The following is a 144179-nucleotide window of genomic DNA, read 5'->3' as shown; positions in this document are numbered from 1 at the left end:
CCTCGCAGAGCAGCTGGGGCAGCAGCCTCAGGGCTACGCAGAGGCAGAACAGCCCCCTCGGCTGTCACTTTGCACAAGCTCCAGGGCAAGGACAGCTGTGCCCGGCAGACAGTTCCCGGACCTCTGTCCCCTGTCACCTGCCCCTGCTGCTGCCCTGGAAGGGGACGGTTCCTGCAAGGCCAGGAGGGAGCAAAAGGCCACTGTTGCCAGGTGATCCATGAGAACAGGCCGCTCCCACCCGAGGCCAGGCAGGTGCTGTCCAGCTGCACATCAAGGGCCCTGCTGGCACCGGCCTGTCCCATCCTACTCTCCACAGAGCGCCGGCCGCTTCGAAGAAGGCAGCTGGGCCAAGGAGAGCTTGCCCAAGAGCCTGTGGACCCTCTGGAACATGCTCTCTCTCCCCCCCTCCTCCCCATGGGCAAAAAAATAAAAGTTGGATTAATTTGCAAAGGGAAAAACTCCATAAAACAACAACAACAACAAAAAACCCGAGACCATGTTTTAAGAGATAACAGCCCAAGTTTTTCCAAATCATGGGACACCGTCTCCAAGTCTTTTATGTAACATCCCTTTAATCTCAGAGTCACAATCAGGCACCAGCACAACACCCCCCAGTGGACAAGAAAACAGGGCGCTCCTTTTCCAGGGAAGACCCTAGGAGTGCTGTGTAGACATTTAGGGCCTGCTGTTCCAGGCTGCCGCTCTTGCACACCACAAGACCATTCGGTAAGTTTGTTTTCTTCTCTACTCGGACCGGGCAGGAGATTACTGCTGCTGGAAAAACCATCTGTCGCGTGTTTGCGTGTTTGGGACTGGCTGCCTCCTTCCTTCAGTCCCCATCCCCCCCCCACCCCCCACCCCCCCACCACACAGGTACCTTGGCTTCTCCTGGTCCCCTGTCCTCCCCGGTTCAACTTCCTGGCAGCCAGCCGAGGGGCACTCTCCCACTGGGGCATGAGCTTGGGCTTTCTTCTGAGCTGGCCACAGTCAGCCAGGGGCTAGCCAGACAGCCCAGTGAACAGGGCAGTGGAAATTCAGCTGACGAGTGGAGGGTTTCCAATATAAATTTCCCTTTTCTCACCACAATTTTATAGGACTTTGCAAAGATACACATCAGCACTTTTGCAAGTCTGGCTGTATTCTGAAAAGGATCCCGCCTGTCGGCGTTCTAAACTTTTAGGTTGTTTTCTTTTAATGGTTTGATCAGGCACGTTATGTCCCTGTAACCCTATCCGACGCCATAAGAGGAGGGTTAGAAATACCAGGGTTTTAGGGAAATCTGTTTGCCACATCAGCCAGGGTTTTATGTAACCCTTAGCACATTTTCTCTTGTGTTCTCAGATACTGGCCATCTTGCTCGGTCTTGGCACCTCAGTGCTGTTTCTTAATGTATTGGAGCACACTTAAAAGCCAGCCATGGAAGCCCCTATTTCCAGCACGTTCCCTCTGTTCACAAGCGGCCTCAGCAGGGCAGGCTGGCTCGCTCAGTTCAGCTCACTGTATAGGACCAGAGTGGGAGAATGTTATTAGCAAGTGATAAACCTGGGGGAAAGTGCAAGAACCTTCAGTGAATTCCAGAACCATTTTATAGGCTCCTGATCTCACTAGGGCCTTTTTTGGAAGAGGAACTTACTGTGCGGTCTCTCACTTTCCTTCTCCTCCTCAGCCTGAAGTGCAGTTCTCTCACTGAGGCAAATTAGTCTCATGAGCACGAACTTCGTCTTCCAGAGCTCATCAAATGGTAGGGGACGTTTAGAATACATGTCAGAAGCAACCCTTGGGGTCTTCCTAATGCGTGTTTTCTCAGTTGTGCACTCAAACAAAAATTTGACAAGAGGGGTTGTTTTGATCAAGAGGTATGACTGGTCCTACAGAATTTGAGCTCTTTGTGGGTAAAACTGATGTGTGATTATCTTCTTATGTGGATACCTCAAAAAGCAGGTTTTATAACTGTGTGGAACCTAATAACGCTGAGGACTCCGTGGACTCCACAGGCGGCGAGAGCCACAGCATTCCATGTCCTGACCTTGGCTCTCGTGACTGCCCCTACAAGGAGACGTGACCCCTCCCCCCCAACACCGGACTTCTCATTCTTCAGAACCTGCCTGTTCAGTGCAGGCTTCCCTGAGCCAATCCCACTCCCCACCCCTCCCAGAGCCATCGCAGGGGACTCCGTCACCCGTCCTGTAGGAACCCTACTGCACCTTGCACATTCCGAAAGTGCCACCTGTAACCCTTTCTTGCACGTGTGGGTTGACCTGTGGTTCTACTTTCCTGAACAGAGCTTCTCAGTTTCTGGACTGTTGACCTTTGGGGTCAGATAATTCTTTGCTGTGGGAGTTGTCCTATGTGTGACAAGTTATTTAGGAGCATCCCTGGCCTCTGCCTGCTAGATGCCCCTGCACATCCTCCCCATGGGGACAGCCAAAACTGTTGTCAGACACTGCCACATGTCCCCTGAGTGGCAGTATCCTCCCTCCGAGATGCAGTGTGTGGACTCGGAGCTCTTGAGGGCAGAGGCGATGCTGTCTTTCTCTGTCATGGCACTGTCCCCGCCCCACAGGGGGCTTTCAGCAAGTGTTTCCTGGGTTTTGAGACTCTAGAGACTCAGTACATGCTGATACGGTGTTTATACACAATAAATGTGAACTATTCTATTACTATTATCTGAAACTCTGGCCCCATCTCATGAAAGGAAGTGACGATAATACCGACTTCGGAAGTCTGTAGGTGTCTGGCAGCTGTGGTGTGCAGCACACGTCGAATCTGAACTGGAGCTGACCCTGAGATACTTCATTGTCTTGGAACCTGGAGAAGCCCTGGACTTTTGCCCACAGGTTTGTTTCAGACCTGACCACTGAGCTGCTGGACTCAGGACCCAACTCTGATGACGAGAGCTTGCTTCTGACTCTGCCTGCAGGCCTGGCCAGGTCCCCAGCCTCCTGACTGCTGACCTGTCCTGGCTTCTACAAAGGTGGGCTCCTTCCTATCATAGCCCAACCCCTTCCTGTTCCTCCTAGTCTCAGTCACACTTGTTGGGCAAGTTGACATCCCAGAGTGACTAGTCGTGCCATTGCCTGGGCCCTGGAACTAGTTATTGCAAAGTGCACAGACCCTGCAAGACCTTGCACTTTCATCTCGGCCTTTTGTGTGTCCCACCAAAGAGGGAGTTGGAAGGAACCAGTTCTGCTCAACAATTCAGTGTGGGGCTCCATACCATGTACAATAGCCAGCCAGATGGATTTTTTCTATCAGACTGCTTTGTGTTGTGTGAAATGGCTCTCCACAGGGGGGTTGCTTGACCGTAGTCATGTTATGACAGTGTTGCCACCAGATCTCCTCAGTGACTATGGTTTCCTTGGAGACCCAGCGTAATGTAAGGAAAGCAGCATGACCTTCTGCTTGGGAAGTATCATTCCTCATGACACCAGTGTCCCCCACTGAGCTGGCAGAGTGACCAAGCAATCCCTGCTTAAGGTAGTAACCTTTGACAAGAGTCTATGCGATCAACATCCTTCTCCACATTGTGAACTCCACTCCAACATGCATCCCGTAGTAAGGTGCACATTGTTAGCCGGGATCTAAAACCCTAATCTGTAAATGGGACTTTTACCCCCAATATTATATCCCAAGCTTGGCACTCATTCATTTGTCCCTGGTCCACTTTGAGCCATCTGCCTATTTGTTTATTCAATTCATTCAACAAACACCACTCGACACTGCACTGGGCCAGGCCTTGTGATCAGGTCTCATGTTCAGTGGCTCCTGAAAATACCACTGTCCCAGCTCTTGCAGAGTTTTGGAAACATAGGGAAGACAGTAGCCAGACAACCACGCCACTGAATGCAGAATGAGCGCTGGAAGCCAGGAAGCCTGGCTGGGAGGCCCAACTCCAGAGTGCTGATGTCCAGAACCCTCTCAGACACTCTAATGCAGGTCTGAGGTGGCCCAGGCAGGCCTAAGAACTGCCTTCCATTGCAAAAGCTGTCAGGAGAGCAGGTCATGCCCATGAGTGGCTCAGGCCACTGAGGAGGAACAAGGTGCTGGACAGCTGTAACATGGCACTGTGGAGACCAGGTGCAGAAAGTGCAAGTTGGAATAAGTCTGACATATCCCCCAGCTTCAAAACTCTTCCTCCAAAGCTCAGAGCCTAACATATTCTGGTTCTCACTGTTAACTATTTTAAAGACAATTCCACTATAAATAAATAAATGTTAACACTTCTACTGCTTGTCACCCACAGCTCAGGGGAAAGTGGCAGTGCAGGTTTCCGTGCTATTGGATGTTGGCCAAGCCATTTATCTTTAAGGTCTTTTTGCTACTTACTAGTGCCCAGGTGAAGCCTGGATTCCCTACAGCTGATCCAGTTTCTGCAGAACTCTCAAGCTTGGAAAATGCACTGTGAAAGCTGATCCCAGAAGGGTGTAGCAGAGTTCCATTCAGTTACCCAGGAGCGAGTGAGCCATCAAAAGCAGGAATCTGCTAAATGAGTTAATTTGCCCTTTTGGCTTGTTGACAGATTGGGTCCCTCTTCAAATCCAGAGGGACCCAATCTGTCAACAGTCTAGGTGAGGAACCTCCAGTGCTCCCGAGGCCCACACAGCTCCAGACCCCACAGGCAGAGCAAAATCAGCAGACACCTGCCTGCTAGCACTGGAGCACAAGACTCATGGATAAAAGTTGTTTTATCTACATATGAACCAGATTTAAATAAGTGTTAGCCAAACAGTAAGTTCTGGAAGGCCCCACCCCTGATCTTGATGACTCACTGCAGGGCAGGACCAGTGAGTCCGCTTGACAGAATTATAATAAACTCAGGCCTTGAAAAGCTTTTAATGCATTATTGAACCGATGTCAAGAATAAAATGTCAGAATACTAAAAACAGACTGAAGTTAAAAATCTGGCCCCCGAATCCACTAGAAGTTTATTCATTCCTTTCATTTTATATATACAGAGGTGACTTCACACTGCCATGTGGTATGAGAGCAAAGTAATATGAAAATATCCAGCAGGCTGCAGTTTCCAGGAACAGGACCTCGAGAGCACACTAGGAAGTGAGCAATGAAGACAGCAAAGGTCCTTCTGTTTTATCTGCTCAAAATTTCCCCAACCAAGAGGGAGCACCAAGGACAGGATCGACCCTTTGGCTTGAAAAAAACTAGATCCAGGGTGTAATGGTGCATGCTTGTAATCCCAGCATCTTGGGAGGCTGAGGTAGGGGGATTGCAAGTTCAAAGACAGCCTCAGCAATTTAGCAAGGTCCTAAGCAACTTAGCGAGATGCTATCTCTAAATAAAAAATGAAAAGGCTTGGTGGTTAAGTGCCCCTGGGTTCAGTCCCTGGTTAAAAAAAAAATTCCCCAATATAAGTGACTTCCAGAGTCTATTATTATCTTTATTTATAGTGCCAGGAATGGAATCCAAAGTCTTGCACATGCAAGCAATCTACCACCGAGCTATGCCCCCAGCCCGGGGCGGGTTATTTTTGTCAATGCTCAGCGCAACTGCATTGCATCGGGTTTAGCTATTCGCATTTAGCAATATGGGCTCAGCTGGAAGCTCATCCAAAGAGTCTCTTGTCTGGGGTTTCCAAATCGGTTCCTCAAATTGCTAAAGGTCTTTGCAGTTATTCTCGGAGTCTCTATAAAAACTGAGAGAGGGGCTGGGGGCAAGATAATAAGGGTCAGGGTCCAGATGCCAAGCATCACCTTCAAGAAGAACCAGTGAATCTGTTATTTATATCATTGTGCTGAATCCAGATCATGTTGGAAAAAAGGTTTTAAAAATGTTACTCTCCCCAGGCCCATGATGAAGTTCAAATGTGCGGAAGGATTGAGAGTCACCCCAAATCACAAAATTAGTGGCAAAATATGATGGGATCTTATTCTTCTAAGTTTCAATACAATTTGAAGAGTCATCTAAGTTTCAAAACTCTCTGATTAATCTGTCAAATGCTTCTTTGCAACCATATATGAATTCACACCATATATGAGTCGACTGAAAAAATTCGCTGAAGATTCATGTTGTTCAAATTCATTCTTGACCAGAATATCCTTGCAATCACAGAGCTACTTTATTTTCTGAAGCACAAAGCCTACAGGCACAGATCCAGACAAAATGTTCCAATTTTGAATCCTTCTGAGCTGTTATGTAATTTATTCCAGAGATAGATACGATGATGAACTAGCATGCCAACACTGATCGATTGGTAGTGCCTAACAAGCAAGAGCCTAAGACCACCCCCTGCCTCAGAACTCCTGCAGCAGTGATTAGCAATGTCTGCCATGAGTGTGGGAGGGGAAATATGGTATGGTTGCTTTCTCTCAGTCATCCCTGGCTTCTCCCAAGTACTATACTTGATTTACAAATTATCCTGGAATTGCCCCATTTTCCTGATTAGACTGCTAATTTCCAACATTAGGGACCATGACCGAAATGCCTAACAAACTGCCGTGTATGAATGTAGCTGCTAACAATTACTAAAAAGCATGAAAGAATTGAAGTGAGTTGAACTGAATCAAATAAAATGGAATCAAATCAAATTAGTTTATCTCCAAAGGAACATACCAAAGTAAATACCCAGCAAAGAATGAACACCTACTCAGAGGCCAGATATTTTCAGCCATACTTTAAAATAAAAACATTCTAGGTTTCATTTGAGATGGTTTCCCAACAAGTTAATTGACATTGGCATGTGGTTTCCAAAACAAGTTTTTGTCTAGGGTATTAGAGCAGTGGGTCTCAAAACAAAATCAGATCTAACCAAATTAAATGTGTTTTGTTATTGTGCCGAGTTATCAGAAGTCATGAAAAATGGAAATTTGACTCTCCAACATTTCTAAAAGAAGGATTAAAAATAGGAAGAAGCCAGATTATAGAAAGGAAGCAAATCCTCCAAGATCTGTCAGCTCCAGGAGGAGCAGATGTCATCTTGCCTCGGTGTTATTGTCGAGCAAACTACCCTCCCTCAGCTCTCAGCACAAAGGGGAGAGTCCAGAGCAGAGAGAGAGCAGGGAGCTGGAGCTGGGGCTGGACCCGTCACTCAGCCATTGGCTCTTTCCCACTCTGGAAGAGGAGACATTAGCAGAGGGCACATGAGGAGAGGCCACCACGGTGGGAGGAAAGTCAAGGCACAAGCCATTCTCCTCCTCCCAGTAGCACCCACCTAGGGGCAGGTTCCTGCCTGACCATCCTCCGCTGGGCAGTGCTCAGGCCACACCGGAGGGTCTCTAGGAAGAAAGGTTTGCAGTGGTGGATGTGAATCTCAGTCCGCTACGTGAAGGAAGATGTAACTCACTGTGAATCTTACGACCTGCTCCATTGGATGGCACAGAGAATCCCAGTTCATCGCTTTCCTCCTTTTCTCTCTGGTTGTGGTCAAGTTCTATGGAGTATCCACCGTCCCAAGCCATGGTGCATGTGGAAGGGGTACAGGAGACCATGAGTCTCGACATGGCCTGTTGAGGCAGGAGTGTGCCACAGGCTCCATCTTCCCATCTGGGGGTTTGTGGGTATCAATCAGGGAGGCCCTTGCTCACGTGGCCCTCTTCGGCTCCGGGTGCAGAGCTGTTACTTCTCCACCTCACTCTGGGGGATTACTCTGATCCTAGAGCTTGGGAACCTTGATGGAACCCCCCCCCCCTGCTTGTCTGCACTTATTGGTCCCTCCCAGGTCACCAGAGATCCCTCCAGATTCTTCCAGTCCAGCCCAGGCACTGCCATCTTTGCCAGGTGCGGGGCCACTACATCCAGGGCAGGAGAAAGAAAAACACCAGCCACACTCTTAGCCAAGCTCCTGCCGTCCTATGGACGATAAGCCCTCTCCTTCCTTCCATCAGAGGCTCTGGAATCACATCACCAGGGAGAGCAAAGACTCCATCGCCCACAGCTTGACCATGGGAGCTGGTATCTGTGTCAGATCCATAAGCATTTGTGAGACTAATTAATGGCCACATAAGGGAATGGACACTTGCTTTTCACACCACCATGTCCCCAGGACAGTGTGGACTGGCACACTACAGTGGAGGGAGAAGGGGAAGAAAGAGATCTTGGAGGGGGATGGAGGTGGAGAACACATGTTCATATTATCTCCCCACATGTACCTTGACATGACTTTATAAGAAATTCAAAGAGAAGCCTCTGCAGTGTAAGACCTGCATTTCCAAAATACATTAGCCTTTGCCTAGATGGCAGCTCCCAACTGACTGGGATGTACAATTGGTTGGATCAGATGCTAATCCTCCATGGATTCGATATGGAGATTGGGTGAAAGGCCTGTTCTAACAGCTTGGCTCAGTGGACCTCATTTGTAAGTAGGAGAACTGTACTCTTCCATCTGCTCACCCAGCAAATGTTGGTTGAGCATTTAGAGCTCCAGGCACTGGGCTGGGAGCAGGGATGGTGAGGACATCAGACATGAGCAAATGAGTAGTTACAGAATATTCTGAGAGCACAGAAGTTCAGCCAATTATGGGGGAGCCAGGATCCCTCTGGCTCCCACATTCTGTGACTTTATGGTGGTTTCTGCTGTTTCCCGGGTCCCCGCATCCTGACAGCAGGCTCTTTTTAGGGAGTGGACACTGTTGAACCATGGAGAGACAGACTGTGGGGCCTGGAATCCTGCCTCTGAGGACTCCACCGAGGCCCATCTCACCAGCCCTCTTGTCCAGGCCCTTCCCTTGAGCCTCACAAGGAAAAGACAGGTTTGTTGTACTTACATATTTTCTTGGATGGGAACACAGATTTCTTAGAAGCACTTTTTTTTTCCTTTGCTGTTAAAATCCTCCTTGGCTCTAATCGTAATCTTTCGAGTTGCATCATGAGTCACCTGCTGCCACCGGTCCTTTCCTGGTGGTGGATACCTGCCACAGCCTCTGCCAGCACCTGCCCACCAGGTCCTTAAGCCCACCTCTGTCTCTGCTTGGCCTGCAACCCGCAGAGACTCTCTAGTTCTGTGAATCCAACTTCACACCTTCTCTCACCTCTTCCTTTAGACACGTTCCCCTGAATTCCTCCAAATCTCCTCCCAAGGAACAAGAACAAAGCCAGACCCCATCCTATGGAAATGACCTTCCGAGAATAAGGAATTCCAACTCTGCACGGTTTCTTCTGTCCTGCTGCTGTATTCCTGGATCTTACTAGAGCTCAAGGCACGTTGACCCTGGTGGATCTCATTCCCCTATTCACAGGTGGCCTGATAAACATGAGCACTCTGTGTTCAGGCTCCACAACAGCATAAGAAAGCAATAGCAGGCACTATACCCTGGACCCCAACAGCAATGGGGAGGCCTGCGGAAGTCTGTGGGCCGGTGTCTGTGGGTTTAATGCCTGAGTGAATCATCATTTGTCCAGAATTTGACCTCCAGAAATTTAGCCCAATCAGTGAAGGCAACAAACACAAGCGTCTTTGTGAAGTACTGATTTCATTGTGAAATGCAACTTTCATGCTCTCTAAAAGGAACTTCTGAATAAATCAGCATCTTTGTCTATTTTTCCAAAATAAAATTACACTCAACACTTGGACACTTTCATAGTCTCATATAAGTCATTTCCTAATACCACTTTGTCATTTTCTAAGAATATTAATATTGGACAAAAATAAACTTAGTAGACAGTTTTGAAGAGTTCTCCAAGTCAAAACAAACAGAAGAATTGAAATGGAGGAGAAAGAAAATGTTCCATTCTAAACAGTCATGAAAACCAGCTCTTCCAATAGATGTACCAAAAAATGCTGAGACCTGTTTGGAAATAAAGCAATACTGGGCTCAAGGAACTGAACTTCAAAGCCAATGTCATTGGGAAGGGCTTCCATCAGACTCCAGAATCACTTATTAAAACCTCCTGCCCGCCTCTCTCACCTCCCTCACTCCCCAGTGCCCCAACCTTCCCCCTGAGCTCACTGACCAATGGCTCCTAACCCCCGATCCCTCCAGATCATCAACGCTTCTCCTCTCTCTTACAGACATGTCTGAAGCAGAGTCTAAGGCGTAGGTAAGTCTGTGAATTCTCCCATTGTGTTTTCCCTGAGTGTTTAAAACAGGAGTTTTTCAGGTTCAAGTTTCAAACTGAACTCAAACCGACATACACAAAAGCTGCTATTGACTCATGTAACTGTGCTATTACACAGTGTACTGTTTCAGGCATAGCTGGATCCAGGATCTCAGACTGTGCTTCCAGAAGTCCATTTCTCTTCACATATGGGCTCTGTTTTCTTTCGTGCTAACTTGGTGTCTTTCAGTTGGTGATAACAGGACCACTAGGAACATTAGATTCACATCCAGACAGCCTGGCCCAGGAGGAGAGAAAGTTTCTTTTTACAAAACATGGCAGAAAGAGTCCTGGGCTGAATGCCTGGCTGGAATCATGGACATCCTGAATCCTAAAAGGATGGATTCTTTCGTGTGCCTGGCTCTTCTCACATAACCACTCCTGGAGCTGGAGAAAGACAGTCCACCAACCACATCAGCTGAGCGATGGGGTCCTGCGGGTTTTCCTGGGGAGGTGAAGGAGCATCATCTGAGTAGGTGGAAAGGGATGCTGCCAGAGCACCAGATGCCAGACAGCATGGGCTGGTGCCAAAGAACCTCTCAGTCCCAGAGGAGACACACAGAGACTGAGCCCCTGCTCCGGTGTCACACACACGGAGAGCTGACAGGCAGCCCGGAGCCCAGAATGGCCAAAGATCCATTACAACACTGACCACACAGTCCCCACAGCAGGAAGAGGGCACGCTGGGATGGCCACATGGAGATGGCACCCTTGACCTCTGCTGAAAGACAGGGAATTAACAACCCTGCCACGCACTTGAACCAGAAAACTGGAGGCAGCTGCAGTGAGAACCACTGTCCACTCATGATAAAGATAGTCATGTCCATCCCAGGGAAGAGCTCTGGACACTGTGGACACCTTTCTGAAGGTCACATGGGTAATCCACATCCTACTGACGCATACAACTTGATTTTTACACCTGTGGACACAACTCGGGGAAGGGAAGCAGCTCAGAGGCACAGACTCCCTACGGCTCTCTTTGTCTCTGAGAAGATTCTTCATCCTTCTGAATGTTGAACTCACTCCAAAAAGGGAAAGAAGCCTGGAGCTGATGAGGTGTAAGATTTTCCTCGCAACTTCTCCATTTTCAGGGCCCTGTGTGTGGCCTAGAGCTACAGCTGATGGCCTCTGGCCAGCAAGCAGACAAGGGCAGTCAGCGGGTTTGGGACATCCGCGTGACTAGGTACGCTCAGTGTGCCTACTTTGTATCTTCAGGTCAATGTAAAAATTAACAGTTCAATTTTATTTCAAATTCAGCCACAGATATATTGGATTATTTCAAAAGGGGGGAATTAATGTAAAGCAGAGACTGAGCTCTGAAAAACTTCCTTTTAAAAATAGGTCTTTCCACATTCTTCCTTGCTGTGCAGCCGGTACAGTGCTACATCCGAAATTACAATGGCTCAGCCCACATGTTCTTCAATAGCTTTATAAATACCCATAAGCAAGCATCATCAAATATAAGTGCCTAAAAATGATCCCAGGGCTCAGGCCTCACTTTCTCCAGTGCCAAAAAAAAAAAAAAAAAAAAAGGCAGCATGAGCTATATTCACTCAGGAAGGAGTCTCTTCCAAAGGACACTGGACAACCAAGTGGATATTTTCCATCGAAACAGACATAGATAACTTTTCTTAGTTCCCATCTTATGCATTTGTTTTATTTCCATAGGTGGGTCAGAAGTTTTGGAAATAATTTCACGATAGTCAAAAAATTCAAGTGAATTTCTCAAAGGAGATTCTACCAGTAACATTTGAGAAGACACTTTGGAGTCTTAGAGGGCCTGGATGGCTGGATGACGAACAGGGGGCTGCCTGTTTTGCGTCGGTTATCAACAGAAACAAGGAAGGATAAACTCTAACACATGAATCGTAAGCTGAGGGTGCTCCTATTGGCCAGATCCAAATTAGCTGAAAATTAGCAAGGGTAGAATTTCAGACTGAAGTAAGGTGCAAAACTGTGGCTTTGGCCTTTTTTTTTTTCCCAAGGAAAAGGCAGTGTTGGCTTGACTGAGTGGGATTCTGGTCAGTGAACTACGGATGGATCTTGACCATAAGGATTGAGTTTCCATTAACTTGCAGACGGTATTCAAACTTGAGGAAAAGGGATCCCACAAACCCGTGGGGTTTTCATCAAACCCAGTGCACGTGGGCAAAGGTTCTGTGGTGCAGGAGTCCATGACAATGTCATGGCTGCAGGCCCCAGAACCTGGCAAGACGACCCAGGACACAGCCTGCTTGTGCACATGCGTGGCTGGCCCTCAAGCCTGGAGGACTGGGGGCGGAGGATTCATCCAACAAAGGGTGCTGCGCCTCACTGAAGCCTTGCTACCTGCAAGGCCTCCTGCTACTCACTCTGCGGGGCTTTTCTCCCAGCCCTCCTGTGGTCTCATGGTCATCATCACCACTGGCTACGGCATAACTTCAGGAAAACCTCTTAGGCCTCAGTTTTTGCGGACTGGGGATTACAACAGAACTGATTTCAAGGGGTAGTGCATACAAATGGTCTGGGGCAGCACTAGGGAATACATATAAAATAACTTGCGAATGTCTTTGTTATTCATCAAGCATCTCCAGGCCATTCACAGAACGCTACAGAACACCAAGATGTCACAATATCATGAGATGAAGCCATCTTTGATATTTTTCAGACATTCAGTCATATAAAAACCACAGCTTTATATATATTTATTTTTGTTTATTGCACTCACTATTCCCTTCTTATATTTAATTATGAAGGTATTTCTGTCCAGCAAGAGGAAGGAAGAGGTCTTGTCTTAAGTGAGTCATTGGGATTCGTGACCCCACATTTGGACGTAGAGCTGGGCTTCCGACTCCTCTTTGACCTTGGGCTCCACAGTTGTTTGTGGAGGGCCTGGTCTGAGACACAGCCCAAAGGCCAATGCAGTCAGGCCCCACCTGGCGACTGCACAGGGTCTACCTGGCAGGTGTCATGGGACACAGCTGTCCTCTCTAGCCAGAGCAGTCCTGCTGCACAGCAAGTGCACCACCATCCCTGGAGGAAGCTCAGCAGGACTGGGTCCCCCTGACAGCCGTGTCCTTGCACACAGATGCATTCCTGGCCAGCGGCCTCCACCTGCAGCCTCTTTCATGCGGCCAGCCTTTAGTGGCGGCCTTCCCAGTAACTCGCTGCGTCCCCACCTGAGGGTGGGTCTGAGACGCTATGTCCACCCCAGTGCCCTGTCCTTTCCCATCCTGGCTCTTGTCTTCCCCCCAGGTGTCAGGAGCCTTTTGTTGCAGATTCCCTCTGCACTGCGGTGGTCCCCATGTCTGCTCTTGTCCCCTGGAGCCCCTGAGCCTTGTCCAGCTTAGCCTCTTGCTTCTACTGTGGCAGAAAGTGGCAAGGACAGGCTGCTGCTTTCCTTTCTGCCTGCTGTCTTCACGGACTGTGGGCTTGATCCTACTACAGTGACGTCATCAGCAAAGAAGGGACATCGACTTCTGTTAGAAAAAGGTTTTCCTGGGTGCCGGGCACTGCTCCTCTCCAAAGGCAGCGAGCAGGGCTGGCAGGGCCCTTGGTGACCTCTATGCTGGCTTCCACCTGAGTCCAGAGCTGCTCCAGTTCACCATCGTGCTCAAATCCCAGCTCAGGGGAAGGTGAACGGTTCAAGGAGGATAAACACTTTGCCTATTGAGGTCTTGACCTTAAGGTGGCTCTCACTGTTTCTCTTTCTATCCTACTGGCCATCGCTTAGTGACATGACCACAAGGGAAGCATGTGCCCTGCTAAAACTTAGAAGTGTTGTTTGAAAGGAAGAAAGAAGTACAAGCCAGGATCGGGAGGCTGAGACGGGAAGATTGTGAGTTCAAAGCCAGCCTCAGCAATGATGAGGCGCTAAGCAACTTAGTGAGACCCTGTTTATAAAATAAAAAATACAAAATGGGCTGGGGATGTGGCTCAGTGGTGAAGTTCAATCCCTAGTACCCCCCCCCAAAAGGAGGGAGGACAAACATGGGAGGGCTCTACACTCCCCCCACAGACCCCGTGTACTGTAAGGTGCTCACGCCTGCAGCCTCAGGCCCTTTAGCTCCCCGTTGCCCTCTAGCACCCTCAATTCTTTAACATCTAGCATTCCAACTTCTCTAAACTGAGAACAGGAGCATCTCTCTACAGGTTTGTCTTGAGGACTGAGATAGCACTTAGAACAGCGCTTGCTTCAGAGGACGTACCCCAGACACATTAGCCTATTATTAAAGGCAGTCCCTGCTTTAAAGACTTTTATTTTATTTCATTTTAACGTTTTAATCAATCATTTGCTATTGACTCTCTTTCAGTAATAAATATGATAGTGACAAACTGGAACCAACTTGAATATCCTATGACAGGAAGTCAAGTAAATTACATGTAATGTATGAAAAGCCATCTACAATATGCTATTAAGGAAAAAAGTTACAAAACAGAAAGGATGGTATAATCTTATTTTTTTATGAACTTAGATGCAACTATTACATTGAATAAGCCCGAATCATGGAATGGAAGCACAAAAAACTCCACTTTTTCCTTTTTACCCCTTTTCTCTTGACATTTATTAGTAGAGCTAGTTCCTTCTCTGTCTTTGGATAAAGCAGGGTCACACTTCTTCTCTGGTCAATGTTGGAAAACAGAAGCACCCATGGCTACTCCTAGGAAAAGAAACCTCTGTTATTAATAAAAATGTTCTCCCTCAAGCTCGATTCAGAGCTGCAGCCTTTCCTTACCACGTCAGATCTTCCGAAGTTTGCAGCCCAGGAATGGAGTCGTCTTTAATGTCTTCTCTGTTTCCTCTTTCTTTTACTCCTGATCCCTTCCCTTCTGCTAATTTTATTAAGGTCTGATTCCCTGCAGGGTTGGCCCGTGGGGAGAAGGGAAGGAGGGGACCCAGGAAAGCCCTGACTTGGCTGCGAATGGCATAGGGGCCTGGGATCTGACTCTCCAGGCCTGGCATTGTGTTTAGATGACTCTTCTTACAGTCATTTCTTCATATGACAAGTAGTTTTGGATTGGGTCCTGGATACTGTGAGGGTTATGTTGTATAGATTCTCGCTCTCTTATCCTTTTATAATATGCTGAAGAATGCCGATATTTTTAGAAAAAGCCAATTAGCCTAGTTGGGTTAAGACAGCAAGCTCCATCTCTCCTTCTGTAGGCAGGGCCTCTAGTCATCAGCCAGCATTCAAAGCCTTTGCTCTGTTACTCTGTGTCTTCTTCTGCATGCACCCCTCGGATGTTAGTCTGAGACTTGGCTGGTGGTTAAATCTGAGTTCCGTTCTCAAAGCCTTTGCTACACTGCTTTGGTTCTGCTGTGTGTATGTGCAACTTGGAGGTGAGCCTGGAATTTGCTTAAGTTCCTACAGAGTATTAAGAAATCTCCTTTTTAGTACTCATTTCTGAAGGATTTCTTCACATTGACTAGACAATGAGGCCCATGTGTAATTTTTAAGGAAGGATTTGGAATTTAAACCAATCATTTCTAAATAACTCGTGATTCAAAGTGCAAATTTAAAGAAAACTTTTATATTATTAAGTGAAAATGAAAACGCGATGTACCAAAATTTATGAGACGTGGCTAAAGTGGTGCCCAGAGGTAATTTCATAGCCCTAACATGTTCACAGTAAAAAGAAAAAATTTCTCAAATCAATGATTTAAGCTTTCATCTGATGATGGTAGAGCAAGAAGAATAAATTAAATCTGAAGCAAGATTTTTTAAAAAAAGAAATTAATAAAGATAAAAGAAGAAATTGATCAAGTTTAAAACCTAAAAACAATGCAAAAAATGAGAACAAAAGCTGATGCTTTGAAGATCAGCCAAATTGGTTAACATCTGGACAGACTAACCGAAAGAAACAGAAGACAAAAATTATCCATGTCAGAAACAAAGGAAGGAACATCACCACAGACCATATGGATATTAAAGCAATAATAAGGAAATAATATGGATAACTTTATGCTATAAATTCTTTCACTCAAATGATATGAACCAATTTTTGGAAAGACACAAATAACCAAAGCATATGAAAGAAGATATTGAAAAACCTGAATAGCCCTATATCTATTAAAGAAATTGAATACTGGCTTCAAATCTTCTGACAAAGAAAACCCCAGGTCCAAATAGCTTCACTGAGGAATTCTACCAAATATTGAAGATATAATAATGGATCTAAACAAATTTATAAAAAAAAAACAGAAGTGGAAGCACCACTTATCAACTCAATTTATGAGGTCCAAATTACTTTTATACAAAAAGAAAACTAGAGTGCATTATTTCTAATGAACATAGATATAATAAGGCTTAACAAAATATTAGCAAATTGAAACTAGAAGTATATTCATACAATAATAATAATACATCATGGACCAATGGGATTCATCCTAGTAATGCAAGGCTGGTTTAATACTCCAAAATCTAATGATGTAATTCATCATCACAGCATACTAAATGATAAAACTATCTATACTATGTGAGTAGAGGCAGTAAAAACTTTTGACAAAATTCAATATCCCTTCATGATAAAAGCTCAGAGGAAATAAGGGAGTAGAAAGGAGTAAGCTTACTTAACATGACAAAGTGAATCCACCACAAAGCTTGTAGCTAACATCATCCTTCACAATACAGAATGAGAGCTTTCCCCTATAACCAGGAGCAGGGTGAGGGTATCTTCTGTCACCTCCTGTTCAACATAATACTAGCCAGAGTGACAGGCAAGAAAAATAAGATGCATACACAAAAAGATATAGAGCTGTCACTGTGCACAGATGGCATGACTGTCTATGTGGAAATTTTAAGATGTCAACAAAAAAGAATCTCTATAACTAATCAGTGAATTTATCAAAATTCTGAATAATTCACACACCTTATTCCAAGACTTAATTCAGAGCTACAGAGTCAAGTAAACAAACGTGTGGTAGTGGCATAAAGATAGGCAAAAAGATCAATGGAACCAAGTCATAAATAAGTCTATATTTATAGGGCCCATTGATTTTCCACAGGTGTACAGAGGCATACAGAGCTAGGCGTATGCCTAGCTTTTTAACAAATGATTCTGGAATACCAAGCTCAGATGGAGAAAAAAATAGCAACTTAATTCCTCCTATTTTACAAAAAATAACTCAAAATAAATTATAGACCTACATGTAAAAGCCAAAATTATAAAAAAAAAACTCCAGAAGAAGACATAGGAGAAAAATCTTTGCAATTTCTTAAATATTTCACTAAAGTCACAATCTATAAAAGAAAAACATCGTTAATTTTGACTTTGGCAACATTAAGAATGTCGGCTATCCCAAAGACACTAAAAAAACTAAAAAGACAAATCATGGTAGCCACATGTCAGAGTAAGAACTCATTTCCAAATGGTATTAAACACTTTTACAACCCATAATAAGAAAGCAGGTAGCCCAATCAAAGTATAAATGGGAAGAATACTTTAAAAAGAAATTTCACCAAAGATGCTATCTGGGTGGCAAATACGGACATGGACAGAGAGCTCAACGTCATTTGTCCTTAGAGAAGGCAAATTAACACCACAGTGAGATACCATACCACACCTGCAGGAATGCCCAAAAATGTCCAAACAAACTGGCAAATCCAGATGCTGGCAAGCATGTGGAGAATCTGACTCTCCAAAACTTTCCTGGTAAGATTGCAAATTAGCACAGCCACCGTGGAAAACAATCCGGCCGTTTCTACAAAGCTAAATGTAAATCATTTACCATAGGGAATTCCACTCCCAGGTAGTTACCAAGAAAAATCAAAACTTATGTTCATACAAAATCTTGCATATGATGTCTATAGCAGCTTTATTCATGATCATTCAGAACGAGACACCACCCAACTATCCTTCACCTGCCAACGCACAAACCATGTACATTTATAATGGAATAATACTCGGGAATTAAAAGGAATAGACTCCTGTTATTTGGGACAGCATGTAGGAATCTCAAATACATGGTGCTTCAACAGACTGCAGACTCAAAAGTCTGTCTGATTCCTTTACGACAACATTCTAGAGAAGGTGAAAGTATAGAGACAGAAAACAGGTCAGTGGTGGAAGGCTGAAGGCGGAGGCAGGGGGATGGTTTGGGGCTGATGAAACTGTTCTCTGTATTAATTTTTGTGGTAAGAATATGACTATGCATTTGTCAGGACTCATAGAAGTGCACATTGAAAGAGTAAATTCTACTGTGCATAAATTTCCAAAAAGTAGATTAAAACAAACAAGGAATTAATGGTCTCGGTATTCAGTAAGTACATATTGAAATAGACTATGATTAATGTATGGATAGATACATTAATCCTGTAAACTTTGTATTTATTTGAACCGTGAACCAGGGTATGAACTATTTTTCAACTCAATAATTCCAAATTAACTCAGAAATATCTTGACTACAAAGTTCTAGAAAATCCCCCAGACGGGTCAGCAAGTTTTATACCTCTCAGACCACCATTTGTTTCTCATTAACTAGAGCATTCCCAATGGATAACAGAATTTTCCAATTCAGCATCAAAAACAGAAAGGAACCCTGGTCACCAAAAAAATATTTCCTATACAACAGGGCCACCCAAAAACGTTGCAAATGGAATTTAGAGTCTCGAAGCAGCTGCACTTCACATGGAAATCCAACCATCACACGATGACAGCACAGAGAAGCAAGTAAACAAAAAACTTCAACATTTACGTACACTTTTCCCAATCTTATAAAAAAAAAGAAGCTCCACTTTCCCGGCTGCTTTGGTGTGGACGTGGACTCTGAGATGGCCATGAGCTCGTCCTGCTCCCTCGCACACCCCGCTTCTTCAGCACAACTGTTGGTGGAAGAAGTAATGGACGTGTGCTGAACAGCGGGGAAGCCTGGCTTCCTTTCAAAAATCAGGGCATGCTGAGGGCTCAAGTGAGGCTGACTCCACTCTCCCAACACCACCCTGGCTGGGCCTGCCGAGCCATGGACGATCTGTGCCCCAGGGAGGAGTTCCTGCTGCTGTCAGGGTGCCCAGGGAGGTCAACACATACCCTCATTCCCAAGGAACCTCAAACTTATCCCAGCAGGTCAAACTCCCCTATAAACTTCCCACATCTATCTTTGAACCCCCCCCCCCCCTATACATTTACAAACCTTCCCAGGAGGTAATAAGAGGGAGGGGCCTTTTTATGGTGGGAAGGTGGAATGCAGGTCAGGCTTGCCTGGGGCCAGGTGGGTGGCTGGGGAGAACGTGCACTGGTGTCCACACCAAGCAGGCAGAGAGGGAGAGTCTCAGCCCTCTGAATCCAGGCGTGGAGGTGGCTGCAGAGTAAAGCTAAGTCAAAGTGACCCTGGTCAGCCCAGGCTGGGGAGAAAGGGGGTAGAGAAGTCTAAAGGTGCTCTTCCCTCTGAAGGTTTGACCATTTTAGTCTCTCAAATAAAGTGACAATAGACAGACCACAGACAAATTAAGTGCCCAAGCACAGATGCCACACACGTTCATCGTGAGACTCAGAGAGGGGTGTGCTAGTTAGTCAGCTTTGTGTGGGTGTGAAAAAATGTCCGAGGTAAACAACCGAAAAGGAGGAAAGATTTATTTTGGCTCACAGTTTCAGAGGTCCCATGGTCACCTGGCCCTGCTGCTGTAAGACCTTGGGGAGACAGAACATCATGACCAGGAGCTAGTGGAGCAAAACTCTCCCCTCATGGCAGCCAGGGAATGAAGAGAGACAGAAAGGGCCAGGGACAAAAGAGACCCTGCAAGGCCACACCCCAGTGACCTGCTTCCTCCAACTGCTAGGTAGCTAGCCAGCCACGGATGGAGAGCAGGGAAATGACATGGAAGGGCAGGTAAAAACCACAGGGAGCCATATCGGACAGGCAGCACCCGGATCATGGGGCCCAGCAGGTCAGAATCTCCCCCAGCCACCGTTAATCACACCCCCTTGAGAGAAATGGTTGTTTCAAGATCTTGCCACATCTACCAGGTGGCCAGGACCCTCCCCCATCACCAAAACCATGTCACAGCTACCCCAACCATTCCCTGTGACAAGGACATCAAAGACTCTCAAAGAAAGTGTGCTGAGGGCTATTCAAAGGAGATTAAGAGGGTATGGGAAATTGAGCAAGAACAATGGGACCCAGGAACCCTTGAAGACCCCTGACTTAGTGAAGGCCACCACCATTCGAAGACCCACTGATACTCTCCAGGGTTTCCCTGTCCTTCCCCCTTCTCCCTGCCCTTCTTAGGAACCTTCTTGTGAACCTGGAACTCTCTCAAGCAAGAATACAAGAATTCAGCATGGGACCCCTCTGCTGGCTGCCTGGCAGGGGGTCCATGGGCAGATCTCCTCTATAACTCAAAGAGGCCCCACCCCCTAAGTTTCTATCACCTCCTGATAGCCATCAAATTACAAACGCATAAGTGGATTAATCCACTGAGGTCTGACTTTATCATCCAATCACCACCCAAAGTTCTCACCTCTGAACACAGATGCAGTGGTGGCCAAGCCTCCAGGGGACATTTCAGGGGACTTTCGCCCAAATCATAACAAGGGGCAAGATGGCTGACCCTTAAATAGAGCTAACCAAAGGGGTCAGGGCTTTGGGATTCTTGGGGTCAGGGAGGAGGTGCACACCTTGGAACATGGGAGTGGGAGTATGTGCTCATTCAGCAGGATTGTCTTGTTCTACAGATGGAGTCTCCCAGGTGACGGCCACTTGTGGCCCTTTGACTGGGCTGGGTGCCAGATTCCCCATCTCTCCTTCCTGTGAAAAGATACTTCCTAGTCAGAAAGGGGAGTGTCAGATAGAAAAGTCCATGCCTGCCTTTGATGTTTATTAGTGTAGATAGATGTCAAGTTCTGTTATAAAAGAACATCTTTCAGAACCACTCTTGTGTCTGCAGGAATTTCCCTGCATGATCACCCTAAATATGCCAAGGAAATATATCTAGGGCAGGGCATTTTTACCTACCCACGCTAGCATAGATGTATTTTTCTCTAAATTTGATGAAGCTTTGAGGGCAACAAACACACAGCTCGACAGCACTGAGTATGTAACAAGCTGAACACTTGGTAAATTGAACAAAACAAGAAAAGGGCTGAAGGAAGCCAAACTATGTCAATGTAAACCCAAAACTGGATTCCTCGGGTGTAAACCACTGATTTAATTTAAACTATCCTTTCTCCTCTGTTCTGACCATAAAGCATGCATCTCTGAAGGTAGAAGGTTCATTCAGGAATTGAAACCGAGGGCCATTTGCAATGAATAAAGTGGTGGAGTGCAGGGTGGCAAATGGGCTTGAACTTGACTTCTGTCCTGACTCAGCTGAGAGTGCTGCCAGGGGTCAGTGTTGATGGGCAGGCAGGCCCCAGCCAAATACAGACTCTGTGGGAGAGACTGCGTTGACCTGTTGGATGTCACTCCCAGGTCAGGGAAAGGGGAGTGGTGGCCCACAGACAGGTGGAAGGAGCAGGGCCCAGAGTTCTCATCAGGCCTGTCAGTCAGTCCTGTGACTTTGCCAGGTCATCTCAGCTTTTTGGGTCTGTTTCCTTAACTATGTGTGATTGACTCAGTGAAATGCCCTTTCACTGTCTCTACCACTTCTAGGAAGAGAGGGAATCCGGTCCTTCACTCACGCCTGCTTATGGCCTGAAGTGCTAAAAGGAAACTATGATCCCCAGATGTAGAGAAGCATTTTGTCCCCCCAGGTCTCCTCTCCTGCTGTCTTCTCTGCTCTCTGCTGCCTCAGGGGCTGACCTGTGTCAACTTTGCCAACCAACTTCCTTGCCACCAGGCTTCCAGATGGGCCTGGCCAATGGGGAGCCCTGGAAGGAAATCAGGGAGGGGAGGAGGAGGAAGGAAGGCAGGAGAGTGGGCGCGAGGAAGGCCAGGCTTCCTCCCTGCCCCGCTGCCTCAGGCCAGCGTGGGTCTGGAGTGACCTCATCAGTCTCTGAAACTGGACCTCCTGCCTTTGAGACTCTGCCAGCCACGCCCTCCTCTGGCTCATTGGGCTCAGGGGTGGCAATGCCACAGGCTGAGGTGGTCACAGCGTCTCTGTCACCAGTTCTTACAGTCATGCCAGATGTAGCTCAGGGCATGTCTGAGTTTATTAGAAGGCACAGGAAAAGTTTGAAAAAGGAGACTCTCTCAAGGGAGAGGATGGGTCCTTTCAGGAAGGAGGAGGATGACGTGCCCCTCTGGTCCCCCAGTTTTGTTAGAGGTCCCAGTGAAGTTTCCAGAGACATGCCCAGGTATACCCCTTGAGTTTTGATTACAGCAGGTTCGCATCAAACTTCCAGACCCCCACTGGGCGTGGCAACGGTCTAGGGCAACTCTAGGTCACTTGGACCCATGCTGACCGGTTTTAACTGGAACCCATTTTTACAGATGGTATGGTTAGAGCAAATTATCCTTCTGTCCCTGAATTCTGGGATCTGGTCTGTGTGAGGGTCACAAAACTCCTCGCCTTCCCCAAGGGTAATGTCTCTTCTATTTATTGGCATTTGGGGCCTGAATTTTCCCTGCAGATAGCATTTTGCTGGCTGAGCCAGTGGCTTAGGATGGGGAGGGGTTGAGCCCCAGCCCATTGGCTCACCAGGGATCTCCCCATCCTGCGCCATCCTGGAGAGAGGGGAAGGAGTGGTCTGCAGACTCTGCTCCCCACAGAACCTCAACCTGGCTCCCACTGCCCAGTCTTGGAGGAAATGTCTCTCCTTCTCTCTCTCTGTCTCCCTCTCTCCCCGTCTCCCTCCCTCCATTGTTCTTTGTGTGTCTTCTCTCAACCTTCGACCTTCGATAACCCCTAAAGCGCTCACCCAGCCCCCGCCCCACTCTCATGTGACCTAATGAGTTTAAGCTTTCGCCAGAGAAGTCAGAGAAGAAAATTGCCTTCAGGTATCATCTGCTTTCACCCCCAAACAAGAAACTAGATGGCTGAGCTACCACTTTGAAGATGTGTGGGAAAATCTGCAAAGAATGGTTCAAGGCAGGGAAATTATTTCAGGAAAAGTGTGACAGGAGCAGCTTCGGGGTGGGCGTGGAGTGAGGGGGAGGCCACGGCCCATCTGACATGGGAGGGAAGCTGTAATGTCACAGGAGCCAGAGCAGCTGAGTCTCTCAGGGGACCTGAGCCTCTCTGGCCAGAAGGGCAAGCACAAGCGCGGGTACATCCATGGAGCTGTCCCCTCCGGTGACGGTGACGCCATTTGGCTTTGTGCAGTGAGGCTGTCTCCTGAAACTGAGCAGGAAAGCAGAGGGTGGTGAGGAGTGAGGCCTGAGGAGGACCAGGGGACAGTTTGAAAACCTGCCGGGCCTTGGGAATCAGAGAGGGACTGACACATCCTGCTTCACTGATATCCCCAGGTTGAAAAATTGGCCTCGCAGGTACCCAGTTGACAAGGGTTTCTTAAGGGTCTACTCTGCCCCGTAGCCCTGTGCCCAGTGAAGAGGGAGTAGTGCAGGTTGTCACCGTGAGCATGTTGGGGTGGGAGGGCAATCAGGTAGGGACTTGGAGGCTGTGGGAAGGATTTGGGACTTTATTCAGAGAAAGCCAGGAACCTCAGTGTTCCCAGCAAAGTGTTTCTCCACATTACTCCACGAACACCCAACCTTCCCCACTGTGAGCGCTCTGGGCCATACTGGCCTGTGCTCTCAAGAAGTTTTGTCTCTGGCTAATCCATTGTATCCTTTTCAGGGATTTTATTCCAATGTTGGTCATTTTTTTCATAATTGGCCTGAAAGCAAAAGGCTTCATAAAGACTGTGTATTTGATTATCTTATTTCTGTTCAAAGAGAATTATCTTCAAGAGTGTTTTAGACAATAAAAGGCAGGCCTGCATTTTCCTTTGAAAAGACGTATGGTGGAGGGAATCTAGCCCATGATTTCATTATGAATACAAAAATGTTTCTCAAACTTCTCTTAACTTAAGAAGGAAAGCTACTAAGTTAGAGAGACTGCAGCCTTTTACTGAAGAAGCATGAAACCTTCAATTTATCCCAAGTGAAGTCATTTTCAAATTATGTCACCTAATTCGATGACTCATCTTCTTAACGTTTCATTTTTCATTGGTCTGCATGGGTCCGAGAGATGCCAGTCATCACCTCCTGCTCACAGGACAGAGCCAATTCAGTCCAGGTGACAACCACCCCCCATGGCACAGCTGATTGGACCATGTGGAGATGTGTGACCCAAGTTACCCACTCAAAAGCCTCGTCCCAAATCTCTGGGGCTGAATCTTAGACAGTTGGTTGAGAGAATAGAGTCCCCAGGTCTTGCAGGCAGCAGCTGCACAGTTGAGGCTGCTGGACAGTGGATCACTATGCTCAGCAGCCCTGTTTGTCGATGAGTTTCAGGTAGCCATCTGACCCACGTGCCTGGAGAAAGACCAGCTCAGCAGGAGACAGCAGTAAGCACACAGAGAACGAGAAAAGGAACTCGGAGGGCAAAGGAGGCCAGAGCATCCCCAGAGGCCCAGCAGCACCCCTGCACAGCCCCTGTCCTGACCTGATGGCTGGACACTTACCCATAAGCCATTCACTTCCTTACCCTTCCTGACTGTGTCTGTATACAATTTTTTTTCTGAGCTCAGCCTAATCTAGGATTGGGAAGACATTTACTTTTTAAACTCACTTTTTAACTCCAATTGCAAAACAGTTACATCTTATGGAAATGATGTTAAGGCATCCATAACATTGAGAAGGTACAGAAACCTGGGCTGAACCTATCAGTAGAACTGTTCTGCAATTACCCACAATGACTATGAACTGTTTTCCATGCTGAGGAGGCAAATCCATCCTGACCTCATTCCGCCTCCCATTCTCAAATTCCCCATCCTCCTGCTCTGACCCAGAAATGTGTGTTGAGTAGGTTGAGGAGGAAAGTATAAGTCAAAACTCATCTAGTAAACTCTGGAAATTGTGTCTGTAACAAAGTGGTTATATTAAATATGCTAAAGGGCAAAGCACTTCCTGAGACCACAGCACAAGCCCAGGACTTGCCAAGTGGGAAACTTGGGAGCCCAGGATCCAACTGGGGAATGCATAGTTCAGGTTTTGGGCACAGGGAGATAATGGTCAGAAAATAAATATAATTTAAGTAAGAGAAAAGGAACATCTATTAAGTGGACAAATATATATTAAGCAGTATGTGCTAGTTTTCAAATTAGAGCTTTGTTTAAAATATCTTCGAATCTCTAGAAAACTCAAGTCCGAGGCTACGTACACTTTTCCTTCAAGGACCAGATAGTAAATATTTTAGGCCTTGAGTACTACATGTGGTCTCTGATCCATATTATGGCTTTCTTCTGTCTGATTTGTTTGTACACTTTCAATATGTAGAGACCATTCTGGGTTCACAAGCCATGTTCAAGCAGGATGGAGATCTTGAGCTGCAGGGTTAGACGTTCCCAGTGATAGCTGAAGTTTTACAGGAATGGATCTCTCACCATTTTCCAATGGTTGGACTCTTCTGAAGTTCTTGTCAAATTAAGCCATATTTTCTTTTCCTATAATTTCTAACCATATCTTTTCTAACCCATAGAGCTGACAATCTATAAAATTTTCAGGAAATGTGCAATCCTTTCTCACAGGCTGTGAAGAGGTGAATTTTTCTCTCTTCAGGTAAACCTTCTCATCAAGGTTATCCTAACTGGGGATAAAATTACTTTCAGACTCTTGAATACCTGCTTCTTGGCATCTTGATTCCAGTGGTCTCCCTAAAATGTGACTTCCAGAACTTGAGGTTCTAAAATCTGATTCAACCATCATGGATTCATTTGATCTATTATGTAGCTTAATTTGAACAGAGTATTGATCATAGTACTGTCCATGATGGTTAATTTTAGATGGTAAGATGACTTAAGGATTATCTAGAAAGCTGGTAAACAGTGCTTCTGGGCATGTATGCGGGGGCGTTTCCAGAGGACATTGACCTGTGAGTCTGGACAGAGTGGGGAAGATCTGCCCACAGGCAGGTACAATCCAGTCAGCAGGGGGTCCAGGCAGAACAAAACACAGGAGGACTCAGTATTAGAACACTTGACCAACACGCTTGAGCCCCTGGAGGTTCAGCCCCCAATACCACTCACATGTGCACACACAGAAAGACAAATTGGTTTTCATTCTCCTGGAGCTGGGTACAATCTTCTTCTGCCCAGACCCCAGAACTCCATTCCAATAATGGCTGGACTCCTCTAAAATTCTTTGTCAAATTGGGTCATATTTTCTTTCCCTGCAAATTCTACCTGTATCTGCTTCTGACCTCTAGAGTGGGCCAGCTCTCTGCTTCACGAGCTGCGAGGTGGTGGCGTATGGGCTCCAGGACTTCTACCAGCAGCACTCTGGGTTGCCAGGACTTCAGCCTCACACTGAGAGATACACCAGTGACTTTCTTGGCTCAGAGGCCTTTGCACTTGAACTGACTTGAACTGAGCCTGTGTCCCAGGGTCTCCAGCTTTTAGATAGATAGCCTGTCATGGGATTTCTCAGACTCTATGATTGTGTGTACCAATTCTCCTGGGAATCACCTCGTATGTATACACACACACACATACACTACATTACGTACGCACATGTATTATGCGTGTGTGTACACTTCCTGTACCCTTCCATTGGTTTCATCCCTCTGCTTAGATTTTTGTTTGGTTTTAGCAGCTCTGTCATCTGAGGGGTGTGGTAATTGCCAGCTAAAATTGCAAATGTTTATTTTTAGTAAAACTTTAGATTTCTATAATTAAATGCAACTCAGATGTCTCCAACAGGGCTCAAATCATTGTGAGAGTGAATGCCAGTGAAGTACTTATATTTCTTTAATATAAGCATAAAATCCTTTGAGGGGCAGGACCACTCCGGTGGTATATGAAAGTGTGAGTGGCCTGGTAGAAGTTGCCTGGGTCTCAGGCGGAGTCCTAATAACCACCTCTTTCAAAGCCTGTCCCCAAACCAACACAGGCCTGGGGACAGCCCAAGGTCTCCCTCTTGGGCCCTCTAATGGATTATCTATCCCCCAGGAAACGTGTGGTCTCTGGAGCTCTCCCCATGCAGGCCCATTCAGGCATCTCTCTCTGCTCTCAGGAGCGGGCTAGTGCATGCTGAGGACAAACTGAAATTTGGGGACAGTGGGGACAGGTAAAGGGAGCAAGTTGTTTGCTTATTAGAAAGGTTCGATTATATTTAGAGATCTATCTCTGGCTTGGCATCAGGAAGTGCATCTGTTGAACGGTGCCTCCTTCTTTCATAATCTCCCTTTCATGTGCAGAGACCCCAAAGCTGCTTAATTCCCACTTATTTTGCAAAATGAAATGGGGTCAACATGGTCTGTTTCTCTGAGCGATTCTAGGACCTTCCCCTGCCGAGAGATGCTTGTCTTTTCTTTGCTTGTCATTTACTGCAGAAAGGGGACAGTGAAATCTGAGAAAAATGGCAGCCATCACAGCCCCATCACAAAGACTCTGCAAAATGACTTGTTTCCTTGTAAGTTCTGCCTTCAGAATTACCAGGCTTCACCTCCCCACAGGGCTATCACTGACAATAATCAACCCCAGCCCCCAGGACTGCGCTCTGCCCGTCAAAGGGCTTCCACTGGGTGTGACCCACAGTCCCATGAGAGAGAGTCTGCTTATAGCTATCTCCACCACTGCTTCCCTGGTGGCTGATGCCTGGTGCAAGAAGACAATCTGTCCCTCCATCAGGCTGCCTGAGGGACAGGGGTGAGCCAAGTGAACGGCAAGGGCAGAATATTTCAAAGAGAATGAGAATAAAGTGTCTAAAGAAACCCTCTCATGCCACAGTCAAGAGAGGCAAGATGCTTCTATTTCAAGGAGTAGATACTGAGCTAGGAAGGAAAGAGAAATGTAATTTTTGAAAACAAGACTCTAAATCATCTTTGGGGATCTAAACTCTCAATTTGTCTGGAACATACTAGGTGCACCTCAACAGAGGCAACAAAGATGCTTTCCACCTGGGTGTGGAAAGAGCAGGCACTTGGTTGGCAAAGACAAGGGCACCGCTCATTCACAACAGCATCTCTGCCTCCTCCTCATCACCAGAGCCCAGCACCATCCACAGGAAGAACAGCTTCCTCTCCACTGGCATTACTCTATGCAGAGTACCCATCCCTGGTTACTTCTAGATGTTAATGAACCACGCCTTTTCCAAAAAGTCCCACATGCATTTATCAAGTGAACAAGTACAAATTCAGCCATTTGAATCAGTATTTTTTGCAGACAAATGTGGATATGTATATGCATATATACATATATATATATATCAAAATTGAGAATTTACAAATAAAATTGGATGCATTTAGTCTAGTGGTAGGTAGGTCCATAGAAAAAATCTTAAGTAGAATATATTTTCTTTAGCAATATTTTTAGTAATTCAGTTCTAGTGCATACAAAAAGACCTGAAGCTTAAATTCAGCTGATTTTGGAGGAGTTGAGAATGAGAAAAAACAGAAAGTGTTTTATGAAGCAAGCACAGCATGCTCACGCTGTTCCCTGGAGACATTGGAGGGTTTGAGTTTTGTGCCTAGAGCCTGGAACTCGCCCTGAATCAGCTGCTGGTTTCAGATGTCTCTGAGATCTGCTGTTACAAACAAAAAATTGTGCAGAAGTGAAGTTTCCACAAAACTGAGTCCAGGCCAAGAAGTGCAACTGGGTTTCAGACTGAAGATGACCAAAATGTCCAGTGTCCATCATATGGCCGCCATGACACCCAGTTGGCATCTGGGCTTGGGACACGGTCTTTCTCCATCCTTCTGCTCACAGCCCATGGTAAGAACTAGTCAACGGGGCTGAGCAGGTCAAATTGCAGTGTGACGATCCTGTGGTCACCACTTTCCTGGGATGGAGACCCCACACTCGTACCAGCCCACATAGTAGTAGGGGGTTCCAAAACCGATTTGGCCAAAGCTGACAGGCTCCTGGCGATACTGGCGATAGTAACCTGCAAAAGCGACAGGAAAGAGCAGGGAAGAAAATGTGTCAAAATCAACTGAACCAAAGGGGAAAAATCCTCATCCTTACAACGTCCTTTTAAAGAGAAGTCCTCTAGTGAATGGCTCATACGACAAGTGTCACCACTGAAGCCACTTTTGGGTGAGATGATGAGAGCCTGAGGTCCCAAGCATGATTTGTGAGATAACCCTGTCCCCACATGTGTATAACGCAGATAGCAGAGAGTAGAGGTTATTATCCTCTCCCTTTCTCTCCACAGAAGAAGGTGATTTTAGACAACAGTGAGCACCCATGGAAGGGCAGGCCCTGAGCTGGGTGAACAACACTGGGTGAGACTCCCTCCCACCCTCACTGAGCTGAGAGACTCCAACTTGCCAGAGCTTCAAAATGCCAAGGCTTAATTCTCAGAATCCAGGCAGACTTTTAGATCTTTCAGGAAATCTCTCAGAGAAAAGGATCCTGTAGCATTCTGAACACTTCTGTCTGCAAGCAGGCAGGGTGCTCCAGCCTCATCAAAATTTTGGAAAACTCAACAACTGCTCTCATTCTTGACCTTGCCAAATAAATGACCTCTTGCCGCTCTGCCACGGAGCACATTGATTAATCAGTACCTATGCCCAGGGCCAATGTCATGACCATGGTCACAGAAACAGTAGAATACTGTAACCCTGGGGCACGACAAGGACTTCAAACACTGTGCATTGTGATATACTTGTATGTTTACTGTGATGGTCAACCAGATGAGGCTACATATTTAATCCAATGTTACTCTAGAGAGTTCTATGAAAGTACTTTTTAGATAAGCCAAAATCTAACCCAGGGGACTGAAAACAGATCACCTCCATAACGTGGGTGGTCCTCATCCACTCAGTTGAAAGTCAATAAAAATGACTGATCACCCCCATTCTGGGAAGGGGAAGGAATTCTGCCCCCAGCCAGCCTTCAGACTTGATTGCAACACCGTCTCCTCCCGGAGCCTCCAGCTGCCTTACTCCGCATACATTGAACTTGCCAGTGTCCACAGCCATGTGGACCGATTCCTCAAAATAAATCTCCATGAATGAACACTAATTGTTCTGTTTCTCTAGGTGAGACGACCCTGGTACACTCATTTTACCGTTCCATTGATTTTAGTGTTTTGTTTTTTTTTACCGTTACTTTGAACATAGTAATTCATATACCCATTCATGAATTTTTTTTTTCAGAATAAGGAGCCTGTTAGATGAGTATCCATTATGCCCTGAAAACACCAGAACATGAAGAGTTGAATGCATAAGGGGAAAGGTGCTGGGTTTCACTTAGTTGTCCTGTTAATTTGTTTGCTTAGAGGGCTAAGCGAAAGAGTCACATGTTACCAGTTGCTAATCTTTGAGATGATACATGTTCTCACTCCATGATGTCAGGTGTACTGCCCCTGAAACCTGTCCTGGTGGGTTTGCAACTTGACCTTTGTCTTCTCTGTACGTTCCCCTGTGCGTGTCTCCTCTGAAAGGCTCTCCCCTCCACCCGTCCAGCCAGTCCTTAAGACTCTGCCTCACACTAAACCCTTCTTAACACCTCAAGTGGTGCCTCCTTTGAATTCAGTGACATGCACCTCGGCTGCCCACACAACGATTACGTGACACGACCTGTCCTTGTCTATTCAGCATGGTATTCACCAAGTCACCTTCTTGCTGCTTGCTCTTCACAGTTACAGGGCATGTCCCTAAGAGAGGCCTCACAGATCCCTTTGAACTCCCTGTTTCTTCAAGGCTCACTCCATGCCCAGCACATGGTAGGAGTATTTTGATTCCTTGGTTCCTTATTTTCATTTTTATGATCCCAAGTGCTCCCAACATCCACCTTCAGATGGCAAATCAAAGGTGGAGCTACAGTGAATTTCCTCCTCCTGTTAGTAACCTGTTTCTCTCTTCTGGGCAGAAGCATTTGTTCCCATTACCTTGAATGGTAGGGAGGGCTTCTACATAGGACTGAGGCCCTGTTCTTCCATCAAGGTGGGAATCCACAAACTGGCAATGGTCTTCGCCTCTTCCCCAGCTGTCTCCGATGCTGTAGAATGTATCTACATAAAGAACCGTAACAGGTCAGGGACTCCTCAAAGAATGTCACAGCAGGCCAAGGAGCTGGAACAAGCTTTAAGACCACTTGAGCTGAGCACATTATTGAAATTGTGTGTTCTGTATTTTAATGTCTGAAAAAATGGTGATAGTGGCACCAACCTCCGGAAGTTCATAAAGATTCAACAAGATCACACACTGAATACTTAACAATGTTCAGTAGGGGGAAACTATGAGCAATCTAGAGTTTAACATATAAATGAGAGAACTTTTATGCTTATTGTTTTAGAGGAATGAAGAAAACTGCGGTAGAAAATCACTTTTGGAATAATTAGTATATTTGAATAGGAGAAGCTGTCTTCCCACATAGCTGGGAGGAGGGGACCCCAGGGCAGCATGGGACGCTGTCCGTGGTGCTGAAGCACACAGCACGGGAAGGCCAAGTCATCTTCCTACCCTGGGACCACTAACCCCTCCTAGCAATTCTGAGGCAGGGGAAGACAAAGGTGGAAACCAAAGCAAAGAGCACACAGAGTGTGTATTTGCTTTGGGGAGACATGGATACCCAGAACTGCAAAGCAGGGAATGGAAGGGGAGACTTTGTTTTGATCCTGTCTTTACATAATCCTTGCTAATAAGAAAAAATTAAATTAAAAAACTGGCCAGTGGAAAATATATACCAGCTGAAGAAAATTCTGTAACATACATATGCTAAAATTATAAGTTTTCAATTTTAATTGAAAATTAAAAGTTGTGTGAGTTAAAAAAAAAATAACCAGCCTGGTGTAGGTGGTGAGTCAAAACTAGCTGGGGACTGCTGGCATTTTGAAGGGCTGCTAGTTCTGGGTCTTCACATCACTCTTTGTTTTGATCCCTACTATGATAAAACCATTTTTATTCTAACACAGAATAAATAGGACTGATGATATTTGTGCCACCATCTACATTTTTTCTTTGAAAAGTGGTGATTGTGGCAGAGCCTGGAAGGTGGACTTTCCTCAATTCTTCCAGTTTATCCTCATTTATCATTATCCAATTAGTAGCAAACAAAAATAGGCTTTATAAAATTTTTAACAGAATTTTGGACTTCATTCCTCAAGTGTAGTAGATTTTTTAAAATATGTTTTTGCATGCCAATGGAAAATCTAGCAACCCCAGAGTGGAACCTACAGCATTGGTTGTATTATAGCCTGGGGGGGTGTGGTCACAAGGGTCCAGCCCCCAACAAATGCCCATACACCTGTTGGGTCAAGTTAGTACCTGGGAGCCAGCCATGCTCAAAGACCTACCTTTCAGGTTGTCACTGAGATAGATCTTATACCGCAGCGAATTGCAGAGCACAACTCCCACAAACTTTCTATACCACGTCCGCTTCACGTACTGCCGGCCATGGCAGTCGGTGTAGCCAGGGTCATGTTTGAAAGCAAACGGGATCCAGATGGGCTCACCACCTTATAACACAGAGTACACCCTCTAAGCAATGGGAGCTTGCAGCATTTATTCTTGCAGAGTATCAGGAAAGTGGATTTATGCACTGGGCCCTCCCTTCCTCAAGGCTTCTCTGAGCAAGGTTTTCCCGCCTCCCAACAAGCACCCTTTTGGATTTTCCTCTTCTTTTTAAGTACTAAAGTACAACTGGGGGGTTCTTTTACCTGATCATATTTATTTAAGGTATTTTTGTTTCAATAAATTCTCAGAATTAAAGGTAGACTATGCCTCAAGGAAAATTGGCTGCAATGGCTGTTTTGATCCTGTGGGGCTCACCATCCTTCCCTAAGTCGCTCAGCATTGACTCCTACTCTTTCTGCTTGAACTTTAATAACAGGGCTTTCTTGGTTTGTTTGAAAAACAAAGAAAAACTTCATGGTATGTATCTTTTTGGCATTCTACAATATTCCCAGGGCTGGTGTAAACACAGTATCATTTTTATAGATATTGACTACTCCTCCATGATTTCTCATATATATTGTCTGTTTTGGCATATTTAAAACATTTCCAAGTCAATCTTTTCCATAGACCTGGATCAAGGATAGATGGAAGTTGTCAGAAAATTATTAAAATGCAAAAGTGGTTCAGCGTTTCTCTTTGTGAGGGATCACAGGAATCTCACGTTAGGGAATATGATGACCACAAGGTTAAGATCCTCGGAAAGAGAGACTTACCTGGTGGCCTCACAACAAGTAGAGGATTATCTGTAGAATGAAAAAGAAATAATTGACTTTGTATCATGTTTCACAATCGTGTAAATGTTTAAAGATTTATTGTAATTGAAAGAGGGTAACCAAACTGGAATACAGAAAAAAATAAATGTTACTTATTATATGCCAAAGTTTCCCTTAGTTTTTTATTTTCTAATTATTCCCTTTTGAGAAATACTCTTTTCTAGTTAACTATCCTTTTATTTACATAAAAGTTGTGGGTCTCTGAAAATAATGTTTTGATATTGGGATGCCTACAAAATAATTCGATACTTAGTTTCAAAAGTCTGGTAGCAAAGTCTCAAATACCCTGAGACAAGGTAGAGGGAACTATGTGGAACTCCAACAATGGACACCTGACCTCATGGAATTCTCTACCTTTGGAAACAGTTTGATATATGTATTTTTTAAAACAAAGTACACATATTCCTACTATGTAGTCTATCCATTCCACTCATAAGCATTTATCCAAAAGAAATTAAAAATACATATTCATATAAACATTTGTACATGAATGTTTATAGTATCTTTGCAAGAGTCAGAAAACAGAAATAACCCCAATGATCATCAACAGCTAATGGGATTGCATAAACGAGTCATGGCATAGCTGTACAATAAGATACTGATCAGTAATAGAAGAGAATGAACTACTTATACACACAGTGATATGGATGAATCTCAAAATGACTAATGGTGAAAAAAAGAAGCCAAAGAACCGCATACTGTGTGTGAGAGGGCAGGGTGGGAGGCTGCACCCCTCCCCCCAGCAGGGGCAATTGTTGGGAGTGATGGACATGCTCATCATCATCACAGTAGTGAGGACTTCATGCATATGAATATAACTCAGAACTTATTAAGGAGCACCGCCTAATTGTGTGCAGCTTACTGTAGGCCATTACACCCCAGTAATGCTCTTCATAAAACCCATCTATGCCTTAGTCCAATTAGTTCCATTTAAGAGAATATGAAATTTGCCTTTTAAGGAATTCTGCTTTGGAAAAAGTCTAGTCATGGGCTAGATAGATACAGACCATTCTTTTTATTATTAAAAAATTATCATGCAGTAAGTTGCTCTCTTAGCAGATGCAGCCTATGGATGACAACACATGTGTACACTCATGGAACCTGCCTCTACTGTCAGCACAAGAATATGGCATGCCCAAGTCTCCCTCGTGCTGTACGTTGTACAAACTATTCATTCTGCCATCATCTGTTGTATACCAAATAGACTGACACACCTAGCTTAAAGGGAAAGGGCTTGTTTTGCTCTCCTGCTCTTGAGCTCCTCAGTTTCAACAGTCTGCTAGCAAAAGTCTCACATATTCTGGGACAAGATAGGGAACTATATGGAACACCAGCAACAACACCTGACCTCGTGGATACTATGTTCAGCAAATACCATACGTCACCTACTTGGTATGTTCCTGTTGTAACCTGACCATTTTCAGTAGGGTAGCACAAAATGAAGGAGAGACCCTAATATAGAGACTGAATAAAATGAAGATGACCAGAGCAAATAATTCAAAACTCCAAGTGTGTTAGGGTCTCCCAGGAGCTCACTGAAATGGGGTTCCTAGGTCTATCCTCAGAGATTGGGGCTCAAGGTTGGGGTGGGGCCTTCATCTTCTTCACCTGCCCTCGGAGGCCACAAAGGATAGGCCGGACCTTTGCTGGGTAGAGAGGGCAGAAGAGAATGGACCTTCAGAAGTTTACTTTAGTTAGAGTCCTGGAAATAGCATTCCCAGCATGTCACTTTCTACTTTCAGATACATTTCAGACCTGAGCTTCTTGGATTTGAATTGTTTTCGTGATCCACCTGATTGCATTCATTCTGGTCCCAAAGGCCCACTTTGATTTTAGGAAATGCAGTGTGAACACGTATACATTCCCTACATTAGCAAACACATTTCCTGTGTGAAATAAGTGAAAACGCTTTTGGGGTCTTTTGCCTACATTTCCAACATAAAGCATATTCTCATAAAAGATCATTTTTTCCACATATTTTGATCCAGTAGATTTTAAATCATTACACTTAAAATATCTTTTAATGACAGATTTTCTGGAATCAAGTAACATATAGGAAATAATCTAACCAAATGGCAGCCAGAAGATGTGGGTCAGAGCTGGCTCAGCCTGGCTTGGTATGAACTTTAGCTTGGCTTCCCACATGGAAAAAGGAAGTCACTAACCCAAGAATGGTCACTGTGGGCCATCCCTGCACGCATGGCCTCAGACTGTAGGCCACAGGAACATTTATTGAAAGGCCTGAGAACTTTGCCCACTAGCATCCCAAAATGTGAGGACATGCTCCAAAGTGATATTGCTGATGAGACTGAATAATACCTTAATTATACCTTAATTAACTCTTAATATTAAGAACAGACATCTTAGACCTTAGAGGGGACCCTGGGTCTTAGGGTCTTGGCTAACTGGAGAAGCAACTCTCAGACCAACTGGCATAGATACTTATCAGCTACACACACACACACACACACACACACACACACCAACTCTGAAACTACATTTTGTACACATGGATTCAAACTTATCTTCCCCACCTGGTTGAAAACTAGGTTTTTTCCTTCCTTTCATTGGAAATTGACTTTTGTGTTCCCCAGAGAACCAGTGAACACTACTTCTAGTTTCATTCCAAATTTTAAAGTAGCAGGAAAAAAAAAATAGTGCTGACTTTATAAAGGGAAATCCAGTATGAATTCATCCAATGGAAAAGGGTTTTACTTCTTTACTTTTTACCCTGTGGTAATTATAGTTCTAGATCTTTAATTTCATTTCCAAGAGAAGTACAATGAGAATGTGAAGTTGCCCATACCTGATTCTGTAACAAAAGAGACTGAAGGGCTGATGGGTCCATAGCCGTGAGGATTTTTGGCTTGAACTTTAAAGTAGTACCTGAAATCAGAAGAAAACATCTTTTGAAAGAGAAATTGACTTTGGAATGATGAGGCAGATTCTAAACTACTGAGCTCCTACTCCCTGGCAGGCTTGAAGACCCATCTTTATGAATGCCCACATCACTTGTGACCTTTGTCTTTTTTTCTGAACTTTCTCATGTTTAATAGCTTTTTGAAATCATATGGTTAAGGTAAACACATGGTAAATTGGAACAGAATGGCCATGAGGCAAAAAGTCAGAACTAACAAGAAAACAATGTCTAGGGCGCAGGAGGAGTGTTGGGGGGTGGCTCTGGAGCCAGGAACGGATGGCGCTACAAGTGACCCAGCTGTGAGTTTCTGCACCCAAGGAAAGAGAAGCAAGTCCAGGAAGGGGGTGTGGGTGGGGAAAAGGAGGAGACAGAGGCTTTGCTGCAGGGTTGAGCTTCATTTTGGAATATACACTAACTGTGTCATCTAGTTCATCTTGGGGAGACTGAGTCTCCAGGCATCTGAAGTGTCACTCTCAGAGGATTAGCAGATAAGAAGCAGTGGTCGAGAAGTCCTGGAGACCAGCTCCAGGGTCATGACCCACTGTTCTTAGTGTCTGTGACATCCTCACTTCTGGGATTCCAGGTGTCACTCTGGCTCTCCCAACTCACTGTCATTTATAGGTGAAAAGAGGGATAAAACATCCCTTCGAGTGGCGGCTAGCTGCTCCCTGGAGAGTCTTTTTCTCTGACTTTTAGCCAGCAAGAAGGTCACTCTGAAGTGCTCCAAAATTCTTTATCTTTCCAGGCACACAGAGCACATGTACTAACTCAAATGCACTCAAGTTTTGAAAGATGTATTGTTTACATTCAAGGCCTGTCACACCTGCCAGCTGCCCGGGAGCAAGCCTGCCTGCTGTGTGGTGGGACGACAGAGGCTTAGGGTGGCCCCTCACCTCACAGTACAAGTGCATATTTTCCTGTGGTTTGACTAACCAGCAGAGAAAAGCCATTTGGTAAAATTAGTCTTCTTAAGTCATTCACAACTCATTTAGGTGTATTCATTTCTAAATGTCAATTCTTTAAAAACAGATAGGCACAATTAAGAACATATTTTTCTAAAATCTCAATCCGCCCTGCAGTGTGTCTCCCCAGCATGCACACCCCTATCCAGCAGTCACCGAATGATTTAAGGGCAGAACCCTGCAGCAGTTCAAGCTTGGCATACATCATCGATCCTGGGAAAATTTCACAGATTATTTTATCCTCAAAGAAAGGAATTAAACACAAGGAAAGAGACGTTCAGCAGCTACAAGGAGCATTTCTGATGAATAACTCTGTAAGCCCTTCCTGGATCCCTCCTAATACCCTGTTCCAAGCTCCTCATGCAACTGGAGGGACAACTAACATGCTAGGGGACTGTCGCTTGTTGACTAATTTTGTTTTACCACTGAAACCCAAGGGCTGTCCAAGTCTACCCTCCCACATGTGCCAAATCCAAAGACATTTCCATATGAACTTCACTACTGAGTCAAAGTAAATGGAAACACGTTGAGCTGGAAAACAACAAGAAATTGGGGGGAAAAGTAAAATTTCCATTTTTGAAAACCACATTAAACTTTTTCTACTAACTAAAATATTTATTTCATACTCCAAATAATAGTCTCTGCCTCATCCAAGCAACAAAAGCAGCCCAAGCCTCTCCTTCTTATGTAAGTTTTGGCACCTCTTTTGAATAGCCTCACTGGTGACAAATCTTTGTACTGTAAGAAGGGATTTAAAATATGCAGCCTCCAAAGAGTAACTGGGACTGAGTGTAGTCAACAGAGTAGATTGTGGTCACTTCAAATCAAAAACAAGATCCAGTTTATAAACAACCAAAGCTGATGATAAGGCTCTGGCTTCTATTATTACTATTGCATTTTAATTATAGAGAGTAACGGGTTTCACTGTGGCATATTTTACATGCAAATGATATGCTTTGATCATGTCCACACCATGGCCCTCTCTTTCCCCACCCTCCTTTCCCTTTGTTCCTCTCTCTCTCTCTCTCTCTTCTCTAACTGCCAGTCAGAACGGCTAACATCGAGAATACAAAGCACAATAAATGCTGGTGAAGATTCTGGGGGAAAGGAAACCTTATATATTTTTGGTGGGAATGTAAATCAGTGCAGCCACTATGGAAATCAGCATGAAGGTTCCTCAGGAAACTAAAAATAGAAGTTCAGTTTGTGATCCAGCTGTACCACTCCTGGGTAAATACCCAAGGGAATTAAAGTAAGCATGCTACAGAGACACCTGCACCCCACGTTTATCTTGGTATAATTCACAATAGCCAAGTTGTGGAGTCAGCCTCAGTGTCCATCAACAGATGAATGGATAAAGAAAATGCGGTATATGTATGCAATGGAGTATTAATGAGCCCATGAAGAGCGGAATCATCCCATTTGCAGGAAAATGGATGGAACCGGAGATCATGTTAAGCAAAGTAAGCCAGACTCAGAAAGACAAGGATCAAATGTTTCCCCTGGTTATGGTTTGGATTTGGCATGTCCCCAAAGACTCATGTGTTGAAGGCTTAGTGCCCAGTGCAGCAATGTTCAGAGTGGGGCTTCTAGTAGGTAACTGGATCATGAGGGCTCTGATGTCATCAATGGATTAATCCACATGGATGGATGCATGATTTGATGACATTATTGGGAGGTGGTGGAAACCACAGGCGGCCAGGCCCAGGGGAGGAGCAGGTCACAGGGTGCACCTGGCAGGGTGTGTCTTGTCCTCCCCCCTTTCTTCTTCTCCCTCTGCTTCCTGTCTTGAAGCTGTTTTTCTCAGGCATTTGGGTCACAGCAATGAAAAGCAGCCTGACCGACCCTCCTAGGTGGAATCTGGCTCCACTTGTGAGGGGCTAACTTCTTGTCTCTCCCATGGTGACTCCGAGGCAGGTTTCCCCAGGGACTGGGACGACGTCTCTCAGTGGGTTGCACACCAGGACCACACCTGATTCCTCGGAGCCACAGCTTGTGTGATGCGGGACAATAAGTGTGCTCATGCCACATCACCCTCTAGCTGCAGAAATCAGCCGCTGCTCAGGAGGCTCTGAGGGAAGTGGTGGAAGGTGAGCTGGGTATGGCCTTCCGCCAGCACCCTCCACCCCAGGAGCGAAGAACCTGCACCCTGGGGTGGAGGGGAAGAGGCAGGGCTGCAGTCTGTTCTCAGGCACCTGCATGGGGAGCCCTGCACTGTCTGTGCAGCCTCCTCTCCCCCTGCCCCGCCTCCTTTTGAGCCTCCCCTTCTCCCCAGAACAGTGCCTTGGGGCTTCCTGCTGCCTCAGCGACTGCCCTCACCCCACTCACTTTTTCCCCAGCTCAACTGCTTTCTATTTTGCACATCTACCTTCTGCGCGGAAGCTTACCTGACCGCCTCCCCAACTCACCTGGCGGCATCCTGAGACAAACGCTCGTTGTTTATAAACATCTGACTTCCCCACCAGACTCCACGCTTCATGAGGACAGGACTGGAAGCTCCATGAGGGTCTGAGCGTCCTAACCCCACCCCACGCTCCTGCCTTCCTAATTTGGTGGTCTCGCCCAAAGCAAACGCACAGGAAGAGCTTGATGCATGAACTCTGGGAAATGCTTGTTGAAATAATGAATAACCCATCATGCCCCGTAACCACCTCCTGACACCATTAAAGACTCCACTTCAGTGTGGCTGCAGGAGTTGTGAACAACACTGGACTTGAGTGGGACCCGGAGACAGGGTTCCAGTTCCATGGCAAGTGGCTCTGGGGCAAACCATCTGGACGGTGTCAGATTTGGTGACCGGGCTGTATAAGCACTGTCACTCTGCACACCATGAAAAAGATGTTCACCCCATTGTCTCTAACTCGGCTGGTTTTCTTTTCCCTAGTTAACCAATTTCTCATTACTACCAGGGAAAGTTCAAGAAAAGTGCTTTTTCAGTTTTCTGCTTTACTACTTGGTTTTCACTTGCCAAACCCTGAAATGCATAATGGTTTATGGAAGCTCGGTTCAAGTGAGCCCAAAAGGCACATTAAGATGTCCTGAGGAAAGTTCTCTGCTAGTTCAGAAGCCTCTCAGTGCCCATGGATATTGTCCAGCTTCTAAACTCTGCAGCGCAGCTCTGTTTAATGAGCGTTTTGCTCCAGCCTTCTCTGTTAGATGGGAGGGAGCCCAGATCTGCACTCATGCCATTTGAGTTTGTTAAGCCCACTGGCTCCACACCGCAGTGCTGTGCTGTGCCCTAGACATTTGTTCTGGCCTGTGGGAGCCCCACATTAACTGTTTAGGGCCCCTGACAGCTGGAAGTTGGCCAGGGTAGGAGCGTCTATACCACAGAAATCGGAGGATGCATAAACCAGGGGTATTTCCCCCCAGATAGCTACTTTACCAGCACATCACCCCTTGACAGCACATGCTAGCTCCTTCACGCATGTGCACCCACCAGAGAAGCGTTCTGTTGATCATGACCACAGAAACCAGGTAGTGTAAGAGGGAAATGAATGGTCTTCCCATCTCCTTGTACCCTGGCAACCCACTATGCCCATTTTCCTCTGTGCTATAAACTTGGGCTTCCAGAATGGTGCTCTGACACTCCAGCCATCCCCCAGTTTTATGAAGAGGTCTTTGTAACCTTCACTCATGGCAATGCTTCTTCCTAGAATGGTCTCAACTTCTACATCGAAGAGTCTGAGCACAAGTTAACCACAGTATTTAGCAATTGCTGCTCCACCTGATGTCAGCTGAGGGTTGTGCTCCTAAGGCCACCACACTGAGAGAAACTGAATTCCCCTTTGACACACAGATCACCCTTTCTTTCCCTAATGGCAGGTGGTGTTTAGGAAAATAGGGAATAAAATTCAAACCCAATAACCTAACAATTACAACATACACAGTAACTTCCGAAAAAAGATACGGCACCCTGGAAAGCACTGATCAGTGAGAACTAAACAGAGAATTCAATACGGTCATTAAAAAATATCATGATTAACCATTTCCTTTTTTGTTTTCAACCACAGGACACCTGTGACCCTGTGCACGGACCTCCTTTCTGCTTCTGTGTGGCTGACACATCATACCTTGTGTTTGGCTTCAGGTTCTCAATGGGCAAGTGAGTCACAGAGGAAGCCTGAGTGGACCACTTGTTCCTGATGAAGTCTTCATAGGATGCGCTGTAGACCAAGTACCCTGGGAATGGGGACAGGAAGAACCCGGTGAGCATGGAGGAACTAAGTCACACCAGAGGTGTGTCAGGGAGGAGGCGATCCATACAGCTTTGTGGGGAACTTTGAGGACAGCAAGCCACACCGGGGTCAGGACAAGACATAACTGTGACACCTTCTGGTGAATCCAGACGGGAACAGCAAAATGAAGGCCCTCCCTGTGCCTTGCTGGCTCCATACTTCTCTATTTTCTCCCAGTCCCTGGCCTTCCTCAGCTTCTTGAAATAATTACATCTAGTCTTCACTACACAGAGGAAAAAGAAGCAGGAGATGAAAGCAGGGAGCTCACCCAGGTGCAGTGGCACACACCTGTCATCCCAGCTGCCTGGGAGGCTGAGGCAGGAGGATTGCAAGTTTGTGGCTAGCCTGAGAAATGTAGCAAGATCTTGCCACAAAATAAAATTAAAGAAAAGTGGGGGACACCAGGGTTATAACTCAGTGATAGAGCCCTTGCCTACCCTGTGTGAGGCCCCAGGTTCAATCCCCAGAACCACAAAAGAAGTACCTCACAAAGCATTTAAAAATGTCCTGGTAGAGACATGCACAGCGTCCTTCACATAAAATGAAGTACATTGGCGTGAGTGCTGGATGCGGGTGTGTGGCCGAGAGACCCTAGACTGCAGGGTGCCTTCTGACTTTCTCTCTCTGGCTTCCTGGTCATGGGTGAGCAGTGTGTTCTGAGAGGCACTCTCTGCCACTGCCATCCAGCACCCCAGGAGAGGCCCAAAGCAGCGATCCGCCCAATCTTGGAGTGGAAACACCGAAACCATGAACCAAGACTTTTCTCTTTGTAAGGTAATTATCTCAGGTATTTTGTGATTGTCTGGAAAGCCGACTGACAACCTTTGCTGCTCTCTCCACAAAACACCCTCTTTCTCTGACGAGAGTGAAGTCAAGACACATGTGCTTGGAGGGGTCTTACATATAAGAGTGACCCTCCCAGGGGTGGATCCAGAGTCATGTGTGTGCCTTAGACACTTGGTTCTGACAGTAGTCAGCAGAGTTTGTTCGCCTTCATCTCTGGCTTGTATCGGAAACACGTGCTTCCCCTGTGGGGTGCTGGTCCCTGCAGATCCTCCTGTCTTGATTTTCAGTCTTCAGGGTTTTGCTAACATATTAGCTGAGCACAGTGTACCTCCTCATTTCTCTGTTGTTCTAGACTAAACCAGTTACAGAAGTTGATAGGCAGGTCCTGAAAAGCTGAGGTCATCATGTTGGGATCTCCATGGAATGGCTCCTAACAGAGCAATTCCTGTGAAAGGGACTTGGGGAAGTGACTGGTCGTGGGCATGCTGACTCTTGGGGATTTCCTGTTGTTTGGATGCCACCTTATTGCATAGTGACTCGGCGGCTGCTTATGAAACAAGGGTGGAAAGTGAAACTCAGCCCTGCACCCTAACCCCACGTCCCCACAAAAGTCCAGAAGCCCTGCAGCGGGTCCCAGTCATGGGATGCTCTGTGTATTTGGGGGCCTTCTGTAGGCATCTGCTTGGCTTCTTTGTTCTGCAGGTGGACGGGCCGGTGCCTGGCTCACTGCTGCAGGGCTCCTGCTCTCTGTGAGCCTTCTGGGACCTGCTGTTTTTCCTCCGTACTTCAGGGGTGCCAGGCACCAAACTGCGCTGTGCCCAGATCCCCACTCACACTTCAGCTCTGTCACTTATGCTAACATCATGAGCCATCAGAACTGGGGTACCCTGGCATCGTTTGGGGTTAGGAGTAGGTTATGGGAGGACCTGAGTGTCTCAGGAGCTTTGGGGAGTGTGGAATGTGTGACAGTGACTTCTTCTGCCAAAGGCAACAGGAGACACAGCCCCACGGGGCAATTCAGGAATCCAGTCTGGGTCAAGTCCCAGAGACATCTGCTGGGAATTCCCTGAGGCCTCTTCACCACAAGAGCCCTGGTGGCACCTTGGATGTGGCTGATGCTCTCATCCTGCAACCGATGATTCTTAGAAGCAAGTGGTTCAGAGCTCACTAGTGTTTACCTGAAGTAAGCAAGAGATCAAAGCTAAATTGCTTAAAATAAGATGTTTCAATGATCATTTCTGTATGTTTACTTTCTTGCTTAAAAAAAATTGCCATTCATAAAGCTATATTCAATTAATAAAATCACTGTCTGGCTGTTTAGATTCTAAGATCTCATCCTTCTGTTGATTTATTTGCTTTCTGCTAGGAAAATGCTTTACTTCACAGAAACGGTCTCAGCACACGCTGGAGTGAACAGCACTGTTAGTTACACCCAAACTTCTTAACCCTGCACCCTCCTTGCACCCTCAACCCTTCAGCTACACCTGGCAGAAATCTCCAGGGGCATTATCTCTTGTGTCCCTTACTGTGGCTTTTGGGCCCCTGTGCACATCCCATAAGAGAAATTGCTCTTTGGGTTTTCTTGAACATTTTTTTCTCATTTCAAAAGATAACACTGATGACCTAAAGAAAATGCATTAGAAATTTAGAATTACATGAAAGACAGCAGCCTAAGAATGACAGACGTCAAGCTTCAACTTCTGGCACCGCCCCCACCCGTCCAAGATGCACACACAGCTGCATGCCTATGCCCTCCTCCCCTGGGCTCACAGGCCCAGAGGCGTCATACGCAAAGGAGGAAAATAGTTAAGGAAAATATTATTTTTATATTTGTAAGAACTTAATTCAAAAGATTTATCTTCAAGTATATTCTTGGCAGGACTCACGGACATCTCAAAGGCCTTCAGAACTTGCCCAGTTCCCACATCAGAGCTGGGAATCACCCCAGATGATCTGGAAGAAGGCAGCAGGCATGGAACGAGGGCGAGAGGTAGAGTTGCATTTTAGGAGAAGCATCTCCATCATCCTTATTGGAGGGTCTGGTCTCACAAACAGCTTGCTGGCCATTTGCAGGATTATAGAATTTTGGAGACATAATGCTTTGCAGGTAAGGAAATCAAGGTCCAGGGAGATAAAGCAGCTAGCTCAAGGTCACGTAAACCAACCCAGCACTAGGATTCAGGACTCTGACTTCCACCCAGTGTTCTCTGTTCCACCCCACAAGGCTTCATCATGGCCTCTATCGCATTGAAACAAAACATCCATCTGTGCATCTGTCCACTCATCTATGCACCCCTTACTGTCTGTATTTCCCACCTATAAATCAGTGTAACTCCGAGCATGTGCCTAGGACACACCTGTTACCACATCTCCAGGGGTGGCTTTGTCCCAGTCCACGATGACAAAAGAGTGGCAGCCTTCCATGGCGACCACTGTGATGTTGCGGGGTACATGCTGAGGAGGCAGGTCGTTCTTCCTCAGGTCGTGTGGAATGATTTCATCCAGGCTCTCCACTTGGAAATGATCCAGAGCATCAGTCAGCGAGCACGGGGCTGATGGATCTTTACTCAGGTACGTCACATAAGGAGCTGGAAAAGAGCAGAGATACCTGGTTGGGTTGCTGAAGGCTTTTTCTGGAAGCAGAAACGCAGTGTCTGCTCCATGGAATCAGACCCAACTCCATCTCTCCTGCCAGACAGAGGCTTCCAAGCCCTCAGTCCTGAAGCCAAACTCAAAAGCACACCCCTCGCTCTCCTTAATGGACCCAGGGGCTTGTAGTTGTCGGTCTGGAGGTGGCAAAGGCTCTATTGCCCACCAGCATTGATGACGATGACCTCAAAATGATTTTGAAAGATCCCCAGGCCATAATTCAATGTCATACAAGCCTGTGGCATTCTGCCATTTCTATTCCCAAACACTTGGAAAAGTGTGAGTCGGGCCACCTACAGTTAACCAGCATTCACTCACCACAGTTCATTCCCTCCACTCTCCTGGGGCCTTCTGGGCCTGTCTGTGGATCTCACCAGGAAGTGTCGGGGAGTGGGCCACTCTGCTTTACAGAGGTACAGACACGAGAAAACAGCCAGACAATAGTCAGCCTTTCAACCTCCAGAAGAGCTCTGAGGCAGAGCTGATAACAGCCCTGAGTGCAGGTTTCTTTCTGCCATGGAACTGCAGGGCAAAGTCGGCATTGGCCTTGGCCTCAGGGATGCTACCTCACATGGGTGTCCTTGCTCTTCAAGTACACATGGCTTAGACACCCCGCCACCACATCTTGGCTGGCAAGGCATGTTCTCTGCTCATGGCAGAGCACTTGTTTTGGAAACAGGGAAGTGTGATATTAATTTAAGCTGTTGCTTGTCTCCACTTAGTAACATGTTAATCCAACTGTCTCATCAGGGAAGTTCATTAAGGGCATGGGAAAAGAAGACTTGGAGGAAAATGAGACACAGCTTAGCAACGTAGAATTGCCCGCTGAAATTGTTTTAATTACTGAGAAAGAAGAGAAAAAAGGAATTTCTAGATCCCAACTCCTCAAGGCTAATGAAAATTATAGAAAATAAGAAAAATAGCTTTGGTTCTGTGATATTATCGAGCCAGTGGCTGCATTCAGTGAGCTGCAATCTTTCAGGAAGAATTGAACAAACAAATAATGTGCAGACAAGGCCTAGTGGGAAATCTTGTCCCACTACCTTAAATATGTGATGCTCCCTGGTCCTGGTGATTTGTAAGTGTTGCTCCCTCTGGGTCTACACAGAGAAGCCTCCTAAACCCTCTCAGTTGGGCTCCCAACTGTTCCCCCCACTTCTTCTCTTCTGAATTTTGCAGAAAGCAAATTCACATTCCTGTAAACAGGAACGACTCCCTAAATTACCCCAGTGGAAACTTTGCTTCGGGAAAACTTCTCAAAATGCACTGACTTGGCCAAGCCCAGAGATTAGTTCCACTCCTCTTCAAAGGGCAAAAGTTAAAAACCATGCTTCTCAGATTAAGGAAGTTATATTTACCAACAAATCGTTTCTGTCCGGCCACATCAAATTCTTCCTTAGGAAAGGACCTGATAGGGCCTTCCTCTGGGATGACCTTTGGTATGGCAGCGGTGGTCGAGGGCTGGGTGGTGGTCGAGGGCTGGGTGGTTGCCGGTGGCCTTGTGGTCTCAATCTCATAATCTGAAAGGATTTGAAGGCTTTGTAATTGGGCACCTCCGGAAAGGGGCACTGTTTGCTGTCAACTGTAAATGCTGAGTGTGTGCACCTGTGCACGTGCACGCCATCTAAAATGGTTCCTCTGCTTAAACATAATTTGTTTCCACTAAAAAACCCTCTCTCCTCATTTCAATTTCCGCAGAAAAGCACCTTCAGATAAAAACAGAGGAAGAAAAAGAAAAAAATACATAGGCCACAAAATTGAGGTTTTAGTATCAGAGCTGGAGAGACCCCGTAACTCATTCAACCAGCTTGGCACGCTCCTGTTACCTGCCCACAGCTGTCACCCACCTGCATCTTTTCCCGCTAGAGCCAATAAAATACCACATCAGAAGATAAACGTGAATTTTTTTAAAATATGACTTCTGTATATGGACTTATTGCCCCCTAGGGAGCAGGGTGAGATTAATGCCATTCAGATAACTAATCTTTTGATATTTAAAAAAGAAAATAAAACTCTTCCCCCACACTTCACCTACTCAGTCAATAAGAAAGACACTTAGTACTTCCAAAGGTGTAAGGAGTCCTCGCTTTGCTTTCTTTTTGTTTGTTTGCTTATTTGTGGTGCTGGGGATTGAACCCAAGTCTTTGCATATGCAAGGTAAGCACTCTACCAGCTGAGCTATCTCCCCAGCCCCCTTCCTTTGCTTTATAACAGCCTTTTAAGTTTTTTGTTTGTTTGTTTGTTTGAAAATGGTAGTGGGATTTATTATTTATTTATTATGAATAATATAATAATATAATGAATAAATAAAGCATCAGAGGTGACACTATTCACACACAGCTGTGATTTAAAACCACTGGGGCTATGGGCCATGACATGCAAGGTGAGACCCATTATCAGAACCCTCGGAGCCCAGATGTCAAAGTTCAGCATGGGATGGGGACAAATTTCCTGAACTTCTCAGCTGCAGAGACAACTTCCTCAACCCAGGAGACAATCCCAGAAGCCTAAGAACAATTACTGCATTAGTTGTGATTTATCCAGAGATGTTCAGGTACTGTCCAAGGCATTTTGTATTTTTTATTTTACCTTTACTTGTAAAGATTCTTTGATAAGAAATCAACACATATACAGCATGATGTTCTTTATGTGATTAAGAAACGAAAGGAGAGGAAAGTGTGAGAAAGAAAGGCCAGAAGAGAAGGCTGGACACAGATCAAACCACAGGGTTTTAAGTGAGCGGGGAAGGCTGGGCACAGCAGCTCCAAAATTTCTTAAAGGGAAAGAGGATTTGAAGGGAGAGAAGAGGAGGCTCAGAGGACTTATTTGGCAGCTGCATTTGCATATCGAGCATGCTGTTCTTCTTTAGATCAAATACACATTTGGGGTCACTTGGAAAGGGTGGGGGCTGCAACCACCTTCCCAGGGCTGGCCCTGAGGGAAATTGCCAAGGAGATCACAGCAATTAAACCCAGATTATGGGATGGGGAAGGCAAGTGTCCATGTGTCTAGGGAATCAGCCTGTACCTTCATCGTATACGACGTAGGCCTCTTCCGTGGGCATTTCTGTGTCCAGGCCCGAGAATTCATCTAGTGAGGGAGAGAAGGACAGGTCATCAGGTGCTCATGGGTCTTCTCACTGCTCTCTCAGAATTGGGCCCCAGGGCGTAATAATTCATTCACCCCAGCAGGTGCTGGAAACAGGCCACCAACATCGGGTCAACATCAGGTCACCTCAGCTTTTCCAGGAGGAAGGGCATCAGAACACCAAAGAGGAACCCAGGCCTTCTTTCCCCTGGGCTCAGAAAGGACATTCCAAGCGCCCTCCTGATCAGGAGTGCACCCTCGCTCTGCCTCCCAGATGTGCAGAGCTCTCTCTGCTGTCCTCCCGCCCCCTCAGTGCACCTGCCTTGGCTTCCTGGATGCTGACGGGAGGCCACAAGCCTGTCACAGGAGCACTGAGAGCTGCAAGGAGTGGGAGGCTGTGGGGAAGGTGACCTGTGGACCCTGAACATCTATCTTCCTTTCCTCCACCCCTCAAATCTGGCCTCTGGAATATTCTAGAAGTAGGGCTATTTCCAGCTTCTAACTTGGCAAATGGCACCAATCAGGTTCTCTGTGCCCTCTGCCCTTCTAACTCCCAGCCTCTCACCAACTCAGGAGGTCAACTTGCACAACTTAGACTCCTTAACCGACATATGCACTTCACAAATGATACACCAATGCCTGCAAATTTCTGTTTAAGACAACTTGGGCATGACTGACCCCCGGATATGTTGTGACCACAGAATTAGACTTTCAATGCAATTTACAGAACTTTAGGTGAGATTTTTTAATGGCTTCCAGGAAACCTAATTATGAGAACTATTATTAAAATTCCTGTAATGGTTAAACTGATATTAAGAGAATGAGGAACTTGTAGTCAAGAAAAGAAGTGAGTGATTTAAGTTGAAGAAAAGAAATAATAGAAAAAGAACTTTTGTCTCCATTATCTGGCAAGGCCAAAAAGTCTTTTGGGTTTTTTTTTTTTTGGGGGGGGATGGGGGGTGGGGGGGATGAGAGCAGTTACATTTCTCTACTTAGGAGTTACAGACGGCAGCTATAAAAAGGAGAACATTTCTCTGTGCTTGATAAAAACTTGAGGAAAAGGGTTTTCTAATTTAAAAAAGCTCAGGGGAACTCTTGCCCTCCTTTTGACCCAAAGCCCACAGCTCTTATATACAAAGCATTCTGAAGAGGGTTTTGGGGGACTGCAGGAGGAGGGAGCTATGAGACTGGACACCTTCTGCCCTTACACACTTTTCTGGACCTACTTTGGGGCTACTCTTCACACACTTGCTTGGAGACTTCAGGCTCTTCATACCCTCTTCTCAGGCAAGAACGCCAAGGCTCTGAGAGGATCATAACAAGCCTGACTCATGCAGCTGGCGAATGAAAGGACTTGAACTTCGAGCCCTTTGGCTGCAAAGAATACTTTGTTCTTCATAAAAACTGTCTCAACTTTGGAAACGTTGATCTGACCAATCCAACTGTCTGTGAGTCTTAAGGTGCTCTAATAGCATCATCACTCTGAAGTGGGATAATGATGGGGGAAATGAAGGGGAAAGAACATCAACTTCCTTCACCCAGTAAGTCTTTGGTACCAATTTTGAAATACTTTATTGTTAGTAAATCATTCATCATTATCCAGAAATATTCCAGTGTAATGATTCTTTTCAGAGCCCTGCTTGAATAACATCCTGAACATTATGTTCTAAAACAAATGTCCAGCCGTGAGGACAGGGCAGTGCCACAGGTGTCTGTCCAGCTAGTCTTCATACTACAGCAAAGCCTCTGGCCACACTCAGAGGCCTGTGTCACAGTCCAGCACCTGTACACCCAGGAGGTGATGGCCCAGGCATGTTCTAATGGGGCAGGGACGGATAACAAGACTCAAGTTGTAGATCATCTGGCCTTACAGGAGCAGGAGGATCATTTCATGAAAAACTACAAACACAACTCTTGCTGAGATCACTCCATGTCGATCCTCCTCATCCAAGACAAACTACTTCTGGGCTGGTTCAAGTCTGTTTTCAGTTATACACTCCCTCAATTTTGGGGTTATCTTGCCTTTGGTTCCTGGCCTACCATTTTCTTTCCTTTGTCAATTTAACTTTTAGGAACATCGTTTTACTTCTCCTGATTGTTGTACAATTTTTGCATCCCAGAGTTAATAAGAAAAGGGAAATACATATCATTTCCTCCTTGGATTCCTGGTGTTAAGGGTAGTTCCTTGAGATGCTGAAGTACTCGGTGCAGGCAGTGGGTCACAGCAAGGCCACATCTACCTGAAAACTGAGATCTCTTCTTAGGATGAGTGACAGTTTAGGCCTCTGGCATAAATGAACATCTTACTGAATCAATGTTTGTTTTCAAGATAAAATAAACTCAGACAATTTTTTTCTACATTAGTATCATCTTGACTCTAAGGGAAAGTAACTTCCAGATGTAATGAAGTGTATATTCAGTTTAATTAGAGAAGCTGAGCACCTGGCTTTGCCCCACCTGAATGCCATTCTGAACCATGAACTTCTTCATATAAAAGTAGCTGCCAGTCATCACACAGCAGCACAATTTACTCTCTTTGGTAGTTTATCCATGGTCATGAAAAAAAAAGGAGAGCAAATATCACAAAGAATTAGGACTTAAGCTCCAGAGATATTTTTTAAAAATATGAAAAAAAACAAAAAAAATTAAAGTGTTCCCAGTAGAATTTTAGAAAAGGTAAATAAAAGACAGTCACTGGAACACAGGTATATTTCCACCTGGTGTGGTGGGTCCTGCTCAAGTGAATTTTGATTACTCTTTCTCTGTGTGTGTGTGTATTTTCTGTTGGGAGAGTGAGCCATGGCAGAATGGAACCGCTTTCCTTGGCCGATGCTTTTCTGCAAAATGCAGCGGGCTCGTGCTACATTCTGGAATGTTCAGCTGGTTCACAACATTTCCAAATACGTGAAATTTCATCAGCTTGATTGTAGATGGAGAAACAGAACCTGAAAAACAGAGATCACTGGCTTTTACTTCCCAGTTAGGCAGCGGAGAATGCCTGCGTCTGAAGCTCTTAAATAGACACCCTGAGATGCATAGCTGGGTCCCCCAAGGACTGGAGATGGAGCAGAGCCATATCTTGGCTATGAGGAGTTTATTATCCAATGGAGAGGTCAGATCAAGAAAAACACACACAACAAAAAGATCATAGTGTGTGTATGTGTTTGTGTGTGTGTGTGTGTGTGTGTGTGTGTGTGTGAGAGAGAGAGAGAGAGAGAGAGAGAGAAGAGAGGAGAAAATGCAATAATACACAGGAAACAGGCATATAATACGCATCTGTGCCTACAGGGAAGTGTGGCATCCATAACAAATGAGGAAGTACACAGAAATACTGCTTGAATTACTGGAATGACTGAACAGCCCAAGGGTGTTCCTAGAATATTATTTGAAAGCAGTGTTTTAAAGGAGGGTGGGAGCATGACTTAACCAAGGGAGCCAAGACTTTGATATTTGAAAAGATGCTTTTAAAACTGGAGAGTTACAAACAGAATGTTCCAACTTTGTACGCGGAATGGAATGTCAGATGGCCAGCTGAAGCGGGGTCAGGGGAGGGGGTTGGAATCACCGATACTCATCACTGACCACTAGCAATCATTCCAAGCGGTCACTACTACAGCAATAATCATTTCAGGTCTAGGCTGGACAGTACCACGCCCAAGAGACCACTTGTCAAATCCTGGTTGTGCACAGGCAGAGCCCCAGCATTTGTGAACAGAATTATGCTCAGTTCAACCAAAGAAAAGGTGACTGAGAGGTAGCACAGAGATAGCACTGGGGATTGGAACGGAGTCCAGGTGGTGCTGTGGGTTATGTGTAGGGACACCCTGGATGGTTCCATGTCTGACACCGCAGCCCTTCCTAGGAGCATCTCTCTGCCCTGAGTGTCATTTATAGAACGTGCTTGTGCACTCTGAGGCCACTCACTATAAGATTCTCAACCAGGAATCAACAAATGGATCTTACAGAGAGTGCCCAGGCTTTAAGAGAGCAATCTGACACTCTGTGGCTTCCAAATCTCAAGCCCTCTTTAAAATCCAATCCCTGCAAGAGATGTGCCGGCACTCCTCTTCCTCTGCCCACCTCCCTCATTAGTCCTGAAGCACCACACTGCGATGATGCTGAAGCAGGGACCAGGCTGTGCATTCCCAGGCAGCTGCAGTGTCTGTCTCCTGGGCACATTCAACACAGGTTTATGGGGGGGGGGCACCCTGGTGGGAAGAGAGGAGGCTGATGCTAGGAGGCCCAAGGGCATAGGAGCTGAGTGCTGGCCAGCAGGGCCATCTTAGAGATAGGGAGAAGAAGAGCACCTCCAAGAAACCACGGAGGGAAAAGGAGAAAAGGAAAAGAACGCTAAGGATGAAGGGGGCTGGAGGGGACCTCACCTGGAGGTGCACTTATGTGGGGACAGTTTAATGAGTGTGTTCTCATCCCCAGACTCACGGAGTTGAGTAGATTAAATATGTGCAGCTTTTTGTCAATCAGAATTAATGCAAGGAAGAAAGTGTTTAATGAAGTTGTGAATGAAATAGCAAGAAATAAAGAAAAAGACTAGAGCAGTAGTGCATTAAAATACTGTATGAGGATGATATGTTGCTATCCGCAAATATAATTCTTCCCTAAGACTTTGAACCGATTTCTACTTGTTTTCTACTTGTTTTCAAAATGCTGGTGAGAGGCAAATTATTCTTCAGATTGAACTAGAAAATCAGAAGAATGGATATAAGCAAAGTAGAATGATACATATATATATATATATATCAGATTTGCAAAGAGTAGATACTAATGCCAAGCAAAATATTGACTTTTATGCCAAATTTAGGTCCAAAAATAAAAAATAAATGAAAAGAACATGTTATAAGGACTAAAGAAAAGCAGACAAAATGCAACACAATACAGTAATTAAAGTCAAATCCAAAAAAATAATCACTCTTTTGTTTACAACCAATATTAATTATCTGTTTTAATTAATGTCTATTTTTAAAAACAAGCACATTAATGTATGCAGAAGAAAGAAGCCGTTCTAATACTAGCAAATCCAATTTCGTACTCACTGTGAACAGCCGTGCGTTTCCTCCTGGTGGTCCTGGTCCCTGTAAGCATTCCCCTGGTCTTTGGTGTGAATTTTTCAGATGTCATGTTTTCCTATTTGTTTCACAATTTTCCATGAGAGAATTCTCGTTTGGGGTCCAGCCTTCGTGCTTGCATTGGCTGGCCTTCTCCCTGTCAGTGATGAAGGTGTGGAAGCAATTCCTGGGACGAAGGGTCCCGCTCTGCAGGAGCCTAAAGCGGCGTTAGTGTCACGGCCGACCCTCGACTCATCTCAGCCTGAGGGAAAGAAGGCTATTCATCTCCGCTGCCTGATGCAAACCCAGGATGGCTTCTTACTAAGCAGCTGGAACAGGAGCTTGAGCAGGAAGGACAATGACCTAGCAGCTCCACCAGGACCTGGGCAAACATGTTCTAGCTCCCAGTCTGCAGGGAGAAAGAGCCGCTCCCGTAGGAAGACAGACAGACAGATATCAAGGACAGCCGGATACCCAGATCAAGCTGGGCAAGCAGGAAAGCAGCGTGTTCTTGCCAGTGGGGAGCCCATTGCCGCGCCACGCCTCGCCAGGGGAGGATTCACGTTTTCCATCGGGAGTGGCGGGTGAGATGCTCAGCCACCAGATGTGCTCCAGAAAGGGTACTCCTCTGAGAGCCACAGGGAGACTGTTCTAAACGTCCCACAGTGAGAAACTTATCGAACCTCGCTTAAATCTCATGTTAATCACAGACCTTTCTTTCTCCCATTCTTTAAAATGTAATAATACCGAACTAACATCCAGTGGGAGACACTTTGGGAAACACTAGTCCAACTGATAATGCCCCACGTTTCAGCTAAGCTTCGGACTTGGGTTGTGACAGGACTGATGGATACAACACCCGGTTAATCGTGAATGTTAAGTGACCAGCAAACAGCTTTGTCGTGTAGGGATGTCCTGCACAATGTTTCCTATTGGCTGACTGATTGTGCCATAGCACCTCAACCAAACCTGCTGGGGTTCAGACACCTCTACCGCTCGCTGCTGTGCTGGCAACCCCTGAGATGCAGCACAGGGTCACCACTAGAGCAGAGCTGGTTACCTTCCTCGGGGTGGCACTCTGGGATCCCGTTTGCGCCCATTATCAGGTTGCCATCCTCATCGTGCTGTTCCAGTGTCCCAGGGGGACAGGTGGGGATGGGGGTGGTGGGTTCCCGGGTGGTGGTGGTGGTGGGCCGCGTAGTGGTTCGGACTATGGTCCTTGGGCGGGTGGTGGTGATGGTGCGGCGGGTGGTGGTCATGCGACGGGTGGTAGCTGTCGTGGGCCGTGTTGTGGTGGTGGTGGGCACAGTGGTAGTTGTGGTAGTGGGTTGTGGGGTCGTGGTAGGAGGGCGGGTGGTTGTTTTGATGACCTCCAAGCCCACCAGCGGCTTCCCGCCAAGACTCAAAATGGGCTTGTCCTGGGCACTGGCCAGGGGTTTGCCGTGTCGCCCCTGCCCGAAGAGTGGGAGGCCGTCAGGACTCACCACGGGGGTCCCGCCTAGATCTGAAACAAAACCAGCCAAGAGTTACATGACCAAGGGGAACCACGCAGAGGAAATGAAAAGCCTGACAGTGTCTTCCCAGAGCTTATGGGTTGTTTCAGTCAGAAGAAGGCGAAGGAATGATTCGAAGGGCATCACCTGAGGGCAGCATCTGCTGCTTCCGGAGGCTCCTGGGCCTTTTGTACTGCCCGGGACTCTGTAGATCTGAGGGTCGTTCCTCAGTATGCCCCCTCGGCCTGAGGAGGCTCAGTAGGGGAAGAGCTTGTCCTTTTCCTCCTTCCCACTCCCAAGGAGGAAAAGTGTCACTCAGGGCCATGGTGGCAAACTTTCTCCATTAAGGGCTAGAGATAAACATCTTAAGTTTTGTAAGCTGCATGGTCTCTGTTGCAACTACTCAGCTGAACTCTCGGAGGGCAAAGACACTAGAACACAAACAGGGCAGAGCACGAGATCTGAGTGATGCAGAAAAGAGTGTCTTTATGCTCCAAGGCTCTGTGTAAGGACACACTGAAATGTGAATTTCATGTAATGGACGAACAAGTCACAACATATTCTTCTTTTTTTCTTTTTTCTTTTTCCTAATAATTTGAAAGCATGCAAGCTATTCTGAATTCACAGACTTTACAAAAAAAGGCAGTGGTCGAGAGTTGCCTGTGGGCGGCAGTTTTCAGACCCCTGCGCTAAATGGCCAGTGTTGGACGAAAGGTAGAGGACCCCGTTTCTGGAGGGTAGAGTCTGCAGGAAGAATAAGGAAAGCCTCATGGGAAATACTCAAGGGATCTTCTTCCTATGTGGCCAAAAGTAAGCGGACCAGAGCAGCCATTAAAGATGAAGTCATTCCAGGAGATGGAAATCTTGCTACCGCTAATCTCATCCTGTGGCCAGTTCACCCCCACTTACCAACGATGGTGCGACCATCTCCGCCCAGTTTCACCCGAAGAGGATTTCCCTGTGAATCTTGAAGGTATCTCCCTTCCGCATTCAACACTAACCCACGGTCAAGATCCACGACCTAAACCCACGACACAGATTAAAGAATGTATAGGACATTTCAAAATATATTCATCCAACTAGTTGCACATATGTATGAAGCTTTCACAGAAGGAAACCATAATGTGAGTTGGAAACATTTTTCTTTTCGTCAGTATAGTTTAAAAGGTTTGAGGGAAAAAAAAGTGCTGAACAGTCATATTTCGTCTTATAATTGCTTACCCATAAATATGTAAATTGTTTTAAGTTTCTCAAATACACAAAAATGTTCAAAATACTTTTACCATTTAGTATATTATGTCTAGGGTAACTAGGAAACAACTAGGATCCATCAATGAGGGAAATGATTAAATCAATCATGGCCCATATGCAGCCAATAAAAGGGACATGGGGATTTTCTATATAGTGACCTACACTGATATGCATTCAGATTTCAGAACTGGTTATTTTACAAAAAAACAAAAAATATATGTATATTTTGGCATATAAGCTCAAAATTCAGAGAAAAAAAAATCTGGAAGGACATACCCCAAACCATCAACAGCGTTGATCTTTGAGACCACAGTGTTAGGAGCGGGGGGATGCTTATTTTCTTTTTTATCCATTTCTGAATTTTTAAAACTTTTTGCAATGAACATGTATTACTAGCTTTTAAAAACATTACATTTCCATTTTACTGTTAATGTTAAAATTCAAATTTGATTATTAAATGAGACACCATTTTTTAAAAATTATTGCCTAATGCAGTATATCATATTCTAAGAAACTTTAAAATGAAGAAAAATATTATTATCTCTATTAAGAAACAAGCTCATGCTCTTTACTGGCTCTTCTCCATGGTGGTCCTGGAGTAGCAACCTCCCTGCATCCCCATCACCTGGCAACTTGTCAAATACACAAATCATGGTCCTCCCTTGGGCTTGTATTTGACAAGCCTCCAGGGACCCTGAGCTGGCTAACATTGAGAATCACTGCTCTGCACAATAATGCCACAGAGGAAGTCCTATAAATGGGCCACTTTTTGGGGTGCTGTTTTGGTAATAAAAATAAGAACGGTTTGTAAAAGTTCTACTTTTGAAATCCACCCCATACTGTTTCAATCCAAGATTGTTTGTAATGAAATTTTGCTTTAATTCTCATTCTTCCTATTTAAATGTTCGTTCCTTTAAGAAATGGTAAAATGCATCTTTAGCTCAACTATGATTGAACATTTTATGAAGTCCTTTAATACTGTTTGCTTTCCTAAACCCTTCCATCATAAATGGAAAGTTTGGACTGGGAATTCTACCAGGAATTTTTTTTACTCTTTTAAAGAATGTTTTCAATGTCTCAACATTGTAAAGGATCCTATCCATTACCCACAACACACAGAAATCCCCTAAACATTTATCTTAACCCCAGGCAGGGGTTTTAAAAAGTGACTTTGTTTAAACATATATAAAGTATTAATGCATATTTTAAATTGTAATCAAACAACAATAGTTGAATTATGATTCAAAAATTGATCTGATAAAAAATATCTATTTGATTTAGGGATTTTTGTTTGTTTTTACCCTGCTTTCTTTTACAAAGGAACTTTTACAAAGTTGTATTTGAGACAACTTACAGACAATATGTCTAATATTTAATCAAACAATAAACTTACAGCAATAAACAAAATGGGGGAATAGGGGGAAGTGAGCTCACTTGAGAGGCCATTCATCAGGCTGTGGCTGGGCCACATTTTTGTGTGTCTTTCCACCAGTCACGGCAAATGAAGGACTGGCTCAGGTCTCATCTATGAGCTGTAAGAGGAACTGGTGAGTTACTCAAGAAAACCAAAGATTTTTCTGAGCATTAAAAGAAACTGTATTCAAGCATCTTCACATATAAGTAGTTAAAACTAGAAAAGAAAAAGGCCACTTGATTTATTGGTACAGTATTCATTTTTCTCTTCCCAATGGCATGAAAATAACTGGAATTCGTAAAGTTTACCCTACCCACTTTGTTCCTTGAGGGCCATTGATAATTCTTTGTCCATTCGGTTTCCCATTATTACCAGGAAGTACTTTCTCTTCTACTTTTGGTCTGCCATTATAACCTACACAGTGCAAAGATTAAAATTTTTTTTAAATAACAGAACTGGGTAAATTCAACATTCCTGAACCATTGGTTTCATACCATATGCTGTAGCACATCATTTCAAACAAACACTGAACAGAGTTTTAAACCGATTGTTTCTGTATATTAGATAAAAGTAGTCTTATACTGTGACTTCTACATGATAAATAAGAAAGTCTACAAAAGTACAGAGAAGTCCCTCTGTTCTGACAATACTGAGGATGAAAACAAGAAAATGCCACTTAAGTAGCTTTGCCATATAAAGCTTAAGACCTTAGTAGCTGTTTCCTTATTTTAGCCAGTTGGAAGTTGGAGGGAAAAGGGTGGTTGGAAGGATGGGGAAAATTATCTCTGAAGTGTACTATGTGCTGTCCTGCTTTTCTCAGCATTTTAGACCAAGCAAAATTACTATTTCTGGCTGAATCAGGTGCCAATCAGCAGCAGCCAAGAATAAATGTGCAATGCTGACTCCAAGCTTGCTGAACCCTGTAGGCTGCTTGGGAAAGACTTGCTAAGAGAGCAAGCAAGAGGTGCAGCCCTGGGCATTATGTGGCTCCTCTACAGCAGTCCACCTGAGGCTCAGGGGGAGCGCTCTGAAGTCCTGCCTCACCTGCTGGAGAAAGTGTGTAGGCTTTCTGACAACTATTTGCAGGTCAGAGACATATTTCTTTCACTCTTCCATTTACCCATCAATTACTGAACAAGTTCCTACTATGTACAGGGAATGATGAGCTTACATCTATTATCAGGGTTCTAGCTTTAATTAAAATAATCAGTCTTCATGGGAAATTGCCCTCAATGTGGTACATTGTTCCATCTTTGCATTAGGCTAAAATGACACTGCATCATATGGATTAATAAATACTAATATATTTATTATGAAACTTCATGAAAGTTTGATGAAGTTCCAATTACATGCAAGGAGAGTTCAGGATTAACTGAAATTTGAATGCAAATTTATGGTAAGTAATGTAGATCCTGCTCTGGGGTCCACTTAGGCCCACTTAGGCTTCAAAGCTAGCTACATTTCAGCCTATGCTAGGGAAGTACAAGGCAAACATCTGTCTGACGCTTGTGTGTGACAATTATCTTTAACCCACATTTTAAGGATGTTTTAGACAACATTCACCAATGGCAACATCAGGGCACCTCATATGCTAGACATTTGAATTTATCCCAGAGTATGGTTGGGAATTTTGTATGCAGAAGAGAAGAACAAGAACAAGACAAGCCTACCTACATATCTAATTTGTTACTGCTGATTCCTTAAATACATGCTGGCAAGTGAGCTGAAAAGAACATCAGGGTTGTGACATGTTTTCACAGATTAAGAGCATCTGTTAAGGCTGGGCATGGTGACGCATGTCTGTAATCCCAGCAGCTTGGAAGGCTGAGACAGGAGGATCACCGGTTTGAAGCCAGCCTCAGCAAAAAGTGAAGCAGTAAGTAACTCAGTGAGACCCTGTCTCTAAATAAAATATAAAATAGGGCTGGGATGTGGCTCAGTGGTGGAGTGCCCCTAAGTTCAATCCCTGGTACCCCACGCTCTCCCCGCAAAAAGAGCATCTATTAAGGGATTCAATAAGTAGTATGGAATTGTAGAATAACAGAGAGCAGTGGAATTAGTGTCTGGGGCTATAACTGCATCTCAGACAGTATCGTGGCAGGTCTGCCTCTAATCCCTGAGCCCTGGCTTCCTCATGTAAAGAAAAAGGGGGTAACAATGCAAAACCTAACAGACTTAAAGGGATGACATTACATTTGTACATGCAAATCTCTAAACACAGTGCTTGCACATAGTAGAGGCTCAATACAATAAAGTAAATCATTCTCAGGAATAGCCAAGAAAACTACCGACTACCTTAAAAAGGAAAAAAAAAAAAAAAAGTTAAATGGCTGTTTTCAAAAACCAGTTACCTTGCACTTGAGGAGGTCTCGGAGGCTGGCGCGAGACAGGGGTGCGGAATCTGCGCTGCATACGCTGGCGCAAGGAGAGCATTGGGGTGGTGGAGGAGTAGCTGGGAGGAGCGTGAGTGGTGTACCGCGGCCAGGACTGGGTGCTCAGGAAGGGACTCGGGGTGGCAGAGCCGCGCGGCGGGTGTCTGGTGGGGAGGTGTGCCACTCTGGGGGGACTTCCCAGAGGTGGGAGAGAAGGTCGCTTCCCAGGAGTGGCGTGCTCTTCCTGCGCAGAGCTCCCCCCTCGGGGAGCAGGCACGATGGCAGTCCTGTCCTTGGCAAGGCCCCCGTCCGCATATTTGCTGCCCCTGGGGGTAGAGGGGTAAGGCCACTTTGGAACAGAGGGAGACAGGGGATCCTCCTTTCCTCCTTTTAAAAATCCCGCGTCCTCTTCCTCCTCCTCCTCCTCCTCGGCGGACACTGACTGCTGAGACTTGGGCTGCGAGGGCCACTTGGAAGGAGGCTCTTTCTTCCCGGGTGTGGCCTGGACCCCGGCCCTGCCAGGGGCCCGGGCGCGGGAGTGGGGGCCGCCTGGCCGGCTGGGTCGCAGAGTGAAGCCTGAGTGGCCACGCTGGGGTTTGTCGTCACCTTTCCCTGTGGAAGATGCCACCTGACGGTGCTTGGGCAGGGACGGGGTGGCATCCTTCGTGCGGGCAGTGTGGGGGGGGACCTGAACATCCGGGGCCTCGACTTCGGTGCTGTTGTCCTCGTAGCTGCTCTGGGAGTCCCCGTCCGGGCCCTGGGCAGCCGGGCGCAGCACCCCTCGGGAGCTCGCTGTGTCAGGGTCTGAGATCGAGTGGGCGCCGCCCTGCGATGTGGGGCGAGGACGCCCTGCATGGGCCAGGGCGAGCTTGGGCTGGGAAAGTGACCGGTCTGCGTCCTGGCTCTGGGGGCTGGGGGACGGGTGCCGGGGCGGGGAGACCGGTGGAGAGGGCTGCTTTTCGTAGGCCCTGTCAGGTGCCGTCCTTCGAGGAACACTGGACCCAGGGTAGGGCTGCGACCTTGCTGCGGGAGGACGAGCAGGGGACAGTTGGCGGCCCGTGAACACTGGCTGCGTTTTGGGAGAATGACCGTCGGCGTCCACGTCCGTGCTCTGTTGAACGTCCTGCGCCTTAGAGGACAGAGAGGAGGATTTGCCCTGAGGATGTGCATCTGTTGCAGATTTGGGGGTTTCGGGGGTGAGCTCCTTCCGGTACAGGCTGGTTCCTCTCTGGGGATCTCTTCTTAGAGAGTCCCAGCTGCGAGAGGTGGGCTGCCTGGAGGAGGGAGGCACGTGATATTGGCCCACCGTGGCTGGAAGTGGCTTCTCATCCTCCCCATTTCCATGGATATCTGAGCCAAGTCTGGAATGGGAAGCTGGCTGGGAACGACCCCTGGAGGGGACTCGGGAAGCCGTGGTGGACTGCGGGGAGGTAGAGGGCTGCTGCCGTGGCCCCCGGCCATTGGTCAGCCTGTTTGAAGACCTGCCATTGGAGGCAAAGGCCCTGTTCCGGAGCAAACTCAGGGGTCCAGAGGCAGGTCGGGCCCTCGAGCTTGGGGTGGTGGCCTCTGCCTGCTTCCCAGCGTTTCCTGTGGTCCGGTCACCATCTCCCCAGTCATCAGAAGTGTCCACTTCCTCAGAGACCTGTGTCCTGGAAGAGAGAGGAGAAGAGTCCCAGGAAGACAGGGTAGACTGTGAGGATGCATGGTAATTGGTGGCAGGGGACTCCTGACCATTAACATCCTTCCAGCCCCTGGAGAGAGGGGGACCCGGGTGAGGTTGGGTGGGCCTTAGGCGAGATGAGCCTCTGTGGGGTGGGGAAAGTCTCGAGGGTGGGGCTGGAGCTCTGGAATCTTCCTCCATGGCCCCAGACTGGGGCGTCCTTCGTGCAGGGAAGACTGGTTTTGCACCGTTGGGTACTGGGCTTCTGTCCCTCAGGATGCTGGAGGCCCCCTGGCTGCTGGGGAACAGGGCCGGCGGAGCCTGGGCTGGGTTCTTAGAAGGCGGCTGCTGGGGTGAGGCAGCCTTGGGGTAGAGAGAGCCTTCAGCTTGCTTGTCCTCATCTTGGTCCACCGAGTCATTGTCAATAGAGCTGTCAGAGGGTCCCCCAGCAGGGTGGGGAGAGGGCCCCTGGGGGGCCTGATGGTGGCCAGGAGAGGACTCCGCAGAGGGGGTAGCTGCTGGGCGAGGATGGGTGACCAATGAGGGGCCACGCTTATCTAAGCCTTCCTTCCGGGGCAGCAGTGGCACTCGGGCTCTGGCTGGAGTCCTGCCTGGAAGCCACTGGCCAGATCTACTTGGTGGCCTTAGGGCTCGCCTCTGGTCTTGGGTCTCTGAAGGCAACTTGGGTGGGTTTTCCAGGGAATCCAGCTCCTCCTCATCGGTGACCTCCGTGGACTGCCGATCTGACTCTTCAGTCTTCCAAGGACGAAGCTGGGGTTTTCTGGGCAGCCCGCCATTGGCCAGTATTTTGTTCTTCAAGTCAAGGAGAGGGTCCTTGATATTTCTGCCTGGATCTTTGGGAGAAGGTGAGGAAGGCTCCGGTTTCTTGGGTTTCCAGTTATCGTTGGTGTTCTGCTGAACATCAGACTCACTAGTGCTGGCTGTAACAGATTTTAAAGAATTGATGTTAATTTTTTTTTTTTTCAAAAACTGTATGAAACAAAGGGAGTAACTAAGATGGCAGTATGCAGGTGATCCACGTTGTGATCATAATTGGTTATCTCTAGTTCCTTAGAATACTGGAAACTTATTTTTCCAATTATAATATTCTTTTTTTAAATCATATTTTGCTCCAAGTAACAGATGTAGTCCTAGAAAATATATGAGAATTGCATCTATACATTAAATCATGTTATCTTACAACTTCTTATCTGCAGGAATTTTGAAATAAGTACTTTGAAATATAGTCAGTCCTCCATATTCATGAGTTCTGCATCTGCAGACTCAGTCAACTTTGATAAAAAATGTTTGGAGTAAGGTATATGGGTGGATGTGTCTATGTTATATGCAAATACTATGCTGTTTTATGTAAGGCACTTGAACATCTGCAGATTTTGGCATCCTTTGGCGGTGGGGGGGGGTGTCCTGTAACTAATACCCCCAAATTACTAAGGTATAGCTATAATTTATTGATCTTATAAATACAAATTTTTATGTAGGATTTTCTTAAAATAACATTGTCCATATAGTACAAAAATATTATAGGTGTTCTTCACAAGCAAAAATATATATATAACCCAGATACAAAAGTTGAGTGATTTATACTCAAAATTATATGGGAATGTATGTGAGTAACTTGCAAGTGACTGGGGTGAGGAACAAATTTGCCATTTTTGAGGCATTACAAAGAGTTCCCTGTGCTTCCTCCTCCTTGCTTAAAATTCCTTCCACAATGGATACATTTACAATTCCAAAATAAAATTTAAAATGAAAAGACTCCTGAGGTAGGCAACATTCCCTACAATTGTCTTTGCACTGGGAGAAGGATCCACAGAGGAAGGGATGCTATAATGGGCAGGAAATTTATATTGCAGTGTGGTGGGCACTGAGAGATTCATCTATTTCACAGTTTGTCCTAGGAAAACACTAATAATGGCTGCACACCATGAATCCTCATAGCACATAATGAAGGAGGGAGCTGTGGAATCTAGCCTGTATGTGGAGGAACAAAACAGAAAACATGTTACCAAAGCAGTCCAGTCTATTTGGGGATCTTTATGAATTTGTTGGTTTTGATTAGATAACTGGACAACTGATTAGATAAACCGGACAACTGAAATCCTCCTGGGTGAAGCTACACTCCAAACTAATGGAATACAATCTGAAATTGCTAAATGCTCTGCAGGAGAGGCTAGCAATGAAAAATGTCACATTACACTTGCAAAAATGTTCTTTCCCAGTCAACATAAGCCTCAAGTTAAACCACGATGTAAAATTAATGGTATAATTCATACGTTGATGATACTGTAATAATTATTAATATTAAAATCAATCAAAAGCATTTTAGTCTTTGGGAAAATTAATTTCCAAAAGAACCAGAAAGAAATTTTAGAAGTTGATATGCAAACCTGACCCCCTCCCCCTCAAAATAATCATCAACCATGCAGTTCTAAACCTAGAAGCATGATTCAAAGTAACACAAAACAAGTAGCAGAACAGAGAGAGATAGAGAGAGAGCCGCGACACACGGTGCTTACTTGTTGGCATAGTGACAATGAAGGCTTTGGAGTGTGGCCCCGGGCCTCTCCTGTTTGCCGCCCGGATTTTGAACAGATAGCGTTCCCCAGGCTGCAGACCGTCCACCAGGGCAGAAGTAGTGTGTCCAGGGTAGGTGAGGGACTTTGCTCCAAATGGTTTGAGAGCCGGGGCGTATGAAAGAATGTATTCTGAAATGATTTGGCAGACGGTTGGAAGGAGGAAACTGAAAACAGTCCTGTGTCCAGCAGACAGACTGTATGGGCAGGATGAATTAGAACGTGCATTACTAAAAATTAACATGCTAGCAATGCACGCCAAGTCAATGGCGGGAGCAGAGGATGCAGCAGAAGGTGAACTCACACCCACTCAGCACCAGACAGCGCTATTCAGTTCATGAGCTGGCCATGTGCTGTGTCAGCCAAACTAAGTGCATGGAACTCAGGAGGCCAGTCTTCATAATATACACCAGAAATATTGACAGTGTTTTTTAAAAATATTTATTTACTAACTAGCTATGATGGATTGGCTTATCTTGAATAGAGAAACAAAACCAAACCAGGTGTCATCTGCTAGGAATTGTTTCTGTGTAACTGTTGACATCTTTCAGAATTTCAGCTTACCAACTTGGGGTACCTTTACTAGTATGTTAAGCCAGACAATTTCCATATTTAGAATATAATTCACTTTTAGAGGAATGATAAAAATTCTTATTCAATATATGCTGTAGGATGTTTCACAGAATTTTAAACTGTGAAGAAAAGTTACTAAGTAATAGATTTATGTGGTGTCTAATGTTTCCATCATTAATTAGCTACACGTATCAGGCCTGAACCTTGAAAGCCAAACTAAAAGATCTTTTCCCATGGAATGACTGTAACATATGAAGTCATATTTGAAAAAGCAAAATTTTAACCTTTAACTGAAAAGTATTATGCTATTTTAATCTCAAGGAACTTGGGATTTACAAAACTTTTCAAATGCATGTGAGTATGACTTAACTAAAAAATTAATTTGAAGTACAGAAAACTCAAGCAATTATCAGGAGCATGGGAGAGCCTTTCTTTTTCCTAAGCTCTAATCTCCAGAAAGTACATGAATTTAAAAACTTTCAACTAAAATGCTTTCACAGCATTTGTCTGGAAAAAGAGCATTCTTTTCTCATTGAAAATAGCACACTAGTCATTTGCGGTGGTCAAAACTAAGAATTAAGAGGACTTACTGTCTATTAAATTTTGTAATTCAAATTTTTTAATGGATTCAATGTGTCTGGAAAAAAATATGTAACCATGTCAAAGCATATAGTCTCCTATTGTGATTTATGTTTCTTATGCAAATGTAATTATGAATTTTAATCCATCACAACACCCTCGTGAAAACTAGGTAGAATTAAGATACGTGGATTCTTTATCATAGAAAAACTCAGTAGCTATTAATCTTTCCCGCAATATTTAGTTGATGACCAGGAGCTTCTTTCACTGAAAAGCTGTAAATATAAACTAGGACATGGGAGAGGAAAAGAACAAATGAGCAGCATGGTAATAATTCACAAGAGGACAAATACTTGTCTTTTTTAGAACTAAAAAAGTAGTCAGCCAAAAGCTGTTTGTATTCCACTTCATAGGCCTTTTCAGCAGCTCCAAACTGAATACCCAGGGAACTAATATCTTGCTTGTCATAAAAACAAGGCCATAAAAACACATCTAAACATTTATTCTCTTTACTCTCTCTGATTTATTCCAGTGGGCAGAATGAGGAAGGATAGTACAATCTTAAAAAAAAAAAACAAAAAAAAAAACTGGAACTTGATAGTGCATTGAGTGTAGAAAACACCCTTCTGCACTGACCTCCCTTAACTTTACTGTCCCATAAAAAGACACCCTCCATGTCCTACAGGATTGTTATGATCAATCATTCTAAGAACTAGTTCCTATTTTCTACTAAATTCTCAAAAGAAATTGATGGTCGTTTTCTGGATTTTTAAAACTTACACAAACTTTTCATAGTTTCTGGACATATTAGAAAGTTGGCTTCCAAACCTTAGTAGCAACAAAAAAAAATATTCTTTTCTTGAATAAAAATTTCATTCTCTCCCTGTGTGTGGTGCATTTGTATAGGCAACGTCTGGAAAACCCCAACGTGGTTCTAAAGGTCTCCACACTTCTGCAAGTTTCTGGAATGCTTTTTACATTGAACCAAAATGTGTATTTCATTTCTCGACCTAAATAAATAACTAAAAAATGAAAAACAAGGAATTAATCCATTTTTCAGAAATTACTACTTAAATTTTTCAAATCCATTAAAAGCTTTCACAGTCCTTTTAAAGCGTCTCCCACTGACTCCTACATTCATAATCTTTCTGCACAATGAAAAGCTTGTAGCATGGGAAAAAAAAAAAGATGTTGTTAGGATGGGCAAAGGTCATGACGTCAGACACATGCAATGAAACGCATCCCTGCTGAGGGCAACACCGAAAAGTTGCTTCCAGGAAGAAGAGAAGAAGAATCCCCTTCGTAGCTACTTGGATGGCAGAAAACAAAAATCCCGCCTGAAACGTCTTTGCCCCTGGAGTTAGCACCTCTTGTACACCTTGCGTTCCTATTTCTTTTTCAGTCACCAAAGCTGTGATCTGAGGCAGTGTCCATCAGACAACACAACTTAGCGAGGGGGGGACGAGGTCCCTACCTTTCACTCTTCCCTCAGTCTCCGGCAGCGCATCCCAGGACACGGTGACAACTGTAGGTTTGCCATTCACAGGCCACACGTTCAGGTTTTCAGGAGCAGTGGTTGGAGCTACAAGGAATCAGACATTTTACAATGCCGAACGGATATCCTAAAAGTCAAGGGCACACAGTCCCTGGGTACACACTGCTTAACAAAGAGTTCTTGTGTGTGAGTCGGGGACACAAGAGAGAGATGTCGACACATGCTCTTTGTGGAGTAGAGCAACTTACGTCACTTCTACCCACAGTGAATTTAGACTTATCTAAGAAGTGCTTTCAGGAATTCAGAATTCTCTCATGGCTCAATATTGAAATATACAAAAAAAGATTAAAATCCAGTTCCAACTTCTTTTAATACAACTTTTAGGACAACATTGAAAAGAAATGTACCATAGCCTTGGATACACAGCAAAATCCACCCCTGGACTCAAATACAGGCTCAGCCCAGTAATAAAGAGTGTCTCCGCCTACATCAAGAGCCAGGCAGCACCTCGGGCATCCTCACACATGACGGTGACGATGGCTGCCAGACACTGGCACTTTATGTGCTCCAGGTGTCAGGACAACATGCCAGCAGAAAAGGACAGCGGAGGACAAAACACGGGTATAAGGAACAGCCCCTTAACTTCTGGGACTTTCTCTTTTTTAGATTCTTTTTTACCCAAACCCTAACACTAACCCGAACTTCTTTGCATTCATAAGTAGAAATACTACTAAGATTTAGGGTTAATGTGACTTTAAAAAAGAATGCCCATGCTGTCATTGTCACCACTGTCTAAATCTTATTTTAGGAGCTATTCCCAAATAGAAAATCGAAGGCTGTTTCAAATACAGACCAGATTCCGGTGTTCTTTGGAAGACAGATGTACTCCATTTGCCATCTCTTTCACCCTGGGAGACACGGACTGAAAATTCATACACGGTATCTGGGATCAGGCTCTCGATCAGCACACGCCTGTTGGCGATCTGCTTGTAATCCCACCTGGCGGATTCCCCCTTCTCTCGATAGCGCACGGTGTACTGTCTATGAGAAAACGCAATGCACCAGTGCAGCCAGCTGACCAGAGTCTCTGTAGCTCAACACTAGAGTCCTTGCTTTTTTTCCTTCCCCATAAGTAATAACTTTTGGAGGTAACTAGGGGAATCAAAGAAGAGAAAAATCTAAATTTTTGACTATGTTATTGGCTCAAAGAATCCACTTAAGTTCCAAGCAAAGGTGTCTAAAAAAGACCAGGAAAGATGGAGCATGGTGCTCAAAAGAGCAAGCAGAGATCAGAAAGGGAAGGGATGAAGGGGACAGATTTTATGAGGCAACCACCTTATCAGGTGTGTGTTAGTGTGTATATGTGTGTGTATGTGTGTGTGCGCACACACGCACACACACGCTGAACAGAGGGACAACACTGAGGACCAGAACCAGCCCAAGTATTCCAGCTCTCCAGAAAACAAAGACTAAAAAGACTCATTTCATGAGACAACAGGCATGTTTCCTATATATCCAGGAGGAGAGAGAACATGTGGCTTTGAGTAGACTTATTACCATGAAATGGGGCAAAAATGTGTAACAAATAGAGCAAGACAGAGGAGCTTGTACTCTGGTGTGTGTTCCAGGGAGAGAATCGTGGTGTGCGTGAACCTGGAAGTGCTCAAAACCCAAACAGCACACATCCTCAGCACTCTGAGAGTGGCCTGCGCTGCTTATGGGATTCCTTTCTATAGAGATTTTCTTCACGGCCTCTTTGCACTAGAAAGCATTATGAACGTGCTATTCATTATGTTTAATAAGTCAGGCAAAATCTTCAGTTGCCAGCATGGCACGCCAATCAACAAAGCAGTTCTGCTAAGAGAACTCACGCCTGCTGCTTTTCAGCAGAATGGTGAAACCAAAGCCCAATGGAAATCAGGACAGTTGGTGCTGGGGAGGGCCAGAGGGCTAGAGAGAACACTACGAACCTCCTGAGGTCTTTCAAAGGAAGCAGATGTCTTTTTAACCAGCAGATAGTCAAGGAAGCCATAAAATTAACAGGAATAACTATATGTACACATATATGAATGTTAGCTTTTATGTATCTATGTGTGTATGTGTATATAACGTGTATATACATATATTTATAGATACATATACATATATACATTATGTAATTTCAGCAGTATATTCCATTCATTTAAAAATATATTGCCCTTTCCTGGGTGCTGATAGTTTCAAAATTGAATACGTAATAACTAAGTCACCAAATTTTTTACTTTCTCTTGGTTATATATAATATGCATTTGGCCAATGAACACATAAAAATTTGATGGCTATATTCACTAGAGGCCTTTTAACATAAAAAAAAATTAATCTGACCTTACAATTGCTTTTTCTTTTATTGCTTTTGCAAATGAACACAATAATCAGAATAGCATTTCATCATGGTCTAATAGAAAGTAAGGTATGCTTTGCTATGCATGGATGGGAAGCAGTTGAGGAGCTGCTAAGGAATTATACAAAATCTTCCACTCTACATAAAAACCTACCTCACTGCCACGCATCAGTAAGCTCCTCCCAAGGCAGAGGTTGCCCATGAACAGAACAGCAATGAGATGAAACAAAATCCAACCAGAGGCCAAGGAAAAAATAGAATCCAGGAAAATTCCAGACCCAAGATAAAACTCGTGAGCAAGTGAGATGTGAGGTCTTGCCCTGTGGCTTCCAGGTCTTGCCCTGGTAGCTTCAGAGTCTTGATCGCCATGGAATATTCTACCATTCAGCCACATGTCTTTTCAGGGAAAAAACCCCACATTTCTCATACTTAAAGGAACGTGCAAAAATACCTTGATGCAACAACTTTCTTCTGCTTTTCCAAGAGAGGATCCACCCAGGCCACAAGCACCGACTGGGATGACATGACCCGCACACTGATGTCTTTGGGCACATCCAGCTCGTCCTCTTCTGAAAAGACACAGGGCACACCAAAGGCCATCTCTAACCAGAGGCTCGGCCTCAGGCTCCTCTGGCCAGAGCTGATGATTCACCCTGTATGGCTTTTAATTATCTGTGCTTGAAGTAGACGGAATGAAACAAGTAGATTTAAGAAGTCATTTCAATGGTTAGTGTAGAATAACAAGAATCTCTACCATTGCTGTTCTTGAACACAGCCTAAGAAATGGGCTTTTCACTTTCAAAGCAGCCCAACCCAATCAACATACAGAACCGGGCAAAAGGGATGCTTTGCCTTGGCGGAAGGCTTTCCAAGTAACTCATTGTCGCTCCTTATTCCCTGAAATAGTCAACAACTTTATGGAAAGCAAAAATTTAGGGGAAGAAAAGCTCAACTTGCATTTTCTTGGGGATAATGACATGAAGAGAAAATTGGTTCAGACAGCTCTAACAATCACATTGGGCTCAAGGTCCATACATGTTAGAATATGTGATTGCAAGACAGACTCAAATTTATATCCATATAAGAATTCAGTTTGCCAATTTCTTACAAATATTTATCTTTATTGTCAGTAGATTTCATAGTCACCAAGCAAATAGTTCAATCTCAAACAAATTAATATTCATAGATGTCTTCGATTTGGCATTATAATCTCTTGGGCTTTATGTTTACTTTTTGTTTTTTCTCTTCACTTTACAGGGACCATGCTTCATTTTACCTAAGTAAGGGAAGGTGGAAATATTTAACATTATAAAAGAGTTATACAGGGGCTTTTTGTATGGTAGCAATTAATAAATAATGAAAGTAAGACATTGTTATTTATGGAACTTCTTTATACAACATAAAAAAGTATAACAGATTTCATTTTACATTAAGAATTCTTAGAAAAGAAAGCTGTGTGTTGCAGATTGTCTCTTCATGTGAAGGCACCTGACCCAGAAAAGGTTTATACCCTCATATTACTTTCATATTACTCATGTCAATTCATGAGTAATATGAAAAATAATTGTGTGGTACATGGGAAGAAATATTCCTTAGTAAAGGGACATCAATCAGGCTATCAGCAAACCCTGATGACAACTTTTCCTCACTCCTCTCCATGCCATTTCTACGCACGGTTAAGCTGATGTTAAAGAGTGTTAACATCAGAGGATGTTATTTCTTGCACTTTATTCAGTGTCTCCCAGGGGCCATTTATGCATGGATCTGATTCTTCCTTTACCTGGTGTAAAGCTTGCCACCTGCTATCATGGCAGAGCTACGCACCAGGAAGCCATAGAGAATGCACAGTGAAACCGACTTCATCACATGATCTCTCCAGCCTCCGCATAGGAAAGACATATGCTTATACCCCAAATGTAACTAACTCTGCCCTCTTGTGTGCTTTATCCTCCATGAGATTTACGTAATTCATCACAGCCAGCATCATGTGAAAACAAGTCAGCCTTCACATTTTTAGACTGCGGTGTCACCAAAGGCATTCTGGGAAACATACCTGAGATCTTGCGCTTCGTGAGGGCAGCCCTATAGACTGGCTGACTCCGGCCTTGGGAGTTCATGGACTGCAGGGAGACCACGTACACGGACTCCGAGGCTGTGAACCAAACAGCAAGGCCTGAGGCCGGCCGGACGTCTCTGGAGCACCCGTGCATTCCCCCGCTTCCCTCTGTTCCATTCCACCTTCCAGGGGCTTTCCCTCCTCTTCAGGACAACTAACCAGGAGCCCACCAAGTGTAGGAAGTAATCTCAAAAGGAACACTATTATGTTAGAAAATGGGATTTTTACTTTTAACTCCTGAAAAGTGAATTTCTAGCTTATTATCAGGATGAAAGAGAGGTAAACTATGCTTAGAAAAATGAAAAGCACATTTACCCACATAATTCCCCCAATTGCTTTTAACTTCCAAAAGACAGAAGAGGGAGTCACTGTTTCTATCTGTCCAAAAAGAAGGGAGAAGAAAAGGAACAACTGACAAGCCGGGTTAACAGCCAGAACATCTCTCTGAACGGTGGGAGGCTGTGCCCTTCGAGGACAAAATCCTTAAAGATCTGTTAAGAACAATTGAAAGACTTTGAATGTATCCTTTATTGCTGGGCTTCCCCCAAGAAGACGAGACGTGAAGGGTCCCAGCAGCAGCAGCATCCACCCAAAGCTCCTTCCCATTCATCAGGTGGAAGTGGGCAGAGAGGCCGGGGAGGAGAAGGAGCAGGAGCAGCCCTGTCTCCACAGGCAAGGAAGCCGCAGTCCCCTCTTGGAGTGTGGCCGGCATCCGCTGTCCAGGCCTGTCATAAATACAGCCAGCAAAGCTCAGGACCCCCCCCCCCCCAGCTGGCTGTGCACGTAGGGTCTCCAGTCCCCGCAGATGCAGCCTGGGTGGCCACAGCTGGGCTTCCTCTACCCAGTTCAGGGCTTGGGAAGAGATAAGGCTGGCACAACATTCCAACATGATTGAAGACAAAATTTCAAAGACAACAGGGATGAACACAGTCAAGAGGAGGAAAGCAACAGCCCCTCCCCTCATGCAGAAAAGCAGCCTGACTGGAGGAAGCTGCCTGGATCATGCAGCAACTTAGAAGACAGCCTGGTGTCATCATTGAGGCCAAAATGATGGCGGCTGGCACAGCGGATGGAGCAAAGGGATAACTTCAAGCCACTGTCATACCTGGAAAATGAGCCTCACACCTGAAATAGTGTTCTGAGTATTGAAACAAACACCAAGACCTTCAGGGCGCTGAGCATCCATCCACGGTAAACTCACCGAGCTTCTTGATTTCGTGTGTCCGCTCGTCTCTGGTCAGTGGAACATAGTTCATCTTCCGGCCACTTTCCCCGTAGCCCAGAAGAAAACCCCGAGATCTGCGTGGACTCTTGGCTCCAGACAGGCGCGGTGCCTTCCACGCCACAGACAGCCTGTCGTCTGAGGACCGGACGCGCACATGTAAGGGCTTGTTGGGCGCTTCCTTCTCTTAAAGAGGACATGACATAGAGACCATTAAACAGTAGCCAGGTAGAGTCCACCGTGGCAGGTGGAGTCTCTGCAAACGTGGCACCTCAGTAGTTCGCAGCGGGGCCTAACAGACCTTTTGGGGGTAACAGATTCTGGAAAGACCACCTTTCCCCCAAGGGTATCAGCACTCCCTTCGTAAGTTCCTCCCTGCCTCTCACACCTAGAGAGCTTAAGAACAAAAACCAAAACTGTGCCACGTGGAGAGGCAGCCGGCCAGAAGCCTTGGACGCCTCACAGTGTCTCCTTTCTTCTATTTCCTTTTGTTCTCTTAGGCCAAAGCTATATATTCTCTGGCAAGCGCTAAAGGTCAATGTAAAAACATGGCAGAGGCCCATTATGTGCAATTTATAACTGTCTTCCATAAAGCTGTTACACTGTAATGTTGAAAAGTCAGGATTCCCTGCCTTAGCAACCAACGACCAACAGCCAAATGCTAACTGATTTATTTAGGGTCTTAATTTTTCTCCCACATGTGAGTCCTATCCCTCCAGGAAAGCCCTGGACAGGCCACATCATTGTTGCTGTCTTCAGCATCTGTCATTTTCTTGTGAAATTAATCAGTTTAGTGAAATCCTCTGGCTGATCGGCCTCATCTCAAGAAACACTCTCACTGTGTATTCTCAAAGGAACATGCCCAGTGGCTACCACTCAGTGCTTAAAGTCTTGCTTCCACATCAAGGCAGAGCTGATACATCTGGGAAAAAGCGTCATGGATCACGAGCGTACCACATTGCCCATTTCTAACAGTGGACCACATTTGAGCCCTGAGGAGGCTAGAAACCATCTTTTTAACTGTGTGAGCAGTTACTTCCCGAGTATTCTTCTTCTGCTAAGTGCATTAACCCCATCATCAATTCTGACTGATCTTATTAGTCTGGAAAATTCCCAGCTAAACTAAGACATAAAAACCAAAACTAATGTCACAAGTTATTGTGAGCTCAATAATACATAAACAAGTAGCCATTGCAAAGGGTTGTTCTGCCAGACACCTGGCTCCAACATTGTGAACCTAATCAAGGAGTGTCCTTGGGTAGATCAGCTGGAATTGCTTGACTGGTCTCTGGACTCCCCTACTAAGAGACTACCATATAATGGCCAACAAATATTTCACCACATACACAAAACAGTAACTATTTTAAGGCATTTGCTTTTAATCCAATAGTGTAGTCCAGCAAAAGGAAACACTACCTGGGTCTTCTGTGTCAACTAGAAAATAAGTTGCTGCACAGAGATGGCACCCCTGCAGTTCTGCGCCAGTCCTGTGTCCTCTCTAGCCAAGCATGTAGCAGTAGGCACAGTGTTCCTGGGACCACTAGGCTTTGGGGAGTCTCTGCTCAGGAAAATCAGATTCTGACTAAGTAACCCCTGACTCTCCACAGTAAAAAGCTGAGGGGGGCGGGAGCAATAAAAAGCTAAATGTCCCTTGGAACTTCCAACAGGGATAGAGCTCCTTTGGAGGAAGGTATCAAGTTCCAAGGACAAGGGGCTGATATGACCCAGATGGTGTAAGCTTGTTGCTGATGTGCCCAGTCTGGGGCTCTGTCCTGAAGCCCACCAGATCCACCAAACATGAGCCACACAGCCCAGTGCAGGGACAGCAGCTTGCCAATCACTCAGTGCGGGTCCCTGACCCCAGGAACCAGCCCGTGCCTAACAACTCCACTCTGGGGTCCAAGGATGGGGCCAGGACGCCGAACCATGCAGGGGAACAGGGTTGAGCTAGTTCCGACACCCAACACAGTCAATTTCACATGGACCTCAACAGTTTGTAGGAGGCTCTGTTTCCTTAGAACAGCACTAAGGAAAGTAGAAAAGGTATCCTCATCCCCAGGAGAAAACTGAGGTCCCCAGAGGAGAAGCAGCTGACCTGAGGTCACAAAGCTCTTTAGTGCCAAGCAGGGTCGCAAATGCCACCATTCTGATCCCAATGTGTCCCCTCTTAACGATACCCCTCCCATTTAAGCTCAGTCCTCACCCCGTGTGCCCTTCCCCTGGCCACCCAGCCCCTTCTGCTCACCGATGTGAACCCAGGCTCCCTGCAGAGTGTAACCCACCGCCTTGAATGGAAGGCATGGAACATGATATACCAGACGCTGTCCCAAGCAGGTAGCCAAGGACAGGAGAGGGGCTCTCACCAAGGACTCCCTGACCCCCACCCTGAACTGACCCATGACCCCAGGCAGCTCATGTAGTCTGGGTAAAAACACAAACGGGAGCAAACTGCAATCCCTCTAAACAAAATCCCCTCTTTCCCATCTTTGTGTTTATAAAACCAACCTCATTTTTTTCAAGTACTTTTGAAAATTCCCTTTATTATTCTGAGTAACATATACTGTCAAGCATCTTCTGTAGATCATCTGGTAACCCTCTTTTAAGTGCACACCCCATATGGTTCAAATCCATTTGCAATTAAATGATTGAAGTGTTTGGCTAAGCTTTGTGGGACAGTCCACCAAAGCCTTCTGAACTGTCCTAATAAATCTCTGTAGGTCTTTTATCTCAAACACAGGAAGTCACAACTGCCAAGAGCCTGCAAGCCCACATCCACCAGCACTGAGTGCATCTCAGCCCTGGCAGGACACACTTCCTGGGTCACTCTGGGTCCAACAGAACCAGGTAATCCATACTCAGAGCTGGTCGATAACAGAACTCCCACATCAATTATCATACCACCCCTTGTTGCAGTGGATGTCAGAAAGCCAGGCAGGACTGGGATCTTTCTCCTGACTTGGACCACCAGCTTTGAAAATGGGCAAATATTCTGAAGTTGTCCAAAATAAAATCTATTCTTTTCAGTAAAAAAAAAAAAAAATCAAAATTCCACATGATGCTTTGCCCACTTAAAATTCTATGCTGGTTAAACCTGGCTGCTTCTAAACTGGGCTGATGCCAGCTCAAAACTCAGTCTGCATCAAATCTATTACTTTTGGGTGACTTTAGAGTTCTTCCTCACCCTCAGTCTCTTCCTCCGTGAAACAGTGTATATCATGTTGGGTTTTGTAATATGATCCATGTAAAGTATTGAGGCTCCTACCTCGAAGACATTAAGCGTGCTAGGTTATGTAGCTATTATTTGGAGCCCAAAGGTCCATGTACTAAAGTCCTGATCCCCAGCCATTGGAAGGTGGTGGAACCTTTAAGAGATAAGGTCTTGAAGTCGCTGAGGGCTCGTCCCTGAAGGTGTCCCTGCCATGAGTGGGTGGTTGGGCTCTGCCACATGTAACATATACTGTCAAGTGATGTGCTGCCTCACACAGACCCAAGCAATGGCGTCAACCAATTTTAAATTCCAAAGCTCCAAACTGTGAGCCAAAATAACCCCTTTCCTCTTATAAATTGGTACCTTGAGAAATCGTTATAGTGACAGAAAACTGACTACCACAGTGGCAATGGCAAAAATGGAGTCCCTCTTTCATCAGACTGCTACCTACGTGGGCAGCCCCCTCTGAACAGGAACATGTCACAGAACTTAGCTCTAAGCTTTGCACACAGGGTCACTGAAAACCAGATAAGGGCAAAAGAAATTTGCCCCAAACCCTTTATGTTGACAACCTTCTCAAATAGGAAGCTGTCCACGTCCATGTGATTTTTTTTTTTTTTTTGGCCTCGTGAACCAGAAGCGCTAGCTAGTCCTCATCTCCATCCACATCTAACATGCTCGACTCCCCTACTCTTCACTGGTGTGACAGAAGGCCAGCACACTGCAGGTATCAGTCCATGACTTCGAGGAGTCCAGGGATCATCCCACCAACTTGTCTGATGGCCCACTGTGCTGACCACAAAACTTCACAATGATGGCCCTCTCCCTGTCCCCATGGCTGAAAGAGCAGGCCTGCATTATCATGGGCCTGTGATGCCCACCCTCTGCCCCATCATCCCCAGCATCAGCCTTCAATATAACTGTGGACACTTTGCCCACAGAGCAGGAGGGAGGCCGGGCACTTCCACCAGAGACCAGGTGCTCAAGGGTCGGTGTACTTCAGAATCACCTGCAGCTTGTGAAAATGCACCCTCATCTCCACGTCTGGAAGGACCAGGTGAGGTTCTGGGCCTTCTGTGCATCCCTGATGCATAGGCAAGATGAGGAAGGGAGAGCACAGAGGGGAGAAAGAAGGAAGGGGGCAGGAAAGGGAGGGGATCGTGTTAAAGAGCAGCGAAGGCCAACCATCCACAGCCAGATGGAGACAGGACACTGGCTTGGTAGTTTCAACACCCTGAAAACAGGCCCAGGCCCAGTCTGGCTGGCTTCTCTGAGATAAGGTTCATTACACCAACCTCTCACTAATGTCTACCAATGTCTAGAGCTCGTTCTTCCAGAGGAAATTCTGACACACGATCTTCCTGAGCCATCTTTGAGAGGATTCAGAAATCTCTTTTCAACACACCTAATACTTGCAATGCAATCGTGTCTCTCAACAACAGGGACGTGTCCTGAGAAACACACCATCAGGAGACACTGCTGGGGACTTACTCAAGCCAAGACAGCCGGGATGTCTCCAGGGGCATGCTGTGTAGGCAGCCCAGCATCATGCCATGCCTGGCCGGGCTTCCTCTCAAGTCCTTGAAGGGCCGCATTTTCCTCTCTAACAAATAACCTCCATCCTTTTTCACCATTTACTTAGTGAATTTCACATTGTGCTTAAATAAGCCCAGCTAGTTAACAAAAACAAGGGGAAAAGGAATCCATCCTCAGAGTGTCACCCACCAGTATCAGGCCCTTGGGCACATGTCCTCACAATAGCTCACAAGCCACCTGTTTGCTGACAAAGACAACGAGGTTCAGCAAGGTGGAGGGAACGGGTCCCAGCCCGGCAGATGCAGGCCCTGAGCTGGAGTGGGAACCCGGGCCGTGGGATCTGTAGCCCCAGACCTCTCCCCTTCAGCTCTCATTTGCAAGCTCTGATGGTGGCAGTGTTGGTGTCTCCACTGGCCACACTGTGGCACGGGTAGGGCCCAGCCCTGGGAGCAGGTTCTCTGAGGCTCTGAAAGCCCCAGGTGAAAGATCTGGTGGTCAGCACCCGAGACCCTCAGGTCCACGCATCCTGCCTACAGAGCTGTCAACCAGGCTCGCAGCGGCCTGCGGCCCCAAAAGGAAGTCGGTGCCATCGGGATCTTCCCATGCCTGATTCCTCTTAAACGGAGAAGCATCCCTAGTGCTCCCAGGGAAGACCAGAGGAGGAAAAGCCAGATGCCATACATCCCACCACCCTCAGAGACACCCGGACGGCACCCCTCGGCCAGCGCGAGGGGTCAGTAAAGCCTTGCTGCTTTTTCAGGGCTTGGAGAGGAGAGAAGGTCTTAGGAGCAAGATGGACAAGAGAAAAGGGGAAAATAAGGACTTGACCTCCCAAGCTGGCAAATCTTGATGAAATATTGATAGAAAAAAGAGAGAATGCATGCTTGGGGCACACAGACTTTCAGACAAACCGGCCAGCATGAAGGCCTTAGTTCCAGGTTTCTGAGGCTCCCTGGGACGGCCTAGTACACAGAGACCCTCTTCCCCCTTCTAAGATCCCGCAGGAACATCCAGGATGTCATGGGGTGAAGAAGCCAGGAAAGGCCTATACATAAAAGTCAGTGCATAGAAAAGAGGAGAGAAAGTGGCCAGGCCCCTCTCAGAAACAAAGCAGACACTTGGAGCCACCTAGGGCCACTGGGGTTCCACCAGGTTGCTTTGTCTATTTGTTTCACAGGAAAAGGGCTGCGTCGCTTGATCACTTAACCAAGCTTTCCTCAACCTTTTCACTAAAGTTTACCTAACAGCAAAGAAAATGAACTTGATCTGCAGAGTCCTGGAGCAAGGCAATTTGTTCACAGTCTTTGTTTTTATCTCAAATTTTCACTTGAGCCAGGTCTGGTGGCACAGAACTGTAATCCCAGCAACTCGGGAGACTGAGGATCGCAAGTTCAAGCCAGAGTCAGCAATTTAGCTAGACCTCATTTCAAAATAAAATAAAAGGGGCTGGGGGTGTGACTCAGTATAGCACCCCTGTGTTCAATTTTCAGTACGGGGTGTGGGGGGAAGATTGCATTTGAATTTTGTAGACTACTCCATAATATTGTGGTGCTCATTTTAAACTTTAAAATGACATTTTCAGTGCCGGGCCCTCAAGAGAACACTGTCCACAGGGGTGGACAGTTCCTTCATGCCTTTGTGGACTCCTGATATTACTCTGTTCTCTGAAGTTCTAAGAATTATAATATGTTGGTGGCTCCAGGATGTCATCCTGTCAATCAGTTGCTGACTTTGAAACTGACCCTGGTAGACTCAACATCAAGAGCCTAGGAATATCAGTGAAAATTACTTTGCGCCCATGAATTCACTCACCGTCTAGGACTGAGGCTGTGCTAGGTCTCAGGATGCCAAGTTGATGGCAGACACAGCCATCACTATTAATGACCGCAAGGGACTGGTTAGGCTGGCAGTGAAACCCTTGTTCCTAGCAAGAACCAGAAGGCTCTGTGACTGCCTACGTGAATGTCTCTCTCAGTTTTCACAGATTGCAAGTCTTTTGGGGGCATCTCCCTTGTCCTACCACTGTGTAGACAGGGCTAGGTTCTCTGACCCATCCAGGGCAGTGGCTTATCTATAAGATCAATGCCAGTTGCCAATGTCCTTGTAATTCTGATGTAGACATCACTGAGCCATTGGAAGAGGAGCTCTGGGGTAGCCCTTCCCTAGCCCAGGCCACTGGCTCCTATCCCGGGCCCAATCCACCCCCTAATACAGTGGTTGGAGTTGAGGATCAGGCAGCAATGAAAGGAGAGATCATTTGCAATGAAAGATGCCGTTACATAATGGCAACAGGTTGATAACCTTAAATAGACAGGGCTTCCTTTTAGGACTAATACATGAATTTGCAGAGATCTAGATAAGAAGCTCTGGCCTTCCTCAGGGGCAGGGCAGCTCCTGGCCTGTACTTTGTCTCTCTTAGACATGCAAAATGCGGAGATTATGGGCTCAAGATACTCAGTTCAGAGTTTTCAATTTCCACATCAGTCATATTTATCTAACCAAACTGGCAAGGATATGTCCCTGAAAATCTTGATGAAATATTGATAGAAAAAAGAGAGAATGCATGCTTGGGGCACACGTGTTGTAAATCCACAGGCATTTCTGATTAAAGGAATGCTAGGTTAGAGTTCCAAAGATGAACCTCACGCTGTCCTGCCCAGGGTCTAACTGTGCTCTGTGTATGAAGTCGGCCTTCCGGGGACTGTAGATCCAGAGCCTGACAAGGCCTGCAAGAAAGCTCATGCCAGCAAGAGACGGAAGAAGGGACATGGCTGTCTCAGACAGTGGCATTCAGAATTCCAGATGGCGGAGGGAACAACTCGGTCCCCAACTCTGGACTCTATGGCAGGAGGTGGTCATTAGACACCAGGAGGCGGGAAGATCAAATAGTCCATTACCATGGATACAAACATGGCCCAGACACCTGGTGGAAAAACACATCACAAGCCAAGTGCGCTGGAGTCAGGACATAGGCGGAGGCCAGGGGTGGTACAGTAAAGAGGGACCACAGGTACACAGCACCCAGGTGCTGGCAGGAAAGGGCCAGAGAAGAGCTGTGGACTCTCCACTCATCCTGAGTCCAAGTGCTACTTAATGCCCAGGAAGTCAGCAGCCTCCATGAACTAAAATAAAATGTCAAGAAACAAAAAGCAAAAAGCAGTCTTTTGTTTTAGTACTAGATGGGGTTACCTCCACAGTTCGAGAAAAGCACAGATCTAGATCTTTAGAAAATTATAAAAATCATTAAAAATAGATCTGAGTATATTAAGAGCTAAAATTAACCAGAGTCTAACATGGTTTCCAACATGAAAATTTTGGCAAAAGCAGAAGAGCTGGCCCAGCCAAATCTGTAGGCTGGTCAGTAGCAAAGTTGGGACATGTCCCCAGCCTGGCCCCGTTGCCCCAAATGCAGCCACAGAAAAAAGTTAAACAGCTCACAGAAAAAGAAGTCTACAGAGATGTTGGATACTAGTATTCCAGTAAGTGAGCAGTGGGTCATCTTGTCCCCATGTCAGCACAAGGATATGGGTCTACATCCCAACAAGAGGGAGAAACTTCCTGACGGGGACAGGGGATGTGTGCTCTGCAGGAAGCCCAAACGTCTGCCCTGAAGTGGCAGTTTTGCTTCATCTCATTTCTAAGTCCTGAGAGTTTTTCTATTTGGACAAGTGACCAATTTGAGAGTCAATCAATCACTGATATCCTGTGAACCTTCCAAAACTCTCTAGTATGTTCTTTCCTCCTCCTCACAAGATTCATCATGAAAATCCCTGCACGTGGGGAGCCCATCCAAATGCACACACTTTTAAGTCCTGATGCACCACGAGGATCTGAAAGATCACCGTAGTCTGGCGTGGTAGTGCCATGACTCAGGACTCGGGCTTTTCCCTTCAGATAACAAATCTAACAAGGCGTGGCCCTAGGAGTAGGCGGCACCCAGAGGGGTTGAGCTACACTCACCTGTTCCTTTGTAATCCTACCCCTTTGCTCTTTTGGGATAGAATGTTTCATGGAACCTCCCCTTGTGTGTTCCCTATATAGGAATAAAGAATTCCGATGTCTCTCTCTCTTTTCACAGACACTTAAGGTCAGAGGAGCTGTCACAGGACCCAAAGAAAAAGGTATTTCTTGGTCTCTGTGTGATTATTTCGTGCAGCCCATTTCACCTGGAGTGACCCCGAGTGTTTACTCATGGAACGCAACACCTGCGTGGTTTCACCTTGATGTCACCATCTTATCACTGGGCTCCCAAGCCCAGAGCTCTCCACTTGCTTGTTCTAGGTCACAGTGCAGATTATTTTTCAAATAATTTGTGATTGTATTCTAGGTTTAATGATCTCCTTCCCCCCATTCATATGTTGAAGTCTTAACCCCAGTACCTCAAAATGGGACTTCATTAGGGATGGGGTCTTTAAGGGTAATTTGAGTCAAAATGAGACAATTGGGGTACACTAATACAACTGGTGTCTTTATAAAAAGAGGAGATTCGGATGCACAGAGACCCCAGGGCATACAGCCCACAGAGGAAGGACCACGCAAGGATGCAGCCAGAAGGTGCCATCTGCATTTCATCCAAGGAGAGCAGCCTCAGAGAAGCCAATCCTGCCGCAGGCACGTTGACTGCTCAACTCCAGAACCCCTGAGATAAACTGCTGCTGTCTAAGCCCCCAGGCTGGGGTGCTTTGCCCTAGCAAACTACCAGACGATATACATTATTTTTTGCTTTTTTATTTACCATGTTCTTTCCTGTTAAAATATAAGTTTCTGTCGGGTGAGCTCCTGTCTGTCCTGCTCCTGTGTATCTCCAGCAGAAGAACCTGTGCTTGGAAAAGCGCAGGCACCAGAGGAATTAGTTAAATCACCAACATCCTATTTTTAGGCAAAGATAATTCAGTCCAGAGAGGTCCAAGCCAACCAAACGAGGCCTTCTGGAATCTGAACTCAAGCCTCGGTTTCTAGCAGAATGAAAGCCCTGAAGAACAGGAAAGGCTGTAGTTCCAGACACAGACAAACCCCTCCAGGCCTCACACCAGGTGCCTGTGCTCATGCTACACAGGAAAAATCCCTTCCTTTGAATGAAGAAGTACAATTTGGAGTACTTCTCTTTGACAAAAGTATTATATATTTAACCATTTCTCAGAACAAAAGCACAGCATTTTTTTCAAAAATAAAGGTATAAATACATTGATAATTTAATATATCAATATATTTTATAAATTAATCATGTTATTTTCTATAACAATGTGATTTTTTTTCTCCTGGAGCACTTTAACCAAGTATAAGCATCACGGATATCGGCAGATTGTTTTGTGTTTTAAGTTGTGCCTTCTATCACATGTGCAAGAGGCTTTACCTAGCAATTTCTCCTAGTATCTTTTTTATCATACTATATAACAAATCGTGTTTTCTAGCAGAGCGCTCTGGCAACCACAGCCCACGGAGCTCCTGCAGACAGAGGGGTTAAATAACCTCATCAGACATACAACCAGCCATGAGCCACAACCCAATCCTCTTATAATCCCTGACACCCAGGATTTCTGCGACACTTACTTATTCAGAAGGGTCACATGCACACACACATGCATGCATATACACACATGCACACACATGCACACACCCGCATGCATTTCTAGGAAAGAAAGCAAGAGAAATTAATTACTTACAAAAAAGCAAGAAAATTACTTGTTCTAAAACTAAGGTCATTAAAAAGACTTTATCACAGAAATTGTAAAAATAAATGGTTATTTACATTACAAAATAAAAGATTCATACACAAGGCATGTATATCCATCAGTGAAATGTTTATGTGAGTCTGATAACATGTAAGCACCTCTGAATTAAACATCCTTTCCCATTCTGCACATATTGCAAGCATGCAGTAGCCTCTCTTATCCAAAGTTTTGTTTTCCAGGTTTTAATTACCAGTAGTCAACTGTGGCGCAAAATTATTGAATGGAAACAATTCATGTTTTAAATTGCACTCAATTTTACACAATGTGACAAAATCTCAGGTCATCCCCCTCCATCCCACCCAGGACTTGAATCATTCCTTTGTCCAGCATATCCATAATGTATACACTACCCTCCAGACGTTCACTTAGCCTTCTTGACTGTCAGGTTGGCTGTCACAAATGCCACAGTGCTTTGGTTCAAGTAATGGCCTGCATATAGCCTCAGGCTGTATCACGGTGCCTTCGCCATAAACCTTACCTCCTCTAATCACGTGGGCATTGGGCCATCTCACATCATCACAAGAAGGGGAATACAGTAAAACTACTTTGAGAGAGGGAGGGAGAAAGAGATTGCATTCACATGGCTTTTATTACAGTGTATTGTTAAAGCAGTTGTATTATTAATTATTGTCATTAGCCTCTTATTGCATCTAATTTATAAGTTAAAGTTATCATTGATATGTGCATATAACAAAAAAAAATGGAATACATAAACCTCAGTACTATCTTCGTTTCTGGTATCCACTGGGGTCTTGGAACATGTCCTCTGCAGGTGAAGGGGGATTTCCAAGTTCGATGCCTGGCCTCCTGCCCTTCTCTCTTCCCAGCCTCTCTTCTGTACTCTTTCTGCTTCAAGTGTGCCCCTATGGCATGACCCTAAATCCATGTCTAGCTCTCCCTTCCTTCTTCCAACTCCTATTTCCTCACTCCAAACACCATCAGGACCGCCCCACTGCCGTGCCCCACAGCCACCTCGAGTTCGTCATATCTGAACAAGAACGTATCACCTCACCCCAAAGCCAGCTGTCTTTGCTGACTGCTTTCTTCTTCTACCCCATTTATATTAAAGAGATTTTTAAACCATCCACACCAGCAAAACAGATTTGAGAAACATAATATGGTCATTAGTTTCAACATACTCACCTTTCTCTGCACAACAACACCAGACTGATGTATTTAAAAACATGGTGCATGAAAATAAAACATGATTCCTCACCATATTGTCTTGGGATAACACCCAGCCACATCGTGAAATAACTGCATTCATTGTGTATTATTTTTTCACCATCAATTAAACATATTCAAGAAACAACACACAAGAAATGTCAACACTTCTCTCAATAAGTAAAACAATATGACCAGACGACATCAACATCCAAATGATACCACACACATATATATACAAATATGGAGCAGAGATGGAAGGCAGGTTATCCAACGCATAAGAAAATATCCAAAGAGTGTCAGGAAAGAGAGCAAGACTTGATGCCACATATTAGCCAATAAAAGCCACTGCTTTGTGGGTTCCTTTTGTTTATGCCATTCACAAGAGTAAGAGTTGTAAAAACCCTCCATGGGCCAGTACTACCATCTCGACCACCATATTTGCCGGTTAACAGGGTGACAATCTCCCCAGATGTAGTTGCAGATGCTTTCCCCCACCCCCCACCACCACAAGGACACAGAGGAACAATGAGCAATGAGCAACACTGCTGCAGTCTGGTCCACCAGGCACAGAACGTATCGACCGAGACTGTGTGGCACGTGTGTTAGCTTAGCGATGGGCACGAATGAAGGTTTGTGAGCACATGTGTGTGACAGAAGCACAGTCCTCTTGAGAGGAGATGCTTCAGTGAAGACATGAACCAAGGGAGCAAGTACCTGTGACGGTTTCATTAAATGATGCTGGACCCTTAAGGGAGGGTCCATCAATCTTGATCCATTCACCTCCTGAATTAGGGAAATGCAACTGGATGGTTAGAAACAAGGCTATTTGGTTTCCATACTTCAGTGTTTCCTTACTGTAGAGTTCAGTGATATTTCCAGGTATTCAAAAGGATCTGCCTGGGGCCATGTTAGTGGCTCCACACCTGAGCCTATGGACAGTCCATGTTTGGTCTTCTGCACAGGGTTTATTCTAGTGAGTGTCGAAAGGAAAATGGAGACAAAATGCCAATAACCTACTTTAAAACTATTGTAAAAGAAGGGATAAGTCTCTCCTAGTTTTTTATATTTTGACTTGCTATGCACATCTAAAAAGGTCTTGCTTGGGAATCCTTTCCATATTCAAAATTTATATAGATTTGATAAAAGTGTGTGTGTGGGGGGGCCTCTCCCATTCTAAGTTACAAAACTACAGCCTCTGATTCTAGAGGAGACTTACCAGGCAGGCTCTCAGCTCTGTAAACTGGTCGGCTCACTCCACTGTGGTTCTCTGCAGTAACCAGCACAAAGTACACTACCCCCGGCTCTGAAACATACGGTTCATATCAAGCCACCGTTGCAAATCTCCAAGCATCACACAGTTTGACTCACTAATCATCTTCCTTATTTGCTTTATAACTAAATATAAAGGTTTGAATTAAGTGACAAGTCTAAGATAGCCTTCTCCATGGTTTTTACTCAAATCACTAACATTCTTCTCACGCAGCTGAGACACGCCAGACCCAAACACAAACTGCATTTAGTACAGAGTACGAGGCATGTGCAATAAATCTGGATTCATAAGCAGTCAATAAAAAGGGCACTTAGGGATTTTAACTTTAAGATCAATGTAAGAAATAGGAACTCACAGTCCACTTATTGCTATTTCAAAATACACTGTCAAAAACTATAAATAATATTTCCCCCTGGAAGTTCCAAATTGAAATTTCCAGGAAAAAAAAAAGAAAGAAAGAAAATGTCAGTGTAACTCATAAAATATGGCACATGGGAACTCTTCGTTGCACTACATAAAGCTTCGGGAAATTTTCCTTTTCACAGTAAAATGATCCCTAGACTTTGCCTTCATATTGTTTTTCACCATTTCAACAAAACACTAGTAAAAAATATATATATATATTTCTTGGAATCTTGGAAATGCTCAGTTACTTGAGATAATTGGGCTTCACTTTTTGATTTTTGTATTGAGGTCAGGGTCAAATACCAGACCTCTCTTTGACTGACCTACTGAAGTTGTTGGGGTGCAACAGGAAACCTAGATGCCCTGTTACAAAGAGGGTGCCCCTGAACTTGCAGCTTGAAAACAAAACCCTAATAGCACTCAGTTTTCCTCAAAACAAGTGAAGGGGCCCATTCCCCAAAAAGATGGAAGCTCATGGACATCACACCCCTGAGGGTCAGACAGATAAGCATCAGCTCTGTGTACGGCAGTGATCATGTGGCCCTTCTCGTAGCCAGGAGCCTTCCTCAACACAACCTCATTCAGTTCTCAAGCCAGAGGCTCCGCGCCACCCACTGGAATGACACAGTCTGGGACACCTACTCTGCTCAAGCCTGGTGTGACTTCTGTCTGAATCTGGCAGGGCCTGGTGGCATCTGGGGTTTGGCATGAACTGTCAAACTAGTGGGGAAGTGCTCCAGGTCCTGACAGGATGCAAAACCCTGCTTCACCAGGCACTTTCTGCACTCTGAGCTTATTTGTATTTCAAAAAAATTTAATCCACATGTGTCTGAATCCCTACATTTAACTCATCAGAAACTGGCTTCTAGCAAGTTCTACCACTCTCTTGTAACATGTTTTCCTTCTCTGCAGCAATCATAACAACTCAAGGTTTGAGTAGATGTGACCCTGCCCAGGCCTTCACTCTGACAGAATCTCCGTTTAACCTCGCAGTTGGATGGCGGGGTGGCCACACCATGCAGAAGAGATTCGAGGAAATACCTGCTTAGCTGAAGCCAGGAGGAGTGGATTCTGGTCTCCTTCATCTCCCTTACACAATCTCTGTTCTGCTACCAGAAAACCTAACCGTCCAGTGCAGGAGGTGGAGGAGGAACCAGTACAGCAAGCTGAGGCCAGGGATGGGTGCTGGGGAGCTTCACGCTGACTGTGGTCCACCCAGGATGACAGCACTCACGTGGCCCGGGGGACACCTGGTCATCTCTGTGCCACCCTCCGTCACTCCCTTATGACCCAGCTTCAGGTTGAGCCGAAGCCAATGGAGTTTAAGACACTGGAGTCCAAAAGAGAGGGATGCGGAGGAGGCAGCTCAAAGCCCGAGTCTAAGACCTCCACGTCTGCACTTAGAGGACAAAACACGTTGAATGAGACTCAGAATATTCCCAGCCTCCAGGACCAAATTAAAAATGAAATTTAAGTGGGTAAAAAGATCACATCTTTAACCAGCTGTAGCTTAGCATGACATTCCACGTGCACCTTTACAAAGATGTGTTACAATTGACTCTTGAACAACCAAGGGGACGGGGCACCGAGCCCTGTGAAGTCAAAAATCTACATAGAACTTTGCCTCCCCCAAACATAGCTAGTAAGAAGCTGTTGTTGACCAGAAACCTTATCAACAACAGAAAGGGTCAAGTAGCACATAATTTATATATTGTATGCACCACATATGGTGACAAAATAAGCAAAAACTTGGAGAGATCACTTTTTTCTGTGACGCACAATTTACACAGGAGACAACTGCTCACACGGAAATGAGGAGTGGTACATGGTGGCATCCTAAAAGGACACGGCCACACCTGAGTTCACCGTGATAGCAACAGGAGGTGGCCTTGGTGTTATTACAGTAGCACTGTGTGTGCTGCAATTAGTTTTCTACAGATATATTTTAATACCGCACCTTTACTTTATTTAGATTTCTCTTACTGTAAAGGGCATCATGTACAGTTTATATGTGTTAAGTTTTGACAAATTTTAATAATGGATTCATGTATGTTATGGTTATAAATGATATGTGGACTATCTTCTTGAATTTGTGCATTCAATGTTTACCCAACTTTTTCCTAAATTTTTTGATATTTTTAGGATCTCAGTTCTTCTGTAAGTTTTTTCAAATTGTCACAAATCTCAAAACAAAAAATCCACTTGTAAGTGCACCTGCACAGTTTGAACCCATGTTGTTCAAGAATCAGCTGTATTTGAATTATCCCTAATTATAAAATGGCTTAGAAATCAGAAGTTTCCAGATTAGGCTACCAAATTGTCAGGTAATCACATTGCTATAAGACAAAAAGGACCAATGCATTTTCCAAAAGCACATTCATAAACTAAAAATCATTTGCAATTTTAATTTGGAGAGGAATACTTGATGCCTGGGAGCAGGAGTTCAGTCAGCCCAGGCCAGACTCCTGATGAGAGAGTCGCAGCACTTGGCTTCTCATCCCCAGAGATCCCGGCTATACTTTGTCTTGCAAATAGTTATCCTGAGATGTGGCACACAGTTAGTTCTGACTGGCAGCAAGAGCACAGAGTCACTTACCCACGTCGTCAATAAGGAAGGAGTGTGTCTCCGCATTCACCTTGATGTATCTAAGACTTTTCAGTGACTTTCCATAGGCAATGTTGTAATGCTCCACGGGTCTACTGGTAGCCTCTTTGGGTGGGTCCCACGTGACTTTCAGGCCCATTTTAGTGGACAGCAGTTTCACGTGCCTTGGCTTCAGTGGGTGGTCAACTATGCAAACAGCGCAACTATCAACTTAAGGTAATGGCAGATTGGGGAAAGAATTGTGTTGAAAGTTCTCTGATAGCATTAGCAAAAAGTCAACGGCTTTCCTCTGTCTGATTCTAAAGACTCCAAGTGCAGTCGTATTTGCACATTGCTACAGTGTGACTGCAAAACAAACATACCAAACCCCCCAGCTTTCTTTGTATTTTGGATAGCTGTGGGTGGTAAATTTAAACCAAAAATGAAATGAATTAGAATAAATGCTAGGCATTCTCTGCCTTGATTACTTTGACATGCCAGAGCGAGAGAAACCAGTCAGCAATTTGACAATTCTCCAGAGGCATTCATACATTAAATAAGTTCTTAGTATTTAGTATGATCCGTTGGACAGTCTTTAAAACACCTCTGAGAAGAATAACCCAAATACTGTGATCAGGAAGAATACCAATTGTATTCAAAGTAAGATAACAGAAGTAACTCATTTCCACAAAGAAAACAAACCCAAACCATCACCAGCTTGACAGGGAAGTAAAACTCTGGCTTTATCTGCAGACACTGAGTTTAAATGCTTCCATGTTTTGTCAGTAAGACATTAAAGAGAAGCACCGTTACTTTTTTACCTTCAGATATGAGGTTCTAAAACCAAATATTGATTTTCAAATTTACCAAAATGAAAAGAAACATTTTGTCCAACAAGACCTCTCAGCTCGCTGTAGATAACTGATACTGTAAAGCAAGGTAAATAAGGCCTAAATATTCATGCAACAGTCGAACAAATTTTTGGCCAACTTGGATGTGAAAATGACTATTCAATAATGCCAGGGTCAAGGAAGAATTGGTGTCGAGGCCTAAGACCAAGATCACCTGGCAGAACACTTAGGGGTGTGCTGAAGAGTTCTGCAGAGATGAGCTATTTCAGGGCTCATCTTCCCTCTCCTTGAAACTTCCGCACATCCCAACCAGGCCCAGAATGCAGTTGTAATTAAAAACAACCACCAACAACAAATAAACCCTGACACTGGGGGGAAAGAAAATAATGCCAGGCACTCTAAAAACAGGGAGGAAAATAACCTAGAGAACAAAAGAAAACCTTAAGCTTAGTAATATTAAGAAAACTTCATCTGAAAACCCATAAAATAAAGGGATGGCACATACATTGGTTAGAATGTGGGTTTAATTGAAAATTAAATTTAATAGAAAATTCCAAATAGAATAAATACAGACAACTCTAACATATGTGTCATTGTTCCCGACAGCCTTGCTGCATCTCAAGTCAAACCAGGGGCTAAGGAGAGAGCTCCTGAGAGAACTCGCTGGAGAAATTCAAGGCATGAACGAAGGGTATGAACCTGATGGATTTTGCAGGGTTAGAGAAAGGATGTCCACTGAAGAGACAAAAGCATGGTGTTAGACTATGGGCACAGACCAAAGTCCACAAAACCTCCCCTCCCAACTCCAGACGTGAGCTTCCTGTGATACAGTGATGGAGGAACCCAGGTGAGAAAACTGGTACTACAGAGACGGCATGCCAGCCATTTCTGGGCAGTTTAAATGTGTGATTGTGCCTACCCTTCTATAATTTTCTTTTGCCCTTCTTTGCCTACAAGAAAATTCAGCATAATCATTTCCAGGAATCCAACATGTGTAGAAGCAAAGCAAGATGTCCAAAAACTGCAAAGGGAAGCAGTGTGTGTTTCTCCCAAGGAAGAAAATGAATGCGTGAAAACACTAACAACACTTATCTTTACAATTCAATTCCAAAGCTCTGGTAGGAGAAGTCCGCTCTTCAACAGACATTGTGAAACATGAGAGCTATGAAACCCAAACACTTCCCGGCACTAGTGATTCAATCAGTGCACAACCACCGAGGCCAGAAAAATATTAATTTTTTTCTACCACTGTTATCTGAAAAAGAAGAACAATATAAATATACTCATTTTTCTTCCCTGCTATGTCTTTGTGTTAGTCATCTTTCCATTACTATAACAAAACACTTGAAATATTCAACTGCTAAAGAGAAAAGGTTTTCTTGGGCTCATGGTTTTGGAAGTCTCTGTCCATGATTGATTGGCCCCTTTGCTCTTGAATCTGTAGTGAGGCAGCTCATCTGGTGAGAGCACATGGTGAAACAAAGCTGCTTACCTCATGGTGACCAGGAAACAAAAGAGAAACAGAGGGAAAGATTGGAACCCCATCATTCCCTCCAATGGCTTGCCCCCAGTGACCTAAGACCTCCATTAGGCACCATCTTTTAAAGATGCCACCACCTCCCAACATCTCCACGGCTGAGACTCAAAGCTTTAACACTTGGAATTCAGGGGATTTATCCAAATCATAGCAGCCTTGCATTTACTCAGCATAGGATCATTGGTAACTCACATGTGAGTTCACAAAGGATGCACCAACCCAGCATCAGGAAAGCCACGCACACCCATCCAGGAGTCCCAACAAGACACACGACACCTGGGATCCTTATTTTACTTTTAAATATTCTTAGAAATTCAGCCCAGACCCTCCCTCTTGTCTTCTAGACAAGAAGACCTGCAGCCCTTTGTAAGTGTTTTCAGGAAGATGCTTCTAGGTACATTCTTTAAAGCTGCATGTTTCACGAACCACGACTCTTAATAGAAAGGGACAGACCCAGTGTTAGTACCACAGGAATTAAAAGCCTCATGGGGGGACCTTTGGGGCTGATTTCTCAGAGCAGGCGTGTGACAGGTAGGACCAGGATTTGCTGCTTTTGCGTCTCCGCAGCACGCAAGATTAGGAAATAGGCTTAAGCTGCAGCTGAAGGGATTTAGGGTTAAATAAAAAGAATTTCCTGTCCACGTCCTTCCCCACTCCCCACTCAAGGCTGTCTCTGAATGGAGACAGATGGTAAGGTGCTCCAGACAGAGGAGCAGCCAGCAAGAGTCTGCTAGGACTCCAACAATTTTATACTGCACAGAGCCATGGCATAATTCATACCAGTAAATTTATCCAGACTGGAGAACACTTGCCAGGTGCCGAGTGGCAAAGTGATGCTTCAGTGATCTTTCAGACACTCGGCAATGCCAGCCTAGACATCCCTGTGCGTGGCCCACCAGGAGATGTCCACTGGTTTGTTTGGGAATGGAAAATAAGGACACTTCGCGGACCACACTTTGGTCTGGTTCCAACTCCAGGTCTTATCCCAGAGGGCCTGCAGAAGCCAGTTTGGTTAAAGGGTCAGAGTGTGGATCGTGCGCTCAAGGAGAGGGGTAGACTCTAACACCTCTGCAATGCCTGTCCCTGGAGGGTTCAGCAGACAGGACTCAAGAAATTCTCCAGAGCTGATGGGCTCCTCAGGAAGCCTGAGCCCTGACCTAAGTCCTCAGGGGCCAACCTAACCAACCTCTGCAGGCTCCACTCTTGGGAGCCAATGGAGCACAATATCTCACCCGCCCCTCCCTCATCTTCTCACTCTGACGTCCTCTGTGACCACATTCAGGGCTGACTTCAATAGCTTGAAGCAAAGGATGTCACACTAATGAGATGAGCCTGAGGGTCTCCAGCTCCAATGCCTACAAGGGCAGGAAGACAGGAAAGGGGGACACCCCACGGAGAGTGGACCTGCCACCTGAAGCACATTCAGGCTCAGGCTCCTGTGGACAAAAAGGAACTTAGGCCCAGATTATCAGATATTCTGTGTTTTTGTTTGTTTGGCTTTGTTCCCCCCTAACTCCAATAAACTAGAAATCCTGATTTTGTGTGAAATCTCTCGATTTTACATTAATTGGTAATGACTTTCACTTTTGAAAAACACTGTGTGGGGAAACACGCGCACACACACACACACACACACACACACTCACTCAACTCAGCTGGCCAGACTCTGTCAGTGGCCAGAAGCCTCCTTGACCTCAACCCCTGGAGAAACCCCTTAGCTGCTGATCCAGATAACCTCCTGATAGTCAGTCTCAATCCAGATGCTCCTCTGTGAGTCTGGGTCCATGAGGAGAGTCTAGAAATTAAGACAAAAGCTGAAGTATGGAAAAGAACTGAGCCACCCCAGCCTGAAGGCAAGGATAGAGATTTGCCAAGGAACCACATCCTGTACCCAGTCCTCACTCCCTTCCCTGACAGACCCAAAGATTCTGGAAGAACCTTGGGTTGGGCTCCAAGAGGTAACAAAGACCCACCACAGAGTGGCTTTGGGGAGGGCAATGTGGGTGCTACCCAGGCCCCAGAGACTAGCAAAACTGATGACTTGCACACCCCTGTTTCTAGACTCACCAGTCCACACCAGTTTTCCCTACACCTTTATGGAAGTCCCATGTGAGTGTCCAGCTGAACATGTTGAAAATGAAACTCAGAACCCTGCTGCTCAATCACTTGGTTCAGACCTTACCACCCAAGCACCCAAGTCAGATGCTCAGAACCATCGCCAAGTGCACAGACACATCCACACGGATGAAACAAACTCTGTCAAGGGCAGTTTCTCAGAATAAAGAGAGGGAAAATACAGAGTTGTAAAATACATCACAGGTCCTGGGAAGCCCTGCTTGGGGGCTGTTATCCATAACAGAAACTTGCTTCCAATGGTTTATTTCTTTGTTGTGTTTCATTTCTTTTAAAGCCATATAGTGACTTCATTAAGCTCTCCAGGTTAGTAAAAGAAGAAAGGAATGTGGATGGGAAGGAAAGAGGAATTCCAAGAGCAACAACAGCCCAGGGAGAAGCAAAGGAAGAACTTTCTCAGACCCTTGGTTTTGCTCCACTGTAACTTTGAAGCTGGCTGATTTTAGGCTGCCCCTAAATGGACCTAATGGTTGACAGTGTTGACGCAGGGTTGGCATTTAGTAAGTATGAGGTACATGACTCACCATCTAGAAACTAGTAGCAACTGATAAACCCGCAAGGTTTTTACTTTCTGCAACTGCACTGGATCAGCCTTCACTGTCATGATCATTCCAGATACTGAAGCTAAAACCCACAGCTGAGGGAGGAAAATCCCCTACCACCATGCCGGCTGGGTAGAACCAAATATTTTCTGAGTCAATTACTAATGCAGTAGTGGTAAGAAAAACAAATGTTATTTATTCTTTCACTTTTCTACCAAAGATTTATGAAGAAAATTAAAGAACTAAAAGTTGGTTTGACTGGATTTCAAAATCAAGTCTGAAAAGTAGATTCGAGATACTCTTTGCACCTTACTGCTCCTGGTCATACTGTATGACACAAGTCCCTGATTCTTAAAACCACTGGTTAAATCTCAAATAGCGAGCAGTATACATTTGAACAAGCAATAAAAAGGGGCCTATATGGTTCTACTGCACCAATGAATACACATTACACATCAAAACTGAAAGTTTGTATGCAGCAGTTTTTCCTGAATTTGAAGCATGGAGTCTGAAATTGTTTATGATGAATGTTTGAATTCAGTACCCAATGGGGGAAATAAAGACATCAGAAATCAAAGCAGCAGGTTTATTGCTGATAAAGTCCAATCAGAGGATGTGTTCTAACATGCCACCCCCACCGCCCTGCATGCTCCCTGTCTCCCCACTGCAGCTCTGGGCCACGGGGTGCTGAGCCTGCTGCTTCCCAGGCAGGGACAGGAGTCTACGGGCCTGCGCCCCAACGTGGCCAGTCCCACCTGGGAGCCAGAGCAGAGCCGAATGCAGCCACCCACAGGAAAGCAGACCCTCTGAGGAGAAACACAAGCCTGTGGCTTCCATCCGTTAACATCCCCAGGTAGAGAAAGTCATGCAGCCGAGGTGGAACTCTCTCTACCCGCCATGGAGCAGAGGAGTATGGGATAGAAGAGAGGCCAGATGTGTCACTCTAGTGATGGCTCCTGGTGAAACCGGAGAATGGAAGTCCTCCTAACACCCTCTCACGTTCCTCGCTGGCTGGCTCACTCTGCCCCCACTGGGTGTGATGATCAACCTGTGGTCCATCTGCAATAGCCCCTGAGAGTAAGGATCAGGAAGAGCTCACCCCAACTTCAGGAGCCACCCCCATCTCCATCAATGTCCAGCCCGTGTCTTCCTGGGGTTGTCAGTAGGGAATCCCACCCTCCAGACCCCAGAAGGCTCCGAGATGAGTGAGGCTCACTTGTTAGCCAACTCCAAAGCCAAGGTGACCAATAGGACAAAATCCACTCCTGGTCTGTTCTGTTCCAGTCCCAAACTTTGCCCAGTTTGTGCTGTCCAAAAGAAACCACAAGAATTCAAGCGGTGAAATGACAATTATGTTCTAATAATGTGAGACCAGCAATATAAAAAAAGTCCCAATTTTCATATAAATCCCCCATCACAAAATTCCCAAGTAACATTTAAAGTCCAAAAGTAACACATTCTTTGTCTTATAGCTTAAGATAAACAATATGAAGTCTAAATATCTTTCCTGCTTCTTAATCTGTTTGGCCCCAGCCAGAGGCAATTCATTCAGTGCCCAGATGGGGACAGGGCTCCTCAGCAACGGCAGCCTCCTCCATTTTTCCCTGAAATTGGTGCAGATCCTTTAGGATGCCCCAAAGTAAGAAGAGTCGGATCCAAAGTTCCCCACTTGCCTCCATCTTTTCAGTTCCAAGCCCTAAAAATCTCTCTAAAAACAAAGAATCCAAAGAGCTCTGTAAAAGGTACACGTTATTTCTGTCTATCCAGCAAAGCCTCCCCCAGTTCTTCTGGCAACAGGCCTGTGGCCACATGACCCCAAAGGGCCCAGAGTTCCAGTGGACTTGCTGCCTTTGATCTCTGTTCAAGAGGCTATAAAGGGGGATTTGGGACTTGGTGAGACCAGCTCTTGGTGTCGCACACAGAGGGGACTGGGGATGAAGAGAGAGCGTGGGCAATGGTTAGAGTCGCCATGGTTTGGATCTGACTGGAGAGTCTCCCCCTAGGCTCGTGGGCTGAAGCTTGGTTTCCCATGTGGCAATGTGGGAGGTGGTGGGTCCCTTAAGAGGTGGAGCCTAGGGAGAGGTAGTTAGGTCACTGGTGCATGCCCTTCAGAAGAATTAACATAGTACTTAAATTAATATAGTTCCTGGTTAGTTCTCCAAGAGTGGGCTGTGGTTAGGCGAGGCCATGCGTATGCTTGGCACTTCTGCAAGAGGCTGGTGCCCTTACCCCTCCTCTGCCATGCTGCGGTGCAGTCAGCAGGGCCCTCACCAGACGCCAAAGGTATGGGGCCAGCTAATTTTACTTTCAGTAAAATCTCCTGTGAAAGTCAAAAATAACCTTTTGAATCTACCCCGAAGCCAGTGTAGACCCACCCAAAGAAATGAAGGCCAACACTGGCTGGCAGAGACGGCCCTTCCCCACTGAGCACAACTGCAGCCCACCCAGCCCGGAGCAGGTGAGGACAGCCTCAGTTACAAAGAAGTCTCCCAGAGGGACACAAGGGCTCTTCAAGTAGACCAGCCTGGTAAAACTCCAAAGGAAATGCCAGAATTGTTTCTCAAGTATACCCAAGAGCGCTCTCTAACGCAACAAAACCTTCATGTTTGCACAAGCCTCCCCGCTTCATCTGTGTTTGAAATTCAAGTTTTACTTTCCACTGGAAACCGCCAAATAATTCCCAGACTCTAAAATGAGGAAAACACAGGTCTCGGTGCAAGTAAGAGTCTTCGACCAAAAATCCAGGAGATTAAGCCAGAAAAGGTTAGGATGTCCTAAAATTACAGCACGACCTGGGGGTAGAAACCCATGTGATGCAGGACTCTGAGAGGAAAGGGAGGGAATCTCAGCTGTTACCCATATAATACTAGGGAGTACAGGAAAATTTAAAAATACAGAAATCTCCAGAAGGTTGTCAACAAGTTATCAAAACACGGAAAGGACCAACTGAATTTTAAATAATTTTTCAAATGGATCTTGGAATCATATTTGCTAAATAATCATGACCTCCCCTTCCCCCACCAAAGGGGGAAAAGAAAACTGAAAAGTACAGGCTGTTTTGTGACTGTGTGACATAAAAGGAACACTGGACAAATGTACAGATGGCCGACTTTCCCTGGGAGGCGGGAGGTGGGAGGCGGTGTTGAGTAGACAGACTGAGGATTAAAACAATAGCCTGGCTCCTGTGTTGACACTCCCAGCGTGCACAGGCTCCGCAGGCTGCGCTACAGCATTTCCACGCTGGTTTTTTAGGGATCCAACTCTGGGTCTCTGGGGTCTGAACTCAGAAAACACTCCAGGGAGCTCAGAGAGTTCTGCACACAAAACCTCTGACCCCACCAAGGGGAAGCCACACAGGGCTGTTGTCAGTCAGAAAGAAACATCAAGACAAGCAGATGTCCAGGTCCCCCAGGAGGTCAAGGACAGCCCAGGAAACAGCCCCAGCTGTGCAGACGTCCCCTGGTTTGTATTCCTCAAACCCCAATTTCCCCAGAGAACGTTGACTGACGGTTCTAGTCTTCCCACCCCACTAAATAAGAGTGCATCTATCTCGACCGGGTGGTGTGCACCGCTGAACAGCTACAGAGACTCAAAAGGGCCTGGGCTACAACACCCCCACTCCTGGCTGCCATCAGCTCTCCGTGGTGCACATAGGAGCCTGTTGGACCACGGGCTCACCTCTCTAGCTGCTGCTGCTAAACCTGAATTCCCTGAGGTTGTTCCCAGCCCCTCTGGCATTTTCCAGCTTTTCCATAACAACAAAGCATCATTTTATTCAAACAAGGAGCTCGAATCCCAGTACATACCCATGTGCTCTTGCAGGCGCGGAATGTCACTGGATACAATTGTGAATCACATTTTTCCCTCATCAGCTCAAAGAAGCCCCATGGTGACTATCCAAATCTCAAACCGGGAGCCCCTTGCCAATCTTATGTCAGAGCACACTGCTGTCCCCACAGACTGTCAGTGCCACCACCGCTTCTGTTGTCTCTGTGGAAGTATGGTCCATCTTGGCGAGTTTCAGGTGGCCTCATGCCAAGCAAAAAGGTGACCCTTACGCCTGAACTTTAGAAACCACAATCAACACCCATGTCCCCTGGCTCCTCCTGGCTGCTACACATCAGCTGGTCACGCAGGAGGCAGCCAGGTACTTCAGCCCGGAGAGCGCGTCCCGGGAGAGAGCCCCCGCCTCCTGGCCAGGGCTCCTGGCAGTGAGAGCCCCTGGTCCCAAGGACTCGCGTCACCCCAAGGGTTAATGGCACCTCACAAAGTTCTTCCCTTGTGTGTGTGTGTGCTGGGGGGGGGACCTGGAGTGGAAGAGAGCCCATGATGTAGTTCACCCACATCACCCCTTCATCCGCTCCCTCCCACTCCTCTCTCATGTGGAAAGAACCAAGCAGAAAAACAAAACCTAACCAGAAAGTGAAGCATCAAGGAATTCTATTTCGAAATAAACAGCAAGGGGCAGAGCAAAAATGAAATTCTCAAATCAGTAAGGACCGACTGTAGTTTGTCCAACAAATACTCTTAAATAAATCTGGCTTCTCCCTCTAGATGTTCTCTGGCCTGTTTCAGTGGGGTTTTATGACTCCCAGTCAAGTTTCCTAATTGGTGAGTTTATCCACTAGCATGGGATTCAGAAGCTGCCATGGTGGACACTTCGATGTGGCTCTCCCAAGGCCAAGGCCAGAATTTTCTTTGTCCCATGCCTTCCTGTACCTTATAGGCTGGAAGGCAAATGTCCCCACAGGGTGACTTGTCAATTTCCCTTGCAGTGAGGACAAATGCAAAGGAGTGTAGCTAAGGACAAGGCGAGGTTATCACTTCCAGCCAAGGATTCTGAGGGTCGGCTCGTCTGCAATGTGCTCGTGGCCTTCTGTATTTTCCTCCCCGCTTTCCCCTCCTGGGATGTCAGCGTGATACGTGGAGATGCAGCAGCCGTCTTGCAACACAAGGTGACATGCTTGAGAATAATGACATGGGGCAGTGGCGGCAGAGTAGGCACATGGGGCACTCCTGGGTCCCTGAGGTCCTTGAGAAGTCCCCAAGCCAGTCCTGGCCTCTCTGCTCCCAAGTTCACAAGGAAGCCAGTAGGCCCTTTCCCTGTGCTAAGCGGCTACTAATTGGACATTGTGTGATCAGGAGCCCAAATCAACAGCTGTGCTGCCCCTTCTGATCTATAAAGTCCAACGACTTCGCCTCTGCATTTCCGAATAGAGCTGCTTCAATGTTGATCTCTCCGGTTATTGTTTCTAAGGGTTTTGCTCCGAGAATTTAATTTTGACAACGATCATGCTTTGTTTGTCAGTCTGCCATCGACTTGAGTACATACGTCTGTCCCCAAATGACACAGTCAGAGAATGGAGCGCTCCTCACCAGCGGAGCTGGCAAAACTCGGTCGTTAGGATTTGAGGTTTTAAATCTCTGGGACATTTTATTTAGAAATTAATGTAAGCAAAAGCTACTGTTCCAGGAAAAAAGTCAAGATTTTCCCCCATCTTGACCACTGGCTTTCCAGAACGGTCGGGAGGGAGTCCACGAATGTAATTACTTATAACAACAAGAATACAAGGGGCTGTAAAGAGCAAATGGTCGGGGCCAGACCCAGAGCGCAGGGCTCACGCCTGCCCTGGACACACCAGCAGAGACCCAGGGAGCAACGGGGACTTTCCAGACTTTTGTGGGACTCTTTTGCACATTCTTCAAATTCAATTCACAACCAAGAAATAGTTTCTTGAATAATCACCATTGTTTGCGGGTCCAGCTTAAACCCAGCCTACTACAGACTGCTTAGCATGCCGGCCAGAGAAAACTCCCGGAAAACTCATTCCTTTTCCCGAAAAGTGAAAGTCATTGTCTAACTATGTCGACCACTGGGCCTGTCCCTGGGATCACCGCTCATCTAGCTCCCAACACCCCTGAAAAATCCCTCAGAAGAGGCAAGGCTAGTGTCAGGGGGAGGTAGTAAGAAGCCCAGCAGAGGTCAGCGTGAGGGCAGTCACTGTCACAAGGACCCAGGGACAGCCAGGTTCCTAGTGATGGTTCTCAAAGTCTTAATGACTAGGGTGGCATAGCAAGTCATCTCTCAGGAAGGAAGGAGGAAGGCTCGGCACACCTGAAGAGCTGAAACCCATGCAGTGAGTTCATCTTGATACAGAAAGGATCGTGAGGAGGTAAGGAGAAGAAAGGAAAGGAACGTTGGCCGGTGACCTGCCTCATTCGGCCATTTTGCTCTCTTGGCCAACAGATATTTACTGAGCACCTACTACGCCTCAGATTCTAAGCCAGGTACTGGGGATTCAGCAGTGATGAGAAAGAACTCGACACCATCAAGACGGTTTCCCCCTCCATCGCCTTTCCACCCAGTGCTCTGCACACCATCGACCTCAGGCTGAGCCTAGAGAGTGAAGTGACATGCCCACAGCTCGTCAGTGACCACCCTCAGACCCAGACCCACCCAAAACCAAACCAGGCTCCTTCTACTCCTTCATTGCCTCTCAGATGCAATTACAACTCAAAGCCATCAATGCAGGCCCGGAAGAAATCAGAACCAAAGATGCAAAATTGAAAGCCATCAGGAGCCGCTGAATTCATGGGAAAGCCTGGGTTCAGTGCACTGAACCAGACCTCCCGAGTGTCTAGAAGATTCTCTGTTTCCACAGCCTCATCTCTCAGTCCTCAACTTCCTCTCCCTCCAACCACAGCTGAGTGATTCTCCTCCTGCAAGAACCTCTTCTCCTAGCTTCAGCACCACACCCTTGCATTTTCCTCCACGTCATTGGCACTTCTCTCTTGGTCCTTTTGCTAGATCTCCAATGCCCGATCTCTGGCCCTTATTCTTCTCTCCTGCACTCCCTCTGACTTTGCTCCCTAACTTAGCTCATCCGATCCTAGGACTGCAAACTCTACCCGCGTGCTGATGGCTCCCGAGTTCTCAATCCCACCCTGGATTCTCCAAGCTATGCATGTTCAACTCTCTGCTTCACATCTCCAGGGGACACAAGAACACAGATGTGTGGGGATGACAGGAGGACCAGGAGACTTTTTAAATCTTAAATATTAGTGGCAAAGAGGAGACTCAGAAGACAAGCTGCCATGATGGAAGCCAGGAGAGGAGAGATCTCTAGGAAGATGGACTGTCCATCCATGTCCAGCGAAGCCTGAGAAGAGCCCATTTTCCTCCTCATCTAGTTCACTCATCTGCCCACTTCAGGATGCCCAAACAAAGCAAATATGCCATTCAGGTTTCTCTCTGCACCTATCAAATTTGATTAGTTCCTTTTTTACAAATGGAGCTAACAGCTACCCAATTTACCTTATAGGATTGATGCAGGGTGAACAAAAGAGAACATCAAAGGCACAAAAAAAAATATGAGATATGAGTACCAGGAAGAAGAGCCACCCACCGGACAGCTATGATTAGAAAATGACCTTCAGTCTTCCCAGCACCTCCGCTCTCAGAGGATTCTCCCTCCTCACAGCAGGGAATCTCCTTGGTTGCCTTCATCTTGGAAAAATACTTTGAACTAGAATTTTTAAATCTCGAGGGTGGAAAGGAAACTTAATTAACTTGATCCAACCTCCACCCTTCAGCCTGCCTATCAGTCTGAATCCAGAGTCTTCAATGCTCTCTGTGACTAGGCAGTGAGACCCAGTGAGCTCCCAACTCATGTGTCCGCTTTGGGAGGTTACGACTGTGAATGTGCTGTCAGTTGGTGACAGTTACTAAGCAAGGCCCTACCCCAGAATATGAGCTCATTAATCCAAATATCCAAAACCCATCACCAAAGTGATGGTCTTCAAACCACTGAGAAGCACATGGAAGCAGCTCAGGCATTAATATCAGCTGAGTGCCACCAACAGCAGACGTCCCCAGGGTCCAGAGGGCTGGGGAAGGAAATCCTCCCGAAGCCGGTGGTCAGGGAACAAAGAACAGCATCAGGGGATGTGAGGAGGGCTTACTAGAGATTTCCCCCCTCATGGGAGCCCTGGGCCACTGTTCTCCTTGGCTTGAATTCCAAGAGGACATTTGGTCAAGCCCTCTATCCAGGCCTCTCGGGATGTGCTGAATGGTGTCCTGTAATGAAAACACACAGCGATTTCAGAGGGACAGCAGACTCCAAGGAACTCATCTCATGGACTTCAAATCAAAACCCTCGTTCTCTACAAGACGGATGCGTGACCTATTCATAGGGCGCCCTGAGTCTTGTCATCCAGATGTCGTCCTCCCTGAATGCTAGAGCTGAAAATGTAGCTGTGAGGCAATTGTGGAAATGGGGTCAGTCCCAGGACCGAGAGCCTCCTGTGCGGTTTGCTCAGAAATCCGTAGGTGCTTGTGTGGCTTCTGCGTGCTGTTATTCACAGGGAGATGCTTTCATTCTCCCAGACCATCAGAAAGGTGCAGAATGAAGTTGCTGGATGAGGGCCAGCAGGGTGGCACACATCTGTAATCCCAGAGACTCAGGAGGCTGAGGAAAGTGGACCACCAAGTTCAAGGTCAGCCTCAGCAATGTATCGAGGCCCTCAGCAGTGACTTGCTCATAGAAGATCTGAGTTAGTCATTTATCACTTAGTTTATTGGTGATGGACCAGCCAGGTGCCATCTAAGAATTAAGCCCCCATGAATGTCCACAGGTCTTTGGAACTCCTTGAGAGTTCACACACACAATGTGACCCATGGAGCTCATCTTCTCAACTATGACCCATGTTGAACAGGAACCATGTTGCCCAGCACATCAACTCTTGTGGGTGATTGTGTCCCCCAAAGATATATGGAAGTCCTGACCCCTGGCTCTTCTGCATGTGATCTCATCTAAAAACAGGGTCATTGTCCAGGTAACCAAGTCACAGTGGGTTAGGATTGGCCTTGACTCAACACGACCAATGTCCCTATAAGAAGAGTACGACACAGGGAAACCACCACATGACACACTGGCAGAGGCTGCAGAGATGCATTTACAAGCCACGGAGCCACCAGGAACCAGGAACTGGCAGGGAAAGACCCCCTGCCAACGGCCTCAGAAGGAAGGCCTCCACCTACCACAGATCTCAGACTTCCAGCCTGCGGCACTGGAGAAGAATGATTCTGTCATTTCAAGCCAGCTGCTCTGTGCACTCTGCTGCAGCAGGGCTGGGATGCAGACACACCAGGTAAACAGAATTCCTCCCTCCAGCTGCACGTTGCACTGAACACAAGCCAACTCTCTTAACAATGCAAGTGCTGACCCCACATGGATGCAGGGGCTGTCCCACATCCACCAGCACCCCCCATGGATCCTGTTGGCAGAAGGCCAGCACTCATAAGTACATTTCATGTGAATCATGGGTAATTAGCACCAAAGAAGATGCATCCAATCCACTCAGAAGACCCCCACCCCCCACCAGGTCTCTGCTGTGTGTGGGCAGCACTGAAGGCATTGAGGAGGTAGCAGTGAACAAAGGCAGCCGAATGCACAGCCCTCACGGAGGTCACATTCCAGCAGTGGAGGACAACCGATGACCAAACAGAGTACAAACTACCTGAATATCGGGTGGTGAGAAGGGTGTGGATAAACAGCAGGGACAAGAAGTGTTGGGGTACAGATGGGATTGCACTGTAGCTCAGAGTCAGGCTCGTGAGAAGACAAGGCTGCATAAAGAATCTGAACCAGATGGGGGACCCACCCATGGGTGCTGATGGCAAGTTGTTCATGAAAAGAACACAGCAGGTGCAAAGGCCCGGATTCTGCCTCATGAGAATCACTGTGGTTGCTGTTCTGACACCAGAGTGTAGAGACAGAGGGAAGAAGGAGGGGATTCGGGGGGAGACTACTACAATAATCAGGTCAGGTGACTTGGTGGGATGGAAGTGCATTTCCTCGTGATGGCAAATTACATATGGTGGTTATCTGGGTTCACATAAAGACATTTGCAAGCTATCCATAGGAATTGCAAGAATAGGCAAAATAAATATGTCATTTGGAAATAGGCTTTTTCCAATTTCAAGGAGTTATAAACCCTATAATTTCACTTATCTGACTCTCTTGAAATAATAAAATCACAAAGTGAGAGAACAGATCAGTGGTGGCCCAGGGCTGGGGTGGAGGAAGGGAGGAGAACGTGGCTATGGAGGGGCATCAGGAAGAGTCCCTCTGCTGGAACTCTCCTGGTCCTGGCTGTGGTGGTGGTCACACAACCTCCACGTGGGATCGAGTCACTCTCTCTCTCTCTCTCTCTCTCTCTCTCACACACACACACACACACACACACACACACACCTGTGCAGAAAAGAGAGCGTGGAGAACTGAGAAAGGCCAGAGGATGGCACCAACACCAGCTTGGCTTGTATCATGGTTTGGCTGTGAGGTGTCCCCCAAAAGTTCACACGTGAGCCAGCACAGGAAGGTTCAGAGAAGAGACCATTGGGTTGCTAGAGTCTTAACACAAAAAATCAGTGAATTACTCCCTGGATAGGGATTAACTCAGGGTAACTGATGTGGTGGGGTGTGGCTGGAGGAGGTGGGAATTGGGGCATGGCTTTGGGTATATATTTGTATCTGGAGAGTGGAGTCTTTCTCTCCGCTTCCAGATCACCATGTGAGCTGCTTCCCTCTGCCACACTCTCCTGCCACGATGCTAAGTCTCACCTTAAGCCCTGCGGAATGGAGCCGGCCTTCCATGGCCTGAGACCTCTGAAATCGTGAGCCCTCAAATAAACTCTTCCTCCTCCACAATTGTGCTGGTTGGATCCTTTAATCACAGCAGCAAAATAGCTGAGACAGCTGGGGATATTATACTGCGCCGAGGCCAGACGGTGCCTTTGGGGGAACTGGGTGCAGGGTCCTAGGGACCTTGGCATGCTTCCTCAGCTGCACAGGATGGATGCCACAGCTACTCTCAAACACAGGTTTTTAAAAAACAGACTTCAAAACCTACAGCAAAGCCCAGAGCCCTGACCTCAGCCTGCAGGGAACGGGCGCCCCACATCGGCAGAACAAAGCTGCTTGACAATAACGCAGCCACCTGCCTTCCCAGAGAAAGTCACTCCACGCTGCTGTCCCCTGAGTGCGAGGTGTCCTCACCGGCAAATGCCCAAGCATGCCCAAATCTCCTTCTCTGCAGGCGATTTGATTTTATAAAATATTCCAAGGAGGTGGCTTCCCTGAGAGTCTGCGGCCATGGCAGCTGTGCCCATCATTGCCCCAAGAACCCATCTGCCCCAGGGAGGGCAAATGTCACACAGCTTTTGTCAAAAGCAGCCCCACCAGGTTCTTCCAAGTGCAGCTCACAGTGAGCGGCTGCCTGCCCCTGCCCGGCTGGGGGGCTTTTCCCCAGCATCAGGGACACCACACCTGACAGCTGGCCCCCATCCACATCTGCTGCCCCTGGCCAGTTCTGTGAATTTCAGCTAGGGACTGTCTGTGAGACGTCATCTCCAGACAAACATGGCGTCATCACAGATTAGGAGCTGTCACTGCACAACCTTCTCAGGTGTTTATCGCAACACTGAGGAGCTCCAGCCTCAGGCTCGGCACATGAGGGACCCGGAGCCACACTTGGTCAGGGGCCCACATGCTCAGACTAAAGAGATTATAACCCTTGGTTTCCTCTTTGGTCCAACTCCTGAGTGACTCGCACAGGGTCTTCCCTTGGAAACCACACTGAATTCTGCCCACAGCCCCAGCCCTGAGGCCAGTGTACTCCATGTCCCAGAAGCCTGCCTTAACTATTCACCCACCAGACTGCCCAAATGCGATGCCAGGACCCTTTCCAATGTGGGGGTCCTTCTAGAATATGTGAGCCGTTTCAGAAAACACGGCAAAAAGAAGATTCTTCAAATGAGGTTGGAATGAAGGCATAGGCAGTAGGAGCTGACCACTGATCTAGATTGAAATGAAGAAGACTCCAAACCCCAAATAAGTAAGAAAATATAAAAGAAGCCCGAGACACAGCGGACACGGGCACAGGGGCCCCTTCAGCAGTGCCCAGAACCTCCTCCCCGTGGCTGCCCGCACCACCCCCACTGAACCAGGGACATGCAGTACTGCAGACCCTCCTTCAGTGACCATTATTGGATTAAGGTCAAACTCCAGGACCTTCTTGAGCTGGTTGCTGTCCACCCCCTTACCCTGAATGTCACCTGACCCCACACCACCCTGCAAGAGCCACGCATGTCTTCCTGTGTCCAGAGACGTCCTTCCTGCCTTCCTTCTCTAACTAATGTCTGTGCCCTCTCCAAGACCCAGCTCAGCCCAGTGTCCTGACCTTCCAGTTGATTCAAGTCCATCTGTTCCAATGGCATCCCCTGTCCTGGGCTCCACCCACCCTCTGCCCCATCTGCGTGCTGTGTCTTTTGACTTTGTAGCCCTTTGTCTGAGATGTGTGGACACTGGCCGATTGACAGACGCATGTCCTCCCAATGGAGACTCCCTCAGAGTTAGAGGGCCCTTAGTAATATCTAGGTCACTCCTCTCATTTCACAGATGGGAAAACTGAGGCCTGAAGACTTATGACCTGCCAAAGTCACAAGGCACAAATCAGGACCTAAAAAACTGGATAAAGGGGTACAACACCAGAAAACCACCCCTAAAAATCAAACCCTAGCATTTAAAGGACACATTCTTCTTACAACTTCAAAACACTTTAACATCATGCGTCTTAGCCTCACCACCACTGAGAGGGAGGAACCTGTCGACCCTATAGGTCAGCAACTAACATTTCATTGATCTTTGACTCCAGTGCTGCCCAGGAAACAAATTTGAACGTCTTAGCACAAAATGTGACTTCAAGGAACCATTTCATTTAAATACAGTCCTGACCGGTTCCCAGCTGTGGTCTCCCTCCTAAGGGTGGAGCATTCACAGACAGCCGCTGTGTTAAACGCAAAGAAATTGCACAATGGCTTGGGCACAGGATGCTGCCTTAAGGAGCCGACAGGGACAGTTTCAACAGGACCTCCATGCAAATCAGGCTCCCCACAAGGAGGACCTTGTTCGTAGCCACACCCCCAAATCTGTTTTGTAGCAGGGACAGGTTCACTGCCACTTCATCTTCAGGTAAGTCCTACACGGTTCAACACACTTCTGTGTGTGGCAGAATCACTTCTCAACAGCTGGCAGCGATGTGAGGAGAGCAGATCAGCAACTTAGGGGCTGGTGCCCGGGCTACAGTAGGAAGCAAGGGAAACAGGCAGAAACACGGTCGGCAGGAAGACTGCAGGACTTGGGTTCAGAAGATCAAGTTCCAAAGCCCAGGTCGAGCACAAACTAAATGATGAGTTTCAGGAAACCCAGTTCACTACTCTGAACTCAGTTCCCATGGGAGAAAAAGAGAATGTCACCAAGTTCACAAGGTGGCTGTGAAAATTAAATAAAATAACATGCCTGGAAAGGTATACTCAAAGCACTTCAATCACCAGTTATTATTAAAAGGAAATACAAATGCACACCTAGGAACTCCTCATAAAGATGAAAATAGAGTTTTGTAGATCCTACTTGATCAGCTATGACGATGCAGTAATGGAAACATTTCCACCACGAACAGGAGAGAGACCTCAGTAGGAAAATGTGAGTATTTTCTCCTTCCTAATCAACATTAACAGTGCTCAGGGTATTCTGCTACATTTATAAGTGTAGCTGTCTATAGTACATTGCATTGTATACTCTAATTAGAAAAAGCAGAATAGTTTGCATTATTCTCTTTTGGTGCAAAAATAAGCTTTGAGGGTGGAAGGGAGAGAGCAGGGAAAGCCTTATCAGGGCGGAGAGGGAGTCCCCAGCCCCGCCCTTCCCACATCCCTTATTCTTGCCCCATCTCCCAGCTGCTGCAGCTTTGGCCTGTGCCCGCAGAGGCACCGGCGGTACCCCAACAGCTTGCCGGCTGCTGACCCTGGAGTTAGAATTAGACTTCAAATTCCTTTCTTATTCGTGGTTAGTTGAAAACTGCTGATAGACAGTTACGCTGACTGAGAGTGATTTGTCCTTTCCAAGTTAATATCTGAAGGAAGCTCCGATGAGTATCAAAATTGCAAAAGGGGCGGGTGCTAAGGGAAGAGCAAAGGTGATCCCCAGACTTTGTCATCTTCTCTCTCCACAGCCACACACACCTCTAAGTAAGGCTTTCCAGCAGGAAGACTGGAGGCGCCCGCGGGAGGTGGAAACGCCTCCGGAAGACCGGGAGCGCCCTCTAAGGGCCGCAGCGCGCAGGCGCCGCCGCCCGCCAGGCCCAGGCAGGACCGTGCCAAGTCCCAAAGGCAAGGACAGCTTTTAGGAGGAAGGAAAAAAGGAAGCTTGGTCACATGCATAACTAAAGCCTCCCTGGTTCCAAATGCTCCCGAGTATGTCTGCTAACGCTGGTAAAAGGTGCGGATGAAACAACAGCCACCACCGCACCCCAGCTACCCCATTCTCCCCGATCCTCCCTAAAGGCACAACGGTATTCCTTAGTGTGCATCCTACCACGACATTCATGCATTCACAGTAAACACAGACATGAGCTATTCTTTTCTCTCTTTTAATTTTATGCCTTAAATACTCAGCTCTGCATTTTTTAACTGAAATAAAAATTTCTGATAAGAGGTTTAATTATAACCTAAGGCATCCCTAAGTTCCATAGGAACTATTAAAAGAGCTCTATTTCTTAATCAGCCAAGGACAATGGGGTCACTCCTGGACCACTTGCCTCTATGCTCCCATGCCCCTCTCCCTTTGAGGTGGAAGAGTAATGTCCCCAAGGTTGGCTTTCTCCTAGTCCCCAGCGCCAAAGAATGTGGACACACCTAGATACTGGAAAGGGCGGGGAAACAGACTGCTCCCCAATGGTCTCCCAGAGCAATCTGATTTTAGAGTCCTTTATTTTAGCCCAGGGAGATGCCTTTTGGAATTCTGACCTCTGAAACTATAAGATTTTTTTAAAAATCGGTGTCATTTTAAGCCACTAAGCCTGGGATCATCTGTTACACAGCAATAGGAGATCATTCACTCCACCACTCTCACCCCTTCCCCTCCTCTTTTCAGGGAAAAGGGCTTTGTGACTGAAGTATGGAGATGAATGATCTTGGTAGGACATAATGAAGATGCTCTGGAATCGTCTGGTGATGAATCTCCAGGGACATGAATTGACACTCTGCAATCTTATTACAACCTCTAATTTCACAGTAATGAATTCTGTGCTCGGTGGATGAGAACAGGCCTTCTGTCTGCTTGGCTCCAATGCACAGGACAAAAGGAAAGTGAATGCATTCACTACTTCCTTGCAAAGAGGACAGGTGTGGAGGGGAAGCCTGGAGAGCTGCAGGCAGGTTGGCCACAGGACAGCTTCTAAGGACTTCTAAAGGCAAAAGGAATCTCCATTCCCTGGGTCTATCCTGGATCTATGGCAGACCAAGGCCACCAGTGGATCAGTGACAGTGCTTAGACTCAAATCCATGCATCTTTATTTTTAGGCTACTTCCCTCTACCAGTGGCTTAAAAGTTTCTTAAAGGTTAACTGTATAACAGTGGCTCAAATTTTTTGGCCTCTAGAGTCCTTTCCACTCTTAAGTTTATGAAAATCCTATAATTTGGATATGAGTTTTTATCTATCTTTATCTACCAATCTATCTTATCTATCCTAAAAATCAAACTTTAAAAAAGTTTAAAATACGTGTTGGGCTGGGGATGTGGCTCAGTGATAGCGTCCTTGCCTAACACACAGGGGGCCCTGGGTTCAAATCCCAGGACAACACAAAAATAAAAAATAAATTATGTATCTGTTCATTTGTTTTTAAATAACAATAATAAATCCTCGAATATTGGCATGAAAATATATTTTCATGAAAAATAACTACACTTTCCAAAAAACAGAAAGAAATCCTGAGAAGAAAAGCATTGTTGTTTTTATGTTTTGGTAAATCCCTTTAACAGAAGTTGGCTGGGTCTCTGATCTGCTCATGTATTTACTCTATTGCAGGATGCTTTCCTGGTTGAAGAAAATGTGGCCTCTCACAGACATTTAGTTGGATAATTTTGGAAAATCTTTTATACTAGACTAAAACTCATCAAGGAGAATTTCTTGGGCTTTTTGTTTTATTTTTGTTTGGAGGAGGTTTTGTTTCGTTTTGCTCTGTTTTGTTTTTCCAGTGCTGGGGATTGAACCCAGGGCCTCACACATGCTTAGCAAGTGCTCTAACACTGAGCTATAACCCCAGCCCAAGGAGAAGTTTCTTAAAGGTTCATTGTGCCATAGAATCTGAAACAAAGTAAAGAATTTTTACTTTTAAATTCCTTTAGGGCCCAGCCACCCTGGTGGACACCTGTCATCCCAGCTACTTGGGAGGCTGAGGCAGGAGGATCCAAAATCTGAAACCACCCTGGACAATATGGTGAGAACCTGTCTAGGAAGGGAAAAGTCCACTGAGCAAGGGCTGAGGATGTAGGTATGTAGGCTCAGTGGCAAATTATTGATTTCCCACCAAACACAAGCCCATGGGTTCAACCTCCAGCACCAAAAAAATAAAATAAAATAAAAAATGAAAAGAAAGAAAAAATTCGTTGGGTTATCTTGCACTTTCTTCTATCTATGTAACATTTTGTACCACTATACCTTGATATATTGGCCATTTGGATTTATGGGTACAGTTGGTTATGTAGATCTTCCGAATGTTAACATGTTTCATAACGCAATATTTAAAATTCACAATTCATTTGTGTCACTATTGACATGTGTTCAAGGGTAGAGACTTAGTGAGATTATTAATTTTACTGTGCACCAAAGACACTCTTCATTGAAACTGTCATAACTTTTTTGAACTGCAAAAGCCTGAAAACTTCAGTAACTATTAGTGTATTACAGTGTCCCCGCCCTGACTCATGGTCAGCACCAGCAGTTTCACCACCAACCTCTTGTCCCTGCAGTGCAAATGTCAACAAGGGGAAAGAGGCAGATGGCATCCTATTATTAATTTTTTTAAGTAATGTGCACTTGAGGATTCCCTGACAGGGTCTTTAAGTTATAAAGAAGAAAAAAAATCACCCCTAATCACCACAAGATATTCACTATAAATGTGTACATGTATCCATGTGTTCAGAAAATATATCAGATGGCAAGCACCATCATAATTTTATTGTTTCCATAGTAGCCTATTGTAGGAATGGATGGGGGTTGGGGTTGGTGTGGGTGTTGCTTGCCTATTTTATTTTGCTTTTTAATTGACTCCAAATTGCAAGGTATTTTAAGATTTTTAGTGTGCCCTAAAATCACTTCTGCTATAAGGAAAGTCCCCCTGGAGCTATAATGGTCTGCCACCATCACTGTGGCCCTGAGTAATTTCCTTACAGAGAATCTGGCCCCAAAGGCAGAGGGGTGGGACTGACATAGCCACTTGTTGGGGGCATGCATTAATTTCATGAGAGCAAGGGAATTCTGTGTCCACAGCCTTGCTAGTCTGGAACGCAAATCCAGAGCAGTGACTACAGCTGCATATGGCAAGACAGTCAGCAAGCCTTCCCAAGGGGCCCATGAATAAATCGCATGCCCCCCAGTTCCTCCCCCAGCATGGGGAGCTATCTGCAGGTTGCTCTGTTTCTGTCCTTCTGTGATTTGATTTAAATGTGGTCAATATTTATTTTGAAGTGTGCTTGTCCTCTTTTGTCCATTTCTAGTCTGGTCATCACTTCGCTGAACATCCCACGTCAACACAGTGGAGCGAAGTGCCAGCAAGCCTTCCAACTCCAACATTCCACAGCCCAGTGATTTACAGAGCAGAAGGCAAAAGAAGGAACCGCGCACCACTAGGCGGGATGGGGGAGCTCTCACAAACAACCCGGACTTCAGACACACTCAAATGTAATCCACGGGGGAGGTGGCAGCAGAATATAAACAGAATAAAGCTGCACTCTCCACATAGCTCCTTCAGCACTGATTCCATTTTCTGAAACAAAAACTCTTTCAACACTCAGAAAGTTTTAACTTGGAAAAACAAAAGCCGCGGGCTGTAGGTGGGGAAGTTGGAAGACTAAAACAGTCTTATTCTGTCAAGTACTGCACAAAATATGCAGTGAATGTGTTCCTAGAGATCACTAGCGAGAAAAAGGACCCTACAGCTGATGCAACCTTTTATGAAAAAGTGGCATGTGGCATCATAAACTTGAGCCAAGCAACGTGCACTTTTTTCTACCAAAAAGTCACAAAGCTATGAACCCCAACTTTTCTTCCTTTATCTTGGTAGTGAGAAAGCAATGCAGACACCAAATAGCATCCGAAAGCAAGTAGCCCTCATTGGAATAGCATTTGAATTTTTGTGATCCAGCTGGCAGTGAGCAATATCAACAAAATTGTCTTCTTGGATTTCTACAAACTGATGACATATAAAAGCCACACATTTCAAGTGTGAAAATGCATGCACAGGAGGCAGAAACCAGGACCACCAAAGGCTAGGAATGAAAACCCACCACAGACTTGTCTCTCTGGGTGCAAGAACGCGCTGGCATCTTCTGAGGTGCATTGCTCCCAAAGGAAGCGTGCATCCTGGTTCTGGCTTGGGGAAGGGTGAGGTTTCCTGGAAGCGACTTTCCCACTTCCCTCTCCCTCCTCTCAAGACAAAGTCTTCTCCCAGTCGTAAGTTCCCACCCTGGACGGGGTGCCGCTGGACTGCAGCTGCCCACAGCTTGGCTTGGGTAAGAGCGAGGCTGGTCCAAGGAACGCAGAGGCAGCTAGCCTTCCTTCCCCTTGCCCACAGAGGACAGTCCTGCCTCTCTGCCTACCTCTGTTCTCTGGAGCGGCCCCCTCCAACTGCCATCCCTCCTGAAGACAGGTGAACTCCAGGAAAGAATGCCCACCTACCGCCCCAGGAAAATTCTGGGCAAAGAAAGACATGACACCCAGAACCCCACCCCACTCCGCAACGCCCGAGTCATTTTTCCTTTCCTTGGTTTGTCCTTTGCCTGAATTTCCCCGAACATTAGACGGCTCTAGTCTCCCGACCCCCAGGCTTTGGACGACAGGGTTAAAAGCAGTCCCCTGGTGCAGATGGTGTTCCGTTGCTCCCTCGCGCACAGAGCGCTTAGTGCCTGAATTCAGCGCTCCCCGACCCGAGCGATAAGGACGCACAGGTTAGTGACAAAACACACAGCTAGCACAAAGCGGGGCAGGGGTCCCCAGAGCCACAAGTGGGGTGGGCAGAGACGCTGCAAGCAGGGTGCCAAGAGCCTGGGGGCCGGGCCCGGGCGCTGCGCGTACCTGGGGCCGCCTCCGAGGAGCCTACGGGGAGCAGCGCGGCCAGGAGCAGCAGCGCCGCCCAGGACAGCGGGCGCGACGCGCGCAGGGGAGCCCCGCACGCGAGGGCCATCGAGAGCATGGGGTGCGCCGGCGGGGGTCGCGGGCGGCTGGCCGAGGGGCAGTGGCCCAAGTCAGCGGAATATGGAAGCACCGCTGTCGGGTCCCCCTCCGCAGTACGTCTGGTCTGCGCGCTCTGCCGCTGTGCCCGCCGCGCTCCAGCCCCGCGGCGATCGCTCCTGGCCGCGCACAGGCTGCCTGGCTTCGCCACTGAGGCCGCCCGCCGTTGGCCGCGCCTTTTAGCCACGCTCGGGCGCCCCCTGCAGGCGTGCGGGGCGGCGGGGGCCAGACCCAGGCTGGCGGGGCGGGCGCCTGAGGGGCCCCGCGCGTCCGGAAAGCTATTTGGCAGTTCTGAAAAGTCGGTGGTCGCTGTGTCGGGCAAAGTGGCCAGAGAAGTTTCTGCCCTTTGTCTAACTCTCACTTGCTGGTTTGGGAAGGAGCCCAGCGTATCCAGTCGCTGCCAAGTCTAGGAATGCACTTTGCCCCCTTAAATATTAACACCTCTAGTTTCAAAGTTGGGAAGCGGGGCCAGAACCCTTCACCTCTATCTGCACGTGACCGTCGTTGCAGCTGTGGTTCTCCGCGCTCTTCCCACTCAGCGGCGCGCAAGACAGGAGCTTTCTAAAGTCCTTACACTGTTGCTCCTGGCTGTCATTTTCTGGGGAGCGCGTGACGCTCCTTGAAAAGGAAGCAGTTGGCTAGTACGCCCTATGATCCAGGCCAAGGACTTAACCGGCCCTGCTTCCTCTCGTTTCTGCAATTTTAACACTGTTCTCGGGTCTCTTTTATCCTGGGCTCCAACCTGGTTTGGGTCAGCTCTGTGCCTGGAAGGGCTGGCAGCGCCCCTGGAGGCGACAACGACTCCTGCGGTAGGAAAGTGTTCCCGTGCGCCATGAGCTGCTGTCCACAGACCAGTTTGCTAGCCGACCTGACCTGGCTGAAACTCTCAGCGCAATGTGGATCAACTCTCCATGGTGACAACCCAAAACTTGACCAGATTTTTATCATTCTGCAGAGAGGAAAAAGTTTGCTAAGTGAATCGTAGACTGATGAAAAAAGAGAAACCCAGAATCCCTTTTCTGAAAGGAAACAACAAAAACATTCATGAGACCTGGCTGGTACCTCCTGCCTAATTGCCTAATTGGAACACCTGGGACAGGCATCAAACTCCCGTCTTTCCTCTTCCTTGTTCTTTCTTCACTCATCTTGCAAGCTCTGTGGGTTCCCAGAACTCCTGCAGTTTGCAGACGTCTTAATGTTTAAATACACATTTTCTTCCATTACCCCCTAGTGTTGTGACATTTCCCCGCTGCCATTTAATGGGGCTGTGGCTTTTGTCTACCCAGCAGCCTCCCCACCCTACCCTTCTCTGGGGAATAGCAACCCCTACCCTACTGGGACCAAGTGACACTCCTCCTCAACTGTCTTCTTTCCACACTGGCACAGGGGTGTAAGTGATCCAAGCACAATCCAAGCAGGATTTTTCTAACTGGAGCTGGCAGAAGTATCTCCCCAGTCGTTTACAGATGTTGAAAAGCAGCAGCCACCAGTGGCTGATAGATGGCCCCCCAAAGGTACCCATGTCCTCTTCCCTGGAACCTGCATGTGTTGCCTAACAAGAGGGAAAGATGGTGATTAAATTAAGCCTTTGTGGAAGAGATTGTCCTGGATTATCTGGTGGACACGGAGGGCAATCATGTGTGTACTTACAAGGAGGAGGAGAGGGAGGTGTGGCCACTGAGGCAGACAAGGAATGCGGACAGACCCCCAAAGCTGGAAGAGGCAAAGAACCATTCTCTAGAGCCTGTGAGGGACACACTCTGCAGCATCTTCACTTCAGTCCAGCAGAACTCATCTCTGACTTCCAGCCTCCAGAAATGTGGGAGGAGATGTTTTCTTGCTTAAGCCACCCAGTTTTGTGGTGCCTTGTACCAGCAGCCACAGGAGGCTAATACAGTAGCCAAGCCAAACCTGTGGCCCTGGCTCCAGCTTCCAGGCGACACCAGCTCAAGAGAATGAGGCCTCCCGTGGAGAGTCACCAAACAGGGAGAAATAGTCTGGGCTCCAGAACTTTGATCAGAGTGGAGACCAGGAAGCAGGCTCCTGTCGTTCTGTTAAGACCAGGTGGTGCCCAGACCAGAAGGAAGCAGTGGGAGCAAAAGAATTCCCGAGATTCCGGGGACATCTTCAACACTGGGATGATTTTCTGATTAATTGGATGAGGGCAGAAAGGGAATTGGCAAATATACAGAGGCACACTGTTCTTACCCTGGTTGTTAACTCTCCATTAGAGACTTCTGTAATCTCAAGATTTCTCACTTTGATTTAGATTTTATAAAACTTTTCCATTGCATAATCTGTAGAAGCTCATCAACGAGTGTGCTTCCTTCTTTCTGTGTGAGATACATGTGCATTTATCTCCCTCCCCAGAATGTTGCTTAATACAGCAACTTTCTTAGGTGCACATTTCAGAGTGAAGCACAATGCAAAATTACTTCCAATCTTAGTATGTTGATAAATAGATCAGAAAAATCAACTCTGTAGACTGAGGTGTTGAACGAAACTACTAACATTTACAAGCCCCGATTCTGATTTGATTACAAATTTGAAAGTCCATGTTTGATTTTAAAATATTTTAGAGACTTAAGGTAGCACTACTTTTAGATTTTAAAGACTTCAAAAACAAGTAAAAAAATAAACTGACCTAGGAGTCATAGTCATCTGTTCCCAAGCTGCTCATTTCAAAAATATATGCACCTTGAAGATTTTTTCCATCTAGCTAATTTTGAATGTGTTTTGTTGCTACTATTGTCCTGAAACATTTTACTATTTTTTCCAGATGATTTTTTAATCTCCTGGTTGATGCTTCTACTTTGTTTATCATAACAAAACAGAATGGTGATAACTATGGGACTAGACAGCTCATTCACTATTAAAATGTGGCCTTTTAAAATTTTTTTAGTTGTATTTGGACACAATAGCTTTATCTTATTTCTTTATTTTTATTTGGTGCTGAGGATCGAACCCAGCGCCTTGCACGTGCTAGGCGAGGGCTCTACTGCTGAGTCACAACCCCAACCCAAAATGTGACCTTTTGCTAACCTGCCTCTAACTCGATTCTATGGTTCATTGCTAGCTCAGTGAATCAGGCTGCATCCACACACAGTATCTCTGGTTCTAGTTATTTTTTAAATAACCATGCTTCAAAAGAGTTCAGCGCTCTCCATACACATTGTCATGGCATTCCTATGTGGTAGGGTAGATTAAAATGCTGTTCTCATGTTCCACATGGATACATGGAAACAAAGTTCAAATGACCATTCTGTACAAACTCAAGCCAAATTTTGAAAGCGCACGTCCTGTACCATTCATCCAACGTCAAATCTTGTTCAGGCTTGGATTTGGCTCGCACGACTCTAATTCCTTTGTAAGCACAACATTTGAATCCATCTATCTATAGTGACAGCAGCAGGACATTGCACCACACCCGTTACACAATAGCGAGGCACACACAAGTGTTCAAAGACCCTGCATGGAATCAGAGTGAATGAGGGTGCACCTACAGCTCTTGGGGTGCTGGGGGAAGACAAGACTTCAGGCATGACAGACCAGTGGGGAACACATCAGCCTCTAGGACTCACAAAGGGAAAGAAAAGTAGGCAAGTAGTCGGCACCATCTCAATTTCACCTTGACGTGGAGAAAGAAGATAGAAATGGTTTCTGATTGGCAATAAAATAAAATAATGAATGCTTTAGGGAACCTTTCCTGAGCCTTATTTATTCTGCTCTCACCACAACCTTTGAGACATTCCTCTGCTTTTACAGAGAGCAAACCAAGGCTCCAAGGCTTGGGACACATCCTCTACCCAGGGATCATGACAGTCCAGCCCAAGCCTTATAACTCCAACTCGAGGCCTCTCTCCACTCTGATATGACACCTCAGAATGTCCCCTTTCTAACATATTTTCAATAAAAGCATCAGGATCAAAGCAGAGAGTGCAAAGAAAATCTGCTTTACATGCCCTGTGTCCCATATGGATCTATCAGAAACATTTCCTTATCATTCGCATGGTCACCCATCCACCAGTCCTTCTAGCACACGTGACACAGGCCTCAATTATGTCATTCATCTTCTAAGGGTTTCGAGTTACAAAAGAGAAATGGTGTTTCTTCAAAACAATTTTTTTAAAAACCCTCCTGGGGCTTCACGATCTCTACAACACACTTCCTTCCACGGACATTCTGACTTACTGCCACTGCCAGGTGGGGCCAAGGCAATTATCTTCTTTTGTACAAATACACTGGGAATTAGCGAAACATAAAGAATTAAGATGGCGGCTTCCCAGACTAGCATGGGCATTCCTGGGGGTTCTCACTGGGAACATCTGCATTGCTGTGACAGGGAAGCCCACAGAGTTGTGTTCTGCATTTCTGGCCCATGGCCCAGGTCCACAAAGCAAGCGCACCCCAAAGGAAGCTGATGTTGGATCCTGGCAACTCCACTTGGCAGTGGACACGGGGCGTGGGCGAGAGCAAGAGAAGGCTTTCATTGGTCGACTCCTCTTTTCAACCTCTGCTGAACACCTATTTTTGTTCTAGGTACTGTGCTAGAATCCAAGCATACAAATGTGATTAAGACAGAGACAGACTTTGCCCCAAAGAGCTCAAGATCAAATGTAATGGATCAACCAACCAACACCACCCACCCACCCATAAAAAATGGAGTCCAGTGTGACAAGTGCTGTAATGGTCTGGGAAGCTTAAATGAATCTTATAAACCTTGCCCTTCTTTTCATCTCTTCGCTTTACATTTCCCCCAGGGAGGTTCTTAACCCTACATGTACTTTCTGTAGGTGGACAAGGGATGCATTCACTCTAATCCTAAGGAATTAAAAAGAGCTCCGTTTGGGGAGGAGGCATTAGTAAATGTGGGTGGAACAAGAGCTCAAAATGTACAGTCCTTAAGTTGCAGTTGGCAGTTTTAGAAGTTGGCCGAGGCACTGTGCTAGGAAAACACATGTCTGGCTGCCTTCCCAGGCCGCGTTTCCCTGACTCGCAGCCCTTTGCAGAGGGCAGGATACCACCGCCAGGCAGGCCACACTGCAGAGCTGCCCACCAGGAGCCCACAGCTGTGTCCACAGCACATCCTGCACGCTGGCCACACCTCAGACATGAGGCTGGACAGGCACTCACTCTGAGTAGGCCTGTGATAAGCCCCAGCTGTGGATCTGGTCCACGAATGGGGCGCAGACCTAGGGTCACCTATGAAATGGCATCTGGACCAAATAGCAGTGACCTGGACTTAGCCTTTAGCAGCCCAGTGAGCTGTCCCTTGTCTAGCCACAGTGAGACCCTAGTGCCCCAGCAGGACTAGCGTTAGAGAACCGCTGAAGCAGACCCACGTTTAAGCAGACCCTCATTTGCCTGTGGTGACCGCAGGCCCATTTCTTCCAGCGGCATCCCCCTTCATGCCACTGACCAGGCACACATTACCCATGTGCCTTCTATCCTTTCCTTCAGGAGTCTAACCATCTCCTTCTGAGGTGTGAACGAGTGGTGGCAAGGCCTCCTGTGCTTTTCTGCATATTTACGTGGCCCTCAGTGATTCACAAAGCACACGTGTATTGTCCCCTTCAAGAAAGGAGATGTGTTACGATGCCCACTTCACAGAGGTAGAAACTGAGGTTATTAGTTAGCACAGCCAGGACCAAACGCGATTCTGTTTGCAAATGTGGTGTTCTTTGCACTGTCAGTCAGTCAAAAGAACAGTTCTCTGGTGGGAGTTTATAGGAACAAAATGTTGACTGGGCGACGTTCAGGACCAGGTCTCTCTTACTTCTACTCACACATTTCTGAATTCAGAGAAGGAGCTCTTTTCTGCATTTGCATCTAACCAACCCACTTGGCAACATTAAGAAGCAGAGTCTGTTTTCTTCACCTCCTTTACAATCTGCAGAAACCCTGGTACCGGGGAGGAAACCCTTTGTGATCTTGAACCATCCAAATCAGTGTGCTTCCAAACACAGCCCACCAGTTACACTTTGTCATTATTTGTGTGACACTCCGGAAAAGACAAGGTGAGTCTGAGCTTTTCCTACTATCTCCATCCTAGAAGGACCTTCTTTCTCTGATCGTGACTCCTGTGAGCCCTCAACAGTGTTCAGCCCCTTGGGTCTCTTCCTCACTCTGGAAGCATCTTCTGTCCCAGCTTCTCCGCCACTCCTTCTCCGTCTGTGTCCCCTGCAGTCTGGGCCCTTCCCTGGTCTCCCTCTCTGCTCTTCAGGGAAGACCCCAGCACTGCCCTGGCTGCTCCAGTGGCCCCAGCCCTTTCTATCTCAGTCTTTATTCAACCTCTTCAGAGGGCTTGTCCCCACCCCTCTCTGCCTTCCCTCTTGTCCTCCAAATTTAGCTGTCAGCAAAGTCCCTCAGGGAAAACTGCCCCCCGCTGCCCACTCTGCCACCAGGCAATTTCTCCTGCTGCATTTTTATCCTCATCTCTAAGGTTCCTCCTTATTCATCAACCTGGCTTGACTAGGCCCACGAGGACAGGGACCATGTTTGTTTCCTCCCTCGTGCCAGTTTTCCATTACTGTAGCGAATACCTGAGGTGATCAACTTAAGAAGAGAAAAGGTTTCTTTTGGCTCACAGTTTTGAAGGATTCAGTCCATGGTCAGTTGATGCCATTGCCTTGGGCCTGTGGTGAGGAAGCGCATCACGGCAGGAGCACGAGGTGGAACAAAACCACTCAGCCCGTGGCCAGAAGCAAAGAAGAGAAAGAGGAAGGGGCCAGGGTTCCCTTAAAAAGGGACAATGGCATGCCCCTAGTGACCTGATGATCTCTCATGAGGCCCCACCTTTTAAGGTGCTCTGGTTTCCCACACATGTGAGGACTATGCTCTTGCCCTGATAGCATCAGCTGCTGGGCCCTCACCAGAAACCAAACCAACGGAGCCACCTAATCTTGCACTTTTAGCCTCCAAAACTGTGAGCTAAATGAAAGTCTTTTGTCTATAATGTTCCCCAGCTTCATGTATTTTATTATAGTAACAAAAATGAACTAATATAAGGTCTTTTCCCTCTTATTTATGCCTTTTCCTCTGTATACCTCTGCCAATGTATCCCACTCTCCTGTCTCCCTGAGGATAATTATACACTAGATTATAACCTTCTGATTTGCTTTTATGGCAAGTATCCTTCCTGTATGCTCATAAGACATATATTGCTGCTCATAAATTCTATGCAGTGGCCCATCCAGAAAAACCTCCATTTGCAGCCTCATTGCATGTGCTGGGCCCTCTAGGTGGCATCCCACAGTTGGAACTGATGCACTTTCCCTCTTTACTCTCTGAACAATCAATCCCCTGCTGTCTGTGCTCTGTCTCACACTTCCTTAACTGGAAGGCCAAGGGGAGCGTTTCCCTTTCCGTCATCAGTTTAGTTTAACAAATGCTTTTTGTGATATTAATTCAAGTCTTATGCCCCCTCCACCTGGAATCCTTCCCTTTCTAGACCTTCAAAGAATCCCCCTCCCACTAATTCCTTAGCACTATGTTCTGCATCACATGCTTAGATCACTTGTTTATTCCTGACTTGATTGCAAACTCCCACACCTCTTCTGATTCCCATTAAACTATTGAGGATGTAAAGAACACACTAGGCCTTAAAAATCATTCTTAAATAACTTCATTGATTTAAAAAAATTCATGGAGTATCATGGTCTTGACACCACGATAAATACTGAATGGGAGGACATAAGGAAGACAGGTCTGGAATTATTTTCCAGGAAAATGATATTTTGGTATTGACAGAGCACAAGGTCCAATCACATGTTGTTCTTTAAAGTAAGACTGATTTACATGGATTAGTAAACTTCATATGAAATTGAGGTTGAAAGGTAGCAACACAGTTACTTTGTTTATTGCAGTAATTAGCAAACTCTTAAACCTAACTATTGGAGGGGAGTGTTCTTGTTATGCAGTTCTTATCTTGGTTTGTACAGCTTAGCATGAAAATGACATTGAAATTTATTTTTGTTTTGTTTCAATTTGGTCTTTGTTTTGGTTTGGTTTTGTGGTGCTGGGGATCAAACCCAGGGCCTTGTGCATGCTAGGCAAGCATCCTACCACTGAGCCACATCCCCAGCCCCAGTGACATGTACTTTGAAAAGCAAGATGTCTTGTTATAACCTCTGGCAAGAAGAAAATATGTAAAGGATCAAATATGAAAAGAAGGCTTCAGTAAGTTGAGCCACCAAAGCAGGTGACCCACGGGTTCTCTAAGAAGAGGGGCCTGCCATGGATTCCCACAGCAGGAGGACAAGCTCCATGGGAAGCCCAGTCCTCAACAGAGGGACGAGTTCCTGTCCCCTGCCCCTTCTGTCTTTCCCTTGCCCTGATGCCCTTGTGAACGTGGGTACAGCCACAAGTTCTGGGCTCCTGTCCATTCAGGATGGTGTCTCTGGCCTGTGTGGGTTTGTTTTTCTTTTCTTATATGAAACACAAATCAGTAAGGAGCCCTTTTAGCTTCTTGGCTGTCCATAATGAAGCCCTGATTGATATCCACTCTGAGTATATCCACTTCCAGTCCCTGCCCCATCTAGGAGGCTTTCAGGGATCCTTGGGCTGAAGTTAGGACTGTTGCAGTCTTCTCAGGGATGCCTTCGCTGTGCTCCCTTCCAAATACTTAGGGCCCCGCAATGAGTTCGTCTTCATGTTAGAATGTATTAATGATGGAGTAGAAGGCACCAAAGGCGAATTACAAAGATGAAACAGAGCCTGTCATCCAAAAGCAGCTTCAGAGCAGTAGAAACGAGAGGGCAAGGAAGAGAAGGAACTCTAAACCAATAATACCTAAACAACTAATACCTAAAACACGTGTGTGTGTATGTGTGCAGGTGCACGTGGACAGACATATAACACACACACGTACATACGCACACGCGCGCGCACACACACACACACACACACACACACACACAGGTCCATGTACCTAACAGAGAGAGCAGGCTGGGCTGAGGAGTACAAAGGTGTCTTAGAAGAGTCAGTATCTGAGCCAGACCTTGAAGGAAAGGTAAGGCCAGGAGAAATGGTGATGGCTGGACCTTCTCATCAGAGGCACCAAGGCAAAGAAGAGAAAAAATAACTCTGAGCATGGCCCACAGGTGCATGCAAGGGATTAGCAGGTGGTGGTTTTAAAGATGGAGAGAGCTCATACAGAAGCACTGAAAAGCAGGACTGGGATCCTGAATTTTCTCTGAAGGCACGGGGAAGCCACTGAGCAGAAATGTTCCCCCACCATTCCCACAAAGGATCAGCAAGGCCAGAAGGAGTATTTCAGAAAGGTGACAAACTATACAAACCTACAGGTTTTACATTATGCAAATCAGAATTGTGTTCCAGAAAAACAGGCAGTCAACTGCAGAATTGATTGGGGGGACAGAATTAAGGAAGAGAGAGTTGGGAGGCCTACATACTAATACTCCAAGGAGAGGGTACAAGGCCTGAATAAGGGCATCAGCAGAACAATGAATTTTCTTAGGCAAGATGCTGTCAAAGTAGAATTAACAGAACTTGGTACATGTGAAATAGGGTTTAGGAGTGTCATGATTAATCTCCAGGGTACCACAGGTGGAGACTGAATCTGAAAGTCCTTGACCACCATGTCAATCTAGACTCCTAAATGTCCTGGGTCAGAGTCACTTTCTGTCCCTAAGAGAAGCAAACACAAAACCTCTGTGAAGTAAAACATCCCCAGTTCAGACCCTCAGGATTTTCACAATTTAAGATTGATTGATTATGAGATTATAAACCCTTTAAGAAGCAGACACCATGAAAAGAGCAGTAACAAGACAAGGTTCCCACAGGCTTCCATTATTATAATTATTAGATTCAAGATACAAAATAATAATGTGATGTGTTCATAGAAATAAAACTAGAATAAAAAAGTAATAGCTTGAACAATAGCCAAATATAACTTATAATTTTAAAATATTACTGTGGATAATAAAAGTTCAATGGATGACTAAGTAGTAGGTTAGACTTGGCAGGAAAGAAAATTAAGAAAGTGGAAGACTAGTCAGAAGAAATAACCAACATTGCAGCACAGACATACAAGGAAATAGAAAATGTAAAGAAGTCAAAAGATAGGAAAAACAGGATTAAAATGTCTAGTATATGTCCTAAGCCTCAAAAGGAAAAAAAAATGGTAGGATGTTCAAGGAAATAATAAAGAAATGGTGAAAGATAAAACACATGGATGTAAGAAGTTCAACAAATACCAAGCCAGGTTAAGTGCAAAAAATCTACATCCAAGTACCTTGTGGCAATGTTTAGAACACAAAAGTTTTTTTTGTTTTTGTTTTTTTAATTTTTATTGTTGGTTGTTCAAAACATTACATAGTTCTTGACATATCATATTTCACACTTTGATTCAAGTGGGTTATAAACTCCCATTTTCACCCCGTATACCGATTGCAGCATCACATCGGTTACACATCCGCTGTTTTACATATTGCTGTACTAGTGTCTGTTGTATTCTGCTGCCTTTCCTATCCTGTACTATCCCCCATCCCCTCCCCTCCCATCTTCTCTCTCTACCCTATCTACTGTAATTCATTTCTCCCCCTTGTTTTTCCCCCTTTCCCCTCACTTCCTCTTGTATGTAATTTTGTATAACCATGAGGGTCTCCTTCCATTTCCATGCAATTTCCCTTCTCTTTCCTTTTCCCTCCCACCTCTCACCCCTGTTTAATGCTAATCTTCTTCTCATGCTCTTCCTCCCAACTCTGTTCTTAGTTACTCTCCTTATATCAAAGAAGACATTTGGCATTTGTTTTTTAGGGATTGGCTAGCTTCACTTAGCATAATCTGCTCTAATGCCATCCATTTCCCTGCAAATTCTATGATTTTGTCATTTTTTAATGCAGAGTAAAACTCCATTGTGTATAATTGCCACATTTTTTTTTTATCCATTCGTCTATTGAAGGGCATCTAGGTTGGTTCCACAGTCTTGCTATTGTGAATTGTGCTGCTATGAACATCGATGTAGCAGTGTCCCTGTAGCATGCTCTTTTTAGGTCTTTAGGGAATAGACCGAGAAGGGGAATAGCTGGGTCAAATGGTGGTTCCATTCCCAGCTTTCCAAGAAATCTCCATACTGCTTTCCAAATTGGCTGCACCAATTTGCAGTCCCACCAGCAATGTACAAGTGTACCCTTTTCCCCACATCCTCGCCAGCACTTGTTGTTGTTTGACTTCAGAATGGCTGCCAATCTTACTGGAGTGAGATGGTATCTTAGGGTGGTTTTGATTTGCATTTCTCTGACTGCTAGAGATGGTGAGCATTTTTTCATGTAGTTGTTGATTGATTGTATGTCCTCCTCTGAGAAGCGTCTGTTCAGGTCCTTAGCCCATTTGTTGATTGGGTTATTCATTTTCTTATTGTTTAATTTTTTGAGTTCTTTGTATACTCTAGATATTAGGGCTCTATCTGAAGTGTGAGGAGTAAAGATTTGTTCCCAGGATGTAGGCTCCCTATTTACCTCTCTTATTGTTTCTCTTGCTGAGAAAAAACTTTTTAGTTTGAGTAAGTCCCATTTGTTGATTCTAGTTATTAACTCTTGTGCTATGTAGGTGTCCTATTGAGGAATTTGGAGCCCGACCACACAATATGTAGATCGGAGCCAACTTTTTCTTCTATCAGACGCAGAGTCTCTGATTTGATATCAAGCTCCTTGATCCATTTTGAGTTAACTTTTGTGCATGGCGAGAGAAAGGGATTCAGTTTCATTTTGTTGCATATGGATTTCCAGTTTTCCCAGCACCATTTGTTGAAGATGCTATCCTTCCTCCATTGCATGCTTTTAGCCCCTTTATCAAATATAAGATAGTTGTAACTTTGTGGATTAGTCTCTGTGTCCTCTATTCTATACCATTGGTCCACCCGCCTGTTTTGGTACCAGTACCATGCTGTTTTTGTCACTATTGCTCTGTAATATAGTTTGAAATCTGGTATCGCTATACGGCCTGATTCACACTTCCTGCTTAGAATTGCTTTTGCTACTCTGGGTCTTTTATTTTTCCATATGACTTTTATGATTGCTTTATCTATTTCTACAGGAAATGCCGTTGGGATTTTGATTGGCATTGCATTAAACCTATAGAGAACTTTTGGTAATATCGCCATTTTGATAATGTTAGTTCTGCCTATCCATGAACAGGGTATATTTTTCCATCTTCTAAGATCTTCTTCTACTTCTCTCTTTAGGGTCCTGTAGTTTTCATTGTATAAATCTTTCACCTCTTTTGTTAGGTTGATTCCCAAGTATTTTTTTTTTTTTGAGGGTATTGTGAATGGAGTGTTTTTCCTCATTTCCATTTCAGAAGTTTTGTCGCTGATATACAGAAATACCTTTGATTTATGCATATTGATTTTATATCCTGCCACTTTGCTGAATTCATTTATTAGTTCTAGTAGTTTCTTTGTAGACCCTTTGGGTCTGCTAGGTATAGAATCATGTCATCTGCAAATAGTGACAATTTAAGTTCTTCTTTTCCTATTTTTATGCCTTTAACTTCTTTCGTCTGTCTAATTGCTTTGGCCAGTGTTTCGAGAACTATGTTGAACAGAAGTGGTGAGAGAGGGCATCCCTGTCTTGTTCCAGATTTGAGAGGGAATGCCTTCAATTTTTCTCCATTCAGAATGATGCTAGCCTGAGGCTTAGCATAGATTGCTTTTACAATATTGAGGCATGTTCCTGTTATCCCTAGTTTTTCTAGAGTTTTGAACATAAAGGGATGCTGTACTTTGTCGAATGCTTTCTCTGCGTCTATCGAGATGATCATATGGTTCTTATCTTTAAGTCTATTGATGTGGTGAATAACATTTATTGATTTCCGTATATTGAACCAGCCTTGCATCCCAGGGATGAATCCTACTTGATCATGGTGCACAATTTTTTTGATATGTTTTTGAATCCGATTCGCCAGAATTTTATTGAGGATTTTTGCATCTAGGTTCATTAGAGATATTGGTCTGTAGTTTTCTTTCTTTGAAGTGTCTTTGTCTGGTTTAGGAATCAGGGTGATGTTGGCCTCGTAGAATGAATTTGGAAGTTCTCCCTCTTTTTCTATTTCCTGAAATAGCTTGAAAAGTATTGGTGTTAGTTCCTCTTTAAAGGTTTTGTAAAACTCTGCTGTATACCCATCCGGTCCTGGGCTTTTCTTAGTTGGTAGTCTTTTGATGATTTCTTCTATTTCCTCAATTGATATTGGTCTGTTTAGGTTGTCTATATCCTTCTGACTCAATCTGGGCAGATCATATGACTTAAGAAATTTATCGATGCCTTCACTATCTTCTATTTTATTGGAGTATAAGGATTCAAAATAATTTCTGATTATCTTCTGTACTTCTGAAGTGTCTGTTGTGATATTGCCTTTTTCATCCCGTATGCTAGTAATTTGAGTTCTCTCTCTTCTTCTCTTCGTTAGCGTGGCTAAGGGTCTGTCGATTTTATTTATTTTTTCAAAGAACCAACTTTTAGTTCTGTCAATTTTTTCAATTGTTTCTTTTGTTTTGATTTCATTAATTTCAGCTTATTTATTTCAGCTTAATTATTTCTTGCCTTCTACTTCTTTTGCTGTTGTTTTGCTCTTCTTTTTCTAGGATTTTGAGATGAAGTATGAGATCATTTATTTGTTGGTTTTTTTCTTTTTTTAAGGAATGAACTCCAAGCAATGAATTTTCCTCTTAGAACTGCTTTCAATGTGTCCCATAGATTCCGATATGTTGTGTCTGTGTTTTCATTTATCTCTAAGAATTTTTTAATTTCCTCCTTGATGTCTTCTATAACCCAATGATCATTCAGTTACCTATTATTCATTCTCCAAGTGGTGCATGATTTTTCCTTCCTTCTTTTATCATTGATTTTCAGTTTCATTCCATTATGATCAGATAAGATGCATGGTATTATCTCTACTCCTTTATACTGGCTAAGAGTTGCCCTGTGACATAATATATGATATATTTTTGAGAAGGATCCATGTGCTGCTGAGAAAAAAGTGTAACTGCTTGATGTTGGGTGGTATATTCTATATATGTCAATTAAGTCTAGGTTATTAATTGTGTTATTGAGTTCTATAGTTTCCTTATTCAACTTTTGTTTGGAAGATCTGTCCAGTGGTGAGAGAGGTGTGTTGAAGTCTCCCATGATTATTGTATGGTGTTCTATTAGACTCTTGAACTTGAGAACAGTTTTTTTGATGAACATAGCTGCACCATTGTTTGGGGCATATATATTTATGATTGTTATGTCCTCTAGGTGTATGGTTCCCTTGAGCAGTATGCAGTGTCCCTCTTTATCCCTTTTGATTAACTTTGGCTTGAAATCTATTTTATTTGATATGAGTATGGACACTCCTGCTTGTTTCCGAAGTCCATATGAGTGATATGATTTTTCCCAACCTTTCACCTCAGTCTATGTATGTCTTTTCCTATCAAATGTGTCTCCTGTAGGCAGCATATTGTTGGGTCTTGTTTTGTGATCCATTCTACTAGCCTATGTCTCTTAATTGGTGAGTTTAAGCCATTAACATTTAGGGTTATTATTGAGATATGGTTTGTTCTTCCAGCCATATTTGTTTATTAATGTTACTAAACCTGATTTGTTTTCCTCTTTGATTACTTTCCCCCCTTTACTGTCCTACCTCCCACTGTTGGTTTTCAATGTTATTTTCCATTTCCTCTTCCTGTAATGTTTTGCTGAGGATGTTTTGAAGAGATGGTTTTCTAGCTGCAAATTCTTTTAACTTTTGTTTATCGTGGAAGGTTTTAATTTCATCTTCCATCCTGAAGTTTAATTTCGCTGGATACACAATTCTTGGTTGGAACCCATTTTCTTTCAGTGTTTGAAATATGTTATTCCAGGATCTTCTAGCTTTCAGAGTCTGTGTTGAAAGATCAGCTGTTATCCTGATTGGTTTACCCCTAAATGTAATCTGCTTCCTTTCTATTATAGCTTTTAAAATTCTCTCCTTATTCTGTATGTTGGGCATCTTCATTATAATGTGTCTAGGTGTGGATCTCTTATGATTTTGCACATTCGGCGTCCTGTAGGCTTCTAGGATTTGGGATTCTGTCTCATTCTTCAAGTCTCATATTATTTCATTGAATAGATTGTTCATTCCTTTGGTTTGGACCTCTATACCTTCCTGTATCCCAATGACTCTTAGGTTTGGTCTCTTTATGTTATCCCATATTTCTTGGATGTTCTGCTCATGGTTTCTTAACACTCTTGCTGAGCTGTCTATGTTCTTTTCAAGTTGAAATACTTTGTCTTCATTGTCTGATGTTCTATCTTCTAAGTGATCTACTCTGCTGGTAGTATTCTCAATTGAGTTTTTAAGTTGGTTTATTGCTTCCTGCATTTCTAGGATTTCTGTTTGTTTGTTTTTTATTACCTCTATCTCCCTGTATAGTTGATCTTTTGCTTCTTGGATTTGTTTATGTAATTCATTGTCAAAGTGATCTTTCATTGTCTGATTTTGCTGTCTAATGTCTTCCTTGAGACTCCAGATCATCTGAAGCATGTATATCCTGAATTCTTTATCTGACATTCCATCTGCTGCAGATATTACCTCTTCTAACATTGAGTTGACCTGCATTGCTTGTGGTCCTTTCTTTCCTTTTCTTTTCATACTGCTCGCGTTTCTTTCTGCTTGGCGAAACTGTTGTGTTATTGACTTTTCCCCCTGTATATTTATATTGCTCTTGTATAGTTGCAAAGTCTCCCTCAAAGGCGCAGGCGGCGGCTCTGCCCCTCCTCCAATTTGGACAATATGCCTACCCCGCTGGCAGGCCACTGGGCCTGTTCTGCCGGTCGGTAGCAGGTCTGCCTACCTTGCAGGTACAGGCGGCAGTTCTGCCCCTCCACGGGCCACTGGGCCTGATCTGTCTGTCGGTTGCAGGTCTGTCTACCTTGCAGGCGCGGGGGGCAGCTCTGCCCCTCCACGGGTTGCTGTGCCTGTTCTGTAGGTGGGTCGCAGGTCTGCCTACCTTGCAGGCGCTGAAGCGGCTCTGCCCCTGCGCGGGTTTCTGGGCCTGTTCTGCCGGTGGTCGCAGGTCCGCCTACCTAGCAGGCGCTGGGGCGGCTTTTCCCCTGCGCCTTTTGCTGGGCCTGTTCTGTCGGTGGTCACAGGGCCGCCTACCTTGCAGGCGCTGGGGCGGCTCTAGAACACAAAAGTTAATAGAAGATTAAAAGTGGCCCAAGAGGCTGGAGTTGTGGCTCATTGTTAGAGCGCTTGCCTAGCACATGTGAGGCTCTGGGTTCAAATCTCAGCACCACATTAAAATAATAAAGGTATTGTGTCCATCTACAACCAAAAAAAAAATTTTTTTTCTTCTTTTTTTTTTTTAAAGTGGCCAGAAAGCAATGAGAGAATGCCTCCCTAAACCTCAGACTTCTCAACAATAGGAGGCTTAAGACAAAGAAATGATGCCTCCAGATTGGGCAGAAAACAAATACCTGCAGACCTAGAACTATGTACTCAGCAAAATTATCTTTCAAGAAAGATATTCTCAGATAAATAAAATTTGAGAGTATTCATTGCATTTAGGCTTTTACTTAAAGTACATCAGAAAAAGAAGGCTGACCTCAGGATAAAGGTCTGGGATGTAAGCAGGAATAGTGAGCAAAGAAATTGAGAAATGGGGAGGTAAAGTTAAACAAACACCAGTTGTCAAAAATAATAAAAATAGCATCAAATCATGGGCTAAAAAGGAAGAGAACTGAAATTCTGGATCATAAACATATGTACACACACATATACACATATGAAATCCAATTCAGCAAGTATTTTTATGAGTGTTCAAATTAACTTGTATTGTTCAGGAAGGAAATTGGGAATAACTTGAGATTTTTTTGGTTAGGCATGGCAAAATTTTAAGAGTAACTAATAAAAAGCATAGAGCATATAATTTCTAAACCAAAAAATTCCTCCCTTAATTATGGGTACATAAATGAGATAAAGCAGAAAAGCTGCAGAAATTTTGAACAACGCAATTATGAAGGCTGGCCTAATGTTCATGTAGGCACTATGCATTATTCTTTTTTTTTAAGAGAGAGAGAGAGAGAGAGAGAGAGAATTTTAATATTTATTTTTTAGTTTTCAGCAGACACAACATCTTTGTTTGTATGTGGTGCTGAGGATCGAACCCGGGGCCGCATGCCAGGCGAGCACACTACCACTTGAGCCACATCCCCAGCCCCACTATGCATTATTCTTAAACATACATGGAACCTTTAGGGAAAATTGGCTGTGGATCAGGCAACAAGGAAGCCGTGGCAAATTTCAAACACTTGGCATCATATGGATTATGTTCTCTTACTATAGAGTGATGAAGTCAGAAGTCAAAATCAAAACTTTAAATATGGTTTTGAAGTTAAACATTAACAAAGTTGCAACAGGAGTTTTTAAATGCTCAAAACTGAATAATAATAGATTTGGTACATATCACAACCTGTAGGATGTTGCAGAAGTATAAAATATATAGCCTTAAGATTTATACAAGAGGGAAATATATAATCTTAAATTCTTAATATTTAATAATATAAGATTGAAAATTATCTAACTATCCAATTATGAAGCTAGGAGAACAAGAGAATTAACTCTTTGAAGAGAAAGGAAGGAGATAATGACAAATGTCAATTGATAGACCTTAATAAAAAGGAACACATTACACAGGTAAAAAGCAAAACAAATGGTTCTTAGAAAAGAATCTAGTAGTCAAATATTTAGAGTTTACTAAGAAAAACAAAGAGAGAAGGTACAAATAAATAATAATAGAATTTTAAAAGAAGGCGCAACTACACAAATTTCAGACATTAAATAGATAGTTTTGAATATCACAATTCACTATCTATTTATAATTACCTCATCAAATATTGCATTAATAAATTTGAAAACTTATATGAAATAAAGGAATTTCTGAAAACTGTATCTCATTAAATTTGACCCCAGAAGAAAGGAGACTCTTGAATCTCAGATAATCATTAAACTTTCAAATCTATCATAAAGAGGATAGCAGGCCCAGCCAACTTTATAGGAAAAGTCTAAAAAATACTCAAAATCAAATAGTCCCAGGCTTCTAGAAGATTAACGTAGCCTTGATGCCAAAACTCAACAAAGATGGTATGATGAAGGAAAATTAAAAATGATAGCTGATAAACATTGATACAAAAATCCTAAACAGCATTAACATACACATCTAGCCCAGTATAGATGGTGGAATGGACATCATTATCCAAAGTACATGTATGAAGACACGAATTGGGTGTCAACATACTTTATATACAAACGGAGATATGAAAAATTGTGGTATATATGTGTAATAAGAATTGTAATGCAAAAAAAGTACATGTGCATAAAGACATGAATTGGCATGAACATACTTTATATACAAAGATATGAAAAATTGTGCTCTATATGTGTAATAAGAATTGTAATGCATTCCGCTGTTGTGTATTTAAAAAGATAAAATCAATTAAATAAAAAAGAAAATGTATCTTGTCCAAATTTGCTCTGTCTCAGGAATTCAGGGGAGGTTTAACATTAGAATAAATGTAATTTACCACATTTAATAGCAGAAAGGAGAAAAACCATATGGTCTTGTAATTTACTTAGAAAAAGTATTTGATAAAATTCAGCATCTCTTCATGTGAATATACACATGTGCACACCCTCTGCACTCAGAACACAAGGGAAAGTTCATAGACAGTGGATAGAATCAACACGTGACCTGCCGCAGACTCTAGCCACCACCGTCCAATTCCAGCAGCTGGGGTCGTTCACTCTTAGCTCTCCCGCACGCTGTGGGAAGACCTTGGCAGGGAGGCTTTATCTATTCCAGGCACTTGGCAAGTTCTCCCTCTGTCAGTTGCATGGCTTGGCACATGAAAGGCAGTCTTTCTTCGTATCTTAGTAACAAAACAACACAATTTTATTTACTTAAGTAATCGTCCTGAGACCCTACAAAACACATGTTGGTTATTGATCTCATTTTGTTTTGTATGTTCATTTATATTATCACACTGGCTATTGAATATTTTGAACCACATCCCTGTGATCCTTCTGAATAACCTTCAGGGCCCCTATTCCAGCATGATGGATCTCTGTCCTTGGATACTTTCCATTCTTTTTAAAAATCTCAACAAAAGTAGATTCAGTGAGGAGACAGAGGGGTGTCGAGAGGTTGGCTGTGGGCATGATCCTGTCTCCACACTCTGCCTGGCCACACACTTCTCAGTGACTGACTGCTCACTGGAAAACATCTTCACTTGTGATTCACATTTTCCATACACCACGTGGACATTTTTCCTCACTCAAGACGAGGAGCCCTATATACACATAGGGTATCATTCTAATGATATTACTTGCCAAGTTGGAGAATTAAATATCTTTATACCTTCAATTCAAGTCCCCAATTGTTCTACTTCTACTTCTAATATATACTTAAATTAAGAATAAAATAAGTGGCAAACAATGTTATCTAAAGGAAATTTACATATTGTACTTGGCCATTCTTTTTGCTGGTAGTTGATGATTAAATCATTGTTTATAGTTGCTAAGATGATTGCTGAAGAATACTACGTTTTAGAATACTTGATGTCCAAGTTTGTGGCTCATGTAATTGTGAATCACCCAATTATGAATGACACTAATTTGACCTTCGATCATTTCATCAATTATACCTTTGGCAAATTAGTACAAACCAATTATATTCTGGCAATAATAAATGAGTTATTTGTTGGTCAACCCACTATAGCAACTAGCATTTCACTTTGTTAGAAACAAACAACTTTGCTCTATCAGGAAACCAAAGTGGTAATGTGTTAGGAAAACTTCATAAAAGGAGACTCTGTGTTCATGGGACTGCTTAAAGCAATTTTTTAAAATGAAACCCAGACAATTCCAATAATTGGTAGAAGTATAAGTTGCTACCTTGGATTGGAGAGCCACTGGAGGTATTGTTGACGTATTAGATGAGCGTATCTTTATATCATTGGCAAACAATAGAAACATATGGGCTTCATTAAGTTTTTAAAAGTGTTAGAAGAATGAGGAGTAACTCGCAGATTAAAGAAAAGACTAAATTACAAGGTCTCAGGGAAGAACTCAGGAAAGCTGTACAGCAAAAACATTCAGCCAACTTCTCTAAGGCACCCTGTTTCTGAACACGTCATCCAGAACCATTTCCATTACAGATGCACTGTCTCAGAAGGAAGCATCTGATTGGCTTAGCTAGAGTCACATGACCCACTCCTCTAAAGAGGGCAGGATACAGAGTTGTCTCCCAAAAGCAGGGAAGCAGCCACTCCTGTGGCTGTCCCAGAGAACCCATTTATCTCTGTCACCTGGGGGACTAATAAAATAGTATGGATGCCCAGGACAGGGAAGCAAAGTCTTGTACACCCACACCACAGGATTCTAGGCAGCCGTTAAGGTCAGAGGACAGTCATGCAAAGAGGGAAGACCTCAAACAGAGCAGCCAGAGAGTCAGGGATGCTTCAGAGGAGCTTGTAAAGTACAAGAATTCTAAAGATGTTCATTGAACAGGAAAAGCTCGTAAAATCTTATAAGAATCCACTGTTCTTTTAAAATATTTACAGTGGGAAAATTCTTCCTTTGCCTCAGGGAGAAACAGGCAGTGTCCCAAGTCCTGTGAACTAAGTAATAAGTAAGCCTGTGGTCCTTTCAAGTCTCAAACAGTGTCCATTCAGTTGCCAAAAATGCTTAATCCTATATAAGGATAAAAATCCCAAACAATATAAAATTAGACTTTCTCCCGACTCCCACCTAGAAATATGCAGACTGCTGAGAGTCCTTCTATCCTCTCTCCATAGATTTTTTTTCAGCCTGATGTTTTCTGAACCTCCAGAGTCAGGGTACAGGAAGGAAGGGCACCAGAAGGAAAGTTCTCACCCAGTTGGGAAAGGTGGAGGCTGGCTCCTGCCCTCTTACGGGTGCTCTTTCCAGTTCTTTGGAAGCATCCTTGGGCAATGTTTAACAGCCTCTTACATGATGTTGGCTAAATGTTTTCTTCCAGATAGCTCATCCTCTCCTAGCTGTTTCTTTGGGAATCTAGTCCACGTGGACTTTCTAGGTTGATATCCATTATAATCTAGACCCATTAGACCGTGTGAAATTCTGACCTCCAGAACTGCTAGAGAATACATTTGTTGTTTTGAGCCTCTATAGTTACAGCAATTTGTTACAGCAGCAACACGAAACTCATATACGAAGGTTTGTGTCACTCCTGTGTTTCTCAGAACCCTGGCCCCCAAGTGGGGCAAAGAGACTGAGTTCTAGTCAGCAAAGTATAGATGAGAGTAGCATGTATTATTTCAAGTCCTGGCCCCTGAAACATCCACAGGACCTTTCCTGTCCTCTGCTGGTCAACCTGAAGGATAGAGCAAACCCAGCAGAGGATTCCAAGGCCTTTGGGATGGCTGAACCAACAGGTGGAAGGATCCTAAGTCCCAGCACAATTCTCACCCAGACTGCGTAAAACTCTGATGTGAACAAGAAACACGCCCTATAACATACGGGTCAGTCAGTCCCTGAAATCTTGGGGTTGTTTGCTAAAGCAGCTGGTGTTCAATTTACTTTGATGAGGACAGAATGCTGTTTCTTAGGTGGAGAAATGCCCAAGAATGAGCTCCAGTTGAGCTCACGCCATGACTTTATGCCAGTCCATGTCCCCATTTACTTCCCCAAAACGTAAACATCTACTACAAGTGAATCTGCACATGGTCTCCAGATCCTAAAGTTTGGAGGTGGAAATAAACAGTAAACCGTGCGAGTTGTTATTCACCTGTGTTCTCATAAACTTGCCCACCTCACAACTTTGAGCCCAGCTGAGATCTGACCAAGGGACCTCTGCCTTCCGCGCTCAGCTTTCCCACGGTAAACAGGAGTCCTTTCCACTATTCATCTACTGCCACGTTTTCACATTTGTTTTCCTTGTTGATGATTTCACTGTGTTAAATGGTCCCAAGAATAGGGCTAAAGTCCTGCCTGGCATTCCTCAGCACAAGAAGGCTGTGGTGTCTGTCCTTCAGGGAGAAAATACATATTAGGGAAAGTACATTCAGGCATGAATTATAGTACTGTTGTTGGCCATGAGTTCCCGGTTCAATATATGTTGAGCAAATCATCATTAAATAGAAACATGTACTTTAAAGCAGCCTATGTATTAATCAGTAGAGGAGAATGTTGTGATCAGAGGCTCTCAGGAACATAATCCTGCAAGTTCCCATAGGAACAATGCTCTGTATTGGCTACTTCAGAGCAAATTCATAGGTCATAACTACCATGAATTATGCGAATTGGCCATACTTCACAGTTTGCAATTGAACTTATAATAAAGTGTCTTCAATCTCCCTAGAAACATCTTCCATCTCAGAGCTTTCACTCTTACGGTCAAAAGATGGCTTGTGTTACCAGCTTCAGTTTACCCTGTGTGCAGCTCCCTGTCTCAAACTCCCTGCTGGGCATTTCCACCTGAATGTCCTCTTATATTGCCAAAATCCAAATGACAATATCCCATGTAATGTCATCTCCTAACTCCTGCCCCAAAACAGTACCCTACCTATTTCTGTTATTGGGCCTTCTTCCTCCAAAGCTCGTAAGCACAAAACACTTGGCCCTATCTCACTTTATCCAGCCAACCCATCGCTATCACTTTCAATGTTTATTTGCAGAATCTCGTACTTCTCCTTTCTTTCCATTCTTATTTCTACCTCCCTGGTCAGGCTCCTCTCAATTTACACCTAGACAAGTATAACCGCTTCTCACCTGATAACTCTTTTCTAGCTTTCCGGACCATTCTGTACCTAGTAAAAACTTACCCACCTAGAACACCCTCTACAACAGCCACACCCTTGGTGTCATCTGCTCTCTTGGTCCAGCCCCAGCCTTGCACATCCAATGTCTTATTGGCCATTCCTGCCTGGGTGTTCCATGGATTCCTCGAATCCAACATGTTCACGATAGCTCCCTTATCTGCTCTCCCTGTTCTTCCCAGGTGACCAGGTAGAGACCTCTGGCTGACCATCAAACCCACTTCTACTGCCACTAATAAATGAGAGAAAATGATTTTTAAAGATCTATAAAATGTTTAAGTGTAGTGCATAAAGCTTAACTTTGAAGTCCTATTTACCTAGGGTCCGCTATGTCCCCCAAACTAGTAATGTAGATCATTACTTCATCAACATTATATTTTTTACTCTTCAGGGCAGTTCTATGAAGTTCCGTCATTATCTCCATTGTATGGGGAGGAAACTGACTCAGGCACTATCCATTTTAATGCTCCTATATGCAGTTGCAAATGAATTGAATAAATCTAACCATAGTAGACATTAGAAAGCCTCAAGGACTAAAAATATTTCAAGAATTCTTAATGGTGAAAGATTTTTGCAGAGATACATGGTGCTGTTCCAAGATGAAAAATATTCTTATGTAATTATAATAATAATGACAAAATTCTTTATTTCAGATATTGTGGTATTTCTACAATAGTCTAGAAACACTCAGATTTAAAACAAAAGTAATCTGTCTTTTATAGATGTTTCAAGAAGAATTTCCAGAACATGAGGCTGGGAGTATGACTGCCAGCTGCCTGGGCTGGCATGTAAGTCCCCATTATCCAGCTTTGACCTTGGCGGGTTGCTCAGCCTCTCTGTGCCTCATCATCCTCTCCTGTCAAAACAGGAAAGAATAGTCCTGCCTTAGAGAACTGTTGCGAATGTTAAAATAGATTGCTGTTAAATTTAATCATGAAATTGCCATTATTCAACCATTGTTTGACCTATAGAAACAGCAATTACAGATGGTTCAATCTACTACACACGGCATTTTACCCACGTAGCTCCAGATTTAACGTTAGCTGTCACATGAACACAAGGTCTGAAAACATACCCCAAGCACACCTTTGCTCCCTACCCTGCTCCCTTAGCAAACATGACTAACCTCAGAACTCTCTCAACATAATGAAGCCAGAATCAGACAGGCAGTCAGTATAGATAGGTAAATCAAGTCAGCTCGGATCAAGGAGGCCAATTTTGAGTGAGTCTGGGAAGTTGGAGACTGTTTCCTGAGGGATTGAATGTTAATTCCTTCAGAGCCCTTGCTCCACCCTTATCAAGAACCTGCCCCTGCTTCAGCCTGTTGCTAAGGTCACCTGGCCCAGGAATTGCCCCTCCCTACAGGGAGCTATAAGATCCTTAATTAATGTGTCCTGGGCTGCTCCATCCTGCCTTCCCCCTTGGGTCCACCTGTTTCCCACCTTTTGGCCACCCCACCACAGAGCATTCCTGGGCCTAGTCACCTAAGCAGGAAGAGGGTAGGAGAACACAGGAAGCCTAGGACATATAAAAAGGGTAGAACCCCTCACTTCTGGGGATATCAGGATACCAGCTATGGCCCACTTCCCCCTCCCAGGAGAAGTCTATGTTACCCCTGTTTAAATAAACCCTGCTTTATATGCTTGCCTCTGCATGCTTCTCTAATGTTCCAACTTCAACATGTGAGGGAGCAGGACTCGTCACTGATAACCGGCAGTATCAGTAAGATAAACCTAAGAGTCTCTTGCAGAATTTTTTTTTTGTACCCCCAACCAAGCTCTGGTTCTGGATCTACTCTTACTGGAATTTTAACTACTTGAATCCAATATAGAAACCTCAAAAGATATTTTAATCACAGTATTCTCATGTTCTCCTAAAATAATTTTCTCAAGTGTTTTCAGAAGAAATATAGGCCTTTATTTCTAAGGATCCAAAGAGAAAGAATATTTTTAAAAATATGACTGATAAAAGTTGCTATTTGAGACATTTAAATGATGCTTTGAAATTGTAACTATCTTACATGAGTGGGAAACCAAGGCAAGATGTTCTGATCCTTACCCAAAGCCAGAGAAGCTATCTTAGGACTCAGGATGCATAGTGAGTTTGATGTAGCACTTGGTCAGCTGGTGGAGAAACCAACATGAGCAGATTCAGATGTCACAATTAGGGGTAAGAAGAGAGACTAAAGTACATTTTAGTTTCCTGCTGTGGATTGAGGGTTTGCTCTCTCCAAAACTCAGGTTGAAACTTTGCCATTGTACCAGTATTAGAGGTGGGACCTTTAAGGTTCGGTTAAGCCACCAGGGCTCTGCCCTAAATGGATTAATGCCTTTATTTGAAGGATAGGGCTCTTTCTAAAATGACCAATTTGGCCCTTAGCAGGTTCTCTCTCTCTCTCTCTCTCTCTCTCTCTCTCTCTCTCTCTCTCTATATATATATATATATATATATATATATATATATATATATATATATATATATATATATCTGTGTCTATCTCTACTCTGTCTCTCCAGGACTGTGAGTCAATAACTATATGATCGGGTATTCTATTATAGCAACCCCAGAATGGACTTAGTTTGGCAAATAATTGAAATGTTTGGATCCAGAGCACAGAAGCTTCATCACAGTCAGCTTTCATTTGTTTAAATTTACAGTCAACACCCATCAAAACCTCACTAGGGATGCACAAAGCTGAGAGGTCAGGTGATCACAGCGCCCACAGTCCCTGCTGTTCCTGAAAAAGCTCTGATTTAAGGGACCATCTTCAGGGCTCCAGGAGCGGGGACATTCATCCCAAATACACACAGTGAGCATTAATTTCAGCAAAACAAAAACAACTGGTCTTTCAGTCTGCGTACTATGCTGGAATTCCTGAGGACAAGAGCATTGTCTTCATTTTCTCAGCCACACCTGTAACAGTTTCCCTACAACTTGCAGGCGTTTGATAGAAATTTTTGTATAAACAAATTTTCAAGACTTTGAGGAGCAGGTGAATGTGTACTGAGTGATGCCAAAGCCTCTCGTGCCTTTGTCATCGAGCAGAACAACAGAAGAAAAAAATACATGAACAGCAACCAACCTAAAAACATGAATGGCAAATAAATCTACAAATATAAGAATATTAGGTTTAAAAAGTCAAGATTTCCCACATATGATAACAAAAATCTATTACAGATTGAAATACGAAAGATTGCACTGAAAACTATCAAATCATAAACTACCTAAGAATATTTCTTTCTTTCTTTCTTTCTTTCTTTCTTTCTTTCTTTCTTTCTTTCTTTCTTTCTTTCATGCATTATAGTTGTACATAACATTTGGTTTCATTTTAGCAAACTCACACATGCATGGAATATAATTTACTGTATTTAGTTCTCAGTCCCCCTCCTTTTCCTCCCTTCCCCCCTCCACCTGTTCTCCCCACTCCACTCTTCTGGTCTTCCATTTATTTATTTGTATATTTATTTATTTTTAATCAGTGCTTCATAGATACACATAAAGGTGGAATTCAGTTGGTGAACTTATGCATTCTATAGTGTGATTTTGTCAAATTCATTCCCTACTCCCTCCCATTTCCTATCTTCCTCCCTCCCCCTCATTCTCCTTCTTCTACTCCATTCATCTTCCCTTGATCCTTACCACATCTGACCCCCATCCCTAATTTTTTTCCTTTATATTACTCTATTCACATGAGAGAAATACTCCACGGTAGCTTTTCTGAGTCTGGCTTATTTCACTCAGCGCGATGCTACCATAGCTCTGTAGTTTAATTTGAGATCAGGTGTTGTGATCCCTCTTGCCTCGCTCTTCTTGCTAAGGATTGCTTTGGCTATTGGGTCTCTTATTCTTCCAAATGAACTTCAGGACTATTTTTTTTTCTAGTTCTATGAAGAATATCATTGGTATTTTAATGGGGATATTGAATCTGTATAGCGTTTTTGATAGTATAACCATCTTGACCATTTAATTCTGCTTATCCAAGAACACTCAAGGTCTTTTCATCTTCTGAGTTATTTGACTTCTTTCTTCAGTGTTCTGTGATTCTCACTGTAGAGATCTTTCACCTCCTTGGTTAGATTAAATGCCAGATATTTTAACTGGATCTTTTTGAGGTTAATGTGGATGGGATAATTTTTTCGGTTTCTTTTTTGGCAAAATCACTGTTAGAGCATAGGAAAGTTATTGGTTTATGAATGTTTATCTTGTATTTTTCTGCTTTCGTGAATTTATAAGTTTTAGGAGTCTTCTGATGAAGTATTTTTTTTTGGGGGGGCATCTTTTGGATATAAGATGTCACCAGCAAACAGAGATAGTTTGACTTTTTCTTTCCTATTTGTATCCCTTTAGTCTCCTTCTCTTGCCTGCTTGCTCTAGACAGAGTTTCAAGTACTGTATTGGATAGGAGTGGTGAGATGGGCGTCCTTGTCTTATTCCTGATTTTAGAAGAAATGCTTTCAGTTTTTTTTTATTCAGTTATGTGTTGGCTTTGGGTTGTCATATATATATCCTGTATAATATTGAGGTAGGTTTTTTCTATCCCTAGTTTCTCCAGTGTTTTTAACATGAATGGGTGCTGGATTTTATCAAAGGTGTTTTCTGTATTTATTGAGATGCTCATAGGATTCTTGACCTTAACTCTATTTATGTGGTGAAGCACATTTATTGATTTGCATATGTTGAACCAATCTTGCATACCTGGAATACAACTCATTTGATCATAGTTTATTACCTTCTTGATATTTTTTTAAGAGAGAGAGAGAATTTTTTTAATATTTATTTTTCAGTTTTCGGTGGACACAACATCTTTATTTTATTTTTATGTGGTGCTGAGGATCGAACCCAGCCCCCCACACATGCCAGGTGAGCGCGCTACCGCTTGAGCCACATCCCCAGCCCCTTGATATGTTTTTGAATGTGGTTTTGCTTATACGTTATTCAGGATTTTTGCACCTATATTTATCAGGGATATTGTTCTGTGGTTTTCTTTCCTTGATATGTCTATATCTGGTTTTGATACTAGTATTATATTGGTGTCATAGAATTCCCTTCCTTACAATTTCATGGAATAATTTGAGAAAGACCAGTGATAGTTCTTCTTTAAAGGTCTGGCAGAATTCAGCTGAGAATTCATCTGGTCCTGGGCTTTTCTTTGTTGGCAGGCTTTTAATTGCTGTTTCAATTTCATCAGTTGATATTGGTCTGTTTAGCTTTTCTGTATCTTCCTGGTTCAATTTGGCCCAATCATACATGTCTGGAAATTTGCCAAAGTCTTCTAGACTTTCCAGTTTATTGGCGTATAAGTTTTCAAAATGGTTTCTAATAATCGTTCAGATTTTAGAAGTGTCTGTGGTGACATCTTTTCATCTTTAATTTTGTTTATTTGGTCTTTCTCTCTCTCTCTCTCTCTCTCTCTCTCTCTCTCTCTCTCTCTCTCTCTCTGTTAGTTTGTCTGAGGGTTTATCAATTATATCTATCTTCTAAAAGAATCAATTCTGTTGATTTGATTCCTTAAATTGCTCTTTTATTCCCAACTTTATTAAATTAGGGTCTGATCTTCATTATTTCCTCTTTTACTAATTTTGGCATTTGTTTGTGCTTCCTTTTCCAAAGCCTTAAGGTGAAGCATTAGATTATTTATTTGGGATGATCACTGTTTTTAATGTAGGCAAACTTTCCTCTTAGAACTGCATTCATGCTGACCCAGAGATCTTGCATGTTGTACTTCTGTTCTCATTTGTTTCTAAGAATTTCTTGACTTCTCCTTTCTTTTATGATCCATTCCTCATTTAAAAGAATATTCTTCAATCTCCATGTGTTTATGTGATCTCCATGTGTTTATGTGGTTTCTATTATTTTTCTTGTTTTTAATTCTAGTTTCTTTCCATTATAATCTGATAGGATATATAGGATTTTAACATTTTTTTTTAATACTGTCCAACACTTCCACTGTGACCTAGAATATGGTCTATTTTGGAAAAGGTTTCATGAGTTGCTGAGAAGATAGCAAATTCAGCTGTTTGGGGGTGAAATATGCTATAGATGTCAGGTTCATTTGATTTATAGTGTTATTTAGGTCACAAATATCTTGATTTTATGTGTGGATGACCTATCTGTTGGTGGTAGGGTGTGTTAAACTATTGTTATATAGGAGTCTATCTGGTATTTAATGTCAGGAAGTATATTTTATGTAATTAGGTGCACTAACATTTGGGGCATATATATTTATTATCACTTTATCTTCTTGTTAGATTCTTCTATTCCCTTTACCAGGACGCAGTGGCCTTGTTTCTCTCTTCTGATTAGTCTCTGATTGAAACCTATTTTGTCAGATATGAGAACAGCTGTTTCTGCTTGGTTCTGGACTCCATTCACATGGGATATTTTCTCCACCCTTTTACTTTCAGCCTATGGGTGTCTTTGCCTATGAAATGAGTCTCTTATAAACAGCAGAGAGCTGGATATTGTTTCCTAATCTGTTCTGCCAGCCTATGTCTTTTATTTGGGGAGTTGAGACATTTATATTGAATCTTACCATGGATAAATGCTTGTGATTTCCTGCCATTTTGGTGTGTTTGCTATATTTAATTCAATCTTGATTTTTTTAGCTGCTCTTCTAGTGAACTTCCACTGCTGTGGAGTTGTGGAGTTTGGGGTTTTGTTTTGTTTTGTTTTGTTACCCTGTGTGATGTTTGAGTATTCTTTGTATTGCTAGCTTTATGGTCTTGAATTTTTTTAGTTTATCCTTGTCATGGAAAGTTTTATTTTTCATTTCTGAAGGGTAGTTTTGCTGGATATAGAAATCTTGGCTGACAAAGGTTTCCTTTTTAAAAAATTTATTTATTTATTCTAGGTTGTTATACATAACAACAGAATGTATTACAGTTCATAGTACACATGTAGAGCACAATTTTTCATATCTCTGGTTGTACCACAAAGTATAGTCACACATTTGAGTCTCATATATGTAATTGGGGTAATGATGTTCATCTCATTCCACTGTATTTCCTACCCTCATTCCCTTCCCTTCCCTTTTCTCTATCTAAAGTTCCTCTATTCTTCTCATGCTCTGCCCCCCCATCCCATTATGGATCAGCATCCACATATCAGAGAAAACATTCGGCACTTGGCTTTTGGGGATTGGCTTACTTCACTTAGCATAATATTCTCCAGCTCCATCCATTTACCTGCAAATGCTGTGATTTTATTCTCTTTTAATGCCAAGTAATATTCCATTGTATATATAGACCACATTTTCTTTATCCGTTCATCTACTGATGGGCATCTTAAGTTGGTTCCACAATTTAGCTATTGTGAATTGTGCTGCTATAAATGCTGTCTGCATCACTGTAGTATGCTGTTTTTAAGTCCTTTGGGTATAAACCAAGGAATGGGACAGCTGGGTCAAATGGTGGTTCCATTTATTGTCAAAATGACCATACTACCAAAAGCACTATACATATTTAATGCAATTCCAACCAAAATCCCAATGACATTCCTCATAGAAATAGAAAAAGCAGTCAAGAAATTCATCTAGAAAAAGACCAATGGTACACAATAGAGGACACAGAAACAAATCCACATAAATACAGTTATCTCATACTAGACAAAAGTGACAAAAACATACATTGGAGAAGATAGGCTCTTCAACAAATGGTGCTGGGAAAACTGGAAATCCATGTGTGGCAAAATAAAATTAAACCTCTATCTCTCACCAGGCACAAAACTTAATTCGAAGTGGATCAAGGACCTAGGAATTAGACCAGAGACCCTACGCCTAATAGAAGAAAAAGTTAGGCCCAAATCTCCATCATGTGGGATTAGGCCCCAACTTCCTTAACAAGACTCCTATAGACCAAGAAATAGAATTAAGAATCAATAAATGGGATGGATTCAAACTAAAAAGCTTCTTCTCAGCAAAAGAAACAATCAGTGAGATTAATAGAGAGCCTACAGAATGGGAGCAAATTTTTACCACATGCACATCAGATAGAACATTAATCTCTAGGATATATAATGACAAAAGTTTTCTTTTAGAGCTTGAAATATCTAATTCCAGGCCCTCCTTGATTTTAGGGTCTGTGTTGAGAAGTCAGAGTGAGCTTTATTGTCTTGCTTCTAAATGTGCCTGATGTTTTTCTCATATAGCTTTTAATAATTTTTCCTTGTTTTCTGTTAGGCGTTTTGATTATGATGTGTCTTTGAGAGGTTCTTTTCTAGTCTTGCCTATTTGGAGTTTTGTATGCATCCTGTGCGTGGATGTCTTTTCTCTAATGTGAGGAAAGTTTTCTGCTGTCATCTCACTGAGAGGTTCTAAATGCCTTTATCCTGTATCTCAATGTCCTCTTCTATCCCAGTGGCTCTCGGGTTTGTTGTCTTGTTGTCCCAAAGTTCTTATATGTTCTGATCATGACTTTTTTCCCATTTATTGCATACTGAGTATTCAAGTTCATATACTCTGTCTTCAAGTTCTCAAGTTCTATTTTCTATGCAATCCAATCTGTTGGTGACCCTTCCAAGTGAATTTTTAATTGGATTCATAGTGTCTTTCATTTCCAGTAGTAGTTTTTTTTTCTTTTTTTTAATATTTATTTTTTAGTTCTCTGCGGACACAACATCTTTGTTGGTATGTGGTGCTGAGGATCGAACCCCGGCCGCACGCATGCCAGGCGAGCGCGCTACCGCTTGAGCCACATCCCAGCCCCGTAGTTTTTTTTTTTCAATATTTCTATTTCCTTATTGAAATGATCTTTCATCTCCTGTAACTGCTGTTTAATTCGTTCCTTAGACCTTCTTTTAGTTCATTGAACAGTTCAAAAATCAGATTTTTACAATCTTTCTCTGGAATGTCATCTACTTCCATATCTGGGATTCCTTTCTTGGGAGATCGTGAATTTTGGAGGGAGATTTGTTTGCCTGTTTCAAGTTTTCAGAAGC

At 44.8% G+C, this 144179-nt stretch overlaps 1 protein-coding gene across 7 annotated transcripts; it reads right to left on the bottom strand.

Moving 5' to 3' along the window:
• Window positions 1-28147: 28147 nt before the first annotated feature.
• Window positions 28148-112580, bottom strand: FNDC1 (fibronectin type III domain containing 1). 7 transcript variants are annotated; one of them, XM_081294243.1, is made up of 23 exons: window positions 112252-112580; window positions 88007-88201; window positions 84952-85038; window positions 84450-84518; window positions 72072-72278; window positions 70808-70906; window positions 69206-69323; window positions 67228-67415; window positions 66354-66461; window positions 63671-63859; window positions 59453-62074; window positions 57415-57515; window positions 55346-55457; window positions 54004-54447; window positions 47821-47883; window positions 46152-46313; window positions 44502-44732; window positions 41194-41302; window positions 36045-36124; window positions 33179-33208; window positions 32306-32467; window positions 30899-31021; window positions 28148-28948 (listed from the first exon to the last, which is right to left on the bottom strand). In XM_081294243.1, exons 1-23 carry the CDS (start codon window positions 112367-112369, stop codon window positions 28833-28835), a joined length of 5733 nt encoding a protein of 1910 aa, XP_081150369.1. In that variant the 5' UTR covers window positions 112370-112580; the 3' UTR covers window positions 28148-28832. The 7 variants fall into 7 exon arrangements, 6 of the variants coding, with proteins under 6 accessions (XP_081150369.1, XP_081150370.1, XP_081150371.1 ...); XM_081294244.1 differs by having other exon boundaries at window positions 72072-72230; XM_081294245.1 differs by lacking the exon at window positions 63671-63859 and having other exon boundaries at window positions 112252-112579.
• Between the last annotated feature and the right edge of the window lie 31599 nt (window positions 112581-144179).

Source organism: Spermophilus citellus (genome assembly GCF_964194105.1).
Source record: "Spermophilus citellus genome assembly, chromosome: 5".
NCBI classification, from domain to species: domain Eukaryota; kingdom Metazoa; phylum Chordata; class Mammalia; order Rodentia; family Sciuridae; genus Spermophilus; species Spermophilus citellus.
This window is presented reverse-complemented; position numbering and strand designations above follow the sequence as displayed.

Excerpts from the sequence above, each read along its gene's own strand:
- FNDC1 (XM_081294243.1), bottom strand. The coding sequence starts at position 112,369 with ATGCTCTCGATGGCCCTCGCGTGCGGGGCTCCCCTGCGCGCGTCGCGC. Across the intron at positions 36,125-41,193 it reads AACCTGAAGCCAAACACAAG|GTACTACTTTAAAGTTCAAG; the intron begins GTATGATGTGTC and ends TTCTGATTTCAG. Across the intron at positions 28,949-30,898 it reads AGCCCTCCCTACCATTCAAG|GTTACTATCGCCAGTATCGC; the intron begins GTAATGGGAACA and ends TCGCTTTTGCAG.